General features: G+C 40.4%; 5 protein-coding genes across 8 annotated transcripts; 2 read left to right on the forward strand and 3 right to left on the reverse strand.

Moving 5' to 3' along the window:
- The first annotated feature begins 15458 nt into the window (after window positions 1–15458).
- LOC137195614 (hyaluronan and proteoglycan link protein 1-like) lies at window positions 15459–24636 on the forward strand. Its single transcript, XM_067608125.1, has 4 exons — window positions 15459–15767; window positions 20660–21022; window positions 22278–22577; window positions 22781–24636. The coding sequence occupies exons 1-4, from the start codon at window positions 15677–15679 to the stop codon at window positions 23068–23070; spliced, it is 1044 nt and encodes a 347-aa protein (XP_067464226.1). The 5' UTR covers window positions 15459–15676; the 3' UTR covers window positions 23071–24636.
- A 2876-nt stretch (window positions 24637–27512) lies between these two features.
- Window positions 27513–70885, reverse strand: LOC137195621 (brevican core protein-like). Of its 2 annotated transcripts, XM_067608146.1 has the most exons (11): window positions 70517–70885; window positions 69005–69179; window positions 68709–68836; window positions 66552–66845; window positions 33853–33966; window positions 33599–33712; window positions 31857–32015; window positions 31491–31573; window positions 29255–29399; window positions 28882–29064; window positions 27513–28771 (listed from the first exon to the last, which is right to left on the reverse strand). In XM_067608146.1, the coding sequence occupies exons 1-11, from the start codon at window positions 70878–70880 to the stop codon at window positions 28614–28616; spliced, it is 1917 nt and encodes a 638-aa protein (XP_067464247.1). In that variant the 5' UTR covers window positions 70881–70885; the 3' UTR covers window positions 27513–28613. The 2 variants fall into 2 exon arrangements, with proteins under 2 accessions (XP_067464247.1, XP_067464239.1); XM_067608138.1 differs by lacking the exons at window positions 66552–66845; window positions 68709–68836; window positions 69005–69179; window positions 70517–70885 and adding an exon at window positions 34066–49673.
- On the reverse strand, window positions 52891–62812 carry LOC137201016 (uncharacterized). The gene is made up of 3 exons (XM_067615826.1): window positions 61771–62812; window positions 55853–57066; window positions 52891–52950 (listed from the first exon to the last, which is right to left on the reverse strand). The coding sequence occupies exons 1-3, from the start codon at window positions 62810–62812 to the stop codon at window positions 52891–52893; spliced, it is 2316 nt and encodes a 771-aa protein (XP_067471927.1).
- Window positions 70886–82857: 11972 nt separating the features above from the next.
- Window positions 82858–106682, reverse strand: LOC137195634 (DNA repair protein XRCC4-like). Of its 3 annotated transcripts, none has more exons than XM_067608159.1 (8): window positions 106551–106681; window positions 101179–101339; window positions 100176–100378; window positions 90913–91079; window positions 90125–90289; window positions 89284–89384; window positions 85652–85784; window positions 82858–82899 (listed from the first exon to the last, which is right to left on the reverse strand). In XM_067608159.1, the coding sequence occupies exons 2-7, from the start codon at window positions 101324–101326 to the stop codon at window positions 85660–85662; spliced, it is 909 nt and encodes a 302-aa protein (XP_067464260.1). In that variant the 5' UTR covers window positions 101327–101339; window positions 106551–106681; the 3' UTR covers window positions 82858–82899; window positions 85652–85659. The 3 variants fall into 3 exon arrangements, with proteins under 3 accessions (XP_067464260.1, XP_067464269.1, XP_067464277.1); XM_067608168.1 differs by having other exon boundaries at window positions 82858–84517; XM_067608176.1 differs by lacking the exon at window positions 82858–82899 and adding an exon at window positions 89052–89079 and having other exon boundaries at window positions 85658–85784; window positions 106551–106682.
- Window positions 106683–106692: 10 nt separating this feature from the next.
- Window positions 106693–113622, forward strand: tmem167a (transmembrane protein 167A). Its single transcript, XM_067608188.1, has 4 exons — window positions 106693–106790; window positions 108938–109047; window positions 112699–112733; window positions 112860–113622. The coding sequence occupies exons 1-4, from the start codon at window positions 106788–106790 to the stop codon at window positions 112928–112930; spliced, it is 219 nt and encodes a 72-aa protein (XP_067464289.1). The 5' UTR covers window positions 106693–106787; the 3' UTR covers window positions 112931–113622.
- Window positions 113623–134792: the final 21170 nt, after the last annotated feature.

Here is a 134792-nt window from a genome sequence, read left to right on the forward strand (position 1 = left end):
ATAACATATACACACCCATGGTTGTGTATCTTATGTCATGGGAGAGGCACACATGAGAAATATCTGGAGATTACACCAACACCTGGTATTCAACCACTGCACCTCACCAACCCCGCAGCATGATATCCGCTGGCTGTCATGAGAAGAGGATGACGTGTACTTGTTTCCTGTACCTGAATGAAACACTAAACACACAAACAGATTCTCTACCTTTCAGTGTCACTGCTGAAAGGAGTTGGGTTTTCTTTTTATGTTCCAAACCTTGTGCCAATTCTGTGCTGTGTCAGCACAGCACTGGTGTGAGTATGGGATGCTCTGAATGAATGGAAATCTTCCATGTTCAGTCCCACCATTGAGCCAATCGAGTTATAGTTTCCAGCACATGGGTAATGCCAGCATGTGAGTTCATACAGGAATGTCAGCACAACCACAACAATTAAAGTAAGCTACAGAAACAGTAACACAAACAGTATAGATATATACAGCCTGTCATCAAATTGCATTGCACACTAGCAGTGTGTAGTTACCTTGGCAATGGTCAGAGGCCATTAGTGGGCAGAGAGAAGCAATGAGCCAGGAAGAGCTGCTGTCTTACTTGCATTGCAAGATTTGATTTGCTGGAAAAACTACAACTGCGGATTGCTAATGTTTCAGGCTCGAGAATGAATTGGTACAAAAGATTTGTTTGTATTTCCCCGCCCTGCTTTGTAAAAATTTATCAGATAAACATTCCCTCAGAACATTATCAGATCAAGCCAAATCTCAGGTGTCCTTTCTTGCAGCCTTGAGGAAGCATATGGGACCCCTCCGAAATAAGTGGTACCAAATGTTTTTTTTTTATAACAATGGGTCAGTGTTGAGCTGAATCACTCGCAGCAGTGCAGCAGAGAAGCAGTTCTTTCTAAAGCTGCAGTCTAAGCCAACAAATCTTAAAAGCTTAAAAGTCCCAACCATCATCAATTAGCTGGCATCAGTGGGCTGTCAAGACGATTCAAAACATATGCAAGAAACATGGTGATGTTTATCATTTTTGATTTGTCTTAAAGCTTAATTTTTTTTTTGCAAGATGACTGATTCCAGTCCAAATCCATTAAAGGACGGAGTATCTAAAGGCTTCAGACATGGGCTATTTGTCATTTCTTTACATTTGCAATAGTAACACATCTTATTGGTTTATACTGGTAAATTTTCAGTCGCCAGCAGTTGTAAAATGTTTTCATAGGTTACTTTTATCGATCCGTGTACCCTCCGTCCAAAGCTGTGTTCAACCTGTTTGATAACAGGATAAACAAATACACAATACATTATTTTTGTTTTTGTTTTTCATGTGAATTAAAAAAAACAGAAATCTACGTGCTTTTCCCATTTTTGTCTTCAAATCAGCCGTTGGAATAGAAATTAAACCAAAACCAGAAAACAGCTTTTGACGGAGGGTACACAGACTTTTATCCATATATTACCTGTTTAAGTTTGGCCTACTCTGCTAACAGGAGATGCACATTGTAGCCCTGATGGATTGATAGTATATGACAGGACTACTGGGTTATGTAATCTTATCGAGCCTTGCTGGAATCCATTTGTTGCTGAAAGCAAATCTGGGCCTCCCTCAAACCTAAGCAGCTCATGCTGAGAATGAAGACTGGCACACCTCTGACCTGGGTGTCTGCTGGGTCAGCTTTAACATAAAGGATACCATGATCCAGGTCCTGCTGTCACCTGCTGCGCAAACATGATCCTTTTCCCTCACTGAGGTAGATACGAAATCAATTCAGTTCAGTGTGGTCCATGTGTAGAATATCTGTTTGACTTGTAGAAGAAAAATATTAAGAATGACCCCTAAAATTTTTTGATTTTCTGTGGAAGATGGAAAAAGGATGAAGAAAGGAGGAAGGAGGATGATTATGGTCGAGAAAATATGTGGTGTTATATTGGTACTAAGTTGAGGTGCTGTTTCTTTACATTTGTGGGGTATACATACAGCCAACAATATGTTTCCCATGGAAGTAGTTCTATGACGAGGAATTCTGAATTGCTACACTGAGCACTTGTTTGAGTGATGGGGTCAATGTGGGGGGTGACAAAGAATAGCAAGAAGGATCCTGTGGACATATAACTGACTATTATAAAAGGCAGTGCAGTCAGCCTAAAGCAGGCTGCGTCAAGACTTCCAAATGGATACATCTGACCATACACTTGAGAAAACTTAGCATTCAGACATCTAGCCAAGACAGGATATTGCTCCTGATGTTTAATAATTTCATACATCCACTAGTCCATTACTGTTTGTGACATGTTTCCAATTCTGTGGTTCTGTTGTCATGCCCTCGAATTTCATACCGTTTAATGTACATTGTGTCATTCCACCCTTACAAAATACTAGCACAGGGAGGTGTTGAAATGCCTTGGTTGGAAAATATGTGGGAAATTCAAGTGCTGCCATAGGAAATAAAATGGAGGAAACAATATTTTCTAGTTAAACGGAGCCCAAACTGCACAAACAAGAAAGATTTCAATCATCAGGGTGCATGCTGTCTTACTTGATAGACTGAGATATTGATGCTAACCAAAAGGCACACTCAGAGTTTCCACATTGCGTCAGATGGCTCTGAAAGAAAGATCAACTTTGTGTAGCTAAGAGCTGACTGACTGTCACCAAAACTAACAATGACACAAGACAGATGACAAGGCCATACTCTAATATCTTACTTTTCTGTGTTTCACCCAGGCATTTTCACCTATATAACTTCATCAATTATGTATGTAAGATTCGACATGCACATGTTTTCCTATGTGTTTTTGTCACATTACCGCCTGCTGGTGGGAAAGGCAGAAGAATAGATTGGAAACAGATTGATGCTCAGTAGCCAATGAGCTTTACTGCCCAGCAGGAAGAACAGTGTGCACGTGGTCCAAACCAAGGGAACTATGTTCTGTAAAGCATATACCCCAGACAGGAAAAGAATCATATTAATTTGGCCAATGTAGAGGCAAACATGTTGTACATAAGGGATCTTTTAATGAATTCCATGAGGTAATTTAATCCTATAGTCGCCTCTATTGTCAGTTTGGTGTGCCTTGTTTTCTTCAGCTGTAGCATCTGGTTTATTATACAACACAGATGAACAATTGTTAATATGAACACTGTGAGCTCAAAACCGACCTCCACCCACCTTTACACAAAAAAGTGATGTTTTTTTCAGTGGTTCTTTGAAGTGAATCATGGGGATCTGACATACTGTTTATACCAGTGCCACCAAGAAATTGTGGAGTCAATCCGTGCACATGGAATTACTGTTCCACACATGTGTTCAAGATTTTGACTGGTTCCTCAGTTTTTGTCTCATGAAAACAGTAGGTGCTGAGTCATTGCTGCACGTGAGGCAAACACGGAGATAGACACAAAGGAGTTTTCCCAGAACTCCTGTCACTAAAGCTAAATGTATACAGCATGCATTTTACATCCCATCTTGAAATGCCAAGATGGTGGTTGTTTTATGCTTTAAGAAGAGCCCTGCCACAAAATATTGCTGATGCTTTTCTTTGCATGAATAACATGTGACTATTATTTGCATTCATTTGTTGCATGTATTTGGCCAGATTTAGGAACATCTGTGCACACAGATAGACAGGAGAGTGGATTTTGCTGCAGGAGAAGTTGCACGTTTCAATGGAAATCTACTTTTTCTCCACTGTAAAACTTGTCACTATTGGAAACAATAATTAGGGTCTAAAAATGATTTTGAGTCTTCTTACTGTTTAGAACCATACAGTATCTCTGCGGCTTTTCCCTCTCATTATCCCTTCATTGTTCTCATTGCCCTACTCTGTAGAGAACATGTGGAAGTTATTCTCATGTTCCAGTGTGCTGACCCCAGAACAGGGAAGCAGCTAGAGGCAGCTGCACATCACTATTAAAATGGAAACATAGTTAGGTGGGGTGATTTAGAAGAAAGATACACTGGAAGATGCTGTAAAATGATTTTAAGGGCTGAACTAGACAAAATGAAAAGGCTGTTGTATTCAAGACCCATGAGTTATTTGTCCAGCTTTCAGCTCCCTTTGTTACATTGTATACTATTTGTTCCATAGGTGATATTTGTCACTCACAGCCCTATTTTATTAATAAATGACATATGGGAGGGTGTCATGCTGAGCTGGAGAGAAGAAAGGAGGTGTAAGTGGGCAAGAGTGGAGGGGAAAAAGACTCAGCATGAAGAGGGCATTACACAGCACACTTATAAAGGAGAACTGTTACTTTGCCCAGAACACACCGGTGTTGGACTGCTGTTGATGAAATGTGAACTGTCTTGGATCTGATTGCAGAACATCAAACTTCTGGATCATAGCTTCTGTGCTTTATTTTGCATTACTCTTTGGGGAAATCTCCCTTTATTGTCAGAAATAACACAGAGGTATCCATCTGGGATTTGTAAATTGGCAAAAGAATACTGTCAGTGAATACTGTCAATGCCAGTATTCGGTGCATTGTGTAAGGAAACAAAGGAACATTATGTAGTAGGTTAAGTCACTCATACATAACAATGGAGAACAGACATGTTTCTTCAGTTGTTGCAAATCTTGGGGACCTCAGTGGAAAGTAGGAACAGCTGGGCACTGTACCATAACACTGTCCCTGAACCCATTTGAGGTTTGAGGGTGGCCTTCCTGTCTATACTGGTGCTTTAGAATTATAGGGTGGTCTTCAAACTTCATCCCCCTAGCCCACCCCTGCCCTGGGAAAGCTTTAAGACACTTCTGTTGAAACTGTGTTTAAACAGCAGCATGAAGAGAAAACAAGAGTAGGATATATCTTACTCTGTAAGTGCACAGATGGAAAGTTTATGGATACATGTAACCACTTTGGAAATTCAGGGCTTGATGAAAACAAAAAATATTCAGCTCTAATGCTGTTTAGTTTTGGGTGGATGGGTGGGGCGAGTTAGGGTTAAGGCATCCTTGTAAAAGTTGAATCATTATTTGGCTGAACGTTAATACTTTGAGAACTTTATAGTCAATCATGTTATGTAACGTAAGTCAAAGTCTCTCTACAAGCACAACACTGCAGGCCGTATGCCTCCTTCGATGCTAGCAAAAGCTCCAACATTCCTATAAAATCAGTAATGAAAGAAAGTTGAAAAAAATAGTCAGTATGTTATAGTGTCAGAGTGTTTCTATGCTAATAATCTGAGAGCTTTTTCTCATTATATTGTATATGTTTTTGCAATTTCTATGCCTCATATTTCCCTCTATCTTAATTGTTCCTGGAACGAAGCACAGGGTTGGTAAATGATTTTGAGTAAAGGGGGCATAGTGTGATCCAGGTTGCCTTGCAGGCTTGCACGGGAATGTAAATCAGCAGTCTGACTGAAGGTGGAGAAAGAGAGAAAGGGAGAAAAAGAGGGAAAGAAGAGCAGTAATGATCACTTCAGCAATGTTGAGGGATTAATAGAGTTTATAACACCACTCCATTTGAGGATTATTTCCTGTCAAACAGGGTTCTGTTCATCAGGATTGAGCAGGAGAAGAGAAGAGGATGGAACAAATTCATTCCTCTCCCATTTCTTCCCTCTTTTCACACTGCTTCCTGTTACACAAAGGATCCTCTGTGAGAGGAGATGGTGTGTGGCAGGGGAGGGGAGGAGGCTGGGAGTTTGGTTGGGGGAATAGAGAAAATGCATTGGATTGTGTTGCACTCTTGGCTAGACATTTAATTTGTCAATGCCAGGTTTGATGCCAACATTTACAGTGTATTTTAGCCTTACTGATGTGATTTGTGACACCATTGTTTTGATAATGATTCCAGTGCCAACTTAATATTATGTCATTGTCAAGTTACACCAACAAAGTAGTGACAAGTCATACAATTTTTCATGCAATCAAGTCACAGATCTAGTGGAGCTCTTTCTCCTCCAGACTGAACATCGCCTTAATTTACAGTAATCTAAAACAGAAATTTGTCTTTCTGAAGGTATAATGAAACTAACCTTACAAACTAAATGGAAATGTGGCCTTTCTTCTCTACTACTCTGATCACGAATGAAACATTCAAATGAGTCCAAGAGCTGAAATTACTGTCACAGCTACTGTATTTTGCCTAGATCAGCAGCCAACATATGTTAGATGCTGAGTTGGCATGACTTCTTTTGTTAAGTATGCAGTAATATTAACGACCCAAGTGTTCATGTAAAGTGTTCATGTAAAATAACCATGTGATCTGAAAGTAAATTTAATCATGTCTCCTGGCAATTTGCACTGCTACATTGTATAGTTAATTGATGTAAATGTGTGCTGCAACTATAGTGTACTGTAACTGTAGTGTTTTTTATTTACACTACAGCATAGTAGCTACAATTTTCCCATATGGTATGGAGTAATTTGTATGTAGAGCAGATTAAGTTTTCCCCATTTATTATCTTTATTTTAATAAACGTTTGCATGTTTTTTATGAGTCAGTACTTCCTGAGCTATATATTGAGTGATTTGTGTTTAATTTTGGCAGTTATCTAGTTTGATATAAGCTTTATATGAATGCTAAACAACTGGGGGCCTGTACTCATCAGGTTTTTCTCTGTTTGGCTCATTAAATGGATTTCATGTCTAATCGATTATAAATGAAGCAGCTGTTCTAGAGTAATTACAGTTCTTTGTTAAACACGGGCCTTGAAACAAGTCACACAGTTTAGCTTGGAGCTGTTTTTCATGTGTTTGATTGCTCCTTCAGTCTTCACTTAGCGGAAATCTTTGCGTTGTGCCTCTTGCTTCCCACATGTCCTCCTCCTCAGTCTCCCACAACATATGGTATCTATAACTTTACCATACTACTGGCTTGGGAGAGATCTACACTGTTTCACTTGAAGTCTCACTTGCCTGTCCAGCTGTGCTGTGAAGTTGTTTCTCTTAAACCGAAGATCTGCTGGTCAATGGACGGTGTTCAGTTCCTTCTATGTTAAGTATGAATGATTCCCTTTAAATCAGCATGGCTTTTACTTTTTTGTCATTTTATTAAAGCATCTTATAGTTTTGATTGTGCTGTACCTGAAGTTTAGGCACCATCTGTTTCCAATCTGTAAATAGATGCTAAAAGCCCACTTTTTTCAATTGGAAACAGACAGTTCTACACAACTTCATGCCATATAGGTTTAGTAACTTTCACAGAGAAGCATGATAATTCTGATTAGTTTCAAGTAAAATTAAACATCAGGCCAGAGAACCAACTGAAGTTGATGTCTGTCTTTTATTCACAATGCCAGGTGGCTGAGTGACCCCACCCCTGTCCTTGGCTAGAGCTCCGGTTGGGATTCTGAAGTCTAAATGGATTGTATGACTTTTTATGGCTCCTTAAATCAATCATGAATTAAACACACATGTGGCTTTAATGCTGGCTTTGTCTTGGGCTCCTGGGTTATACATTAAATTGGTAAAGGTGTAATAATTTGCCATGAACCCACCCAAACTATCTCCCTACATCTAGCTCTTAATATCTCAATTGTCATTTGATGCTGATTTTTCCCCTCAGCTGTTTTTGACCACATTCTGGCATCCAGCCTCACTGTAGCTCAACAAGGCATGTCAAAATTCTATGTTTCGCTCTTATTTCAACTCCAACTATAGTTCTCTTTAAATACAATAAATTTGGTGATAATGACTTAACAGCAATAAAGAAATTTGAGTTAAAAAAAAAAACAAAACAGGAGAACACATGTTCATTTACCCGCAGGACAAAATGTTCTCCTTTTTAACTGCACCATTTTAACATTTTTTTTTACAGTAGCTACTTTTCAGCAGGTCTGGCTCATAGTTTAATGTACATATTGCACAATAATGAAGAAAAAGCCTTCAGGAAGTGCAGATTAGAAGACGGTATAATCAGTTAGAGGGTGACACACCACACATCACACTTTTGTTTTGTTCTTTTGCACCTTTACCAGAAGAAAACTGAATGCAGATTGGTTTCCCATAAATGATGTCTCCATAGTCATTACCCAGGGCTACTGTAAATTCTCTAACTGTGCCAATGTGGTCTGGAAATGCATCCCAGAAAACCTAAAGAGAAATGTGTGGGCTTTGACAACATACTGTAATTACATCTAAGTTTCCATGGCTCCCTTTTGTTTACCTTTAAAGAGCTCCATCAGTGTGGAATTTATAGCTTTCCATTCAAAATATTTAAAGAGACGTATACTGTTATTGTTTTAAAGGGCCCTAGCGGGGGGGTTTGCATGTAACAACCTATTTTACCACACATCATGTTACTGCTGACCCCTTTTTTGTTCTTTTTTTAAAGATAGTTTATTAGATTTTTATATTGTGCATCTAACTCTTTCCTGGTAGTCACTGAATTCTTTTACAGTATTAAAATGTACTCAAGCAGATTTTCAACTTGCTTGAAATACCAGTTAATGTCTTTAGTTAATGACCTTAGCTAATGGTTCTACACTTGTCAAGCTCTCCAGTCTTGCATGGCACATATGATGACAGTGTCAGATTTACCACTTAAAATTCCTAATATGTTTTTCATATTATATGTTTTTCATATTATGACAATATAGGCCCTTGATTTCAGACAATGGCAGACAAAAGCAGGCTACTCATTTCACGCCAGTGACCATTGATTTTGATAGCTGAAATGACAGCAGATTAATTCAGCTGTAGCTAGCTAGCTAATTTAATTAACAATCTTCATGAGTTTGTTGAAAATGCCATCTAAGACTGACCTTTTAATGTTTCCAGCTGACTTGTATTAAAACAAGAACCCCATAAGGGAGACTTGAAAAGTCCACACTGAAATTAAGTAAAGTATTATTTTACATTTTTGACTGCTACAGCATTTGCTCTGTGAATCACTTCCTGTGTTTCAAAAATGAAAACCAAAAGGTAGAAATTTATATTTTATATTTTTTGGTTTTATGACGATGTCCCCTAGTTTTGCATTAGTTTGATGGACATGGATGGAGAGCATTTTGAAACTAGCAAATCAAATTTTGCACAAAGCAATAATGTTAATCATTGGCAGAGCAGATGGCGGCCTGCTGCACAACGTAGACTCTGAGCAACAACCCACATTAGTTTTCCTGCTAAAGTCTCCTTCTTATCTAACTTACAAACATGAACAAAAATGCCTTAGCTTGTTCAAACAGCCACCAAACAAACATTCACCAGAAAAAAGTGTACCTTCTAATGTCAGTTTGTAGGCTAGTTAGCTAATTAGCTGCTCAGCTGTAGCACATTAAACATGTAAACACACCTACAAATGTCACTCTGGCCCTGTTAGATGGTGTACTACTTACTCTTTAATACCACTGCTAACAACAAGCTGTCGACGTCTGCCCATGACTTGTACCTACAGCGCAAATTTGCTTACCTTGTCTCCCTATAGTGTAACATCCTACAACATTCAAAAGCAACAAAATTTTGATATTTAGTTTATTTTTATTTTGATATGGTTAGGAACATGCAGTTTTGTCATGATTTTTAAGATGCAAAACCCCAAAAGCATAACTTTCAGTTCCCTTATGTATACACTTTTGATGATGACTTTCTCATCTTTTCCTCTTTTCAGGTTCCTGGAAATGATGCAGACTGTGTGCCTATATTAGAGTCTTTTTTCTGTATGACTGTAACATGGCAATCTCCATGTGTTACTCACTGTGTTATGACTACACAGATTCCATTAGCTCACCTCAAACACAGGTCAAATGAATGCAGTTACAGCTTCCAGTTATACCCCACTTATGCATTCAGACCATGGTCTATTTGTTTTGTGAGGCATGACTCAGATATACGTATGTTGGTTTGAGTCATGTCCTACTAAGTTATTTTTCTGCACAGTGTGTTTGTGTGTGCCAAAAACTACCGACACTGTGAAATTTTTACGACAGATGACGTTTAAAGTAAAGACTAATTATTTCCATCACAAACCACAATGCATTTTCACCAATCTAACCATAAGAAAAATGACTGCAAGTAAATGTTTTTTGTTTATATTTTTTATATTTCTACAGCTTTATTTATTCAGTATTTCAGATGTCAGTGGTTTCACAGATGAAACATATGACATGTGTTCTCCATAGTGATCAATATTGAGACAATGAGTTTATTTTATCAACTCAAAACTCAACTCAACAACTTAACTGTGGTTGCTGACAGAAAATCCCCCCTGCCAATATCCAGCCACTCAATGGTGAACAACTAACCTTGACAACATAATTTAATATTGCGAGCTGACATTACTGTGATTGTTCAAGTTGCGTTACTGTGACTCCCCCACAGTCTTCTGGGGCTGTTTCTAACATGGAATTATACTCCGACCTGCCTCCTGATGAGAGCTTGGCAGCCAAGCAGATGAAGAAGGCCAACCATCAGATGGAAACAAGAGATAAAAGGATAAGCAGAAACAAATGGTTGCTTGTGGCACAGCAGTTGATAAATACAATTTTCTCATGACATAATGTGATCCAAGTTGTGCTCTACTACACATATGTGAATATAACCCAGGTTTTATGTGATGCATCAATGTAACTGAAACTTTGTGCAATCACAAGAGAGAAATAACACTCTTTGGAAAAAAGGAAAGGAAAGGGATTAACCTGAAGCTATTGGTTCAGAGTGAGGATTGATTCACAGCTGGCTTGTTTTATGTCTTTGAGATGCTGAAAAAAGACCATCCTCAATCTGTGCGCTTGCAAGTTGAGTATAAAGTGTGACACAGTCTGGAAAATAACTGGATATTGAAAGTGTTGGAAGAGATATATAAATTGAAAGTGGTATTACTTGAGTAAAAATAATAATAATTCTTTAATGAAAAACACTCCATTACAAGTAAAAGTAATGTACATTGAGTACCAATTACACAAATGCATTATTGTGTAAGCAATATGTGTATTGCTAAATAGTATAATCTTTAACAACACCTCAAATTTAATTAGAGAATCATGCACTTTGTATAAAACAACTTGATCTTTTAAGTATAGCTGTCATAGTTGCCATTGCCACCCTGGCCACCATTCAGTCACCATTCATTGCACACAGATGGCAACCAGAACGGCCGGTGAAGCCAAGAGTAGGCAGCCATGTGTGGAGGCATCTCTAATCAGGATCTGATGACAGAGTATATCCATTACAAAACGCAAAATGAATCATACTCTTTTTTGTTCTTCCCAATCTGATATGGTGGGGATGACGCTGTGACACAGCTGTGTGGCATCAGAGCTGCTTTGCTCACGTATGTACCCATTCAGCACGTTTGCTTTCTCATCCCACCCAGATATTTTAAAGCCCTAGTCTCTCACTTCATTGTTTTATCACTGCCTCATTACCAGGCGTGAACAACGTATTATCCCCACGTCACCTTCAGAAACACTTCCAAGTCTAATCACGTGTTGTCCTAGCGCAGATAATGAGGAACACATGTTTGGCGGTGGCTAATGTGACTGTGGCTTACATGAGATAACCAATTCTTGTTCAGCTTTGACCTTTCCAGTCCAGAGGTTTATATAACAGACTCCCATGGGACCTGCCAGTCACCCTTCAGATGCTGCGCGCCATCCCTGCCTTCATGCGATGGCCGGGACCAAGGGAGCTGCTCAATGTTAGCAGGAATCATATCACCAGGCCAAGAGCTGGGAGCGCAGTCTGCAGAGAGCCAGCTGCAAATGTGCTCATGGCCCTGAGACTTGGCTCTGATACAGCAGACGCATGAAAGAGCCTTTGGGTGGGACTCCAAATCCTCTCAGCCTCTAGACATTCAATATACATTTATACAGGCCAGTACATTCTGTACTTATTGTGCATGTATAAACGTGCACAAGTATAAAGACATATGCAAAAATTGATACACACATGTTTACTTTAGTGGTATGGCTTGTATCAACAGACATTGACATTGCCAGTACTGGAAAAGTGGTATTCATGGAGATGCCAATGACTAATCTATAGTGCTGCTTGTCTGGCAACACAGACTTTCTTGATTCACTCTCTCATCACTAAGCGCATGAATTAACTCCTTGTAGTCACATACAGGAGAGATAGTGGAAAACTTTCAGAGAAAGTGCTGCCTTTGTGTCTTTGATGTGTTTCTGTGACATGTTTGAAGTCAGGCCTAGGTGTTTTGATAAATTTCTACATATGTAAAATGTGGGGATATATCCGTTTTCCATTCCTTTTTTGTTTTGATGTCAAAATCAGCCAGGTCTCCTTCTGGATACGTCATCGGGAATGCATTTCTCCAGACAACAAATCTACTTCCATTATACCATTCAAGCAGAACATGTCATGATTAAAGGTCTTGTATTTGGCTCCTGTAGCGGAGCAGGACATGCAGATGGAAGTAGCTGTGCATCCAAAAGCATAGCAAAACAAAAAAGTTAAAGGTTCTATATGTACGAATTGTGAAGCAATTTACATGTAATAATCACTTTTTATTGCCAATGAGTGAATGAGTTGTTACGTAACTTAAAAAGTGAGACCTTCCCTGACTTTCTTGGTTACCTGTAACAGTCTGTGGACTGATTTGTAAGTGAAAGACCCGGGCTGGATTTTCCGCAAAAATCCAAAGGATGTGACGTTTTTGTGCGCTCCTGAATGCCTTGCCTCTCTCCCGCTAACGTCAACAGACAAAAACGGTCCAAGTAGAAACAACACATTTCACAACCATTGCCTTCTCCTCAGCACACACAACTAAAACAGAACTATAGCAGAACATAGCTTACCCGTTTTGTTTTTTCCACCGCTGGTAGTTCAAAGGTCGTAATAAGCACACATTTCACAACAAAACCGCAGTGTGTTGCTCCCCGGCCACAGCATGTTTCTCCACGGCTGCAGCACGCTGCTTCCCAACAGCAGTGTCTTGCTTCCCAACCACAGCGCGTTGCTTCCGGGCCACAGCTCCATGAGCCTACTGGTGTTTAGGAAACACGCACTTGGTAAAAAAAAAGTTGGTGGTTTGCGTGTCAGGTCAGGTTCGAGTGGTTGATTAAACGCGTATTTTTACAGGTTGGGCGGCGCGGATTGGCTCTCACTGGCAAACGGCCACAGCGTAGCAGTGGCTGACTGACTGGGAGTGAGCGATGCTTTGCTGAAACACGGTGCAAAACACAACATTAGAGATGTTATTATGAGAAGTGTAAGCAAGGAAAAGGACACCACCTCCAGCAATAGGCTCACGCCTGCTTGCTCCGCGAGTGAGTGTGAGCAACAGGATGTTGACTGCAGCTAACTTAACGGCCACCTGTGTCACTAATGAGATTTTTACAAATAGAACCTTTAAAACATGGTCAATGAAAACTGAAGCAATTTATGAGGAGGAAATATCTGATCTCTCTAAAGATCTATCTATCTGTATCTATTTCTTAAATTACATAAATCAGCAATGTCCTTGTTAGTATCTGTGTTTCCCCTCATGCTGTTGATCATTACAGGACTTATGTAACATTTCATCACTCAAATTTCATCAGCAGAGAACACTCAGGAGTTCATGTTGAACCAAAATCCCAAAATGAGTACTGTACAAGCCATGCAGTTTCTCCAAACCCAGAGCCAAACTGTAGTTCTCATATGAACTGCCAAGCTCTTTCAAACACAATTAGGTTGACCACCAAAATATTTACAGTTTCGTAATGTGGCTTAGATATCTGCTGATGGATTGGCAACCCATGGTAAGCTATGTAACACTTTTTGTTGATTTTACTGGTTCTTTTACACCTCCGTCATGTATACACCCTGCATGAGCACTGCCAACCTATTCTTCTTTGAACTCCTTTGTCAAGCAGGACTGAATGGGAATATTGTAACATAAAAGACAATTCTTTCAAACACATGTTTGCCAGACTATTGTGTTCTCACAAATGACTGTTTGCTGGGAGGGAGGGAAGTGCTTGCCTCTCTGTAGCAATCCTATTGTTAACAATGCTGGTACAACTGGGGACTACATTGGCTTTGATACCCTCAGAGCACAGATGCTGCCATGATGCTGTACATGATTGCAGCTCTGGTTTAAGCTCAAAGCCTGTGTCAGGAGGAGACTGTGCCCTCACACCGAGGCCATGTATGTTTATAATTTCACCCTGTGTACAGGGGATAAGGCTGCCTTATGTAACAGTTCCTTAGATCTCCAGCAGATTGGAGGATTCAAGGTTGGGGCGAAGAGGATGTGCCCAGGGCAAGCTGGGAGTTTAGAATATACAACAGAGGCCCACCATGTACTCAGTTTCCATCTCTGTGGGGTTTGAGGGACTGACAGACAGGGCAGAGTAGCAAGAAAAAGAGAGAGTGTTTGAGTTGCCCCAGCTGTAATAACCTCATTGATGGAGTGCTACAGAACAGCATCTGCAGCGTGTTGCTCCACTCCCAGCTTTGCCATCTCTCAGAGACAAACTAGGCGGCTGAGAAAACGTTTAGGAGAGACCACACAGGCCCCCTTAGCTCATGACTGGTCGCAAATCCATGTCCTGCCTCCCTAGAGCTGCTCTGATGCCTCTGCTCTGTTACAGCATCAGAAGAGACAGAGAGAAAAATGTTCACATAATTTAAGGTAACTGTGGAAATGTTTAAAAGGGCAGATGGGTATTAACAAATTCACTCTCTTACTTTCTTGGTTACAGACGTTTATCAAACAACTCTCAAATAGGACCAGTGAAAGAGAAAAATGTGGCCTTTAATGATTGCACAGAGTAAATGTTACAGGGGAAAGAAAGAGAGGAAAGAGAAGGGAGATTAATAAATAAAAGAAGCAAAAGAGGACGAGGCAAAAGTATGAAGTAGGAGGACCTACTGCATACATCATTTTTATGATCTTTTTGGATTTAATAATCTTGCATCAAACATATCAGCCAACAGGGCTGTAAAGTGACTACACATCACTTTTATCCCAAGTGTGTGTGTTTGTGGGTGTGTGTGTTTGAACATGGGGGAAGTGTTCAGGCCATTTACAGAGTTCAGAGCTAAACATGACAACACTATTCAACTTATAATAAATAATAATAAATACATACATAAATAAATACTAACAAAAAGACTATAAATACAAAAAAAATGTAATGGAACGTTAAACCAGACTGAATCAGAGTTAACAGAGTGAAAACATACAGAAATTGTAATAACCACATTAGTCATGGGACTATGGATGCAAATCTGTATTTTAAGATCATATTTCACTCATTGCTTCATCAGCCTCTAATGAAGATAAATTAATATCTAATCAACTTTAATGTTGTGTAGTTTTTACTGAACTGTATTAATCACTGCAATCATTGCACATAATTATCTGCAGGTCAGTTGGCTGGAGTTTCACTGTATCTCCCATTTTCCCATGGGACAAGAGGGAGTTTTTCATACATAATGTGGCAAAGGGGAGCCAGTATAGAGCTGTGCATGGTGATGGGCTGAGGGGAGGGGGAGTGGTCTCAACCATGCTAGGCTACAATAAAAGGCACTTGTCTGGACTTCTAAGGAGCCCAAACTTTCCTGTAGCACCAGGCGGCTGCTGCACAGAAAGAAAGAAAGAGGCTACATGAATAAAAATTAAAAGAAAATCAAAAAAGAAGAAACTTTGTTAACATTTTAAGATAAAATTCAGCTCTCCTAAAATATTTACTGCTTAGATAACAAGTGCAGATTTTTCTTTTTGAATTTTATATTTATATTTTCATTGAAGAGGGCTTTTGTGTGAAAAAAAGAGAAAATGACAAGTCTGCTGTGCATCACTATATTCTCCCTGACCCTGGCTGGCAGTGTGTACAGTCAAATGACGACTACTCCTGCACCAATATCAGGTAAGATTCAATTTATGTAGAAAAAAAAAGTTGTGATATTGAAATATGTGGATGATTGTATGCTGTCTGTTACCATCCTTGGTGAATGCATGTTTGTGTGTGTGAGTGTATACATGCTTAAAGAAGAAGAAGAAGAAGTAGATGAGCTGTGTAAGAGACCTGAGCAAAAGTGGTAGCACAGCACAAGTTCGTGTAACAACAGGGTCATTGTAGCAGTAGGTAACGCGTTGTCTCTGGGGAAACACACACACAGACACAGTGTGACTCACCATTGACTCATTTACTTGCTGCATACAGACCACCACAGCATGATCCAGCTGGTGAATAAATCACCCTGTCATTCATAGAGGCTCACTGCCTGCACTACTTAATGAGGACCACACCACTAATACTACTGGGTGCACCCTTAAAATTGGTCACAGGTGCCTCTGTGTCTGAAAATAGGCAAGTAGGGCTTTTAACTTTTTGGATATAAATTCTTCTTAGAGTGCAAAAATGGTCAGGAGTTTCCCGCAGCAAAGTTTTGACCTTTTGTCATTTTTTTTTCTGTCATTTTATCAGTTTTCTGTCTTGTTCTCCCTGTGGCAGACAGAAAATGAAAACGAAGAAAGAAGTCTTATCAGCAAGTGCCTGCACTCCATCATGAGGCTGTTATAATTCAAATTCACACCTGCCTACAGGATGACACAATGAGATGGGTGCTGTGGTGAAAGAAGACAAAAACGGCTAGCTTGAAACCCATATCTCATGTTATATGTATTGAGTGATATTTAATGCGCTTTCAGCAGCCCTGCAAGCTGACTCAGTAGATGTCAAATTAGGGATGTCTCAGCTCTCTCTTTTCCAAAACGGGAGGAAATGGCTTGTCTGCAGGGAAAATAGTTTCACTCTTGTAGGAGATGATGCTTTTTTTATCCAAACATTGAAATTACTCCTATTGGCCAGTGATGTCACAAGTGTGTGTGTGTGTGTGTGTGTGTGTGTGTGCGTGTGCGTGTGCGTGTGTGTGTGTGTGTGTGTGTGTGTGTGTGTGTACAGTGCATGCATGTTTATACATGACCTCACTGTCTACATTATGAAAAAGCATTGGCTCAGCTCAGAATCATTGTTCCATAAAGTACAGTATAGTCTTTTACTAGCCATATGAGCAGTGTATTCTCTGCCTGTTCACGGGGCGTTGCCTGTCCTTATACCTACTGACTCATTCTGGCACTGGGAGCTTTTGGAAATCCGCCACAGTAACAGGCAGTCAGGCAGTGGCCTGACAGAAGCAAAGTTAAGATTAACGACCCGTAGCCAAACGTATAGAGCCCCATGCTGAACAGCAGCCAAATGACTCTGTCTTTCCCTGTGAGGTAATAGTCTGTTAAGTCTAATGCTTAGTGTGGCTGTTGGTAACTGAGACTTGGCATGGTTGCTAGGGCTGGGTGGGAAAAGGGGCTTGCCTGGAAATTGGCTGAGGCTGGGGGCTGAGTTTAAAATGTGTTCAGGTTAGGACATGAGACATTGATGGAACCATGTTTAGTGCTACTGTATATGTGTTCATTAAATTTGAGTGAAATTTAACAAATGTCTCTGGTGACAAGTCTCCTGGACATGTGTGCTGGGGATTGAGTATGTGTACCCATGTGAGCAATCTGCACCCACACTTTATGTTTGTGCTTGTTATGCATGAGGAAGAGTTTATTGAACTTAGTGTGTAGGAGTTGCCCTGCTGTGTTTGTCCCAGCTTCGCTTGTTAATTCTTTCTCCATATTGACACAAGCGGGCAAGCAACAGAAGAGAGAAAAGCTGTGATGTTGTATCTCATGTCTGTCAGAGGGTGTGGCTGTGCACACGTTGATATAAACATGCAGCCACTGCTCTCTGCAGATTTCTATCCTGTCATAGAGGAGAGATTTCAGCCAATTAAACATTTTGCTCATTCAATAAATTCAATAACTGTAACAGTGCAAACTATGTTTCAGGATTTAACAGCATAATTAGACTCCAGTAGTTTCAGAATATATAGGTCATTGAGTAGATTTGGACCATTGTACTGTTGTTGTTAATTTACAATTTGGTGTTACAAAGAAGCAGATGGTTCCAATCACTTGCTAATGCAGCCTTTTACAGAGTGAGAGAGAATTGTGCTCTCTCATAAAATGGCAGTAGGTCTTGGCTGCAGATGCAGAGCTTTTTTATTGTCTTACACATATGCTCATTTACTTCTTTGTTGTGTTTTCACTCCTAGCTACACTCTTCACAAAATTTCCAGATAGAAATGGTTCTGAATTATTTTGATGACCCATTTGTATGTTAAATGTGACACCTTTAACCTCAGAGAGTCTTATACAAATAAGATTTGGTCTGAGGGGCGACAAAGAAAAGAAAGGCTTCCTTCTCTTCCCAGAAGGCTAAGTACACACAACAGGCTGTTGCTTTATGAGTGTAGTGTGCACCACATGGCTGGGGCCACATTCTCCTGTGGGACATGTGTCTGCTGGTAACTGCAGGAGCAGGAAAGAGTATGGAATTACTTTCAACATGCCTGCCTCTCTGTCTGCTACTGCTGTCTCTCAGGCATCATTTCTTTCAAGTTCACGCCAGTATTTCTAAAATATGTCTTTGAGGCAGAGTTCCTAAGGTTTTAGGTCAGGACGTATTCTATATTTCATTTCAAGCTCTTTTCTCAGCATTATGTTGGCACTGTGATGTTTAATCAATCTCCTCCTTCCACAAATCACATCCAGAGGTTGCTATTCATCTCTGGGTAGAACAATGTCCCATAAGACTGTACAATGAAAGTCTTCATTCCGTCTACTCTTATTTCCTGAGTATGAATTAGAAATTTGGAAATTTTTAGGCATAAATGTTGGATGGCATCACACAAGGTAAGATGATGTTGATGTCACCTTCACCTTTGCCAGGGCTTTTGATTAGCAGTTTAGTCGTTCCGGGTTCTTCAGGTTTCAATCACACTTTATACAACTGCTACCCATGCAGAGAATTAATGAGGCACGGTAAAGCATTGAGTCATTACTGGCAAAACGGGCAATGTGGAATCTTGTCCAGACTGCTTTTAAACTCTGCACTTCTTTCGAAAACATAAGTTATTAGCAGTGGCAAAAGGGTGTTTCCTAGCTGGCATGTTGCTGACCAGTCAAGAGGCAAGTGAGGCTACTGGGTGTGGTAGCAGCAGTCTCTGGCATATGCAGCCTTATGAAAGAAATGGAGGAAAAAGTGGAAAAGGTGGGATTGAAGGGTAGATTTGGTCTGTCAGCAGTGCTTCTGCTAATTAAATTCTTCTGCAGGAGAGCTCAATACTAATGATTTGACGGCCACTGAACAAAGTTCAGACACGCGCCTACTATGTGGTTAGAATGGAGGATTGAGACAGTTTAGACACGGGCTTGATTAGAAGTTGTTTTAGTGTCACTCCTCTGTCTGTGGATGGGGGCAGATTATGGGTTGATCAGAGTGGAAGGCAGCAAGCCAGTGGCTCCAATTATTTCTTGCATTGCCCATGTGGGAAACGTTTTCCCTACTGAAGAGCCAGTGACACAGTATTCCAGTCATGGCTCTGGTGTGGCTGCTCAAAATGAGGCGCCTAAGAACAATTGTTGGCATCCTCATTCAGAAAGTAGAGACAGACTACTTCAGGCACAGATCATCCATATTGAGTGAGTGCGTATAAAATAAATCAAAAGCAGAGCAGCCTACTTTTTTTTTTTTCCTAGTGAATATAAGACATGGCTACAGACACTCAAGGGACTACGATTAAGCATTGGATCTGGATTCAGCCAAAAACTGCCTGGTTGCATAAGATTAATGGTTATGTCTGCAGACTACTTCTATCTAAAAAGCCAGTTTAAACACAATGATTACTCAGTTAGTTAATTACCACATTATATTACATGTCCTGTGCATTTTAGATCTTGACTCCACTTACAAGGTTGATTGTTCAAGGCTGTACGTGTCATGACAGGGGTCAAGGGTCGTTTACATCAGTCCATCTGGTGCCTATTACTGCCTGGCACAGGCCACCCCTCACTGGTTGGGGTCTTCTTAACTAAGCAAACCCTGTGAGGTCTCAATATAGAGGTCAGGGAGATTGTAGGAACCCATGTTGAGACACAAATGACCTGCTGTTTTAAGTTAAATTGTGGTCTGCTTAGAAAAGAGAAATGGATAGAGCAATACTACAAGAAGGGAATAAGTAAGAATCTGCAGGACAACCCCCATTTTTTTTGCAAATACATTTATCAGCTAGATTCTGCATTAACTGTGTTATCTGCTAACTTTTCCTGTTATTTGCTGGGTGACCTACATACTTTATACAAATCAGATGGAGCGGATGAAAGATAAGTGCTTTATTTTGGGGGTCAATTCAGAGGAGCCAAAGGTTTATAAGTGTCAGAACTGACAAGAGCAGGAAGGAGCCTGAAGAAGACCATTGACTCCAGGGTCTGAGCATTGGCTGGTGTCCAATACTGTATCTAATAAACCAAACAGGATACCCCCCAGACACTTTGATAGTTTGGTGTGTGAGAGAATGCCTTTAGCTGTAACTGCATGTGTGTGTGCATGTGTATGGTGTAATATTCTGAACAGTATATGCAGGCCATAACATTTGCTTCACAGGTGCTGAGCAACAATTATGTACAAAAAAGGAAAACTACATCAGATAACATAAATTTAAAAACAGGGAACCAGAGAGCAGTGTGCAGGCATTTTTCCTTTTCTGGTGTTTTCTCATGCTGCATCAGTTTCATGCCAAACACAACTCAAAAATGTTCTGATTCAATCTTTAGAATCAATGCATTAATTGTAGTTCAAGTTTATATAAACATTACATAATATCCAAGTATTATAGGCCTATCGCCAAACTATCATGTTCTCCTCTTTTCCAGCTTTTTCAACTTTTACAAAGGTTTTTGCTGAGCTTGGTGCCAATGTCACTTTGCCCTGCCGGTACCTGGCCAAAGACAGCTATGCCTTTGGTATCGTTGGTGGTATCCGAATCAAATGGACCAAGGTAGCGGAGGATGAGGCTCTGAATGAGGAGGTGCTGACTTCTATGGGGTTCCACAGGAACACCTATGGAAACTTCGTGGACCGTGTCTTTCTGCAGGAGCAAGACAATGAAGATGCCTCCCTAATAATGACTGACCTCTCCGTGGATGACACGGGAAAGTACCGCTGTGAGATCATCAATGGGATGGATGACATAATGCAAGATGTTTTCTTGGAGGTGCAAGCTAGCAAAATTGATGGTAAATCCTGTTTTTTTTTTTTTTTGGTTCAACATATACTTAAAGTATATGTTGAAATTCCAGTTGTAATGACATTAGTGTATATTTTATTTTCATCAGACCATTTTTGTACCTGTTCCGTTTTAAAAAATGCATTGTTCAGGATAAACCATCTTCCTTAACAATGTGTATGTTTCTAGCGATTAAAAACATTCACCTCTCCCTCTCTCATGGAAGAGGCAAAACAAAAGAACAGACAGCTTGTGTTGATTTTTTCAATCCACTGCAGTGATTTAGTCATGATGACATTTGAATACTGTTCAACATCAGTAAACAGAAACACATTTTCCATCTTTTCCAGTCCACATGGTCAGACATCTGACTTACTTATCAGAGTTTATAATCATTAAATTGTTTTCCCTCTCAAATGTGCCATTCAAAGAGAATCTGCTTTTCATGCCAGCTAGGGTTATCAACATATTTATTCATAGATTTCTGAATCCTTGCATGGTGACATATTAAATCCTTGCCGCATGTTAAAGTTCTTCTGGACAAAAGGTCAGCTCCCATCTACTTTTTGTTGATAGTTTTCCACATGTGGGAAGGATCAATCTGGACAGAGGCTAGGCAAACACATGTAACTTTAGACAAAAGTAGTCTTAACAGAATATTTTTAACCAAATATGTGCAGTCTTTCGGTCAACATATTTCCCTTGAGTTAGATTGCACGGATGTGTGGATTCATTTTTAAATTATTATTTAAATACTTCTTGTTTGATCCATGCAGTTAGAGCAGTTTAGAGCCCACTGCTTTGATCTTTAATGAAGCAGAACTTAACACCTAGTTTGCATGAGATGATCTTTTCTTCCCTGCAAGGGGCTAGACAAGCACTAAATTCATAAGTTAGCAAAGTCTGGCCTCTGGAGACAGTGCCGACATTCTGCAAGCTGCTGGACCTGAGTGACTAATAGGCCTACATTCAATAACATAAAACTAAACATATCTCATGGCAGCTCAGCTGGCTTCCCTGGAGAGACTGCAATTGACTCCAAGACACACAATCTTTATATATCTACTGGCCTGAATTGCTGTATATCAGCATCTAAGTGGAGAGAAATTAAACCAAAGATTCTGTACAGTGCAACAATGTGATAACTTATGTGTTGTACATGGCCATATTATTTAATTTGGTATCTTTTATCAGGAATGGATCTCCATTCAGACAAATATTATGATATGTTATCATGTTAATTTTGTGTCCTCTGTCTCGCTCAGGCATTGTGTTCCCATACTCCCCCTATGAAGGCCGCTACAACCTGAACTTCCAAGACGCTGTGCAGGCCTGCACGGACCAGGATGCTGTGATTGCCACCTTTGACCAGCTGTTTGAGGCCTGGAAAGGTGGCCTGGACTGGTGCAATGCTGGCTGGCTGGATGATGGCACAGTGCAGTATCCAATCACCAAACCCAGAGGGCCTTGCGGTGGTTCCAACAACGGGCCTGGCCTTAGAAACTATGGTCGGCGTAACAAGTTGAGCCAGTACGATGTGTTCTGCTTTGCATCTGCATTGAAGGGTGAGTATTTAGCTTGTTTATCCATTGCCTTGATTCAATATTCTCATGGTAGGATTGCACCATGCACCAATTTCATGGTTTTGTTAAAAAATTGCTTTGTGTAGCATAACTTGGTAGACCAATATGTAAACTACTTGAAGCATTGTATCTAGAAAAAAGGAAATTCTTGTCCTGACCACCTGTTTTGCTTTCTCTGCTGTCAGGAACTTTCTATTGGCTGGTCCAGCCAGAAAGGCTGACCTTTCACGAGGCTGTGCAGGCATGCTTAGACGATGGTTCAGAGATCGCTAAGGTGGGCCAGATGTACTCTGCCTGGAAGCTGGAAGGCTACGATCGCTGCGATGCTGGCTGGTTGGCTGATGGTAGTGTCCGCTACCCTATCTCCAGGCCCCGCAAGAACTGCAGCCCCACCGAAGCTGCAGTGCGCTTTGTTGGATTCCCAGACAGGGATCAAAAGCTCTATGGCGTCTATTGCTTCAAGGCTTATCAGTGAAGGGGTAGAGGAGAGTAGGGAAGCCATAACCACCAAAGAGCAGCAACAACCACAACCAGTAAAATCAACAATAAAGCAGATACACTTTGGATCTTAACTAGCATGATTTCAACACCTTTCAGAAACTGTGATAACCTTTTTAACTCCTAGAAAACAAATACTGTACACTTTACATCCATATGCGATGATTGACAAAATACTTTGTAGCCATTGAGTTTTGTTTTTCTCTAACTGTGCATTCATTAATTTTACAGACTGTTGGGTAAAGGGCAACAGTGTTAAAGTGACAGAGACAAGAACTTGATGGTTGAGAGACATCATCTAAGTTTGGTTTGTCTTCCACAGAATGATTAGATGTGTGAAGTTCAAGGTTTAGAGCAGGTATGCTCATGTGCAGATGTTAGTTGTTGCTTTAAAATTTGTCTAAAGAACAAAACATTGTGATACATATCTCAATTATCATTTCATAGAAATACCATAAATTGATTACAGAGTCATGAGCATAACCTGACAACCACTGTTGAGCTATGGCTATCAGCATATTGCAGTGAGTATTCTGGATCCATCTATCCTCAGTGTTGGAGGTGTTCATTTTCACATCTTTAACTGCAAAAAAAAGGCTCTTCAACCTGAGGAGTTGTGATTAAATTTACTGTTTAACGAGAAAGTGAATGTAAAATGTCTTGGACTGTGACCTATTCTGCAGTGATAGCTCCCATTAGATCAATTCCCAATTACAATTTGAAAGACATTTACTGAACAAAATGTTTTTACTTTTTTAATGTTTGTCACTATAGTTTTCTACACATTCATAATGTTTTTTGTTTGTTTGTTTGTTTTTTTTAAAGAAAAATACAGATTCAGTCACTTGAAGGTTATTTGTATAGTTTTTAGTTCTGTTATTGAACTATTCATAGCTGGCACATATAAAACAGTACTATTTCATCTAAATACTAATGAATGCTGAAAAAGTACAAATTTTCTCCTTCTGCCCTGAAAACCACCTTTTACCAAAACATACCCCTGATTGTCAAACATTAGTAGCAATTAGATAATATAGAAAATCTAATTTTACAGTAGTTACAAATACAACTAACACATGGATTAGCTGAATGGAGATCCACTCTGCTGAGACAGTTTCACAAATTGTTACTGAGGTTATGAGCTGTAAATGATACAGTTCCACTGGCACTCCTGATTAATACTGATGATCACTTGTACTGCAAAATAAGGATTCATTGTTAATCATGCTATAGTGATTGAATCTGAATAAGTATTTTGGAGTTAAGTAGAATCAAAACCAGTAAAAATCAGTATACTGTATATTGTCTCTAATGGTTTTCTGTTGACTACACTGAGCATATTCTGGACATACAGAGCTGGTAATCTAAAACTGTTACAAACAGCACTCTTCTTTTTAGCTTTCAGGAACAGTTTTGTGTTATGCTTTTTGTTACTTTATCTCATTTCTTTTCCTAACCCTGGGCACTGACATATGGTACTTACTGCAGGTTACATGTGGTAATATGGTGGTGCATTGTTTGTAAAAGCAAAACTTTTTACACACTTGTGCATGAAAAAAGGTGAAGGTATTTTTGTATCTTATTGCCATGTACCTTTTTCAACAAAGCAAGTTGAAATAAAGAATACAACTTTTAAATAAATTTCTGAAACTGTCCCTTTTATTTGTAGTTTTAACAACAAGGAACGTTTTTATTTCCACTGGAACAAAATCAGCATGTTTTATATGTGGTAATGCAGAATTTTAATTAGAGATTTAAACTATATTGTTAAAGCTGCCAAATTAGGGGCCATGTATCTGGCATGGACTCATGTCGTTGAGAGGACTTAAGATTAGAGGACTCTCCTCACATTTATTTATTCTTTGGCTTTTTTTATTCAGTGCTAGGCTGGCAGCCCACCACTGAGCTGGACAAAGGGAACAGTACCCCAGTCTTAAAGGCTTCTTGTGGGAATGCATGGGAATTGGGTCAGATTTAGGGTGATACAGCAGTGAAATACTAGACAAATGTAAATGTGATGGTGAAAAGTCCATTGATGCGAGCTCTCTGTTCGTTGGACCCTGCAGCAGATTGGAACTGAAGAAAAACAGGGATTTTGCAAAACTTTTCACACAATTTTCAGCATAGAAAATCCTAACAATGTTGAATTCTCAAGTGAAATCTGAGGAGTAAACTGTGCTAGTACACACTTTCGGGAAATGCAGAACACATTTGTTTCGGCACACTATTGGCATGAGGTGAGCTTTTTTTTTTTTTGTCTTTTGTTTGTTTATGCTCGGGGCAAACTGTAAAACTGATGAACATTTGCTATTGTAGATAAACATTGTCTTTGGTTTTACAGGAGTAATGCTGAGCTTTTCATTTGGTTTGCAGTTTGTGGTTTCTTCCAATCAAATACTGCATATCTTTCAGCAAGTCTAATGGTGGCACATCCCAAATGTTTGTCACTCACAGGTATCCAGATTAGGTTACACGGGAGAGGAAAATAGCAGGGTAATGAGTAAATGATAGACACTCTGCAGAGACTGAGACAGACAGAGTCTGAGGCGCCTGTCAAGCCTACGAAATCAGGAAGAGCCAGTGTGCATTTCCTTTGCAAAACAAACCCTGAAAGCCTGTTAAATCCCATAGAGACCTGGTTGGAGAAGTCCAGGTTTTTCCACTGATCACCCAAGACACATCTGCATTTCATGAGGCAGATTGTAGGTTTTACTCTCGCTGGGGTATCCAGGAGCAGCCTTTAATCACAAGTCAAGTTTGCTCTAATGACAGAGTTGGAAATCACAGTGAAAACAACAGCAACCCAAACTAACACAAAGATTACATTGACCAACTGTATTTTATAATTTTGCTGGTAATGGTGCTTTGTGCTATTAGCCAGTGTCAATGTGAACTTCAACTGATTGTTGTATAAGGAGGCACTCTGGGAACACCGGTGAAGGGTAATGTACTCAAAAAGCTTCTGTTTTTACACCAAGGGAATTCATCTGCTTCCTGCACAAACTGTCGTGTAGGCAAAAGAACTGTTTAACATTCAAGATGAGCTCCTATAGTACAGCCATGCTATTGACCAAAAAAAACCCCAAAAACTGTGGTGTGGTATGCAGGTCAAGAGTTCCCGCATTTCAGCATGAATGTCACTTTCCCTAACCCAGTTCTTATTCCATATGTTTGCTATAATTCACAGTCACTTCCTATTTGCTCCCCCTGAATGTACCCTGTCTGTCTCCTAAGAGGCTTGTAGAGCATGTCTAATAGGTTTCTCAGCAGTGCTTGATGTATGTGCAAGACCCCTCAATAGTAGCAACATGATGGAAAAATTGTTCTACAAAGTTACACTTGTGATTCACAGAATTCAGTGTGAATTCTTCACATTACGTTTTCCATGGTACTGGACGGGCAAACACTCTGGTTTATGGCCTGGTCTGATAGCACTACCTGCTGGTGAAACCACAGCATGAACACAACATCTGGAAGAAGCTTACAAACACAGAAGAACATGCCGAACTTTCAAACACTGTATTTCCAATACAAAAAGTCTATATGAAATGTTATTAGTATATAATATTCATATATTTATTTTATTTCTTTTGTGATTTAAAGCAGGAAAAAAACAGTTTGATCTCTTCAAAAAATTCACAAACATCCCAGACATTCACATTGTAAAATAAGAAACGAATGTTATAAATATAAAATGATATTATGTGCACATTAAGGCTGAAACAAACACACAGACATTCACAGGCAGACAAAACAAAAACATGTTTCCATTAAAAAATGCATCCACATGTAAAAATATTTTGTTAATGTTACAGAACAACAATATTGCAGCCAAAGGGGCCCTCCATATTCTTTGGTCCACTGCTGGCATTAAAGATGTAAAAAAGAAAAAAAAAACAAAAAACATATAAATCCATCATATTGTTAAGTAATATTTCATCTTCAATGCATTCCATTTAAACTGTCTGTGATTGTGGCTCCTGTTGAACATACAATAAAATATATGAAGAGCACTGCTGGGCCAGATGACAGCATCATATTTTACATGTGGCTATAAAACAATTATGGAGATCAAGAGCAGCTTGAAAATAAATTATACACATCTCTGCTTAAACAGCCGTTATGTTCAAGTCTTTGAGTGTTTCACAAAATACATTCTCTCAATGGCTGATTTCAATTGACCACAATGACAGAAAGGGTAAGTGTGCAGAAGAAAAGCAGGTCCTAGAGAACTACCACAAGCTACAGCTCAGCAGCAACAGATAAAGACTGTTTGGTGTGTAATCAGGCTATGAAAAGCATTACTGTTATTGTAAACATACTGTAGCAACAAACTGTAAGATATGCACTAAAAACATTTGAGCAGAAAACACAGGCTGCTTGAGCCACACTTCCCTTCTTTCATTTTAAAATAGTTGATGGACAAAGGCTTTATCGATACGTACCGTACTTAGAGAGCAATCTCTCATATTAGAATGCAAGGTATCATATGTAAAAAACATCAGTAAGTCTTTAAAAATTCTCTCCATAGAAATCTCTCTATAAACATTTATTTTGACAAGACATCAATGACATCCAGTGAAGGCTGGAGCTCATGAAAGGTGGTAATTTAGTACATTGAAAGCTGCCACCACAAAGAAGGTCTCCAGCAGTTAAATGAGTAATTTGGTGAAATTTCCCCAGACTTGCACATATCGTTAATATGGAATCTGATTCATTACTATTATCAATGCTATGAAACCATATTTCACAATAGCATTTGTGCCTCTGCTGATTAAAGTTTTAAGAGTAGTGAAAGATTCTTTATAAAAGGGTTTACAGTTCTATGTATGTGATATGATATTCTGCTAAAATAAACTACGAGTCCTTTGCATGATCGGGTCATTGCCACTGATTTCTCCATTTGTGTTATGAGAAGCCAAACTTGAATCTCTTGACATAGAATAAACATAGTTAAAATTTGAGGACTTCAATATATGTATATGCATATATATGCATGTTCATTAAAATGAAGTCCAGCTTAAAACAGCACGACAACATAATGAATTCCTTTACATAACATAAGCGCTATAATTTCTCAACAGCTTTTTTCTATGAATAAGGAACACTTAGGGTGATTTTAAATAGCACAGTCGGTGTACAAAGGTATTAGACAACAGTCATGAAGGTATTATTTGATAACCTAATGGCAAAGAAAACACTTCTGAAATTAAAAAAAATGATGGGTGTACTTTTTTGCTTTTCCAGTAGCCAGCTGAAAGTATTTTATCCACATTGGCGTTGCTAAAAAACAGTGCCCCTTGATAAGAAAAGTCATGTATCAACATCTCTTTAAAAGGCACTTCAGTCAAGATTCCATCGTCATCCAAAATGCAAGAAAACTGCAGGTTATCCACTTGGTTTCTTTGATGAGTTTTCTCTTGTGCTTTTCCTTTGAGAATCTTTTTCCTCTTTCCACACAAGTGACAGACATGTGTTCTCGTCTCAGGGGAAGTTGTGCCATGTTACAGTACATGGCAATCACTGTCTCTTCCTCTTATGCTCAGTCCTGTCTCTCCTGCCCCTGGAGCGCTGATGGTGAAAGCGGAAGGCCTCATTTGGCCATTGCTTGAAGTTGTTGATGCTGTAGAGACTATTGTGCTGATGTCTTCTAATGAAGGTCCTTTGATAATTCGATGCTGTCAGAGAAAAGTGATAAATTAGCCCTAAAACAGTGATGGTGTCTTACACAGTGGCTAGACACCCAGAGCAATGTATATCCTCTCAGAGCAATACTTGCTATACTTACGGTTCATGCAGTTGATTTTAGGGATATCCCACCGTCCATCCCCACGACAACGGATAGTTGGGACATGCCTCTGAATAAAGCCTGTGCGGCACTGGTACCTCACCAGTGAGTTGATCTCATACCTCTCTCGCTTCTTACCAAAGGTGTATGCATTCTCCACCAGAGGGGGCTGGCTACACGCCACTAAGGAACAGAAGAGACAATAACATTAAAGTGAGGAGTTGTACCTAGAGATTTTCTCCTCAAAGTTATGCATGATTCTACAAGTCATCTCATAAGTTTCTTTCTTTCTGAACAAGACTTAATCTTTCAATTCCAACCAGTTACATGATGATACAACAGTAAACCAGGTAAGTGTCTTTTGTATCTTTACCTGTGCCCTTCTTGCAAGTGAAGGTGAGGTGGTAGTTGCAAGGAACGTCATTCCACTGGCCATCCTCATGCCAGATCATCACCACACAGTCCTCACCAGATGAGAAGAAGCTGTCAGGCTGGTTGGGCCTCCAGTTTTCATATTGCTGCAATAAGAGCAGAGCATGAAGAGTAAGACCTTATGGTTTTGTGTCCTTTAAAGGACCTTTTCTTCAATTTATCTCAAAAAACATGTCATAAATCATGTTAATTATAACCCTACAAAGATATTGTTACTTTTATTTTAATATTTTTTTTTATCATCATAACATATTTTAGGAGCAGTAGTAATCTACTGCAGTATGTATATTTAGTCAGCCAGCACAGCATTACACTGAAGACTGTTAATACCACCTATCTCCTTCAGAAGTGATCCCAAAACCAGGGATCCTGTGCTGTTGCAGCAGCAGTTTCCCCATCTCCATTGACTGCCTGTGATTTTATTAATGGCCACAAGAGGAAGCGGAGGAGGAAACTGTATGTTTCTATGAGCTAACCTGAGCTCAGCAATTTAGTGACCTCATCATGATTCAGCTATGAGGGACCCTAACATGCTCCCTTTAACTAACAAAAGAAACACCAACACATGTAAAAAAAAAAAAAAATTGGCTTACAAATGTTCGGATATTTGTTAGTTTCATTACTGTGCTGCAAATTATACACTAAGCCACAATATAACCAAAAACAGGTTTCTGAAACACAGTGTAGTCCAGTGCATTTATATGAAGATGATGAATCAAATCACACACTGATGTGACTTTATATACTTGGCATGATTGTTATCCATGTTACAGGCATGCTTGAGACTAAAGGGCTGTGTGATAATTGACAAACCTAAGTGCTATATTATTACATCACACAGTCTGCATACTTGGCATTGCATGTGCAGGCACAAAATTCCATGGATGCACATTTATATAGTACATTCATGTACACATTTATACAGTATACACACAGCTGTAGTGCTGTGGGGCATTCAGCATGCAAGTGATGCTACCTGCAGTCTTTCAGCACATTCTAGGTTCAAACAGTCTCTTCAAAGTCATGACCCCCCACTCTACCAATCATGCCCTGGGGCTCTGCTACTCTGTCATTATGGTTAACAAACACACACCGACTTCCTGTTCAGCTCACTTCAAGTTAACAAATGGGTTACTCATCATCTGCACAGCAGGCCTGCATCCTCCTCAAAATAATCAAACAAACTTTGATCACCCACACACACTCACACACACACACACACACAACCAAAGATACTCCAGCTAGGGTGTTTGGGTGCCCTTCTGTTAATATTAATCGACTTTCTTTAAATTTTCCAAATGTAAATATTTCAAAATTGTTTAAAGGTAGTCTTATTTATTATATTTAAATCCACTGGGGCAGACCACCCACCCAGACCCCCCGGAAAGCTTCTAGTCATTTTTTTCTCTTTCTGCAGCCAGACACAGGTGCTGCCCATCTGTGTGTCTGCCTGCCTGGTGGCCTTTCCCCCGAGTGGCTGCCTGTTGGCCCAGGCCTCCTGATGCATGTGGGGGTTGAAGAGGGACCATACCTGTCTACGCCTGCCAGGCTCCCCATACACAGTGTCACTCACACCTTCATCTCCCTTCAATCTCTCAGCTAAGCAAGGGTCTCCATAGCCATCCTTTGCTTATCTTTTAACCCCCAGGCTGTCTCAATGCTTCCCCTATCTCTGGTCCTGGAGGATTATCTTTGAAGTGAGGACATCAGTCTGTACAACACGGATGCTCATAGTAATTAGCCACTTTCCTGTCTAGTGAGGGGGATCTTCAACAGCTTCAGCCACTACAGCAAACACGCTCCCACTTGTGTGCTGCTTTATATACACTGCATTTATGAACAGTGTGCATTTCTCTCCCTTGCTCCATTTTTTAAATTGGATTGTCATCTTCCTGCATTGCTGCAGCAATTGATTTTCAAGCGCTGGTCTCACAGTGAGTAAAAGTATTCAGTGGCGCCATACTCTACATCAGATTTATTACCAGAACAGTCACCCACCAGGGTGTAGCGATATGAGGCAGAGGAGAGTGCGTCATGAGAAAATCACCACAGCCCCTGAAAAAGACTGGCTCACCCTTAATGACTGTATCTGTCATCGGCATCACTTCCAAATATTTACACTGTCTCTGTGCCATGTTTGTTGAGAAAAAAATATGTGAGAAAGCAACCTATCTTACCACAGGGCTGCCATCAGTCCAGCGGAAGTCGCTGTCAAACATCTTATCATTCAGGCCGATCCACTGGTAGTCCTGTCCAAGACCTGCCATACAGGGTAGAGTGAAACACAGCAGATTACATTTCACTGTTGCCATATGTCCTTATTAGGACTGTTCAGTTACAGAAATCAAAGAGGAAACAGAGATAGCAATGGCATTTTTGATGCCTGAATCAGGTTTCCTGCATTTGCAACTACATTTGTGTATTTGGTGTTGCTTTAAAGGAGAACTTGTACTGTTTAAATCTTATGCAGATTTTAAAGAGCGGGACTTGAATATGTTCCTTTACTGATTATCAGTTATCTACAACTATAATCTTTAACTTACGGTTGACAAACTGTTGCTCCTCGTGGGAGATGATACTGGTGAGGTGAGCACCCTGTATGCGACACTCTCTCTCTGCTGTGTCCCAGTTCCTTCTGTGGGGGAAGAACTTGTAGCAGTGGCCCTGGAACTTATGCCAGCCATAGTCACATGTTTCCGTATCTAATGGGAGAGAAAGCAAGAGGGAATGAGGCAGGAAAATTGACAGATTTTCAACAGATCAAAAGACATGAAATGCATTAACATTTTCACACATTATGCAGTTGCTTCTATCCATGCATCTATTAACCTCACTACATTAAAATTCATGACAACATCTAATGTACTGTGTCTACTCTTAACACCTGAGTATACCACCTCTTGAGGCCTGCTGTTATCTGCAACTACTGTCTCTAATCAAGATGAAAGGGGAACAATGTGATGGGTTAATACAGCTCCTAACATCAGCACTATAAGAGGACAAGGAGGCAAAACAAAAAGGAGTCCAATTAAAGAGCCAGTTATCACCTAACTGGAAAAGGTGTTATTATGGTGCTGAAGCAGGTGCCTCTTCTGAAAGTACTTCACAGGTATCATAGATGAAAAACCAAAGAGTTAAACTAAATTAAGATTCAGAATTATAGTTAGACTCATAAGTAAAGGAATGGAGAATGACCCATGCAGTCTTTAACACATCAAATTTGTGTCAAACCCTGAAACTTGAGTGATGAGTTTTAAAAGGATATGCATTCTGCATTATTTGAACAAAGATTGGAGGTTTCCCCAGTGACATGATGATAACACCCTCATCTTTACCCTACTGATGGTGTGTGTACGCACTGTGTGTGTCCAAACATATACCGCAACAACTTAGTTTACTGTCTATTTGTCCCTCCAATCCTCTATCCAGCTTAAGGACACTAACAGACAAAAACAGAGACAGAATCTTTCCCTGGGTTGTTCCTCGTCCAGTTACTTTTACACCCTTTCTCCTGGCAAGGCTTTCTACGACAGCAGCTGCGTCTGAATACACAATCTGAGTGTGATTCATTGATGAGTGATCCTGACAAAATTTAGGGTGTAGACAGATGAAAGTAGGGTGCAACTGGGAAAATAAAGTAAAAATGTGAGGAATGGGAACTTCAGTATAAGTTAATCTATTCTATTTCAGAAATGCCTTGTGTAGATTAGCTTGAAGTCTAGCATACCTTCAGTGTATACCACAAGAACCAGATGTCTGAAATAGAGTATACTAAAAATGGGTTGACATCTGTGTATCTGAAACAGGTGGAAAATAAAGCTGGAGGGTGCTTGAGGTAACCTGGGTATTATCACATACAATGGAACTTCAGGCAACAATAAAAAGAGACTGCAAAAAGTGATTGTGTTGATGAGATAAAGATGGTGTTTATGACTCAGCTAATGTCTGGGAGAAACCTGAAGACAATACTCTGCTTCATGCAGCTAAATTAAACTGTATTTCTGTCTGAAATTTGAATGTCTATTTTTTTTTCTGGTTTACTTCCCAGAGACTCCGGTGATTGATTACAATAAGTGTCTAAATACATTATCAAATGATAGACCTGCCCATAATATTACAATTGTTTATTCTATCAGGTCAGATAATTTAAGCAGAGTCTAGACTGTTAAGATGGATGATTGGAAGCAGTTAAAACAGTAAGGAAATGAAAAGCTTTTATTAATCTAAAACTGAATACTCAGAGGGCGGTCAGGGAGAGAATCCATCAAATGAAACACTAACTTACCCTCCTCACAGTATAGCCCAGAGTAGCTAGGGAGGCACACACAAGTGAAGGAAGCCAGCCCATCAACACATGTACCTCCATTGCGGCAAGGGTTTGATTGGCACTCATCAATATCTACATAAGACAAAGACAATGAATTATAGAAGACATCCAAAAAAAAATCCTAGTCTCTAAACACTTTAAATGATGTTTCTTGGGTGAAAGTTAAGGCTGTGAGATATGATTAGAGGAATTCTTGACAGACAGTATTCTACCTGTTTCACAGTGATCACCGCTGTAACCAGGAGCACAGCTACATGTAAGAATGCTGCCAGTCTTGTAACAAGATCCTCCATTCAGACAAATGTTCTCTGCACATGAGTTAAGTCCTGTTAAGAAAAGAAATAAAAGTAAAATTGTGTTAAACTGAAATTCATTCTGAGCTTACACATTTTGTTCTATTCCAATGAAAGCCATTTGAAACATACCTGGAATTTCAACCGCCTCGCCAACAATAGTGTTCCCCAAATCGAGTCCGGTTTCACGTAGGGCAGTTGTGTTCTCCCCTTTTATTGGTGGCTCTCTTCTAATGACAGGTGGAGGTGCAGGTGCAGGTATATCACTGTCCACTTGCTCATCTCTGTCAGAGAAAGATGGAGTGGGGGCTACTGATGCAACCAACACTGGCTGGCTTTGTGCTTCACTTGTGCTTCCATCAGGAGAAGGTGTTATTTGTACATCTGTCTCTGGAGATGGTTCAGTCTTTCCACCTCTTGAAACCTGTTCAACAGCGGGTTCAACTGTCTCACCTTCTCCTGAGGCAGATGCAGCTTCAGCCACGGAAGCAGCAGTGGCAAGGACAGTCGTTGATGTAATCTGGCTTGTTTCATAACTTGCAGACATAGGGCTGGTTGAGTTCAGTGTTACATCTTGAGGAAAAAGATCAGTGTGAGGGCGATGCGTTAGTGCAATCTCTGGCCCGGCTTGTTCCAATGATTGGTGGGAAGCTGTTGGGTCTTGTCGAGGGGAAAATGTTGGCACAAACTGGACCATAACATCAGGCTGTGATGGTGCTGATGCTGAAAGGACATCTGAAGTAGGTTCAAAGGAAATATGTTCAGCTGGCATTGTGGTGACCACTACTTTAGTCTCAGAGTGTGCAGAGATTTCTGTAGCATGTGCATGAACAGTAGGTTGATGTGTGCTTGCTGGAGTCTTTTTTGTTTGCGGTGAGGAAGTTGTTTCATCTAGGCTTTGTTCATTTGAACCTTCTGCAGATGTTTGCACTGAGCTTGAGTCTGTAGAAGATACCATCTCAACAGCTGCAGTTTCTTCTTCAGGTTTTGCAGATTTTTCAGTTTCCAGTTTCTGAGTAGTAGATTCATCCCCAGCAGGCTCATGTGTAGGAGGTGACGTTATTGTAACATCAGTAGATGTTTCTTGAACTTTGCTGTCTCTGTCAGCACTGCCTTCACCCTCAGTTGAATCTTCTTTGGTTATAGGTACTTGACTTGGTGCTTCAGTCTTATCTTCCACTGATGTGGTTGTAACTCCAGCTTGTGGGATTAAAACACTATGTTCAACGTGCTGGCTTGACTCCTCACTTGGCATCATTGGGCTGGTTGTGGCCAACACAGTTTTGTCAGAGTAGATGTCAGTGTGGGGATGATGAGTGAACGTGATCTCAGACCTGGCCTGTTGGAAGGACCCCTCAGGTGGTGTTGGATCTGGTTCTGGGACAAAAGTGGTGACAAACTGAACAATTACATCTGGCTTTGAAGTGCTAGACACTGTGGATGTAGAAACTGGTTCTTTTGTAGATGAATACATTATGTGGTCCTTTGTGCTCTCTTCATGTGATGTGATTGTTGCTCCATCGGTAGGGGGTGGAACTGCTTCTGACAATGGGACTTTCTCTACCTCTGTGGTAATCTCATTTGTTTGAGTTTCATCCTCTTGGGTCATGGTGGTGGGTTTCTCTGTACTGAACAGAGGGGATACTGGACTGGCTACACTCTTTTCACTCTCAGATGTTACTGTCTTCGGTGATGCAGTTGTGGCACCTGAGATCTCATCACCAGAACCTTCCATACCTGCAAGATCAGTTATACTTCCCATAGACGATGTCTCAGTGCTGTGGGATGGAGATAATGTTGTTGTGGATAGCATTTGGTCCATTGTCATTGTACTGTGCAGAGAAGCAGCTGTCTGTGTCACAGGCTCTGTGTGATCACCTGATTTATCCTTATCAGTAACATCAGGAGATGGTGTGACAGTTGGCTTCTTAGTGCTATAAAGATTGGAAGCAGCATGTGATATTTCAGACTCCCCAGTGCCAGGTTCAGGTGAAGCAACTGAAAGTGTTTCTGGTTTGGCCTTCACTGTTGAAGCTGTCATCTTGTGGTCACTTGAGGTGACAATGTCAGTAACATCAGGCAGAAAAGTGACGGTTGGTTTCACTGTACTATCAAAAGACGAGGAAGCACTTGTTGGTGGGTTTACATCCTCTCCTGTGGCAGTTCCAGGTGAGGTTGGTGACATTGGGGTTTGGTCACCTGAAATCTCTTTGTCCTTATCATCTGTGCCAGGGGAAATTGTTGGTTTCTCAGTGCTGAACAGCGAAGAAGCTGCAGATGTCACTGGTTTTTCAAATGCTGACCATCCATTCACAGAGTGTGCTGACGTTGTCTCTGTGGTAGTTTCAGAGCTCAAAGTGGAGGTTTCCACTGCAGAGCCTTCGTCAGAGTCATCATCACCTGATGATTCGTCATAAAATGCTTTACTGGTTGGTTTCACTGTGCCAGGTTCAGTGGACACTGATGTGTGTGGTGTGGCAGTGACCGAAGGTACACTGGTTTGTGTGGAAGTCAATGAATTCAAGGTTTCATCTGTCATGTCATGACTTGTGGCTGTGATGGCTGTGGGTGAAGTTGTAGATTTTTCTTTTTCAACTGTGCTGACCATATACTCCTCACTAGCCACTGGGGTGGCTGAGCTTGTGTCTGATGTTTCAGTTAAAATTTGAGAAGGCAAAGATGAGGAGGTGGCAATCTCAGTCACAGACTCAGTAACATTATCAGCAGTGTCCTCGCTTGATAAATTCTCCACCAGCTCGGGAACTGATGTGGTATGAGCATCAACAGGGAAAACTGTATGTGGTGTAGTTAAATCATATGTATCTTCTGAGCTTGACTTTGTGGATACAGTTGTAGCTGAGGTGGCCTGTGGTGATGATGTGACTGTCTCGTCACTGGATGTCTCAATACTAGAAACACCATCCACAGGTGATGATTTTGAAGTGGACAGTGAATATTCAGAAGATGTTGAGGCTAATGAATCAGTGGCTGGTGATGCATGTAAAGTTACTGGTGTAGGAGTGAAGAAGGTGGCACTATCGGTCCCTGAGCCCTCTGGTTCTTCTGTCACCAGCAAATTCTGTGACATTGTAACTGCTGTGACACCTCCAGCTTCCTCTGTCTGAATGGCTGGGTAGAATGGAGAAGAGGGAACTATGGAGATAGTATCTGCATCAATGATAGTATTGTCTTTGGTGATAAGCTCAGGAGTTGGACTGCTTTCCCTGACACTGTCTGTAACTGCAGAGAACAGCTCGTCTTCATTTTTTACATCCTCTGTAAATATGATGGTTGTGCTGGTTGACGGTTTGGACACATGGAGGACCATGGTAGGTGTTTGTTCTGTTAGGTCAGTCTTGGCTTGGCTGCTACTGGGAGTAATGATCACAACCTGTTGGTCTGTAACGCTATGATATATAATGGAGGGAATAGGGGTAGACATAGGTGTGAATCCATCTTGCTTATATTTACTGCTGGAGCTTACTGTGGTGAAGTCTCTTGTACTGTGATCACTAATTGAGCTTCCAGTTGTATGGGGGGACATAGTTGTATAGGATTGTGTTGTGTGCTCAGCTACAATAATGTCGTCTTTACTAGTGCTATAAACTGGAGGCTCTATCCTTTCAGATGAGATGGGGGTTTCTGTATCTGGAGAAATTTCACCCTCCTGTGAGGAAACCTGCTCCTCAGTGGTTGATGTGACTGAAACAAAAGTTTCGGTTTCACCTGTTGCTTCTCCAAATGTGATGCTCTCCATCACTGATGGCTTTGAGGTGAACATCTCTATGGTTTGGTCACCAGATCTCTCTCCCTCTGTCAAAGTAAAAGCTGGACTTGGTGTTGATTCATCAGATTTTGGAATATCAGATGTTCCACTTTCATGTGATGCTGTTGTCATTTGGGGTTTCTCTGTGCTGAACAAGGAAGAGGCTGTAATCTTTGTGCTATCAGTAGATGCACTTTCATGAGATGCTGCTGTTACTGTTGGCTCCTTTGTGTTGAACACTGAAGACACTGTTGAATCTACTTTAATAAGCACATCAGTGGTATGGTCACCTGAACCATCCTCTTCTGTATACACTGAGCCTGTACCTGCTGCAGGAGCAGTACTACTCATAGTTGACCCTGCTGGCCTGTCAGTTACTCCTGTGGAGGAGGAAGCTGAAATGTGTATTACAGGAGACATTGTTGTTGGCTTCTCAGTGCTGTAAAGAGAAGAAGCTACAGTGCTAGTAGGTTCTTGCGTAATAACATCGTCACTGGACTTAACTGTTGTTTGGTCACTTGAGCTCTGCTCAGAGACAGCAACAGTATTGGATGGCAAAGTGGTTTGTTTTGTTGCTGCTACAGTAGTGGACATCACTGGAGATCTTGTGATTGGTACAGATGTAGATGACCTGTCAAAAATTTCAGTACCTGAGCCCTCATCCTCTACTGTGGAGTCATCTGTGGAGACCCCACTTCCCTGCATTTCAGGAGACATTGTTGTTGGCTTCTCAGTGCTGTAAAGAGAAGAAGCTGCAGTGCTAGTAGGTTCTTGTGTAATAAAATCATCACTGGACTTAACTGTTGTTTGGTCACTTGAGCTCTGCTCAGAGACAGCAACAGTACTGGATGACAAAGTGATTTGTTTTGTTGCTGCTACAGTAGTGGACATCACTGGAGATCTTGTGGTTGGTACAGATGTAGCTGACCTGTCGAAGATTTCAGTACCTGATCCCTCATCCTCAACTGTAGAGTCATCGGTGAAGACCCCACTTCCCTGCTCAGTGATGTAAATCTCAGTGCTTGTTATGTGTGGAGATTGGGTTGGTGAAACAAACTCCTTGGTAAACTGTGTGTTGGACTGAGTCGACATGTCAGATGTGCTCTCAGTCTCAGCTATTTCAGTCTCATCTGTGGCCACAGTGAATTCATCCTGGGGTTTTGTAGTAGTCTCAGTTATCTCTGCACCAGATCCATCAATACTTGGTTCCAAATCATCCTCCTCAGGTGAGCCACCAGAACTCTCCATATCAATGTAAGGAGAGGTTTCCTTTGAGGTAAATGCAGTGACACTAGGGATTGCCATAGGTTGAGAAGTTTCAAGTGTATAGGGACTTGTTGTAACAGTTGTAAATTCTCTATCACTTGAACTTTCTTTCTCAACAAATGTGGATGTGAGTGATGGTGTAAATGTGGTTGTTGCTAGGGTTTTTTCCACAATGGATTGCTCAGCAGCTTTTGTTGTTTCTAGGGGAGTTTCATCTGTGGATAGAGATGTGTCATCTCCCGAGCTCTCTGCTTCAGTAAAATCACCACTTCCTGACTCAGACACTGATGTCATTGCCTCAATTGTTGTAGCTGTGCTGGAGGAGACAGAAAATTTGGTAGCATCTGTAGACTTCTCTGTTATGAATTGTGATGAGGATTGGGTTGATGATTCGAAACCAGGGCGTGATGTGCTCAGAGTCTCATATATCTGACTTTCATCTGTGACTACAGAGATAGGCAATTTGCTTTGAGATTCACTGGAGGCAGTTGGTGGTCGAGATGTTGGTTTGTCACTGCTGTAGATAGAAGAAGTAAGGGTTACATGGGATTTTAAGACGCCACTTGTTTGAGTTTCAGGTGATGCTGTTGTCAGCAATGGCTTCTCTGTGCTAAACATCGAAGACACTATGGAAGCTCTGCTTGCCGTTTCTTTTATATGAACCTCTGTGGGAGAAACTGATGCTTCATCTGTTGCAGTGCTCTTAATTGTGTCTGCAAACTTTGCTGCTGGTGTTTCTGTACTGAACATGGAAGAAACTGGATGAGTGTCAACATCAGCTGAACCCTCTTCATCGATGAATATCGACCTTGAGTCTGTGGTAAAAGCAGTGCTGGCAGGCTTGACAGTTGTTCTCACAAAGGTAGGTAAGGATTCAACTATTTTAACATCTGTGCTGATGCTGTCCATTTCCTCATCTGGCTGTACTGAGGACGTGGAACTTGGGGACTCTGTGCTGACAACAGAAGAAGCTGTCACAGCAGAAGTTGGAGCTAACTTGTCAGGGGTCTGGTCCCAAGAGCCCTCTTCAACATCTGTTGCTGTAACATCTGCTGTTGAACTTTGAACTGCTGCACTGGCATGTGAAACAGTTGTCATCACAGGTTTCTCTGTGCTGAACACAGAAGATAATGAGACATCAGAGGGAGGAGATGGAGGCTCCTTGGTGAATATATTATCAGGAGTTTGACTTCCAGTGCTCTCCTCGGTGGTAGATGTAATCACAAATGCTGTTTCTGGAGTTACTGTGTGCTTTTCTGTGCTCTTTTCTGTGTCAGGTGAAATTGGTGTCTTAGTACTATACAGTGAAGAATCTGTAATAAGAGAGGCTTCTGCGCTATCACTTGTTCCAGTTGCATTTGATGCTGTTGTTACTGCTGGTTTTTCTGTGCTGAACATTGAGGTGCTTGGTGTTTTGCCAGTGATTTTGGTGGCAAAGTCAGGGGTTTGATCAATAAATACAGTGTCATCAATGATTGGAATGGAGGGCCTTATGGAGCTTGGAGATGCAGTAGCTGTTTCCTGTGAGCTGCCAATCACTATAGCTGAGTGGCTACTTGGTTTAACTGTTTGGTCTGCAGTCGGCAACAAAAAATGGGTGGATGATGCTTCTGTTAAAATTTCAGTTGTTTGCCCAGGTGAACTGTCTTCTTCTGTCAACATGATTGCAGAACTTGTCTCAAATTCATTGATGAACGGGATGGCTGATGGTTTTTCTGTGCTAAATAGCTTTTGAGTTTGTTGTGTGATTGTAATGTCTGATTTTGATTGCAGAGGTGGGGTAGCAGTGGTTCCTGCCATTGTGGACTGGCTGGAGAGATCAGTGAGTGACACCATAGTAGATGATAATTTGTGATGAGTGCTGGACAGTGGTGCTCCAGTTGTGTAAATTATTCCACTGGTTGTAATATGTGTCACCTTATCTCCTGAACTTTCTGCATCCATAGAAGAGATGACTGTACTCATCTCATGGTCTTCAACCATAGGAGTTAGTGTGGAGGGAACAGACTTAACAAACGTAGACTCTGTTGTTATTCTGTGATCCAAATCCTGACTCAGAAGTACAGATGATGTGGCACTAAGAGAATCTATGCTTGGGATAGAAGATGCCAAAATATCTGTGGTCTGGTCACCTGAACCTTCCACATCTGTAGTTACAGTTGTCCATAAACTTTTGTCAGCTTCAGTTTTATACAATGTTGTTGTAATTGCAGGTTTCTCTGTGCTAAGAAGGGATGTATGAGTTACAGGAGAAGTCTGGGACTCACCAGTAGCAGTAAAAGTAGAGCCTTCTGTTTGATTAGAAGTGTCGGTAGAAATTTCAGACTGAATTGTGGTAGCAGTTTCTAATGTTTCAACTGACTCTGATGTTGGTTTCTCAGTTCTGAAGACAGAAACAGTTACAACAGTGACTGGCTCTTTGGTGGAAATATAAGTGAGACTTTTGTCATCTGTGGATGATACAACAGACTTTGTCTCTGAAGTAGCCGATGCTTTCTCTGTGTGACTTGTGGTAACAGCCTCTTGTGTTTCACGTGACACTGATGTTGGGTTCTCAGTACTGTAGTGTGATGATGCTGCAGTAACAGCTAGCTTTGAAGTATCACTTGTTTCAGTTTGGCGTGATGCTGTCACTGCTGGTGTCTCTGTACTCAACACTGAAGAGAAAGTAGTGGCTGTGATAATCGACTCTTCAGTGAAATCAGCAGTGCTGTCTCCAGAACCTTCAATATCTGTGGTAATGAGGAATGACGCTGTTTCAGGTTTCATGGTTGATCCACTGACAGAAGTAATGGGTGAGCCAATGAGTGATGGCTGCCTGCTAATATCATCCTCATCTTCAGTGTATGGAAAAGTGGATGGCAAAGCAGAGGCCAAGCTTGAAGACTCTGTTATTGAGCTTGTCACTGTCATAACAGAAACAGGAAAAACTGCTGGTTTACTTGACTGTGAAGGCATCATGGTCTGGATTGCCGCATCACTTTCTGTTGCTTCAGGTGACATTGCTGTTGGTGTCTCCGTGCTGTAGAGAGAAGATGTAGCTGTGACAGAAGAGGTCGGAGTGAACATATCAGGGGTTTGGTCACCTGAGCCATCATCATCTGTTGGAGTTTGAACAGAGCTTTCCTCTGTCCTATCTGGTATGGTAGAAACTGAGAGCTTTTCTGTCTGATCTGTGGCCATACTTTCCTGTTCTTCAACAGGCAATGCTGTTGGCTTCTCAGTGCTAAACAACAAGGAGAATGTAGGAGCCTCTGTTGCTTTGCTGGACATCTCAGTTGTTTGTTCACCTGAGCTCTCTTCATCTGTTGTTGGGAAAGTAGAATGTGTTTCTTGTGTAGCTGTCTTTGTCTCAGTCTCACTGGTGGTAATAGTCTCTTTTGTTTCAGGTGACAGTGATGATGGTTTCTCAGTAGTGTAGAGTGATGACACTGCAGTAACTGCCTTTGAAGTATCAGTTGTTTCAGTTTCATGTGATGTTATTAGTGATGGTGTGTCAGTGCTAGACATTGAGGAGACAGTGGTTGCTGAAATTAATGACTCTCCAGTGAAGTCAACACTGCTATCTCCGGAACTTTCAGTATCAGTAGTAGTGACAAATGATAATGATGCTGATTCAGGTTTCATGGTTGATCCACTGACAGAAGGAATGGACTCTGTAACAGTAGATGATATAACAGGTGACACTGCTGTTGGTGCCTCAGTACTGAACAGAGAAGATGCAGCTGTGACAAAAGAGGTTTGAGTAAACATGTCTTGGGTTTGGTCACCTGAGCCATCTTCATCTACTGGGGTTGGAACTGAGCTTTCCTTGGTCTTATCAGTAAAAGAAGGTACTGAGAGGCTTTCTGTCTGATCTGTGACAGCACTGTCTTGCTCCTCATCTGGCAGTGCTGTTGGCTTCTCAGTACTAAACAATGAGGAGGCTGTAGGAGCTAAAGTGTCTTTGCTGGAAATCTCAGTTGTTTGTTCACCTGAGCTCCCTTCATCTGTTGCTGGGAAAGTAGAATCTATCTGTGGTGTAACTGATGTTTTCTCTGTTTGACTCATGCTAACAGTCTCTTGTGTTTCAGGTGACCGTGATGTTGGTTTCTCAGTACTGTACAGTGATGATGCTGCAGTAACAGCTGGCTTTGAAGCAACACTTGTTTCCGTTGGATGTGATGCTGTCACTGCTGGTGTCTCTGTACTCATTGAAGAGATAGTAGTTGCTGTGATAATCAACTCTTCAGTGAAATCAGCAGTGCTGTCTCCAGAACTTTCTATATCTGTCGAAATGAGGAATGATGCTGTTTCAGGTGACATTGTTGATCCATTGATGGAAGGAATGGATGTTACCATCGTCGTTTCAGTTCTTATAGCTTTATCCTCAATATCAGAAACAGTAGCTGATATGACAGATGACAAACTTGGAGTTACTGTGATTGAGCTTGTTACTGTCACATCAGATATTGGAGAAACCGATGGTTCTCCTGAAACTAATGGCATTTTTGTTTCAAGACTTTCTGTTGTTTCAGGTGGCATCACTGATGGTACCTCAGTACTTAACAGGGAAGATGTACCTGTGACAGAAGAAGTCGACGTGAGCATGTCAGCTGTTTGGTCACCTGAGCCATCTTCATTTCCTGGAGTAAGAACAGAACCTTCCTCTGTCGTGCCAGTTATTGGAGTTACTGTGGGTTTTTCTGTCTGATCTGTGACAGCACTGTCTTGCTCCTCAGCTGGCAGCACTGTTGTTTTTTCTGTGCTAAACAATGAAGAAGCTGTAGGAGATGTAGTGTCTTTGCTGGACATCTCAGTTGTTTGTTCACCTGAGCTTTCTTCATCTGTTGTTGAGAAAGTAGAACTTGTCTCTGGTGTTATGGATGCTTCCTCAGTTTGACCTGTGGCTAAGGCCTCTTGTGTCTCAGGTGACAGTGATGTTGGTTTCTCAGTACTGTAGAGTGATGAAGCTGTACTAACAGCTGCTTTTGAAGTATAACTTGTTTGAGTTTCATGTGATGCTGTCACAGCAGGAGTCTCTGTCCTGGTCACTGAGGAGACAGTAGTGGTTGCTTCAATCAATGACTCTTCAGTGAAATCTAAAGTGTGGTCACCAGAGCTCTCTTTGTCAGTGTAAATGAATGATGATGATGTTTCAGGTTTTATTGTTGATCCACTGAAGGAGGGAACGGACTCTACCATTGTTGGTTCACTGCTAATAATATCTTCATCCTCAAAATCTAGATCAGTAGTTGACTTATCAGTAGTCAAACTTGGAGATGTTGGCACTGAGCTTGTGACAGTCATATCAGAGAAGGGAGAAATTGATGGTTCTCCTGTGGGTGAGGGTATTCTAGTCTCATCTGCATCCAGACTTTCTGTTGTTTTAGGTGACATTGCTGATGGTACTTCAGTGCTGAACAGAGAATATGTACCTGTAACAGAAGAGGTCGGAGTAAACATGTCAGGGGTTTGGTCACCTGAGCCATCTTTGTCTCCTGGAGTAAAAACAGAACCTTCCTCTGTCTTGCCAGTTATTGGAGTTATTGAGGGTCTCTCTGTTTGACCTGTGACAGCACTGTCTTTTTCCTCAGCTGGCAGTGCTGTTGTTCTTTCTGTGCTAAACAAAGAGGAAGCTGTTGGAGATACAGTGTCTTTGCTGGACATCTCAGTTGTTGTTTCACCTGAGCTCTCTTCATCGGTTGTTGGAAAAGCAGAACTTGTCTCTGGTGTTATTGATGCATCCTCAGTCTGACCTGTGGTCTGTTCTGTCGGACCTGTGACAACAGTATCTTTATCCACAACTGGCAGTGCTGTTGTTTTTTCTGTGCTAAACAATGACGATGCTGTAGGAGATGCAGTGTCTTTGCTGAACATCTCAGTTGTTTGTTCACCTGAGCTCTCTTCATCTGTTGTTGAGAAAGAAGAACTTGTCTCTGGTGTTATGGATGCTTCCTCAGTTTCACCTGTGGTTAAGGTCTCTTGTGTTTCAGGTGACAGTGATGTTGGTTTCTCAGTGCTAAACAACAAGGAGAATGTAGGAGCCTCTGTTGCTTTGCTGGACATCTCAGTTGTTTGTTCACCTGAGCTCTCTTCATCTGTTGTTGGGAAAGTAGAATGTGTTTCTTGTGTAGCTGTCTTTGTCTCAGTCTCACTGGTGGTAATAGTCTCTTTTGTTTCAGGTGACAGTGATGATGGTTTCTCAGTAGTGTATAGTGATGACACTGCAGTAACTGCCTTTGAAGTATCAGTTGTTTCAGTTTCATGTGATGTTATTAATGATGGTGTGTCAGTGCTAGACATTGAGGAGACAGTGGTTGCTGAAATTAATGACTCTCCAGTGAATTCAACACTGCTATCTCCAGAACTTTCAGTATCATAGGCAGTGACAAATGATAATGATGCTGTTTCATGTTTCATGGTTGATCCATTGACAGAAGGAATGGACTCTGTAACAGTAGATGATATAACAAGGGACATTGCTGTTGGTGCCTCAGTACTGAAAAGAGAAGATGCAGCGGTGACAAAAGAGGTCTGAGAAAACATGTCTTGGGTTTGGTCACCTGAGCCATCTTCATCTGCTGGGGTTGGAACTGAGCTTTCCTTGGTCTTATCAGTAAAAGAAGGTACTGAGAAGCTTTCTGTCTGATCTGTGACAGCACTGTCTTGCTCCTCATCTGGCAGTGCTGTTGGCTTCTCAGTACTAAACAATGAGGAGGCTGTAGGAGCTAAAGTGTCTTTGCTGGGAATCTCAGTTGCTTGTTCACCTGAGCTCTCTTCATCTGTTGCTGGGAAAGTAGAATCTATCTGTGGTGTAACTGATGTTTTCCCTGTTTGACTCATGCTAACAGTCTCTTGTGTTTCAGGTGACAGTGATGTTGGTTTCTCAGTACTGTACAGTGATGATCCTGCAGTAACAGCTGGCTTTGAAGCAACACTTGTTTCAGTTGGATGTGATGCTGTTAATGCTGGTGTCTCTGTACTCATTGAAGAGATAGTTGCTGTGATAATCAACTCTTCAGTGAAATCAGCAGTGCTGTCTCCAGAACTTTCTATATCTGTCGAAATGAGGAATGATGCTGTTTCAGGTGACATTGTTGATCCATTGATGGAAGGAATGGATGTTACCATCGTCGTTTCAGTTCTTATAGCTTTATCCTCAATATCAGAAACAGTAGCTGATATGACAGATGACAAACTTGGAGTTACTGTGATTGAGCTTGTTACTGTCACATCAGATATTGGAGAAACCGATGGTTCTCCTGAAACTAATGTCATTTTTGTTTCAAGACTTTCTGTTGTTTCAGGTGGCATCACTGATGGTACCTCAGTACTTAACAGGGAAGATGTACCTGTGACAGAAGAAGTCGACGTGAGCATGTCAGCTGTTTGGTCACCTGAGCCATCTTCATTTCCTGGAGTAAGAACAGAACCTTCCTCTGTCGTGCCAGTTATTGGAGTTACTGTGGGTTTTTCTGTCTGATCTGTGACAGCACTGTCTTGTTCCTCAGCTGGCAGCACTGTTGTTTTTTCTGTGCTAAACAATGAAGAAGCTGTAGGATATGCAGTGTCTTTGCTGGACATCTCAGTTGTTTGTTCACCTGAGCTCTCTTCATCTGTTGTTGGGAAAGTAGAACTTGTCTCTGGTGTTATGGATGCTTCCTCAGTTTGACCTGTGGCTAAGGCCTCTTGTGTCTCAGGTGACATTGATGTTGGTGTCTCAGTACTGTACAGTGATGAGGCTGTACTAACAGCTGCTTTTGAAGTATAACTTGTTTGAGTTTCACGCAATGCTGTCACAGCAGGAGTCTCTGTCCTGGTCACTGAGGAGACAGTGGTTGCTTCAATAAATGACTCTTCAGTGAAATCTAAAGTGTGGTCACCAGAGCTCTCTTTGTCAGTGTAAATGAATGATGATGATGTTTCAGGTTTCATGGTTGATCCACTGAAGGAGGGAACGGACTCTACCATTGTTGGTTCACTGCTAATAATATCTTCATCCTCAATATCTAGATCAGTAGTTGACTTATCAGTAGTCAAACTTGGAGACGTTGGCACTGAGCTTGTGACAGTCATATCAGAGAAGGGAGAAATTGATGGTTCTCCTGTGGGTGAGGGTATTCTAGTCTCATCTGCATCCAGACTTTCTGTTGTTTTAGGTGACATTGCTGATGGTACTTCAGTGCTGAACAGAGAATATGTACCTGTAACAGAAGAGGTCGGAGTAAACATGTCAGGGGTTTGGTCACCTGAGCCATCTTTGTCTCCTGGAGTAAAAACAGAACCTTCCTCTGTCTTGCCAGTTATTGGAGTTATTGAGGGTCTCTCTGTTTGACCTGTGACAGCACTGTCTTTTTCCTCAGCTGGCAGTGCTGTTGTTCTTTCTGTGCTAAACAAAGAGGAAGCTGTTGGAGATACAGTGTCTTTGCTGGACATCTCAGTTGTTGTTTCACCTGAGCTCTCTTCATCGGTTGTTGGAAAAGCAGAACTTGTCTCTGGTGTTATTGATGCATCCTCAGTCTGACCTGTGGTCTGTTCTGTCGGACCTGTGACAACAGTATCTTTATCCACAACTGGCAGTGCTGTTGTTTTTTCTGTGCTAAACAATGACGATGCTGTAGGAGATGCAGTGTCTTTGCTGAACATCTCAGTTGTTTGTTCACCTGAGCTCTCTTCATCTGTTGTTGAGAAAGAAGAACTTGTCTCTGGTGTTATGGATGCTTCCTCAGTTTCACCTGTGGTTAAGGTCTCTTGTGTTTCAGGTGACAGTGATGTTGGTTTCTCAGTGCTAAACAACAAGGAAAATGTAGGAGCCTCTGTTGCTTTGCTGGACATCTCAGTTGTTTGTTCACCTGAACTCTCTTCATCTGTTGTTGGGAAAGTAGAATGTGTTTCTTGTGTAGCTGTCTTTGTCTCAGTCTCACTGGTGGTAATAGTCTCTTTTGTTTCAGGTGACAGTGATGATGGTTTCTCAGTAGTGTATAGTGATGACACTGCAGTAACTGCCTTTGAAGTATCAGTTGTTTCAGTTTCATGTGATGTTATTAATGATGGTGTGTCAGTGCTAGACATTGAGGAGACAGTGGTTGCTGAAATTAATGACTCTCCAGTGAATTCAACACTGCTATCTCCAGAACTTTCAGTATCATAGGCAGTGACAAATGATAATGATGCTGATTCATGTTTCATGGTTGATCCACTGACAGAAGGAATGGACTCTGTAACAGTAGATGATATAACAAGGGACATTGCTGTTGGTGCCTCAGTACTGAAAAGAGAAGATGCAGCGGTGACAAAAGAGGTCTGAGAAAACATGTCTTGGGTTTGGTCACCTGAGCCATCTTCATCTGCTGGGGTTGGAACTGAGCTTTCCTTGGTCTTATCAGTAAAAGAAGGTACTGAGAGGCTTTCTGTCTGATCTGTGACAGCACTGTCTTGCTCCTCATCTGGCAGTGCTGTTGGCTTCTCAGTACTAAACAATGAGGAGGCTGTAGGAGCTAAAGTGTCTTTGCTGGGAATCTCAGTTGCTTGTTCACCTGAGCTCTCTTCATCTGTTGCTGGGAAAGTAGAATCTATCTGTGGTGTAACTGAGGTTTTCTCTGTCTGACTCATGCTAACAGTCTCTTGTGTTTCAGGTGACAGTAATGCTGGTTTCTCAGTACTGTACAGTGATGATGCTGCAGTAATAGCTGGCTTTAAAGCAACACTTGTTTCAGTTGGATGTGATGCTGTCACTGCTGGTGTCTCTGTACTCATTGAAGAGATAGTAGTTGCTGTGATAATCAACTCTTCAGTGAAATCAGCAGTGCTGTCTCCAGAACTTTCTATATCTGTGGTAATAAGGAATGATGCTGTTTCAGCTGTCATCGTCAATCCAGTGAAGGAAGGAATGGATGTTACCATCATAGTTTCAGTGCTAATAGTTTTATTCTCAATATCAGAAACAATAGATGTCGAACTTGGAGTTCCTGTTATCGAGCTTGTTGCAGTCACGTCAGATACTGGAGAAACTGATGGTTCTCCTGAAACTAATGGCATTTTTGTTTCAAGACTTTCTGTTATTTCATGTGACGTTGCCATTGGTTTTTCAGTGCTGTACAGGGAAGATGTACCTGTGACAGAAGAGGTCATTGGAGTGAACATGTCAGGGGTTTGGTCACCTGAGCCATCTTCATCTGATGGAGTGAGAGTGTCTGTTTCCATGATTGGCATTGTTGTTGGCTTCTCAGTGCTAAACAATGAGGATGCTGTAGGAACTGCAGTGTCTGGGCTGGACATCTCAGTTGTTTGTTCACCTGAACTCTCTTTTTCTATTATTGGGAAAGTAGAACTTGTCTCTGTCATGAATCCCTCCTCAGTATGACCTCTGGTAAAGACCTCCTGTGTTTCAGGTGACAGAGATGGTGGATTTTCAGTAGTATATAGTGATGGTGATGTAGTGACATCTTCCTTTGAAGTATCACTTGTCCCAGTTTCATGTGATTCTGTCACTCCTGATGTCTCTGTCCTGGTCACTGAAGAGACAGTGGTTGCTACAATAAATGACTCTTCAGTGAAATCTAAAGTGTGGTCACCAGAGCTCTCTTTGTCAGTGTAAATGAATGATGATGATGTTTCAGGTTTCATGGTTGATCCACTGAAGGAGGGAATGGACTCTACCATTGTTGGGTCACTGCTAATATCTTCATCCTCAATATCTAGATCAGTAGTTGACTTATCAGTAGTCAAACTTGAAGACGTTGGTACTGAGCTTGTGACAGTCATATCAGAGAAGGGAGAAATTGATGGTTCTCCTGTGGGTAAGGGTATTCTAGTCTCATCTGTGTCCAGACTTTCTGTTGTTTTAAGCGACATTGCTGATGGTACCTCAGTGCTGAATAGAGAATATGTACTGGTAATAGAAGAAGTTGAAGTTAACATGTCAGGGGTTTGGTCACCTGAGCCATCTTGTGCCTCTTGTGTCTCAGGTGACAGTGATGTTGGTTTCTCAGTACTGTAGAGTGATGAAGCTGTACTAACAGCTGCTTTTGAAGTATGACTTGTTTGAGTTTCATGTGATGCTGTCAAAGCAGGAGTCTCTGTTCTGGTCATCGAGGAGACAGTGGTTGCTACAATCAATGACCCTTCAGTAAAATCTGAAGTATGGTCACCAGAGCTCTCTTTGTCAGTGTAAATGGATAGTGATGTTGTTTCAGGTTTCATTGTTGATCCACTGATGGAAGGAATTGACCCTACCATTGTAATTTCACTGCTAATATCTTCATTATAAATATCTGGAACAGTAGATGATATAACTGAAGCCAAACTTGGAGACATTGTTGTTGAGCTTGTCACTGTCACATCAAAGACTGGAGAAACTGATGGTTCCCCTGAGTGTAGAGCCATCTTTGTCTGCTCTGTCACATGACTTTCTATTGCTTCAGATGATATTACTTTTGGTGTTTCAGTGCTATACAGGGAAGATGTACCTATGACAAAAGAGGTCGTTGGAGAGAACATGTCAGTGGTTTGGTCACCTGAGCCATCTTCATCTGTTCTTGGAAAAGCAGAACTTGTGTCTGGAGTTATTGATGCATCCTCAGTCTGACCTGTGGTCTGTTCTGTCTGACCTGTAAAAACAGTATCTTTATCCACAACTGGCAGTGCTGTTGTTTTTTCTGTGCTAAACAAAGACGATGCTGTAGGTGATGCAATGTCTTTGGTGGACGTCTCAGTTGTTTGTTCACCTGAGCTCTCTTCATCTGTTGTTAGGAAAGTAGAACTCTCTCTGTCAGTTGAAGTGAAGAGTGATGATGTTTCAGGTTTTATGGTTGATCCACTGAAGGAAGGAATGGACTCTACCATTGTAGGTTCACTGCTAATATCATCGTCCTCAATGTCTAGATGAGTAGTTGGAATAACAGAAGTCAAACTAGGAGATGTTGTTATTGAGCTAGTCACAATCACATCAGAGAAGGGAGAAACTGATGGTTCTCCTGAGTGTGATGGAGTTCTAGTCCCATCTATGTCCAGACTTTCTGTTGTTTCAGGTGACATCACTGATGGTATCTCAGTATTGAACAGAGAAGATGTACCTGTGACAGAAGAGGTCGGAGTAAACATGTCAGGGGTTTGGTCACCTGAGCCATCTTCATTTCCTGGAGTAAGAACAGAACCTTCCTCTGTCGTGCCAGTTATTGGAGTTACTGTGGGTTTTTCTGTCTGATCTGTGACAGCACTGTCTTTTTCCTCAGCTGACAGTGCTGTTGTTCTTTCTGTGCTAAACAAAGAGGAAGCTGTTGGAGATACAGTGTCTTTGCTGGACATCTCAGTTGTTGTTTCACCTGAGCTCTCTTCATCGGTTGTTGGAAAAGCAGAACTTGTCTCTGGTGTTATTGATGCACCCTCAGTCTGACCTGTGGTCTGTTCTGTCTGACCTGTGACAACAGTATCTTTATCCACAACTGGCAGTGCTGTTGTTTTTTCTGTGCTAAACAATGACGATGCTGTAGGTGATGCAATGTCTTTGGTGGACGTCTCAGTTGTTTGTTCACCTGAGCTCTCTTCATCTGTTGTTAGGAAAGTAGAACTCTCTCTGTCAGTTGAAGTGAAGAGTGATGATGTTTCAGGTTTTATGGTTGATCCACTGAAGGAAGGAATGGACTCTACCATTGTAGGTTCACTGCTAATATCATCGTCCTCAATGTCTGGATGAGTAGTTGGAATAACAGAAGTCAAACTAGGAGATGTTGTTATTGAGCTAGTCACAATCACATCAGAGAAAGGAGAAACTGATGGTTCTCCTGAGTGTGATGGAGTTCTAGTCCCATCTATGTCCAGACTTTCTGTTGTTTCAGGTGACATCACTGATGGTATCTCAGTATTGAACAGAGAAGATGTACCTGTGACAGAAGAAGTCGGAGTAAACATGTCAGGGGTTTGGTCACCTGAGCCATCTTCATTTCCTGGAGTAAGAACAGAACCTTCCTCTGTCGTGCCAGTTATTGGAGTTACTGTGGGTTTTTCTGTCTGATCTGTGACAGCACTGTCTTTTTCCTCAGCTGACAGTGCTGTTGTTCTTTCTGTGCTAAACAAAGAGGAAGCTGTTGGAGATACAGTGTCTTTGCTGGACATCTCAGTTGTTGTTTCACCTGAGTTCTCTTCATCGGTTGTTGGAAAAGCAGAACTTGTCTCTGGTGTTATTGATGCACCCTCAGTCTGACCTGTGGTCTGTTCTGTCTGACCTGTGACAACAGTATCTTTATCCACAACTGGCAGTGCTGTTGTTTTTTCTGTGCTAAACAATGACGATGCTGTAGGAGATGCAGTGTCTTTGCTGAACATCTCAGTTGTTTGTTCACCTGAGCTCTCTTCATCTGTTGTTGAGAAAGAAGAACTTGTCTCTGGTGTTATGGATGCTTCCTCAGTTTCACCTGTGGTTACAGCCTCTTCTGTTTCAGGTGACAGTAATGTTGGTTTCTGAGTAGTGTGGAGGGAAGATGTTGCAGTAACAGCTCCTTTTGAGATATCACTTGTTTGAGTTTCATGTGATGCTGTCACAACAGGAGTCTCTGTTCTGCTCATAGAGGAGACAGTGGTTGCTACAATTAATGACTCTGTAGTAAAATCTGAAGTATGGTCACCAGAGCTCTCTTTGTCAGTGTAAATGAATAGTGATGTTCTTTCAGGTTTCGTGGTTGATCCACTGAAGGAAGGAACTGACTCTACCATAGTAGGTTCACTCTTAATATCTTCATCCTCAATGTCTGGAATAGTAGATGATAGATCAGAGGCTGAAGTCGGAGACTTTGTTATTGAGCTTGTCTCTTTCACATTAGAGACTGGAGAAACTGATGGTTCCCCTGAGTGTGAAGCCATCTCTGTCTGCTCTTTCAAATCACTTTCTGTTGCCACAGGTGACATTTCTGTTGGTGCTTCAGTGCTGTATAGGGAAGACGTACCAGTCACAGAAGGGGTCGTCGGAGTGAACGTGTCAGGGGTTGCATCACCTGAGCCATCTTCACCTGATGGAGTGAGAGCAGAACTTCCCTCAATCTTATCTGGAGTGGTAGACACTGAGGGCTTCTCTGTCTGACCTGTGATATCACTGTCTGTTTCCTCAACTGGCAGTGCTGTTGTTTTTTCGGTGCTAAACAATGAAGAAGCTGTAGAAGATACACTGTCTTTGCTGGACATCTCAGTTGTTTGTTCACCTGAGCTCTCTTCATCTGTTGTTGGAAAAGCAGAACTTGTCTCTGGTGTTATGGAAGCTTCCTCAGTTTGACCTGTGGTCTGTTCTGTCTGACTTTTGAAAACAGTGTCTTTTTCCTCAACTTGCAGTGCTGTTGTTTTTTCTGTGCTAAACAATGATGAAACTGTAGGTGACACAATGTCTTTGGTGGACATCTCCGTCGTTTGTTCACCTGAGCTCTCTTCGTCTGTTGTTAGGAAGGTAGAACTCTCTCTGTCAGTTGAAGTGAAGAGTGATGATGTTTCAGGTTTCATTGTTGATCCACTGAAGGAAGGAATGGACTCTACCATTGTAAGTTCACTGCTTATATCATCATCCTCACTGTCTAGACCAGTAGTTGGAGTAACAGAAGTCAAACTAGGAGACGTTGTTATTGAGCTAGTCGCAATTATATCAGAGAAGGGAGAAACTGATGGTTCTCCTGAGGGTGATGGAGTTCTAGTCCCATCTTTGTCTAGACTTTCTATTGTTTCAAGTGACATCCCCGATGGTACCTCAGTACTGAAAAAAGAAGATGTACCTGGGACAGAAGAGGTCAGCGTGAACATGTCAGGAGTTTCGCCACCTGAGCTATCTTCATCTCCTTGAGTGAAAACAGAATCTTCCTTTGCCGTGCCAGTTATTGGAGTTATTGCAAGTTCTCCTGTCTGGCCTGTGACAGAACTGTCTTGTTCCTCAACTGGCAGAGCTGTTGGCTTCTCGGTGCTTAACAATGAGAGGGATGTAGGAGCTGCTGTTTCTCTGCTGGATGTTTCAGTTGTTTGTTCACCTGAGCTTTCTTCATCTGTTGTTGGGACCATAGAACTTTTCTCTGATGTTAAAGATATTTCCTTAGTCTCAGCTGTGGTAACAGTCTTTTCTGTTTCAGTTGACAGTGATGCTGGTTTCTCAGTGCTGTAGAGAGATGAAGCTGTACTAACAGCTACCTCTGAAGTTTCACTTATTTTGGTTTCATGTGAGGATATAGCAGAGGCTACACTTGGAGATACTGTTATTGAGCTTGTCACTGTCATAAAAGAAACTGGAGAAACCGTTGGTACTCCAGACTGTGAAGCCATCTCTGTCTCCTCTGTCACATCACTTTCTGTCATTTCAGGTGACATTGCTGTCGGTGCCTCAGTGCTGAAGAGAGAAGATGTGGCTATGATAGAAGGGGTTGGAGTGAACATGTTAGGGGTTTGGTCACCGGAGCCATCATCATCTGCTGGAGTGAGAACAGTACTTCCCTCTGTCTTATCAGAAATAGAAGTGACTGAGGGTTTTTCTGTCTGACCCCTGACAGTCCTGTCTTGTTGTTCAACTGGAAGTAATGTTACAAATTCTTTGCCCGAGCTTTCTTCATGTGTAGAGGTTGGTAATGTAGCTGTCTCTTCTGCATTAGTAGTAGCAAATGTGCTTGGTTGCACTGAAACTGTTGGTTTTTGTAAGTTTTCATACAATGTTGTTGGTTTCTCAGTGCTGTACACAGAAGATGTAGCTGTTTGACCTCCAGAACTCACCTTTGCTGTTGAAATGGGCAGTGTGCTGGTATGTACTTCAGTGATGCCACCAACTACTGGCTCCTGTGAGCTGGATGGTTTTTCAGAGTGTTCCCTGGTCACCTCACTGCCTGTGCTAAATGTAGAGGATGGAGTGGGGGTTGCACTGATGTCAGAAGAAACATTAGTCTTCGATGTTACTTCTGATTCTGATGGCTTTAGTGTTCCTTCTGTAAAACTACTCTTTGATGTTTCAGGCGATACTGTCTGTCCTTCAGAGCGCACCTCATCTGTGGTTGTGAAAATTAAGCTAACTTCTTGTGATACTGATGTTGGTATGTCTGTGCTGAAAGCAGAAGGAGCTACAGTTTCAGCTGTGGCTGAACCATGAGCTGTTTCATATTGAGTTGTTGCTATTATTAATTTCTCTGTACTAAAGATGGATGTTGCCACAGTAGCTGCTGTTGATGCCATACCAGAAGTTTGGGTGTCTGTACTTTGTCCAGCCTTGCTAGGATGAAATGAATTTGTCTCTGTAATGTCACTTACTGGGGTCACTGTTGAAGGTTGCGTTTGTTCTGTGTCCCCAGTTACACTTAAGATTTCTGCTGTAGAAACTGTGGTTGAAACGGACTCATGGTGTTTCATTGTACTAATGACTGGAGAAGTAGAGGTGGCCACAGGTGAGGATGTTTGATCTATTGAGCTTTCCTTATCCGTGACACCAGTAGTTTCCTCACTTGTATCCACTTTTTGGTCAGGTAATGTTGTCATTAGTGATACACTCTGTGTTGAGTACTGAGTGAAAAATTCAGTGACTGAGGCCATGGTTGTCTTGATTATTTCAATAGCACTGTATAAGGGTGAAGCAGTAGTTGCAATGGATTCATGAGAGGGAGGAGTTTTTTCATCTTCTTTCTCCTCATGCCTTGCAGTGGGTGCTGAGATTTTGTCCGACTCACCAGTGGCAGGAACGGATGTTTTATCTGTCCATGCTGTTTGTACTTCACTGTCTCGTGTAGTTTGATCTGTTGTATGTGTAGAGCTTAAACTTGAGGATGATGTCACAGTCCCTGCAGAGGTATGTGATGGTGGGCTGGTTGTAAACACGTTTACTGTTTGAACTCCTGAACCCTCCTCTTCTATTGCATCAGTTGCAACTTTCTCAGTAGGTGAGATGGAAGACATGTGGCTCACCATACTCCCTCCTTGACTTGTCACTGTACCCTCTGAAGACTCAGCCAGGGTTGATGCTACAGTTGATGATGATTCAATGCTGCCTGCATCTATACTTGGTGTTATCTCAGTCTTGGCTGTCTGTTCAGGAAAGGCTGAACTACTAAATTCTGGAGATATTGAGCTTGAGGCAAATTCTTTTGGGGTTTGAGTCTCTTTCCCTCCCTCCATGTCTTGAGTGGAGCTCTGTGAGTCACTAGTTGTTGATGTTTTTGCATCAGTGTCATCAGAGGAGGGAGTGTACACAGTCTGTGAAGTAGATTGAGTGGCATCTTCAGCAGCTGGAGAGGCAGATGTGCTCTTTGTATCCTCTGTTATTTCAGCGTCATCTCTGTCTGTGTGAAGTTCGGATGTAGGAGTAAAAGGAGTTTGATCCTCAGCCTTTTCTGTCTGAGTTACTTCTGAGTCACTTTTCACATATGTAGGAGTCGTCCTTGACTCACCTACTTCTTTTTGTATAGATGTGGTGATGACATTGGTGGTTTCCTTTTCAGCCATTGTTGTTCCAGTTTCTTCTGTTGCTTCAGTGATATGTGCTTTAGCTGGTGATACTGTAGGAACAAAATCAGCAGAGGTACCTGTGACATCACTCATCCCCTCTGTGGCATCTGTGGCAGCTGAGCCAGTTTCAGTTTTCTGTGTAGTTTTCAATGAAGCCGTTTCCTCCACTGTTGAGGCTGAAGCAAAGGTTGTGTCTTTCTGTGTGGGGCCTTTTGTGGTCAGCTCTTCAGGGAATATATCAGGAGGTGTTGATTCAACTATTGTGTTTACTGTGTCATAGTCATCAACATCTGGGACCTCTGTAGAAGTTAGTATTGCTGTGGGTGAGAGGGGTTCCTCTGTAGATTCAGTGGAGCTATAATCAGGGAGATCAGTCAACCTATGATCGAACACTGTTGTTATTTCATCACTTGCTCCCAGAGTTGTCACATTTGTCAAAATCTGGGTACCTTTGGCCTCTTTTTCTTCTGGGCTCAGTGGCTCCAGTGTGATCTCATGTTTACCATTTATAAAGCTAACAGTTGGAGTGATGGTTACTGCAGCTGGAGAGAAGAGGTCATCTGGGTCTCCACTCTGAAGGATGGGCTCACCATCTACTATGGAAGGGGTGGGATGATCAGGCACAACTGGTATGACAGGAGACTGAGAATACTGTGGCTGTACACCCTGGTCATCTGCAAAGAACATAAAGGAAAATGAGGGTAAAAAACTGAAAGTTCAGCTAATGGATTTAAGCAAAATTCTAAAAAGCAACATTCAAATTTAATTTCTAATTTTGAGTGGTACATATGTATGGGATAGAATTACACAGCCCTAAACATCACACTTCAGAGGTGCCATTGTTGTCAGTGGAAAAAACACTAAAAATAAATAACTTAATGAAAAAGGAGACAAGCTCATTTAAAGTGTTGGAAATGGCTGATTTAAATGTTAACTTTATGGGGAAATTCCACCAATTTTAAGAAATTTAGTTTACTAGTCATAGAAATAACTACTACTTGCTCTGGTGGCTCTGGTACGGTGACCTTAGAGGTAGCTTTATCGAGTTTGAGAAAATAACTCCAGTGATGTCACCAGGGTTATCTCAACTTGGGTTTGGAGACAATATATTTTTAACAGAAAGCCAATGTTAAAAATGAGGTGTTGAGTTTGAGAGACGTGGACATTTATCAGACAAGAGGGTCTAACGAATGCTGTCGAGTCATAGGAATTGTAGGATTCTGTATTTTTGGAGCTTGACTCATACTGGGCACTAAAAGTCAGCATAATTCGCCCTCTGCTGCACTGATTCTGATGATTACTTTTTAAATCTGTATCAAATAAAACAAAATAAACATTTTAAACTTAAAAAAAGTTCAGAAATAAACAAACATTGCACAACACTGAAACTAAATCTTTCTTCAACATATTTGTAAGCCTTGGTGGAGTTGGTGTCTTAACTTCATCCAAACCATAATCCAAAGATTTATATTCTGAATGGATGTGAAAACCAAATATTATTAGACATTGCCAAGTCATTCAGTAATTTCAACAGAGACTGCATCCATTGATTTTCCAGAGGTACTATTGATATAATTGAGTACAAATGACATGGAATGAATAGTGTGCTGTGTTCACTGAAAAAATGCGACAGATTTAACACTGAAAATATGAATCGTAGTATGTTAGTAAGTAAACAACATTTATGACATATATCATGCAAATATTGTTGCAACTTTTCTTAACATATTCTTACGTATGTGGGATATAAAACATGAAATTCATATCATACAATACAGTCCAAAACAACATCATCACTTTACACTACAAGCTAAAATATTAATAGAGAGAGATAAATCAAAACATTTCTGTCCTATTTTAAATAGAAATAAACAATAACATTCACAAAGGAAACATGCATAGGAGGGCTATTAATTCGGACAGCATTGTATAGTTGAAGTCTTCATATTATGTCCACTCCTTGTGTATGATCTAAAAAGCAGACCACAGACTGGGAGATTTCATGTCAGCAGCTGTCTGCTCTTAATTTCAAGTCTAAGACAGAAGCAGTGTTCAGTTCCCTTAACAGCACGCAATGTTATCATCATCTTCCTACGCTATGTTGCCTCAGATGAGTTTATGTATTTCAACAAATAAACAAGATGTTGTCTGGCTGGAAATAATTAAACTATACAAAATATCAAGATAATAAAGCTGTAGGTCAATTTGGTAAATTAATAGATGCCAACCATAACTTTTGAAGCTAAGAAAAGGCCTTCAGTTCATGCACCTCTCCTTGAAATGCTGCAAGGAAAAAACCCTGATGACATCCACAGAAAGTCCATGTAATGTGTCTGTAGAAAGGAACCTGCCACATATGAGGACTGACCTTCACAACTGCCCTTCATATCTGGAAATCATCTTCAATTCTCTATGACTCATGTGTCTATCCTCTCTGCAGGAACATACATTCCATTTTTGTTTTGATTGTTCCTAATTAATAAAAGGCCTTGAAAGTGAGCCATAGCGTCATGCTTTTGACAAATCTGATAATATGAATCGGGCAGGTGGTAAGAAGAAAAGACAGCTGTGGTTAATCCTTAAATGAACAGTTTGGGGGTTTTTTGGGCCTGAATTGCTTGCTAGTGTTTGCATATAGTACAAGCAAAGAGGAGGAAGAGATTATTCACACACACCAACCTGAAATCCTTTAGTATACAAACTTTCTCTCTCTCTCCCTCTCTCTCTCTCTCTCTCTCTCTCTCTCTCTCTGTCTCTCTCACTCAGCCTCTTGTCCCCTCTCTCTCAGTTTCCCACAAATGGTGGTTCAGAAAGATTATTGGTTGCAACCAAGAACACCTGCACCAGCTCAACTCTGCAGAAACACACCTGTTTAGAACTCAAGCAGTGGACCCACATGACTGATCCATACACACACACACACACACACACACACACACACACACACACACACACACACACAGTGAAAACACACACATACAGGCCTTTCTCTCTAGTTGCCTCCACATTGCATCATCAGTTGGCTCCGCTAAAGCTCCCAAAGCCACAGTAAACATGAATGTCCGAATCAAAGTAGCCCACAGAAGCACTGGCCACTCCAGTCATTTTTAGTAGTTTTAGGCACAGTGTCTATTTTGTTATGGTTAATGTGGACTGCATCCCAGCCAATCTACAGTACATAACCCTGTAATAAAAGCATAAGTTAACCTTGCATATCATAATCGTTAGTATCATCTTAAAGCCATCAATAAAGCAATACTATACTATTTTTGACCTACTACACTATACTTACACAGTATGGTTTAAAAATGGGATGAAAGCAATTTATTGAGGGTAGCAAAAATGAAGGATTGTGGTGTCTCATTAGATTCTAAAGAATTAAAATAATATATAAAGACTTCAACAGTAAGTAGGTTAGTTAAGGAGGCTAGTTGAGGAGTATTTAAGGATGGGTTTGCCAAGCCTTACTGAGCTGGACACGAAATAGATGTTTTATTACAGTAAGAATATTCTGTCGGTTTTTTGTGCATTGTTTTGTGACATCTGTGGTTGACACGCCTCAGAGGACCAATATTTCTACAAGTCATTACAAATCATTGAAACACTATATAAACAGTGAATTTAATTGTCTTCAGTTAATCAGAACCACATGAGCACTGTTCACATGACAATAATATGGCCAGGTTTTAAGCAACACTAAATATTTATGAACTGTTTTTTTAATATACTCATAGTATTGTGTGCTATGTTACCATGCAGCCAGACAGCACATGTCTCCCTGTGCCACAGTATTTTCCACAAGCTTTTCCCACACTAACTGGGAGGACAAAAAGAGATCTTGAGTGTCTTAGCTGAGCCACATCGCATGATGTAGCAGTAAAACTAGCTATAATCACCCCTTTTGGTCAGGCAGCCTCCAGCTGTCCTTACTGAGAGAAGAGACTTTGCGTTAGCGATGACATCACCTCTCGAGGTAGTGTCCAATCTAAGCTGAAGAGAGGCATCTGTGCTTACTCAGGTAGACTGCCAACACGTCTGTGTCATTGCCAGGCTGGCTGTCAGTAAGCTGGTACATACTCACGCTAGAACAGAAATACTGCAAATGCATACTGGTTTGAAGTACAAATACACACATGGTATACAGACACACAGACACATTTTTCTCCCTTAAACATTTAGCACATTCCCACACACTAAACTGGCTGTATTCTTGGCAACTAAACTGATCATGCTGCATATACACAATACTGATGTGTTGCATTAAACATACTGGCAGTTTGAGTGTGTATAACAAGGAATACATGTTACTGCTCTCACAGGAAGCCTTTGCTTCTACTGCTAAGATGGACCAAATTCCCCAGACTGCCAAATAACCAATTAATTGACTTGTACCCTTTCCAACTGAGCAGATCCCTCTCCTCCAACATGAGCTGCTCTTCAGAGACAAGGAATGAGTCACCATGGCAAAGTTTGCATCTCAGATGGACTGCATATTAAATGAATAAAAAAAGATGCAGCTGCTGTTTGCATGTGAGATCATAGGCTGTTGACCTGAAAGTCATGGCCTAGATATGTATTTGAATAATCTCAATGTATTGTTACAAATTCCTTTAATTCACAATATGATAAATATAAGAATCACATTTAAAAAAAGAAAGAAGGGCATATTTGTCAGACTGATATTTGAAAAAAGAAAATTTAAGGTCTTCATGCAAAGGTTATAACGACCTTTGTTAATGTAACTGTATTTCAGATTTGATTGTGATCTTTCTCCTTTATCCTTGTATTCTTCTGGGGGGGGGGGGGTTCTCATAATCTCCCTCTCTCTCTTTCCCATCTCCTCTCTCTTGTCTATGTCAAAATCATTGTCAGGACATCTGCTAAGCTGGACTGACTGAGGAGGTCCTCAGGCTAAACAGTCTTTCAGCAGCAGCCTACAATGTCTAACACACACAAACATGAGCCCGAGGGAACCGGAACACAAAACACTTCATCGTTGAAGAACTTACATGCAAAGCATTTCCTCACCATTGCACACATCATTACTAGTACACTATAAGTGCTCTTATATTTAAATTACAGTTACCACTAAAGATTGTAGTGATTTGGATAGCAATTCACTGAAGGTTAAGTACAGTGCAAATGGTTTAGAAATACTAGTATTATCATATAAAACAAAAAGAGGCAGAAACAGGCCAGCCTAAAACAATGCTGTGGAAAGCTTCAACTACATCCAACATTACTGTATTATTCAGTAAGGCCCTCTTGTAATTGTTTCCCCTTTCATTACTGCAGTAAAGAAGATAAGGCTTAAATTGGAATCAGATGCATTGAATAAATTATCTTCAAAGGTTAAAATCATTGTTGGTATGTCTTACCTGATTCATTCTGCTTCTGCATGACAGTGGTCACTTCATCAGCGACCACTGTACCTGGAGTGGTGGTTCTGCCAGCCACAGCTGACACCACTGGAGCAGATGTAAAGAACTCTGTACCGATGTCTGTTGTTGTGTCATCCTCCGTCAGGGAATCACCGCTGTGCTCTGGCACCTGAGTAGAGGACTCATCGAAGACATGGACACTTGTTGATGATGTCACATCTTCAGCTGAGGTTCCACTGTCAATGAGGACAGGGTTGGCTGTCACTGCTACAGATGCGGTCTCTTCTTTGTAGACAACAGCTGGTGTCTCTACATCCTGCGTTTGAGGTGTGGTTTGTGCTGCAGTTCTGGTTGTTTCTGGTGGTGCTGTGGTGGTGATGTCCGCCTCACTCCTGGGTCGGGTGTTAAAGATAAAAGTGGTGTCAGTTGGAATGACAGTTTTATCAGTAATAGTAGTGCTGTCTGATGAGCTGGTTGGCTGCATAGGCGGCAGTCCCTCTACAGGAAAAGTCTCAATCTCAGCAATGTTGCTATCATAGTCTGTAAATGGTGTTGCTGAATGAGTCCCAGCAGGTGAGGGTGTTGATTCTGAGGATCTTAACACTTCTTCACTGGTCAGTTCAGTTGATTCTGTGTCATTCTGGTCAAAGGTCATCTCTGTGGTGATCCCAGAATCCAGAATAGTTTTCTCCGTCTTCCCCTCAGCGAACATGGACTCTGTGCTGAGAGAGGCATCTGGTATGGGGACATCGGGTTGGACTGTGCTGATCTCAATTACCGAGTGATCATCTGGCTCCTCAATTGGCGCTGACACTGAGTCTATGGTTTCTGCAGTGCTTTGGGGTTCTGGGAATGTGTCACCTCGGTGGGGAATAGATTCTACGTAGGTTACATTTTCTCTTACAAAGTCATCAACATCAAAGTCTGGTGCAGCTGTTGTCACCTCATCAGTGTCCTCGTGTTCTTCTTTTATGGTGGGTGCAACTGTGGTGAATAACTCCTCTTCTTGGCCTACTGGAGTAGGGCGAGGTGGAGCCATACTGGTAGAGAACATAGATGGAGTGTCTAGAGATTCTGTTTCCTCTGATACAGTTTCAGATGTTGTGGTTACAATGACAGTGCTACTCTCCAGTAAAGGGATGGAGGTGGTGGAGCTGCTGGTGGTGATGTTTACCACAGATACATCAACAAAGGAAGTGTGGTTGATCAACTCTTTCCATCCTATAAAACACACAAAGTTATAGACATTATGCAACCTTCATCCAATTAAACCACATCGACCTCAAGCTCAAAAGTTAAACAATTGCAGATTTAAAAAATAATGACTAATAATAAACTATTACTCTTTTAAATATCAAATGTAATTGTTATATGGAAATGGTGTGATTGTTCTCAAGATAAGTGAGCAACAGTTTTATTTCTGGGGCATATTTTTCTTTGTTAATCGAGGATCTATTAAAACCATTAATTTCCTCAGTGGTTCTTTTGGTGAGCACCAGAATGCCATATCTGCCATGTCACAGTGCCAAGCAGCCATAATTCACACAGTGTTGCAGACAACATTTGGTGAATTGCGTGGAATTCATGGTGCGTAAAACAGTTAAAACATGGGTACATGAAATATTGTAGACATTATTACATTTTTTGTATTTTGCAAGTATGTGAAGCAGACAGGATGTTCACTGATCAAGCAGCAATATGCTGCAGTGGCAACGACAGTGTGATTCTGACATTATGACAGAAACCTCTGGGTCAAGGACGTCCTCTCTGAGTTCTTGATGTTGTTCCTCACCGACTCTAACATTAATTCATGCAATGCTGTCAAAGAAACAGTGCACGTTACATAGACATCTGAGTTTTAATGTGCATTAACTGGAAAATAACCTCAATTATCTTAACCCTAACAACCCTAACATCCACCCTTTTTATAGAATTTTGACATATTTGGCACACCCAAATGGAAAAGCTTATAACAGAAGAACTGTAAGGCCAAGATGCATGTATTAGGCTTCATTTGACAATTGACATCTTCTAGTTTCTGGAAATGTGTTTGCCTAGCATGTGGCTAAAACACAAACAAAACTACATCAGTTCATCAATAAGGCTCAAAAAAGTGTTTTTGGTCCTCATTTATCATGATTCATATTTGAATAACAATAATTAGGACATGCTTCATGCCAGAACCATGCAAATCACCACATACCTTCTACATCTTGTCAACCTGTATAAGATTCCAGACCTCTAGGCCTAACCTTATGGGAGCGTAGGGACTTTTTAGTTTGTGGTGTCACTGGTGTCCCTGAACCTCTCTGGTTATCTCCAATTGTGCCAATTGCTTTTACTCATTACTGTGTGATGCTACCGCTTACAACTGGCTTAAGCGGGTCACCAGCGACCCTGTGGATGTTAAGAGGTTAAGGTATCTTTGACCTCAACACTATCATGTTGATTTTCTATTAAATTGCCTTTCCTTGGACCTGATGAAATTGGAAAGCTTGCCATCAGCTCATGGCAAATGAGGTAGTCTTCTATTTTTTACAAAAAAAGCAAAGAGCTCTTTGAATGTTTCTCTAAACATTTTCTGAAGCTCCTGAAATTATTGATGTGACTGTTGCAGAGGAGTTACACAGCATATAAACTTCCAGGAATTTACTGTTGTGGTTTTCGTTGCCCTGACGATTCATGTCCTCTGCTGTACCCTGTGCATTGTCTGTCCTCCCACAGTTCATCTGAGTATTCATACTCTGTTCTGTCATTCAGCAACAGTCCCTCATCTCATCTTTTCAGCTCTCTGCGATGGTCCTCAAATGCTCACTTATTAAACTGTCCATGTATTTCTAAGGTTTAATTAATGAACAAGCTCCTTTATGGTTCTCTCAATTGTGCCTCTTCTTCCACGCCCCGCTGTCCTCACATGCTCTTTCTCATTTACTCAGTGTAACAGTGTAACAGCTTTAAAAAGCTTTCCTCGGTTGCGCAGACAGATTGTGTAAAGCCAGCTGTTGACTATTACATACTAGCCCTCTTTCTTCGTGAAACTATCTCTGATGTAAGGTGTGAGACATGTTTTTTCCTAACAGGAAAAATTAAGCCTGCCCTCAGAGGGAGTGCATTATCTCACCGATGCATCTAAGCTGTTGCTGTTACTGAGGCCTTTGTTTTCTTCAGGCCAATCCAAGAACCAATCACAAACCAATTTTCCCCTTTTTCCCTTTGCACCCACCTCCTTTCTTCCTGTCTTTCTCTGTAGCCTAACTGATGTAGTTTTTCATAGTTTACATAATATTTCTTTTGAGATATTATTGGGAGTGGGAAAGCAGGGAATGATGGAGTGAGTCCCACCAAATGAGGGTACTTGAAAAGCACTTAGACGGGGGCGTAAATACAACATGACTGAGAGAGCTGACATGGAATACACAGAGCAGGAGGTAAGGGTGGCCTGTTTGTGTGCCCTCTGAACTCTGCGGGGACTTATCACCATGAGAGTTAGCATTGCTTAGGGGCAGTAAATGGCCAGGCAGGGGATGGCTTATCTGTCCAACCTCTCATTTGTAAAGATGGAAAGGCCAGGTCAGAGGTCACCAAGGATGACTGAATTTAGAAGTCCAGCAGTAGCTTTGTCCATTATCCAAACGTCTGCTCTGATAAGTACAAGTGAGAATGACAGAGGGCAAACTCTGACAGCGGAAATGAGAGGAGAAAGATGCAAAGGGAGTTAGATAGTGGGACTAAAAGGGCTGACAGGTGTGGTATTAGTTACTTTTGCTGCTTCTCTAAATGGTGATTATCATCTGTCATTTGGTTTTGCCCTGGGGATGCTGATTAGTTAAGAACACTCACATTTTGAGGGATTAGTCTAATTCTGCTAACTTCCAGTGAACCACGAAGTGTCACTATTTACAGAGATCCATAGCTGTATTCTCCTTTCTTCCCATGGTCAGTAATCGCCATGATTTGCAACAAGGAGTATATTTACATGCATACTTACAATTTGAATGAATTTCCACACTATTTACACCCTACTTACTCATTTGATTAATTAATTACAATTAATTTGAATATTTGAACTTCCTGAATAGTACATAAACTGTTTAAGTTTGTTTTATATCATTAGTGAGGTTATTTTAAGATAGCTTAAGGAGTCTTGATTAACTCAGCTGGAAGTAATAAAGAAAAAAAAAACACAGACAGACACTGACTGTTCACAAACTTGCAACCCATTACAGTAACAACTGGTCTGCCCATTTCTTTTAAATAAACAGAGTTTACCACTATTTCACCCTTCCCTTGGCTAATTTTGTTGCCACAGAAATGGGCGAGAAACTAAAATGTGAGACAACTGGACACTGCGATCAGTGAGACTAGTTTGGCACATAACACACAAAGCTCATAAAACAATAATTCCTCTGCTTTGTTCATGTTTTGTCATTGAAACAATATACCAAAAAAACAGAGACAAAGTGAACAGAACATTTGACAAAGGATGAGACAGATTGTAAACATCTTAAAATGTTGGGTTGGTTCAGATGTGGGAATGTGTATAGTGGTGCAAAGAAGCAGAAAATCAAAGGGTGGGGGAGCATAGATGAGATCATAGGTCATTACAGTCTAGGCCTGGTGTTGACAGAAAATGGTCTGTTCCTTCAATCACTATGTCTTTATGAAGCAAAATATAAAGATATATGCTGTATGACCCACTACATGCAGGTAACACACTGTTCCATGACACACTGTAAACATTATAAATAGTGACCACAAGATCCTGTGAGTGAGTTTACCTTTAAAACAGTAAGCCCCAAGCTTAGTAGTTGGTTGTGGGAAGCCAGTCTGGTTTCTGTAGCGATACATGGTTCTGACACCAAGAAGGCCTCCTCCACACTTTATTCTGGGTACGGCAACAGGATGTCGTGCACTGCCATCAGAGAGCCACCCATAGTCACATCGGTCCAGGCCGTGCCGCCAAGCAGCATGAAGCTGACCAGGGGTTGCCAGAACAGCATTCCTATTCTTACACTCCTCACTTGCTTCTTCAAACGTCATCTTACGGGTCACAGGAGCATAGTACACTTCACCTAATGGAAAAATGCAATGAAGACTTAACGAAAAACACTAACTCATAGCCAAAATAGCAACAAATCATCCGTGATCATGGCAACAAAATCTGAAGCAGTCATGCAGGGCAGGGTTCATTTCACTTTCAACCAATTTTGGCAGTCCGTAGGCTACTGTATCACTAACAGATGGACAGTAATTTCATATTTCATTTTAGGTTATTTGAACTGAAAACAGAGTTAAAAAGCTTATCATTTGTAGTCATCTCAAACTTCAGATTTTAGACCATTTTGACCTTTTAGAAGAGACATAGCCCAAAAACAGTTGACAAAAGTCACAGCTGTGCAGGGCATGGACCCAAAACATCTCCCACTGATCATATTTAGGACAACAGTAGTTCATTCATTATATTATTCTGAGGTGGGATAGCAATGCAGACAATGTGCCTTGCCTGTGTTTCAAGACATTAGCTTTCCCCTCAGTGGGTTAGAGAACTAGCTTACACCTTCTATGTTTACTTCCTTTATGTTGTTCATGATAAGGATCTTACCTTCTGAAAGATCATCACACTCTGATAATTAACAATTGTCTTTGCTTACAGGGTAATATAAATGACGGACTACAGAAAGACAAGATCTTAACTGAAACCAAACAACTTTACAAGAGGGGATAACTGACTGACTACATGTTTTCAGTTAGTCTTGGGGGAAACGTTTTAAACATCTCATATTGGTTTCATCCCATTGATTGATTGATTGATTGATTGATTGACTTTACAATGGCATTAAGATTAGGAGATGCCTTCTATCCAGGAATGTTTTCCCTCTTAAAAGCAGAAAAGAGACATGAGATCCTCCACAGTCACTTTCAACAAAGTACACTATTTTACATGGACATTTTCTGCCCTTTAAAATTCATTGATGATATTGCTACTATTAAGTTATTGTTAAGGACAAGTTTCCTGTTAGCAAAACTTTTTCATCTATATGTCAAACTAGAATATGTGCTTCCTGCCAAATTTGAACTTATCGTGTATCTTAAAGCCACTTGCACGGTATGTTATGGTTCATTTATAGCACTAGTCATTTCCATTCAGCTTCAAACAATATTGAACCAACTACTCAAGTCGAAGACTTTGTTTTAAAATATCTGATACTTGCTATTGCCAATAAACACAACACAATCCTGTCCCAGGTGGCAACGGGGCTGGGGCTTGTGTTCCCTGGCTGACACCGTTGTCTCCATCTGCTCAAACCTTAATAATGCAAATGTCACATTACTGAATGATGTCTTCATATTCATAACTAATTGATTTGCAACTTATCCCAAAATAAATTAAACTTCTATTATGTAATGCAGGAGAATCTCTGGGCTGCACTGTATAAATCCCAGGTAAGAAGAACAAGAGGACTGACTGAGCTTTAAAAGTGTTAAGAGGGATATTAACACTAAATGCTCTCCGCCAAGAGTGGAATTGAGTCCATGAGCAGTCACAGAGTGTTGGCTGAAAAGTGAAGACTTCTCATAAGCAGTGCCAGAGACATTTAAAACACCCATTATCACATTTTTGGCCACTTTTTCAATAGCCACTATGATGGAGAGAGAATTTCAATGAGTCAAATTACTAAGAGCTTCTCTTTAACCCTAATCCCCTTTTTACAGGACAATGTTGTCCTAAAGGGTCAAACATTGTTACAAATACACAATAAAAATAAATAAAATAAAAGAAGTATATTTCCACAGCAGTCTTGTAAGTCATAAAAGTAATATTGCTCTGCCACTGTGGTAATTTTTCAGCCAGAGGGTGTGTCAGTGCCTCTAAACGACACCTGATTGATTGCTGTCTAGAGAATTAGGAAAGCCTAATTTTGTGGCTGACTTACCATCAAGTTTGTCGACATAACAGTATACGTCATAGGTGTCTGTGGGTTTCCTGGTTCCATATGACCTAATGCCAGGTTTAGTCAGTAGGTTGCCATAACAGCCCTTCCTTGGCTTTGTAATTGGGTATCTGTACAGATAGAGAATTGAAGAGTCATTATAACACATAGGTCAAATCATCTTATCTTTGTGAAAAAGCATTTTACAACACTTCATAAAACAAGTAAACACATATTGTTGAATAGCAGTGTTGTTTAAAAGACATGGCTTGACCACAGAGAATTTAAATCCAACTAACCTCACTGTCTGGTCAGCAATCCAGCCTGCATCACACTGATCGAAGCCATCCTCATAGGCTGCTTTCAGTTGGTCATATGTCGCAATGGTTGCTCCAATGTTTTGGCAAGCCTGGACAGCATTCTGGTAGTCGAAAGTGTACCTGCTGATGCTTGCCCGGTAATGAAAGACAACGCCTGGCAAGAAATAGTAAAAAAACAATCAACACCTAAGTATGAAACATAATGAAGTTTTGTACAAAAACGTGAACAAAGTAATCTGTAATTTAACAACATAATTTCAGTGCTGTAAATTATGGCAAATGTCTTATAAAGTACACACATGAGTGAAACTGTGTCTCAGTTTATTTGGAAAAGAAGAACTTTGCAATAAACCAAGATGATAAGCAAAATACAGTTTACCACAAATGAACAAGATAACTGCAGATGATGCTACAGCCCCGAAATCCCCATATTTATGGACAGTAAACAGATGCAAAAGATATGATTGATGGTCCTAATTAACATTGCAGATAGTTAGAAAAGAGGTTGTGCAAATTATAAACCAGTGAAAACCAAAACTATCCCACTATCCCCCCACCCCACCCATGTTTTTTACATCCCCAAAACACGAGTTATATCTCCCAGAATACTTCTCAAGTGAGAATATGTCCTCATATTTATGGACAATAAACAGATGCAAAAGATATGATTGATGGTCCTAATTAACATTGCAGATAGTTAGAAAAGAGGTTGTGCAGATTATAAACCACTGAAAACCAAAATTATCCCACTATCCCCCCACCCCACCCATGATTTTTACATCCCCAAAACACGATTATATCTCCCAGAATACTTCTTAAGTGAGAATATGTAGAATACATATAATGACACTAGGTATGGACTGGCAACTTCCCCCATGGAGACTATACCTTTTGGCTTTGAGTGTGCAGTAATGTTACATTATCATATACATAATTTAACCATAACCATACATAATTGTGTAAATTTCATGAGGGACTTTGGGAAAAAAAACTTGGTGGCACTCACTGAGTGCCCAACTAAGAGAAAAATCTCCCCTGACAAGGTGGCACCCAAGATGACAGAGATGCATGACGTTATGTCATAGCTTTTGCTCTGCCCATACCAACATCTGGAACACCATCTATAATTGGGCTCCAATTGGTGATTGGGTTAGATGAATATTGGAATTAAAACATTGCAGTACTTATGATATGGACAGTGTACCAAACTCTCATCTGACTCTTTTTACATCGCCTCTAAAATAAGAACAACTGAAAACTGTGGTTACTCTGCGTAACTACTGGGTAGCTGCTACTATCAAAGCAAGCAGAAGGGCGTCCATAGTTCTCTCATATGGTTTACATTTCAATCATCACTTGTATTGCATTTCACTATTATTAAGCCCTTGCTGCAACCCCCCTCTACAATCAGAGAGTATCCTGGGAGAAGCAATTTTAGAGTCTTTTGTCTGATTCCAGCATGACCTGGGAAGGATAACATGAACTTCTTACCGTTGACATCGAGGTTAACTATATCTTGGGTGTCTTCAATGCCGTACATCACCTCACAGCGATAAGTGCCTGCGTCACTGGCACGTAGCTTGACCACTGTCAACGAGGCATCTCCCACATCATCGGGGTGACTAGGCACTGATACACGGTTCCTGTAGCTGGAGCCTATCTTGATGACCCCATTTTGTGCCACCAGCACTGTTGATTCCACTTCTCCCTCTATTTTGGTCCATTTGATACGCAAGTAATCTTGGGTATAAATGGCTGCTCCATTGGGACTAATGACTGGTGCTGAGGTTGGGATGTTAGAGAAGAAGCAGGGAAGATTTACCTTCCCTGAGAGTGACCCAGTGACTGGTCTCATTATGGATAATACATTGGAGGCTGAAAGGCAAAAGACAAACAAAAGGGTTACTATAAACACAGTTTCAATTCATATTAATTCACTCACAACTGTATTTTTTTATTATTTTTTGCTGCTCTTCATTTCTCTTCATTTATGTATCCTCTCTTTACTGCCTGACTCATTTACATTGACAGGGTGTGACAACTACACCCAAACCATTAAAAAAACTTGCATCATGGCCTGAAAGTGGTTCTTGGAAAGTCAAACCTCATTCTTAAAACGATGGGTGTGGAAACAAATTTAACACTGACTGTAATGTATGTACAACATGTTTGCATTGAGTTAATGGTGATTGGTTAAACAGGTTGCATCACTTCATGTTATGCCACCGCTGGGTTCTGTGTATGTTAGTCATCCTTCTCAAACAATCCTTCCTTCAGCTACAGGACTAATTGATGATGACAGGTAGACCCACATAAAAAGCAGTGAAATATGTCATCAGCATGCAGCACACTGGACAATATGTCTTCCACCTCTCATGACTATTTTATTCTCAACAGAAAAAGTACTTCTGATGTTAGACACCTACATTGGTGTACATGGGTATCGATATTGAATTAATCCTACGTCTTAAATTACTGCAAAACCAGACAAGGTAACGGTTACTATGTTTAATCCCCGCTGAGCCCTGTCTAAGCTGGTGACTGTATCTCAGTCTCATTCCACCTCTGTGTGATGAAGCAAACCAAAGGGGATATCAGACAGGAAGCCAGACACAAATGAATGGCAACAGGCTGAATCACATTTAGCACTGTGAAGAGGAAGAAGATTTACTTGTTTTTTTTTTCTTTTTTGTAGGGGGGGGAGGGGGGGTTCACAAGGAACAATGTAGGGAATGCTCTGGAAACAGTGGTGAGACCGCCCCAGAGGCATGATTGTGTGTGCTTTAACAGAGGGCCTTATTAGGATGAGGGGTGAGACCAGCTGTTATTTCCAGACTGGAAACAGAGTCTAATTGAAAGGTGTCTATCCATACCCAGAGACAGAGAGAGGGACCAGGGGCCAGGAGAGCCAGAGGGGCCGGGTGGACCCGAAATGCAAACCTCCATTGCCAACACTGTCACCTTCAACTCTGAGTAGAGTCTCACAGGTTTCACAAGAAGAAGACTGTGAGGGGCTTATCACAGTCTGCTACTTTAAGAAGAGAGTAAAACCTTAATGCTGTGAGGCAACACTGACACATCACTCAGTTCGCTGCAGATAAGCGGTAGAGTATAACCACACCACCTGAATGTGACCATGTCATATTGACTTTATGTACGGTGAAACACACAGGTAGAGAGAGGTAAGGAAATTTTTTTTAAAAATGAAAAGATAGAGTGATGGATTAAAGTGACTGAGAATGAGAAAGAGGCAGACTTACCTGTTGCAGTTGCAGTTTCACAGAGAAAAGATAACCACAGGATGTGCTTTATATTTAGTATCATCTGTTGGTGAAAGTAAAAAAAAAAGGGTGCATTAAGAAGCAATTCATACAGATTTCCTTTTTGTGGTGTTTCTTTTTTTTCTTTTATTGCATCCATACTTTCTTAGGGAGTTACAGATTCATCAATTCAAGAATTTTTCTGAATGGGTTTCAGCAAAATTCAACATCTATTCTTCATCTAAACAAAGCAGAAATATAAAATATCCAGACATCAGTGCAGCTCAAAATCTTTTTTAGAAAATGAGAAACTCAACCAGGATCACATAAATTACATAAACTTTTATAAAGCATTTTTTCTTGATATTAATGGATTGAGCTCCCTCATTAAAATATGTCTACACTTTATAGAACAGTAAAACAATTCAAAAGTCATTGGACACAAGGAGGCTGAAATGGCATTTAATAGGCTTATGTTTTCAGTGAAGTTGTGGGTGGCAGGGCTGATAGGTAAAGCTTCCTGTGGGGTCGGTCTGCAGAGTTTTTGGAGACAGGAGGACAGAGAGCAGTGAGCCCCCCGCCCTCATTTGCACCCCACTGTATAAACACAAGTGGTGGGTCACATTGGGAGATGCAAACTGTTATTCTCTATAAAAACGAGACACTTGCTATTTAATGGCAACTGACGATGACAAAAGAGCATCATCTAAAATATTGCAGCCTGTGATTGTATTTTATTGCCACCGCTCCCAAACGTCTATCCACAGTCAACAGACCCACCCAAATGAAAACTAAATAAAATGAGGGAGAAAATAAGAGCAAGAAATCAGGTCAAATAACGAATTACATATTCTGCTGTGTTTATTGATGTAAATGTATTTTTAATGCACACAATGATGTGCGCAAACTTCAGGCAGCTGCACAAGGTTTTCTAGGAATCCGAAAAAAAGAGTAATTCAGAGGAGGATCAGCACTTGGGCATCACACAGGCGTATAATTGGTTACAGATTTTTGGAGCCAGTGGTCCTTTATGTGCAACACCAAGATGCTCCCTGCTATGAAATACAAATAATTATCAGCCACTGGGAGCTGATGCTGATACTGTCATCCAGTGAGAAATGTATTAAAATTTCGACTTTTGGTTTTGGTGTCGTTTCTGTAACTTTTTTTTCTCCCCTCAAAGAAACACCTGCTGTTTGTGGATGCTGGAAGGAAGAGTGGACAGGTTAATTTGCTAACTTGATAACTAAATTGTATGCTGTGAATCAAAAAGTACCGAAGTACTCTCCAATCTACAGTGCTGATTTTGGAAACTCGCTTGCCTCGCTCAGTAGCGGGATACACCAGTGAAGGTTAACTAAGGACAACACGGCATCATTGGGTGCGTTCCTGTTAAATAATGTGTCGAGTGAGAACAAACTTCCCCTTGAACCAAACCCTAATTTAAAGAGATTAAAATATATAAAATGTTGCACATTGAGAAAAGAATATGCCAACTATGGCATTAATTGCAATTCTCAGGCTTTTAGCAATAGTCTCAATTCATAGTTCAGTTCATACTAAAAATACTGAAAAAAATACTTACGTTGAAAGATGTTTTATTCCATAAAATGTGCAAATGACTATGTGTGCCCTTAAATCCAGTTAGTCCCAGTGCGTAACATGCGTGCGTAAAAAGTGCCCAAATATGTCCACTCCAAATCGGCGCAACAGCACTTATCCCCCCGGTGCGCCTTTCCCTTCTCCTTGATGCTCCAAAGTTGCTGGGTACAGCTCCGGGATGATCCTGGTTCTGAACGGAGCGACAGAAACCGTGAAGTGCTGGCAAGCAACAAGTTCAATTTTGCCTAACGCACACTGTTATTTCGTCAGTGTTAGAGAGGCGGGGCAGTGCCCATCTGAAAAGTGAATGAGACACCTTGGGGAGGAGGAAAATATACTTAATTTGGCCCTATGCCTGAGAGGTACATCCTCATCCAATCAGACTCTTCCGACATCACGCCGGTTATTTCTACAGGTAACACATCCGTCATTTTAGGGTGAGTGCATCTTCATTTCAGAACGCTAAATCTGATATTTTCAAAGCTGCATAAATGTAATCAGATGTAAAATAAATTATATCATTTTTTCTCAAATGTTTATAGGTGTGTCATGTTTATATCATTTGCTGTATCAACAACTAATTAAGTCTCTCATTGGTGCCCTGCTTAAAGCGCGCCAGTCATATCCAAGGGTGCGCAATGGAAACAGGGTGGTGCAGACATGTCCTTCACTCTTGGATTTGAGTCACAACTCACTGTTGTTTCCAACAACACATTTCTGTCAATACTGTGAAGAAGTTCTTCTCATCCATCCTACTGAAGCATTTGGACCATTTATGGAGTCGCATCTGTCATGTGTATCTGGACTTCACAGAAAAAAAAAGTCAATCAAGTTTGCCCTGAGAATAAGTTCAATTCAGTTATTTTAGACACAAGTTTTAACTGGAGTGTCATTGTGTGTTTGCATGTATAAATTATACAGAGTGTGTTTAGGAGAAACTTGGATATCTATAGAAATGGATCATCTCTAATGGGAATTGGTGATCAGTGATCAGTGATCAACATGACTGAAGTGGTGAGGAGTCAGAAAACAGTGCTTAACTAAAACCTCTGTGCTTGGCTTTTCCACAGGGGGGAGAGGCTGGACCACAGTTTATCAACTCTTGCTTAATAATCACCACGATTGGTTACTGCTAGATAGAGAGGAGGGCTTAGCTGAGTGAGTGAGGTGTGCCTGCCTGTGTGTGTGTGTGTGTGTGTGTGTGTGTGTGTGTGTGTGTGGTAGGTAATCTGCTGTCTGGCAGTGATTATACCTCCAAGGAGTGTGGGTCTAAGGCACGTCTCTTCCGGTTGGTCTTTGACATCTCAGAGACAAAAACAAACAAACAAAAAAAAAAACAATATAATAATCAAACCATACTGAGCAAACTTCTTTTTTTTAGAGTATAGCATAAAGAATTCCCTTTGAGCCAATGACACCTTAGTCATTGAGTCACACTGTCTAATAAAGAAGACAGAGTAGCCCAACTTAATGACTTAGTCTATAATAAATCTACGGAAGAATACCTTAAAAGGAAATAATTCAAGAGTTGTTTGTGTTAACTTACTGTATATTTAGTGGTTTCTGTAAGATTTTCAACATCTTAACCAAGAGTTGTATGTCTGTCATTTCGCTTTATAATTACACAACACAGAGTTGTGTAAGACTGCATAACCCTAACTTAGGTCTATAAGGTGAGCATGATTGACTATTTCTCTTTTTCATTTACTTCTGTGCAAAAACGAATCAATTTTCAGTTTTTCAGTTGTTTTTCAACAAAAAATTCAGATTTTTCTCTACATACCTGACATAGAGGCCTTTTTTTATTTCAACAGTTCAACGCCATGAACAAGCTCAGCAGAAAGTTACACAAAGGTGCCATGTTAATAGTGTACCTTAATGACAGCCTCTAAGAGACACATAGACTTCTGTATGTGGATCAAAACTGACAGGCAGGTCTGGCTGCTGGCTCTAGCAGTACACTCTAATTGTTCAAAATCATGGTGTTGTCTTCTGAAGCCTCTCACGCTAGCTGAGAGTCAGAGCAGAGGTGATAAGCCTCTGACAGAAAAGGTTGCCCCTGTAGCCCAAGGGCCCTTGTAAAAAATTGTATAGGTGCCTTTTCCATACCAATCATCGCAGGGCTCAGCACCAGTACATCTCTACAAGGCTGGACTGGTCTGGACGGCTGGACTTTGAGAAAGAGAGGAGACAAGGGAAGCACTGGGTGAGATAGAAATGGAGGGATAAAGTTAACAGGTTGTCGGTATTTCAGAAAATGACTTCTTCATATCTTCAGTATCAGCTGTTTGAGGCATGTTACATCTATTGCAATCGATAATAGACTCTGACAAAGACAGATTGCATGCTGATGACACAGCTCCAAGGAACAGCTTTCATAACTAAATTTGACACAGCGCTGAAAATGACCTGATTCTGGGTGGAATTTACCACCTGACCCCGACATAATTAACGACAACTCAGTTTTGGAGTTACGGGAATCATTTTGTCATTTTACTGCTTTACCTTCTTAACTGAGTCATCGTTAAGTTAAAAGTTGCAAGTCACTTACTGCTGTGTAAAACGTCTCTACTATATGTATAACTGTGGATCGCCTGTTGCCTTTCAGTCCTCAGTAAATCAATGAGTCAGAGAGCCAATCAAAGAGTGTTTGATCCTGGTGATCCGCTGTGTGGGCCCCAAGATGACCCACATATCACATGACCTATAAAGGTGGTCTACCTCCGGCCCCATGCCACCTCAGACGGCATAAAAGGAGCGTTAAATTTCTCTGGCCCCAAGGGATCTCTCTTACTGAAACTCTCAGTTCTGGAGGTCAAAAGCTGTTCTGATTTTAATGTGTTTTATTGATTACATACTGTACAATTCACAGTGACCTTCAAGATCTAGATGTTTCTTTGGTTCTGTAAAAGGGAATCCTCCAATATGATATGTTTGCTGTATAAATAAACTAAAAGAAACCAACAACTTGCACTCACTAAGATTACAAAATGACTCTTCTGAGCATTTCTAGGAGAAAAGTGAATGAATAAATAATAGTGTGGAACAAGCTGTACAATTAAAATGATAAACAAAAGCCAAATGTGTGAGCAAAACAAGAAAGCTTGTTGTGATTTCCCAAGGTAAGGCAATGCATGTATTTTTTTGTGAGTGAATCCCCTGTTTAGAGCAGAAAATGTGGGAAAATTAAGTTGCCTCTGGACAGACGTGAACCCTGATCCTTTGGAGCCAAGTGTGGAGGCCCAGACCACCGAGGCTGATCCCTTCAGCTTTAGAGAGAGGCCAAGAGAGGTACGCGACAGCACACTGACCGATTTTAATCATGTTTCTTCAAACCAATTTAGGTCAATGTATGTTTTGCTTACTTATATTTATATTTAGTGATATTGTCTGTAGAGAAATACAAGACAGCTTAAGAAGAAAGTATTTGTGCATGCAGTTTAGAGCCTGACTGATGTGGGATTTTTTTAGGCTGACGAGGACTTGTCAGAGCCACTGTTCTCAGCTACTGGACTCCAACTGGATTGTTGGTTTTGTTTTGTTTTTTTCCATAAATAGCTTGTAACATTGTGCAAGAACATTTTGTTTCTAAGATTTTATTACTCAGAGTTGTGATCAAAATTTTAACAAATAACGCAACATTTGAGCAAATGTAGGAACCTCTCCTTCTTTGATTTAAATTAGCCTATACATTCTCAGCATATACATTATTTATTTGGATAGACTACACCACTAGTTGTCTCCTATTCCTATCACATCTCAAACTTTTTAAGTACGAAGGACAACAGTAGGACGACAGTATGATGTGTACTGAATGGGAACTCTTGACTTGGTCTCGAGCCTATTTAGACTCAGTCTCGACTCAGATTTAACATAATTGGTCTTTTGAACAATCAACTAATCAAGCTATTTAAAACTATTAATGAAGACATTAACACAGAGAAAACAGCATATTTTGAACAGTAAACTTTACCTATTAAATCACTATAAAAATAAATATAAACTCATACAACTAAGATATTTGGAATATTGAACTTGATAAGAATACATAAAAATGCACACAACATTTTTGATACCAGTTTGGTTGACAAAATCAGTATGTTGATACATAAGTCATTTTCTAATTCAAGTTAGTGCTGTCCTGGTGGTCTATGAGAACAAGAAGCCATGGTTTAAAGGAAATTACTAGTATATCTGTTGTTCAGATATACTAGTACTTAACCTTGCTACAGCCAAGTCTAACATGTTAAAAATAGATGTTACAGTAAATACAACTAGCTGTTACAGTAAACTATGTCCTGTGTTTTAATAGAAACACAACCAGACAGCAGCAGAATACCACTCTTCTTCCCAGCCAACCACACCCGCTCGTTTCTATGCTTCCGAACATAAAAATAATTGAAAGGAAAAAGAAAGAAAAGAAAAAGAAAGGGCTGGACACTGCCATAGTGAGGAAGAGTGTGCAGTCACACAACTGTCTGGAGCCCTCAGCACCAGGTGTCAATCAATGGGCAGGTGTCAATCATTTTGAGACAGCTGGTGGACTATCAGTCAGTCTGAAGGGTGTTAGAGCGATACGTTGGTTTGTCCTGTTGTCCACTAATTGGTGTTTCTAGCGAGAGCCATCAACTTTCCATTCACCTTTCAGCTGGTCTAGCTTTAAATTCTTCATTCACTGGGTGTTTTCTTTCTCTGTACACACTTCTCTCTTTAAAATCTTGCACCTTTTTTCTGTAGCCATGTGACTACAAGACTAGATGAAGGCTCCAAGGCTTATAAAAGTGTAAGTGGTACCTTTCCTACTCCAGCTAGACAGTGGATTGGATGGTAGCTGGGATCAGCTTTTAGGAAAAATGTAGGTTAGGTTAGGTCAAGCTTAAATTTAGCATAGATACTTTTAAAGAAAATCACCTGATAATTGACAGATAAAATCAAAGCACATGTTTTCACACCACTGTGGTGAGGCTGAATCACTTGATAAGATGATAAGGCCTGTCTGTACTGCTAAATGTAACACACAAAAACACATTTTCTGTGCTTCAACCACCTAACCCAAATCTCAACGTCAAAGCTCTAGTGAAGGATATAGTTTAAATTGTGATTGCTTGAGAAGCTCAGCAGACTGGACCTTTATGAATCACTGCATCTGCCACCTTCTAGCAAACCACTTTAATCTGGAAGGAGGACAAAGGAACAAAGACAGAGGAAGTGAATGAGAGGGAGAGAGAGGAGGAAAAGACAAAATGGTTTGATAACCAGAAACAGACCATTCCCACGTCATAGATCTTTGCCAATTGCAGTTAGTATAATGCAATACTGTGGGACCCATTTAATTCTCTAACCTCATCCCCTGTGCTGTAATCAGCTGATACAGTACATACATGACCTCTAGGAAGTCGGGATCACAATTTTTCTAATTAAACTTGGGTGTCATATCTGACAACTTATCACCAAAGTGTGATCTATGACATTTGTGCAGACCATCTAAAAAAATTCCCCTATGGGTGAAATTTCTGGTAGAGTCATTCGTCTCACTGTACTTCAACCACAGAAGAAATGGGTGTGTGAGACAGTTACTCAGCCAGGCAGCAATTAGGCCTACACAAGAGAAGGCAATGTGGACAGCTCAACAATCCTTTGGTCTCTGACCAAGAGGAAGTCAAGATAATAACATAATGCATTCCCAGCCATGAGAGAAAATCAACTCAACTTAGAAAGTCATTTTGGTTTCTTTGGTTCCAATTACAATTCTCATGGATGTTTTGGTAAAACTGAAATAAAAATCCATTTTGGTCATCACTTAAAATGCTTGGATAGCATACATAATATTTAAAATTGCTTAGTGGTTACTGTATGTTACTGTACATCTACATACTGTAAGTAGCTACAGGTAGTGCCTCATTCAGAAACATGAAACAACTATATGATGGTGACACATATCAACACACTTGCAAACATCACAAATCATCTTAACAAGCAGAAAAGTGAGTCAGATTTCAACCTTCCCCTCCAATTATAAGAGGGACATGAAAAAGGTGGCAATCATCATAAAAAATGCTTTGTGGAATGGGAATAGGAATATCTATGCATGACTTACTGTGAAAGTAAAGAAAAAAATATATATCTAAAAGGCACATTTCTACACCAAGTGCTTCACAATGTGAAGAGAAAGTCTCCCTCCAGCACACTCTGCAGCAGGTTGTCATTATCACACACTTAATGTTCAACTACCATCCTTTTAAAACCTGCAGAACATTTGCTTTAATTCAAATAATGAGGCCAATCAGTTCACACTAGCATCTTAAAGGGAAACCACTAATTTTTGTGATGATCAAAGGGCTGTTTTAATGACCGGGTTGAAACAAAGCGCATACTCTTTTGCTACTGGCAAAACTTGAAGACCAATGCAAAAAAGACTATGTGAGTGGAGGACAAGGCAGCAGTAAATGCCACCAAGCAAAGCAGCAAGAGAAGTAATGTGCAGTATATGGCTGTAATATACATATATGAGGCTTTTACTGAATATATGTAAGTAATTACATGTCTTCAAACGCCAAATATACAACTGCACTTAACACTATATCCACAGAACTCAAAGCTTACACATTCGGTTCAAAGAGGTTCAGCAGGAAGACTCACTGCTGGTTTTGTATTGCCCTGAAATATATTCCCTGGGTATCTAACAGCCTGCCCACTGCTTTACTTCCATATGTGTGCCGCCCCCAGCAGAAAATGCAGTGCTGCCCACTGTGAGCAAAAGAAACAACAGGTGATGCAGTCTGACATGATGAGCCCAATAAAACGATTACATTTCTGAGTTAGAAAAAAAAAATCAACAAATGAAGTAGTGTAAAAAGTTCTCGTCTGATCATCAGTCACTGCAGTTTCAATGAATCACAACATTGGGTTGATTCACATACAGTGTAACAAAGAGGGCTGTAGAGTAATAATAATAAGTGGAAACACACACCAAATGATCCAATATGTTCCGAGTGTGACTACTTAACTGTTAGCATTACTCATAATTGAGTATTTGATGATAGAATTTAACAAATAAATTGTCATCTTCAGTTTTCAGGCATTGCTTATGTAAAGCCAAGCCATGTCTTGTTTCAGACATTACAGTGTTAGCGGTGAGAGCACAGCACAGCCTGAAAACAAACAAAGACCACTCTGTCTCACTGCAGCTCTGTGGCGGGAAAGCAGGAAGACTGCTGTCATTTCCCTGGATGATGGGAATCCTACAGGTGCATGCAATAAGTGGGTGACGATGATAAGCAAGTGACTTAATGTTTAATTTCAGGCTGGCACTGGCCATCATTGTTCTCTCACAAACAGTGTCTCACAAATAACCCTTTCAGCTGCACGGGCTGCTGCTAAGCACCTTGGTCTAGAGTGCGCTTGATAGAAGGCCATGTGGTTGTAACTAAGGTTTTATTCCAAAATCCTGGCTCCACTGTGAAGAAAATCAACAGACTATCGGGAATTCACCCGCTTCCACTCAAACATTAGGGACTTAGTCACCAACTTAGTTACCAACTTTAAAAATAATTGATTACTCAAAATGTCACTAAAGCTAGTATGACAAGCCAACAATAAGGGAGTTAATCAATGAAAATCCATCTGGCTCCACAACAAATGGAAGGAACTTGTTGACATGTCACTTTATGCAGCATGGTGCTAAAAAATGTAATCAAATCACTCGGACTGCTGGATGAAAGATTTGAGTGTTTTTTGTTTAACTGGATGGTTTCTATCACATTTCATTTTCTTGAGTTATAAAAAACATGTCCACACAAAGACAGGCACACGGTGATACAGCAGGCATGTAGGAGGTGGCTAGGTATAGTTATCAGATTTCATTTTCCTCAAGCAGTTCATATATCTCCCTCTTTTTTAAATATGCTTTACTTTTGTGTTGGTAGAAAGTCAGCTTAAGTCATGCAGTCAACTGGTATCTCATGTCATAATGAAATACATCAATACTACAGTCTCTCCTTAATTATTAGTCTTAAAAGTAATCAATATTCTTCAGGCTACAAGATCTATCATCTGAATATTAAAGGCTTCGACAGTACAGAAACATTAAAGGCATGTTAAAGGGAAAACATGCCTTTATTAAATTAAGACAAATCTAAAACCCAGTGTATAGTATGAAACATCTCAGGACTGAAACAAGTCACATGTTTAAAATCAATGACAGGATTTCAAGTGAATTTATCTGATCAGGGAAAGGATGCTTCTCATAAAGGTTTGTTGTTTGCATCTTAGACAGTTTATTTAGAAAATGTCACGAAGGCAAATGTATAACAGTGTAAAATGTTTACTTAAGTCTAAAGCTGACATGAACATGCTTTGTCTTGTGAGACAGTTAACAGTAAATATAATCTAATCATTATATTTCACATATTAAAATCTTATTTCCTCTCCAGCATGTATTTTTTAAAACATTTCCAGAGAACATTTTTAAAATTAAGTAAAAATATATACGTGTTTGAATCAAAAATGAAAATGAAAACAATACAAATGTATTTTTAATTTTTTTTTTTTTTTAAAAAGACACAAATGCCATTTTTAGAATATTTAAAATTAAATCTATACACATGTTTTTTTGTAATTTTCTAAATGGAACCACTGTCTAAAATATTCAGTATAGTCTCCTAATCTTTCACACGTTTCATCCTCAATCGCACATTGTCATCCATTCATCTGTAAGTTATCCTCATACACTGATCTGCACATCCCTTTATAAAATTGCCATATTGATGGGAAGTGTGGAGGAGAGTGTAACATTCCTGTGGGGATTACTAAACCAGGAAGCGCGTGTTGTGGGATTATCCTGGCGGCCACCCGTTGTCTTCAGGAGTTGAGTAGATATCATCAAAATCATAAAAGACAGCAGGCAGGTCCAGATGTCAAAGGTAGAATGGTCAGATAAAGTCCCTGAGTAGTTCTCCATGGGTTCATTACTGTCAGTGTGAAGACACACTGTGATGACCTCAGGACCTAAAGCTGGTAAGGGAAGAGGTGAGGAGGTGAAGACAGTGAGAGACAAACTAACCCTATTAACCCTCTGCTAAACACCCCTCAGGTAGTTTGGGCCACAGAACATCTACAGAATAAAAGGGAAGATCAAAACGAGAAGAAGTGGGGAGGTCAAATTATCGTTTGCAAAATGCAGGTTTACAAAATGGAAATTAAAGAGTTTAGTTTATTTTCATAATGAAAAGAGGGAGGAAAACATCAGCATGACATGATGAATAAGCAGCAACATAGCAGCTTTAGTGCCTTGGTGACACCCTGTTTTCTGGGTGTAGCCTGATGTCCTTCAGTAGTGTTACTCTTTCTCTGGTCTCACACGGAGCCAAGGCCACGGAGCTTGGCAGCCGGATTTCGAGCTCAGGGTGAAGTCGAACTCTTGAGAAATTGCTTCCATACTCCAGGTCCAGATTCTCTTACACATTCTCCAAGTCATTAGCAGCAATGCCATCAGTTCCAGAGGAAGCACTGGAGGGCGTTAAGTGCCTGTTATCACATGGCCACTAACGCATCTCAGCTAAGTCTTTACGGCAACACTGGTTAGAGCACAAAGTCTGGGGCACATGGTAAATCACGGTGTCATTAATTTGCTCGTCTTTTGATTTATTCAAGACAAGAGACAAGCAGTGAGTGTCTCATGAGAGTTGCGGCAGGTAATTGTCACAGTTAAAGCGAACCAGATGGCAGTAACATGCTCTGGCTTTCTGAAAATTGCTTTCACAATCTGGGACAAAATCTGGCATCAAATTTGGGGACATCTCCAGGATTCTGTTGCCTGGTTGTCATTGTTTTGGTTGTGCGAAATGAGGTGAGGGCTGAGTGGCGGTAAGTAGCTTGCCACAATGCTGGAGAGGGATCAAGAGAACCTGTTTCTCACAACCGCCTTAGATTTAGAGCTTTAATCATGTTAATTAGTCCTGGAAGTCATCTATTCACTTAGGAAGAGGGTGGAGAGAGGACAGAGAGAAAGCAAGGCAATGACAGGAAAAACAGAAAGGGATAGAGGATAGAAATATAAAAAATATATACCTTTACACTGGGGAAATACAGTGCATTGTATAAATACAAACCAAGACTGAATTGCACTGTGAGTGAGGAGCTCATGTTATTTGTTTAGAGACAACAACAAAAAAGACACAAGCAACAAAGGAAATCTGATAGAATGCAAAGGAAAGGATGAAAATGAAAAAGTTTATGCTTTTACTGGAGCTCACAAGCTTTTGCTGTCAGTGCTTAGTTGGACCAAGCGACACTAAACACTGCAGTCATTTTCAGTGTTGTTTATTTGCCAGCCAACACCCAAATGTAAGCTGAGGGAGGATGTTATGAACTTCATGGAAGTGTAGCTACAACAAATGAGAGGTTATCTTATATGTACCATTGACTGATGACATGATGGCAACTAAAATCTGATATTATCCCAGTGTGACACACTTTGCAACTTAATCTGGAGATATAAAAGGGTTAAAATATTTATTTATGCTTTTTTCAGACTATACATACAGCAAATGTTGCTTTTCAGAGAGAGAGACTCTTGTGTAGCAGTAGCATACAAACAACATGCAGTGTTTGCGTGATCCCATTTGCAGTCCTAGAAAGCAGAAGTCCAAGAATCTATGGTCATTCAGCCATAGTGCATCAGTATGAGAGAACATCCAGCTGCTGAATGAGAAAAGACCTCACAACATTGTATGTTTAAGCCGGATATTCAGAACAGGAGACACTGAAAAACCAAACATTAACAGGGGCTGATTAATCTCTTTAAGTCTGTCAGACCCACCAGTGAGTCCACCGTTACAAAGTCATGTTGTTAGATGTTCACACCCATAGAAATACATTTTAAATTCTAGCCACAATCCCAAGGGAAACTCAGAAGCGTTTATGAGGTTATATACCGTTGATAGAATATGAAGAAACATTGTGTTTGTTTTTTGCCAGGTACATTTTTACAAACCCCAAACATGTCATGTCATGCATTTAATCCATCCTGCTTATTAGGAGATGATGGTAACCGGTCTAGCAGCTGGAGACCAACTCCACATCTAAGACTAGTTCTGTGGTAAAGACAGCAGGACAACTATATCCCTGATGAGTAATGCAATCAATACCAAAAGATAAAGAGAAAAAAAAAAACTAGACATAACAGGCCAGAGCTGTGACCATTGGATGCTGGGAAGTGGCAGACATTCTGCATCTGCGGGTTTTTCTGTGACGATAAAATGATGAGTCAATATTTGTTAAAGGGAGAAGAATAAGTAATTGGGAGATAAAAATTCAGTAGGGCACCCCACATCTGTTACTGCGGTGGTTTAGTCAGACGTTTTTCTGAATGCAGAGACTGAAAAAAAAGTCATGAATGAATTTTGAGGGAAAAGAGAAAAATGTTTCATAGGGCCATTAAACTCAAAGATTGAAATGATTTTCTTGCATTGCTGTTAAAATCTGGTTTTGAGCCACATGGAACAGCTTTTTTTTTTAAATGAAGGAACAGTAAGAAGTTTGTGTGATGTTGACACTATCTTAATATGACCTACTTTAAAATCTGCGATATATAATTTGGCCCTCTCCTAAATTTTCTATGTTAAGTTCTGTCCTTGTACTGCTGCAGTATGTGAAAAGAGGCTCCCCAGACATCTTTATGAACCAATAAAAGTAAGTAATTTAAGGAAAGTAGCTATGGTACCAATTATGGCGACACATTGGTTTCACTGGTTATCTGACAAACCTGTGATACTATTCCAGCTCAGAAGGTTCCGGGCTTGGGGAGTGAAGCAAGTGACGCTTCCGTCTCGGTTGTACATCCTCATCATCAGAAAAGGTGTGGTCCACGGGGATGCCATGGCATGTCAGATCACGACCTGCAAACAGTACGTGCACACACACAGAGCCGTTCAGAAAACAGTCAGGGCAGTTAATCTGAAAAAATCCATCATGTCTACTGTATGGCAAAGGTACTAGATGCCAATTACGTTGCTTCAAACTCAAGCAGGTAGCTCCAGGTTTGAAAAGTGAAGCCAATGGAGAAGTGGCTTAAACCTGCATTCATTCTAGTGGCCAGCAGGGGGCGACTCCACTAGCTCCAAAAAGAAGTCAGATTGTGTGAAAGTCTACGAGAATTGATCCTACTTGACTCACTTGATTTATTACCTCAGTAAACAGATTCCTAATGAGTTTATGGTCTAAATCGCTAGTTTCAAGTCTTCTTAAATACATCATGATGTTCATTTTGTAAATTATGGCCCCATTTAGAGTAGAACAGATGATAAAGCAGGGTATGCTTTTGGGCATGGCCCACACTGACAACACTGATTAGATAATGCAACTGGCATAAACCCAGATTCACTGAGTGTAGCCATAGCCATGGCCATCACTATTGCAGTGTGTTTTCAGTTCATTAAAGTTAATTGTAACATTTTGGTCACCTAAAAGTCTTGTTCAGCATTTGGTTCTACTACGAGACCCTCTAAGGTGGATGTTCAGTTTTTCCGGTAAGTACATTTGGTTTTAAACGTTTGAAGCCAGTTTTTCGCTAGCAAAAATTAGCATTAGCACTAGCATTATCACAATTAAACATAGACTGTAAATGCATCATGCTAACCAAGCTAGCAGCTAGCTCCACCCTCTTCAAATATAGTCACTTCTGGCTCCAAAAATCCAAGATGACTACGGTCCAAAATCAAGGCTTCAAAATGGGAGTCCACAAATCAATGGGTGACGTCACGGTGGCCATGTCCATTTTTTTTACAGTCTACATTCAAAATAAAACAACTGAACTGCAAGTTCAGTCAAATGCCTCTAAATGCCTGCATGCTGATATCTTGTCTTGCTCCAAATTTTTGAGATTGCTGGTGGTTTCATTACTGAAGCCCAAATTCTCCATCTTCATCGGTTAAACCTATCCTCCATCAGTGTCACTTGTGGCACATTTGTGGCAGTTTCAGGGCATATTGCCTCAGATAACCTTTGTTAACCCCAGTCAACTCCACCCCTGATGTCCTGCAACCTTTATCGGGAAATGAGATCTGGCATTCCACACAAGCTGGATCACACTGGTATGCAATCGTTTATATACGGACAGACATACAAACACACCTGTTTGCCCTTTAACACTGCTGCTAGCCTAGTCAAATTCGAAGATCAACAGATTGAGCAGTTGTGTTAGATAAAAAGAAATACTTCGAAGAGTTGAGATGAACTGATTAGGAGATAAAAGACATAATGTGAATGAAGTTAATGCCACTGTAGATATTTAGAGCAAAATAAATAAAGAGCAGATTAAGTCTGTCAGTTTTTTCCATTACCACTCTCCCTATCGGAACACTAACACCCTCTCATCCGTTGTGTCACACCGCCTCTCCTTTTATTCTCCTACGTCCTTCTCTACCTCTTTTATCTTCTGTCGCCCCAATGTGAGTGATATGCTTCCTGTTGTCACTATCAGATGCTAAACCTGGAGGGAACAGGTCAAAGAGAGAGTTTCTTCTTTCGTCTCCATTTCTGCTCTGTCATTACTCTCTCTTATCAGGCCTCAGCAATATGAAAACAGCCTGAGGCACGAGGGGTTAACTAGGGCCAAGCATGTAACAGGGGAATTGTGTAGCCCACTATGTCATTAAAGTTTGGGTAGATTTCTAAATGTAAATATAACACCAGTCTGCTATTGCGCACACAGTTTCAGATCTGGGTCAAACTTTGCAATAACCAAATGGGTGGGGCCTAGCATAGAACGTTACAAATGTCAGTGAGGTCTAAGAGTTTACTTAAATTACTTATGTGTTTACTGAATGTGTAAACTCACAAGATTATTGTGGCGCATATTAGGTGGCTGTGAATTAATTGATCACTGGGGTTACCAGACTATGGCTGCACAAAATAAACAAAAAGGAGTAACAATGCATTAGGCAACTATTAGCATAATGTAACAGGCATCAACATTATTATGTATGGCTTGTTTCCACTACAGTGCTCAAGGCCAGGAGAGAAACGCCCAGAGACTGATTTGTTGGACAGCTGAATTAGTGTAAATGTAACACGTGCACACACGCAAACACACACACACACACACACACACACACACACACACACACACACACACATAATGTTAAAAATCTTAGAATATCAACAGACTAGGCGGATAACTTCATCAAGGCATAGCAATAAAAGATAAATGATGCATGATTTTCACTGGCATGCTGAAAACACAAAAAAGTTTTTAGACTGCACAGCAACAAAGTGTGTGATCCAAGACCCATACTGACGCAACATAGCACAATCTACAACCTCCATCCATATTTACTGAAGCCATGGAGGGGAGGTGTGAGTGCGTATGTATGTGAGTGAGAGAGAGTTCAGCAATTTAGAGCCAAATGACACAACCTGCTGAAGTTACTACAACATCTGTGTGTTTTGCAACTGTATTATCCTCTAGGGGTGGCTTGAGTTTGGCTCTGAACACAAACACAGCCATTGAGAGAGCGATCAGGGGGATATCCCAGCAGAGTGCAGCGCAGTAGTACAGGGGGATATGACTCAGCAGGTGTGATGTCACACTGGCTCTGCATGATGCAGGAAGGGGAAGACCACCTCACGACTGGCCGTGTTGAAGCAATCACAGCAGACTTTGTTGGGTGAGTTTATTTCCCAGAACCCGGCTACCCAAGGGTATATTCTCTGCTTGTGTGTGCTTTTAAGTTTACGTACAAACCCCCTGCTTACATAATCAATTACTTTCAACCATCACTTTTTTTGGACAATAAAAATCAGCTAAAGGGAAGCTAGAACTCAAGAGTTTCACTGACCGTTTGCATCATTATTGAGTCAGATTGTGACCTATGACATCACAAGGAGTGATGGGAATGAGCGAAAATTTGCCATGTTCAATACTTGCACACCCTGCTCCACCAAGACCAAGATGTGTGAGTGAGTGGAATATTGGACCACAATGCGTTGATGGTACATACATTTCTATGAAGATGACCTTTGAGAAAGTCCAAAATGGCTTCAAGTATCCACAGTATCAAGATAGGAAGCCCTTTTAAGGTTTTTACATGTTCATCAAACTCAAACAGTTTTACGTGCAAACTCACAAACACACGGCCAACTGCATCAGTCAGGTGCTGCCTTACCATTGAGAAAAGCCTTTGTTATTTCCCTCTGAGTAATTAGAGATTAAGAAGATATCTCAGTCTGGTTATTATCATCATATTGTTGTTGCAACATATCCTGACACAGGCAAAGAGGGAAAGTTTTTTTGTATTACTCATGAGTAATACTCAATTATTCAGTCTGCCTTGGCAGAGAATGGTCACAGGGCTTAGAGGCAGTTTCCCATCTGATGAAACACAGAGACACACACACCTGTGATGAGGATGGTTGGTTCCAGTGATGGATGGATGTTCTGAATTGTCTCCTCTCTTCTGTCCTGGCTGCCGTCTTCACCTTGAGTTGTGTCATTGTCACTAAAGGAAATGAGAGAGAGAGAGAGAAACTGTCAAAAAATAAAGAAGAAAAATGAAGTTAATGGGTGAATATGCTTTAGAAAATACAGCATCTCACTTAACTATGCTGGCAAAGCTTGTAGGTAATTAAAGTCTTTCATCCCTGCACTGTGGCCTGCAATGACCGAGGATATAAAACAATAAATTTGCCACCATCTGTGTTCTGCAACAGTCAGAGGTGTGGCACATCTGACAGCACTGTGCTGACCTACTTGGAAACAGAACCTGCAAGTGTTTCTCATAAAATGTAGGGAAACTTTTTAAATTAGTATTCAAAATAACAACTCGAATACATTGTGTCTTGCGAATTCTACACATAAATCAAAGAATGTAATAGACAAATGAGTACTGTAAGTCTGCACTAAAGGTGATAACTGTTAGCTAGCATTTGACTGGACTTTGACTTATCAAATCCCTTTGTATAAAGATGTTAAATATGCAGGAATGCATGAGAAATATATGGTCTGATAAACCCTTTTGGGGGCCCTGGGGCAAAAATGAGCTGTGAGCCCCACACAGTGCATATTCCTTATAAAACTATTTGATTAGTGGGCTTATTAGGTGACTGGATACATGCCCTGAGGCAGATGTTAGCTTTTACCAGTAATCCGGACTTGTGTAGAATAAATAAATAATTCACTCATTCCTGCATTTTAAAGCAGAAAGACAGATGTGCCAAAGAAAACAAAAGGTCTGCAAACCTTTGTCTCTTCTGCTCATCTCTCTGCTGGTCATTGGTCTGCTGGAGCTGACGGACAGCATCCTGCAGGCCTCTGATCTTGGCCTTCTTCTCGTTCATCACCATGACAAAACGGGAGTATAGCTCCCTCTCCAACATCTCCTTATCCTGAACCTGCTGCTTCAGCCTGATGAGAAACACACGTATGTGCACAAATACACACAACGTATGACACACAGGTATACATGCATACACAGACAAACATGTTTAAAAAGCTGAAGATTCTTGTTTGTCTGGCGTCCGAGGGTAATTTGCTATGAGGAACAACGCGGGTGACTCTGCCCTGCTCAGACATAAGTCACTCTCATTTTCCACCTCTGGCAACACTCTATTCATTGACCAGAAGATAAACAATTACACAAAAAATGCTATTTGAAAATAAGCATCAGGGACATATAAAATGAAAGACACACAAGTGAATCATTAGTAGTTAGTTCCCAGAAATCAGTTTGCAACACTGGGTGGAACCCTCGAAACTCTCAGATGGGTGACCAGTGATGATGTCATACTGTGTGACTGCTGCGCATATAAACAGCTGGCAGTGCGAGTTAAAAAGCAAAGAGGGTTTGCATGAAAACAATACAATCAATAAACAAATACCAGTACTGAATATCTTAAGAGGATAATTAGATTCTGTCTGAGTATTTTCCATTTGAACTTGACATTTGTTCTCCATCACATATTCTTTGATACACACACATTTTAATCCACCAGCACAAAACACAGTGTTGCTTTCCTCCTCAATCTTACTGTCTAAGTATTCGCTGGTGCTGCTGTTTTAGTCTATGGTTCTCCTCCAATAGCAGGCAGTTTTCTGTCTCCAGATCTGTGCTGTGCTTTAGAGACTGGCCAATCATCTCCCGGTTCAACTCTAGAGGGTCCGGAGCTGGCTGAAGCTCTGCAGAGCCCAAGTGCACCTGATGGACGAAGGAGAAGAAGAGAAGAAAAAGAAGAGGGAAAATGAGAAAGCAAGATCAAATAAGACAATTCATAACATTATACAGTTTTTATAAACTGCTTTTACACCGTTTTGTTTTGATTTTGCATGTATTTATGGCAATAAAGATTTCTCTGCAGGGTAGCTGGCCTCACTCTTTATGAATGATTGAGGAGCTCAGCAATGAAGGAGGACCTCAGTGCTGAACCATTCCTCCTCTGCATTGACAGGTGACAGTTAAGGTAGTTCATGGCACACAATAAGCATAACCTCTGGGTGCTTCTCTTTGGACATGTACTGAGCACGCTCAACTGGGAGGAGAACTCAGGACAGATTTAAGACTATATCTCCTAGCTGCCCCGGGAATACCTGGGGATCCTCTAAGAGAAGGACAGAGAAAGGTACCAGGAAAAAGGACATATGGCACTCTAACCCTGGCATGGGTAAGGCATGAGAAAACAGATGCATAGATGGATAAATTTAAGCAAAAAAATATACACTCATCTAAAGCAGCTTCCAGAACCTGCTTACAGTGAAATTTCAGTAAGCATCTGCACCTCTGAGCCGTCCCAAGAAGCTCTGCTCCGAAGGTGCAACAAACCATTACATCACATTTTCTTTGAAGTGGGAGACTTTATGTGATGATGAGGTGTTTTCTTCTGTCTGGTAGAAATACAGGATATATTCATCGGTCAGCAGTAAACTATGCAAGTGAACACACAGTTTCCTCTCCATTGCTTCTTGTCAGTGGCTCTTGGAGTCACAGGCAAGCTTCAGATGTAATAAAACATTCCTCATTTGGTTTACATTTTGGCACAAACTTACAGAGCAGGGCTGAGGCACTGCAGCGGGCTAAAGATAAATGTGGAAACCTTCAAACAATTTGACCACGTGTAAAATTTTTGGGATTCTAGCTCTCAAACTGAAATGAATGAATGAGGAATGTAGGGCAAAATGTGTACTAGCTACAATTAGATTAGTTTAACATTTTACACACCCTAAAGGCAAAGAAACACAGAATGACTGAGTGTCAGTATGTACTCATCAAAGCTGTCACGCCAAATATTTTCAACTAGCCATACAAACTGTGTTTGCTTGTTGCCTTGGAGATACCTGTCAAGATTTCCCTCCTCCAGCAACAACACCCTTCTCCTATTCACACACACACAGAGGTGCTGCTCGTGATACACTGGGAAACCAGAAGGTGATGAGGTGCTAAATCTTAGTGGGCTGCGTTGAGGTCGCAGACCCACTGTAATAAAGCCGCCATCTTCAAACACTCTCATAAAATACTTGTCATTTTTGTCCTGGGCTGATGCTGTCCTGGCAGGCCACACAGCTGTTTTCCCCTCCATGGGTGAACATGAACATGTTACAATGAGTCAACGTTCACATCACAAGGCTGTCTCAGTCTATCCGCTATTCTTAGTCTCTTTCTCTAAATATATATAATGTATAATATTACCTCCATTACCTCATATCATATATAAAATCCTTTTTTGCCCTTATGTGCTTTTCAGGCATGAGATAAGAAAACAAAACTGGGATTGCTAATCAAAAACTTGCAAGTGGTCAAAAACACTTTTGGTACATTTAAATTACTGCAGACAGTGACTGCTCAAAGGTTAAGACCCCATTCAGTATCATTCCATAATATACTTAAGAATGCAAAAAAATCTTTTTTGCACAAGTAGTATAAGCCCTCTCAGCTCTTTTGTACTTGCTTATTCGGTGCCAATGCTGCCAATGGTCAGCCTGATCACAACAAGGAAATCAGTGATTTAACAAAAGCCCTCTTAATGGTATCGGGATACAGAGTAGACCACCCAGGATCTAAGGAGGATGAGGCTCCTAAGAACTCATAAAAATCTAGAGAAACATCAGGATGTCACAGTGATCCAGTGCAGGCTCCTCTCAGGGATTTAGAGGATATCTGTGTGTGACACTGATCTTCATAAGTCATCGACAGGTTGACATAGCTGTGATTCAGTGTTTGTGTAAGATGGTCCACCAGTAATACAAAACAGTGAGATTAGTCTAGGTGGAGGTCAAGTGAGAATGGGCAACGTCTGGCTTGGTCATGATTGTGAATTTAGAATTTTATAAAATAGTTTGTAAAAGTTCTAATTTCTCTACTCAATGATACAGTAAATTTTACACATTAATATCTATATGCACAGATGCAGAGTTGTGCAGTTTTCAAGGAGTGATACTTGCAAAGGCTCTGAAGGTTTGAGCTGCACCTCGCTTCAAACCTTCCTTCAATCTTCTCCTTAACCTGCCTCTACCTGTGCCTAAATCTCCACCGTACTTCCAGAGGAAAGTCACTTAGCAATAAATCAACCACGTGCGAAAGGATAATGTGAAGGCCTGTGACCCTGACATGCTGAGTACACTAATATTTAAACACTTTAAAGAATGTCGTAATGTCCATCTACAGTAAAAGTCAAACCCTTACTTGTCAAAGTTTGTCATCAAAGTTTAACCCACTGACGCTGTTATATACCATAAATCTTCCTGACCTGCACTGTTCTGCCTCTGTGATCGGTCCCTACTGAAGTGCTGTGCTGGTTTTACCAGTTTAAAACACCAGATATAGAGATCTAAACTGATGGAAGCATAACCCATGTTTAAATAGACTGTTAATTATTTACCAGAGTATTTACTATTAAAAAGCATTTACCAGATTAACACTGGTAATGACACTCAGCTGCTGTTTATTTCATCTTCTCCTTCTTTTAAATACCAAAGATTGTGTATTTTACTGTCTTTGCTTTCAGGGTTTCTGAGAAAACCTGCTGCAGTAAACATGTGAATTCCACATAACCAAAAGTTTATTTCTAACTTACCGTGCAGCCTAAAAGAGGAAGGATGCATAAAACAAGATTTGCATCTAAAAATGTGGCCAAGCAGCATGCTATTTTTTAAAATATCAGTGAAAGATAGTAAAACAGATTAAGGTTCCGTGTGGAAAGAAAGGAAATGTCTAAATAGCTCTCTTTATTTTCTTGAGCTTCTGCTTCTTTCCTGAGACACAGAGATAAAGTTAAAAGTCTGCACACTGCCAGCCGCTGCCAACATGTGGGAGGTCAGACTGCAGTTTGTCTGTGATCCACGACCCACTGCCACATTTTTCTAATGTTACTCAATCTGAAGAACAATAGAATAGTGAAATTGTTCATAACAGTTGTTTCAGCCAAATTAGACATATGACTTTTATACCAAAGGGTTGGCAAATTTTTGACAATTAAAAAATCAGTGCTGCTAATATGAAAGACAGAAAGAATGAGTAAAGACCTCTCAGATGAGATGCATCCTACTGTACATCTCTGTGTCATCTGAGGTAGAGTTCATGACCTTACAAACCCTGAAAAACCTACTTTCAAGATGATATATACAAAATGATACATCATCTACACCAGAAAAAGCAGCACATAAAAGAGGACATCAAATCTGGATTTGAGATTTAGCAGAGGTTGTGAATGTAAAGTCTTGGTTTCAATTACAAGTGTGTGTGGTCTAACTGTTTGTTTGTGTGTGTGTGTCTCCAGACAGCTAGGCAGATCATAAGGTCAAACCCGTGGAGAAGGGGGGACGTAGGTGTGGAAGACAAAGCCAAAAGAACACAGTCCCTGTGAAAGTGATACCATAACACAGTGTGGGCACAGAAAACACAAAACTTTCTTTATAGCGCCGTCCAACACACTGCTGGAGACCCACCATATGTTCCTAAGGGTCCGAGGACATTAACCCCCTTTAATCAATAACAAGTAGTCAATAACGCTAAATTGACATTATTGTAATACAGAGATTAAATATTCCTGTCATATTAATTTATTTCATTTGCTAAGAAGAGGTCTAGCTCTTAATGAAATTCTTACAATGTCATGCAAGACCAGGACGATGCCCTCAAACTATAATTGAACTCATATTAAAAATATGCTGAACATGCCAGTAATCAAATCTCCTTTTTCTTTATCTTTCTCAAAATAACTATTGTGTTCGAGGGAACGGGGAAGTGAGTGGGCGAGTGCTGTGTGCATGATGACAAAGAGACAGTGTTCAAGGGCAAGCAAGGGTGCACAGTATGGGAAGTGTGGGCATGAAGCAGAGATCAGCTTGTCCCATCAGCTCCGTCGTCCACTGTGCAGAGGCGTAAGGCCAGATAAGGCGCAGGAAGTGAGGGGCGACAGCAGCCAGTCTGTCCCCGATAACACGAAGGTTCCCACAATCATCAGGAATGCCATGGCACAGTATCAAATAGAGAGAAAAATATACTAAACTTTATTTCAATCACTCAATTTAGGTAAAAAATCATACAAGGCAGGCCCTATTTTACATTGGTTCCATATAGGCTAAGTTAGTAGGTGAAAATAATGGATCAACAACAATTTTGATAATTCGTTAATTGGGTAAGTCATTTATTGAGCGAACATGCCAAACATTCACTGATTCAGCAGGATTTACTGCTTCCTCCTGTTTTGTGTCATTGATTGATTATCTTTGAGTTTTGGACCCTTAGTTGGACAAAACAAACAATTTAAAGATATGACATTGGGCTCTGGGAAATTTTGAGGTTTCTACTTTCTGTTATTTTATGGTCAATAACAAACAATAAATCCATTTTAAAAATCAACAGATTAATCAATAATAAAATAATTATTAGTTGCAGCCCTACATGCCAATACCACAACTGCACAAATACCAGAAATGAGTGGCCTGACAACTCACGCTCAGTGACTGTGAATCACAGGCTGAAAGTCATTTCACTGGGAATTCGTTATGCGAATCCAGATGAAAGCCAGATAAAGAGATCTCTTATCATGTGTTTAAAACGATGAGTCATTCATGCGTGGTTTGCAATTTTTCTTGCTATTTGACAAGGTATTATTACTGCAAATTATATGCACTGTGAACTCCACAGATCTGCATTTTAAAACAGCTGAGAGGCCCAAGAGTGTTATTTGATGCACGGTTTGATAATGTTTGGCATGGTAGAAAAGAAAGAGAGAAATGGGACAGCCTTGAGATGTGCCACCAAGCACAGTGGTAAAGCTGCAAAATATAAAAAGAGTGGAAGAAAGACACAGACCAGATGTGGAAAAACATCACCAAATGTTAACTCAAAATCAACTTACAGGAAGACAAGAAATAGAAAAACAAGCCAATGGATAACCAAATAAAAGCCGTTGAAGTTAAAAAAGTTACTAGAAAAGAAATATGCATCAAAATTGCCGTATAATGTTATGTATTGCCATGTTTTTTTGTCTGCACAGCATTTACTTTTAGTCCATTATATCAACTGCTTTCTCATTCAGTAGATTGTATGTAATTCATAGTTCCAAAAACCCCACACTTTGAAATGATATATACATGATTTACAAACATTAGTGTTTGTAAATAATGTAAGCTGTGGAGGCATAACCACACACAAATGAATATTGTACAATTTAGCACTTCATAATTTGGGAAAATCAGAATCAGAGAGGAAGAGAACATATTTCACTACTCCAGTGAAATATGTGAGTGGTGTCCCAATGTGCAGCTGGAATACCCACACAAGCTCTATTTGACAAACATAAAACATGGAGCAATCAGTGTCAAATTCATCCACCCAGAGCCCTCCAAAATCCTGTGGCTTAAGTTACCACAAATGTCAAGAATTAAATCTTCCTGGATCGAAGCTGCGGTCTGAAATAAGAACTGAGCTAAGTGATAGTCAAAGACTGAGTGACAGTTCCTAGAAAATGACAGGAAGCCCCTGTTAGTTTCCAACAGCGCTTTATATTAGAATATTTAGAGTGCAACTTATAACTGCTTATTACTTCCATTATTAAAATGTATTTCAAAAGGAAAAGTTGTTCTCTTCACTAAACAAAAAGAGAGGCAACAGATTGATGACAGAGTAAACCACAAGTCCACCATGATGTTGTCAATCTACATCAGTGAATCAGGCCTGTATTGGTAGTGCTGGAATATTTATTTTTCCACCAGTGACAGATTGGTACTTAAATAGACATTAAGGAGGAGATAATGTCTGACTTAGCCATGTAAAACACCTGCTTAGTAGCAGTTTAACAACAACCACCCAAATTACATTCATCATTACAACTTCTGGGGTCATATTCATAAAATATTAATGTCAGGTTAAGTTCACCACCTGTTTTGTCTTTACCCTCCTTTCTTCTATTCCCAAAGGAAACTTGTCTCATTTTTGGTCATTTCTGCACCCTCAAATTATCCAGCTGGGAAAATATGTTCCACTTTTTAACCTCTGACGTGTAAAAAAAAAAAAAAAAAAGGCAGGGAGAGCAAGAAAAGAGAGAAGAAAAGAAGCAGGTGTTAGACAAGAGTAGTAGTTTGCACTTAATGGCTTGTATCATATTTGTGTCTACCACACACACACTCTGCACACAGTGATGATTACAGTCAGCAGCAACGATGTGAGCATGGATTGCATTTTTAAGAAAGCACACACAGGGCTGGATAAATTTGGGCCACTGTCAATCATTTTGTGTGATCTGGTTGCTCCTTTTGGCAACAAAAAAAGTCCACCTAAACACCTACAAAAGCATTCATTCACACAAACAATGAAAAAACAATGAAACTGTGTAATTAGGGAATAAAAAAGTCAAATGATGGCTGCTGTTTATTGTTTGTGCCACTTCACGGAGATGCCATGAAAACAAGGTCAGAAAATGTTAGTGATTTGATGGAGTGTATAAAGGATTTTTTTCCCCTAAAGTGCAATGAGATACAATAATCTAGCGCAACACTGATTAGTCAATTAATTGATTAGTTGATCGACAGAAAATGAATCAGCAACTATTTTAATAATCAAATAATCGCTTAAGTTATTTTTTTAAGTAAAAATGCCAAACATTCGCTAGTTTAGTGCTCTCAAATTTGGGAACTTGTTGCTCTTCTTGGTTTTGCATTACTGTAAATGTAATTGTTGGACTGTTGGTTGGACTAAATAAGACATTTGAGGATGTCACCTTGGATTCCAGGATGTCGATTCATGGTGAACAAAATTGGTAGATTAATCAACAATAACAGACATTAATGGGCTATACAGCCAATAACAATAATCCACTGATTGACTACTAGCCCTGTAGTTGTAACACTACTCTATCAAATTCTATTTTGCAATAATACTTGGAATGAACCACATTTTAAGAAATGTGCCTCTGCGTGTTTCTGTATCTGACAGAAAGAGAAAGAGGGACAAACATCCACAAAACAAAAGGAAAACCATGTTGTGTAAAATATATAATATCACTATTCCAATATTGAAATATGGGATGAGACCATTTTCCATTCAGTTGAAATAACCTGTTTGTCAAGTATGGCACCCAAAGGCTGATAGCCAGGCAACCTCTTCTAAAACCAACAGTATGTCTGCACATGTCCAGACATGGATGCAAGCACACATAGGCACACTTGTATTCATGGCCCACACTCATAGAGGCAAAAAGCCAGGGGGGGTTTGAGGAAGAGAAGGAAAAAATCAACTGTTGTTTAACATTGTTAGATAGAGACGGCCCTATCCATAAATCTGAGTTTTATGGTCTCTACAGTGTTCATAACCCTCTGGCCTTCCCTCTGGTCTCCTCTGCCTACACAGAAGTCACAGGACCCCAAGTGACCTGCTCCCTGGAGGCAACCACATGCTCTCTTAGTTTGGAAGAATAACACCAAAATCTTCTGAAAGCACCATGACCTGTACTCCATCAAACCTGTCACTCACTGTGAATTGTGTAAGAACCACCTTAGCACAGCATGTGATACATGTATCCGTCCACACATTTCTCGTTTTTGTCCGTGACTGTTGCATAAATTTAACAAGGGATGTGCTTTCATGTGGGTAACTTATTGTTTAGATCAATGCAAGCTAACTCGACCTCTCCATTTAACAAACTTTCAACCTTTTTCCCTGAACATTTACAAGCTGTGGCCATAAGACCACAACCTCTTACTGTTGCTATTGGATGAGCAGTAACAAACTAAGTGATTCCTATCTGTGGCTTTTTCCATAGTCGCCTGAAGGCACAGGCTTTTCTTATTCTGCAATAATGCGGAGAGACTATAAACCTTATCTTTTTAACAGCCCCCTGTAAAAAATAAGACTTCCTTTCTATTTTGTTGTATGTCATTAGCTGCATTTATCCTCGGGGAACAATGACAGGGATGAGGAGGTACATGATGTTGAGGAATTCAAGGGTGAACTACTGATAGATCTACATAATTAAGAATGACGACTTTCTAAAACAGATAGACACTTGTCTATCCAATTTAGTTAAGGAGTTTGCCATTCCTCTATTGGATAGTATATTATTATATTTTATTAACATATATGATATATCCCTGAATGTTGTCCACATAGTATCATTGATGCAAAACATCTGCAGAGACACACTGCAGTCAGTTTCAGAGCTGCAGTCCAACCTGGTGCCATTTGTCAGCAAAAGAGGTAAGCAGTTTACTACTGAGGACATGTCAATGTGCTCCTCGGGCAAGGTGGGTAGCAACTGCTGCAATTTTTGCCACCTGCAGGCAATCCAGAAAGGCTAATTGAGAAATAAATTCATGAGTTTGAGGGTTTTCAGACACCAGAACACTCCAAAGCAGCTAAAACTATGAGGCAGGATTTTAAGAACTCTGGAAAGTTATCACAGTGAAATTGCATTTTTTATCATAATAATGGTGAAGTAAACAGTAGATATATGGCATTAACATTTCAAAGTAATCTACAGGAATGTGAGCATGCATTTTGACTGGCCAACAAAGCAATTTGCTGGATGGTGTTGCAGCAAAAGTTGAGCCAGGTTCAACTTTTTTCCCAGACAACCCCTGCATTTATTGTATTTTCTGAATAAAGTCTTAAAGCTGCTGCTTGTGTGTGTGTTTTAAAGTTTATTATATGACCTTTAAAACCTAAAAATGTAAAGGGTGTGTTAACTAAACCCTATTGTATTCCCTTCTGCATGAGGATAAGAGTGACGGTTTCCCATCTTTCTTGTATGTGAATACATATTTGTATAATAATAAATAGCTTCCCAAAGCTTTTGCTCACCGAGATGCCGTTACAGATCTTCTGATATGAGAGATGACAGTGATCTGGAGTGAGCTGGAAAGAATACACCTCTGTGTCACCTACTCTCCTTCCCCCTCCTCTTCCCTCTTCACCTCCCGTTAGTGCTTGAAGAAGATCCTTGACATATCTCTCCCTTGTGACCCCCATGTCATTGGCTTCCCTCGTCACCTCATCTTCTGAAACTGGACACAAAGAAAGCATTTTTCTCATTTTTGTCATACAGTTGAGAGAAACTGGACAGAGGGCAAAGAGGTGGTAGCAGACTGCAGAAGAAAACTATAAACATGAATTATGTAGTAATGCATGAGTGCATGTGAAAGCCGATTTAAAGGGAAGCATGCAGAGAAACCAAGGGGAATGTCATCAGCTGTTGCACAGCTGCTCACAAGGGGTTGAGGGTCCCAATTAACACATCAAACACAGAAACACTGACGACCCAGAAGCCTGCACATAGCTGTCACAACCCCATCTCTGCCTGTCAGCTCTGCAGATGGACAGCAATAGAAAACTAGGGAGCAGTTATGTTCCAGGTGTCCCTCCAGAGAAAACATACACATGTGCATATGTAACCATACACACACACACTGAACACTGACTTGCATATACAAAGGCAAGCCTTGTAGAGTTTAATCTACTTTATACACCTGTAAGCTGCAGCACAAGAGTGAAGAGGGATGAATGAAAACAAGGTCATTGCCGTGCCTCTGGTTAAAGGACCAACAGTTATAATATTATGAGACAGGATTCAGCCAGGTGCCTACACAGTTTGGACAGCCTGATGAATGGTAGACCTGCTGACAACCCAATCTAGTCAGCACAGAAAAGATGCAAGTCTTTGTAGTGCATATAAGCTTAAAATTCTGGGTAAAATCGCTACAAATGTGGCCTGAGAATGTTGTGAATATTGTGATAAAGTCGCTAATGACTGATCTGTAGCAGACTCAACCTATACCTGTATCCTTACATGTAACACATACTGTACCTTCTCCAATCCATGCAGAGCTGCCATCAGTGAGAGCTAGTGTGAACCCAGCACCAAGGTCTATGGCCCAGTCTACTCGCAGGAAATAAGGGGTGCCTGGGTCAGTGGTTACAGCAATCTGTCGGATTTTACCACTCATGTCTCCCATACGGCCTTCAGACCTGTAGACAATCAAAGACAGGAATTCAGAAACCCTTAAATATCTGGTATTAGCTATGGCCTTTTTTGACTAATTTTTATGAATACTGAGTCTATTTTAAATATATCTGAGACATTTTGTTTAGATTTCTCTAAATCCATCTTTCCTTGTAGGCCAGATTCCTCTCTATCCTCCAGCAGGCTGTTGCGGAAGCTATTTACATAAAATTAGCATTATTAATGACCACCTACTCTGATCCCAATCAGAATACAACCTAATGAATAATGCAAATTCCCTTATGCCCTATCTTTACCTGGAGTAATGGCTGCAGCTGGAGACGTCAGACAGTATATAACAGCCTATGAACCAGAGTTTGATCCTGAATGGGAAGGGGAAGAACCTGCTGTTGCACAGTTGATATTTCAAAAGGATGTTTCAGAGCAGTAAGATTGTGTCGAAGTATCCTCACAAAGTACAACAGCAGACTTCCAGTGTCCTGCTTTGCTCGTCATCCGGCTACGATACAAATTACAGAAGTTGCGTAGCGCTGTGCAGAGGTGGGCTGATGCTAAAGCTTCTTAGCATATTTGATTTGACTCTCTGGAGTGACGTACTAACAGGTTCCGCCTCAATGCCACTAGCTCTTGAGCTGTGAATTTCAAAATTTCAAACAACTTAAAAAGATCGAGGACATTGAATTGAGTAATTTAACAGCGCAGGAGGGCCCCCACCATCACCCTAATCATTCCCAAAGCTCATTTTTCTTGTTTTCCACAACACCAGACCTTTAACAAGGAGCCAATATGATTCATTGTTTCCAGCAATGAGGCCACTGCATTGTGCTCAGGATATTTAGTGTGCCTGCTGTTACATTGTCTTTAGAAAAGACAGCCCTCCAATCAATTTTGATGTTGTACGGTTGTGTTAATCTTTCTGTTGCATCAATGTGCCTCATTGTTTTACTTCATGGATTTCGTAATAAAAGCCTCGGTGTGTGTCTTCAATGGGGGTCTCATTGAGTCAGTGGAACCACATGGAGATTAACAGGTTTTGGCAGGATTTTGTGTGGGAGTGTGGGCTCCCTAACCACAAAACAAGGTAATTACATATTATGAAAGATACATTGAAGAATATTACCTAAAAAGCCCAGTCTGTGGTCTGATTTTATTCTGTGTGTGCATTTATCCAAAAATATAAAATACATGTACTTCAGAGTGTGGGTCTAAACATCCTCGCCTTGCATAGTAAATCTACATCTCATGACCTGTTTTTACAACCAAATAGCCACTTGAGATGGATTAAGCCTGATTAAGCTCTCTAAACTGACAAACCTTCGCAACAAACCTTAAAACTACATGCATGATTCTGCAACTGCATGGACTTATTCAGATACTGGTGGATAGTTGACATTCCCAGAAATGGAAATTTACCCAGTTTGAAAATAGGGAGCAAAGACCAATGCCAGCCTTGCAAGTCATGCGTGCAATCAGGTGAAGGGGTTTGGATTAATGTAAACGAAGGAGAGAATAGCCGATTATTTACTACTACAGCCAATCATGTCTCAAGGAAATTCATCCATGGCCATTTCTGACCACAGTGAGCCAAGCAAAAATTACTTTATACTGATACTAAATCATTATTCGCAAATACTACACTGTTCAGTGTGATTACTGAGCATGATTGTTTGATAATGTCACCTTACCCTTAGGCTAATGTCTTGGCTAACTGACTGAGTACTGCAGTTTAGGTTCAGTCCATTGCCAGAAACAGCCTATGTTCAACAGAAGAGTTACAAAAGATGTTGATCTAAGGATTACAATATGATCTATGAAATTGTTCCTAAAAGGTCCCTTTGGTCTATTGGCTACACATTGTCTTTTTTTCTCTGAAATAGCTTGAGAAACTTTTACTTGATTGCGGATGTCCAGGCCAGAACATGTGATTACTGCTTCCACGTGAAGTGAGAGGTGAGTTGGACATCTCCCCTACCTAAATACAGGGCAAAGAGTGTGGAGATGGAGGGAAAAGGACAGCTAAATTGGCAGTTAGCCAAGTTGGACATGTTTAAAAAATGAAAATGAGCCCCTTCGGTCACTGTGCTATAAGTTATGACGTGACAGCACGTTTTTTGGGTGGGTTTTTGTATTTTTTCTTTATATCCACCATCATATATGCTGACAGAGCAGGAGGTCAAGGTTATTCAAAATGAGAGATAAAGCAGAGATCTGACAGACACACACACACGGACATACCAATGTATGCACATGTGCACATGCACAAAGAACCTTCCAACAGATTAAAGTTGACCCTTTGTGCTTCAAGAAGGGGTGTGGCTGGATGAAGGGGCTGAACAAGATGAGGGAGCTGAAGGGTTCAACTTTAACCTCATAAAGTGAGCCCAGCTACTCATTAGTTACTGTAACATCTGTTGTGCAGGGACGATGACCCTGTGGTAATGACAGAAGGACACTCCAATTAAATAAACAGCGCTGTCTGTCAGGAATGGCAAACCGCGCAAAACCTTCAAAGTCAATCCTGAAGTCTTCCTGTTGGCATCTGTTTAGTTACTCGATTAGCACACACAATCACTGGAATGTTTAAATCATCAGCCATAGCTCCCCTACAGTCATGACACACAGCCTTTATCCTCTTCTCTTACTCCCTCTGTAATTTTTTGCTCAACCTTTTCATTGTCATTTCTTCAGCTTTGCCTCATATGAAAACAGAAAGACATAACTCTGTGTGTAGGAAGTACTAGGCAAATGAGGGATTTTCTAGAGAGTCCAGTCAGAAAGAGAGCCTCTAATTATGAATCTAGTGTTTTAAATGAGGAGTTCATACAGAGCAGAAGAAGCCAAAGCAGTTAACTGTCTCTTTAATGGGCCCTGACAATTAGGCAAGTCCTCTCACTGTGCTTTCACTGGACTTTCTCCTCATGCTTTGATGAGGGTTGAGATGAACAAGAAAACTCTTTGGCTAGTCCGCTGTTACTGTGATCAGTCAAGGATTATTTTTGCAATGCTGTCCCAAATAGCAGCAGGCCTTTTCTTCATTACTCTTCCCACATATCATCTTTCTTAGGACACTTGATATATGAACAGTATTCAGCAAATAGCTAATATAATATGTTGTAAAACAAGTCTTATAGGCTAAAAATGTGTCTGTAGGTAAAATCTTGCTGACACCATGATCATGTCAGTGGCAGAAATAATGAAATGTGACCGTGACCTGACTGATGCATGTCTCAACACAAAACAAGGTTTGAAAAACTACAGCATAGACACTTTTAGTGCATATATTCTTGCTGCTTGCAGAGGAGACAGTGATGTAGTGCAAATGGGTCAGGGTCATACAGACACTACATTTTCCTAAACTCCTCCTTATAGATTGAAAGATTTCCTGTCACCTTAAGGTAGCAAAAGTATTTGGAGACTGGTGACAACTGCAAAGTGGAACAAGTGACCTCCACCTCCACCAAATATCATTGGCAATGTGTCTTCTTAGTGGACTGTGTTGCCAACATAGCCTTACAAATGCATTTATCTCTATGCTCCTCAAGTGAACATGCTCGCTTGACTTAATCCTCAATAATAATTTCAACTCTACTGCCAACTTTAATGGCACTGAGTGAAAAAATAAGAACAGAAGCTGAAATCACACAAAGACTAAATATTACTTCAGTCAATAATTCATATTCCATAATAGAAACTGTACCACTAAAGCATTCGTTAGCATAGAAAAAGTTATCTGCCAACTACTGGAGCAAACAGGAGTGAAACAGCGATCACATCAACTTCAGTACTGTATTCAAATCATTGAAGAGAAGACTCATTTGAAAAAGACGGCAATCATTTTAAACAAAAACAACATGTCTACCCTGCCAGGCTTGTACAATTAAGATCAGTAATTCTGCATACATATTAAGTTGTATGCAACCTCTAGCCTAACCCTGGATACAGCTGCACAATAACATTTTCACATCTCCAATATAGGGATGACTTACAGTGAAAACCTGCTTAAATGAAAAGCAAAACTCAAATGTACAGGGGTTTTTCCTTGGTGATTAACAGTTCTGTAAAAGTATCGAGCCTGGCACAAGAAAACCAGTGTAATTGAATTGCCAACATGCTCTGCAATTTGTAAAAGTCATATTTCATTTAAGGGTTAAAACACTAAAGAAAACATGCGACCATTGTCCCCCCCAATGGATAGCTTCCCCTAACATTGCTTGAATGAAATTTTTCTCTTGGCATCAAACTTAACATGTTATGCACAGATAAACACCTTAAGTAATGATGTTCTCTCTCATTATTCTCCCATCATACTGAAGCTGAACTGATTTAAAAAATCAGCTCAGTAGTTAGGCATGGATGTAAACGGATCACTTTACTGTAAACAATAAATCTTAATGACATTAAGAGGGATGTGAGTCTGTTTAAAGTTTACGCGTCATCTCTTGCTCTTAGAAACCAGACTCACCACCCAAACACGTAAAATCACTTTTAACTGACAGCCAGTTTTCGGCCACGCTTGTAGCAAAATATGTATAACATTTTTTATGTGTGGTTTGCAATCTGACACATTTCTTCTTCCACACAGAACTCTCTGGGGTGTCTGGGAAGGAAAAATTGAGGGCGATTTGAAACACGCATTAAATGCAATCAAGATGCTGTTGTGGCTAGCTGACTGTACCCCATTGTGAAAACTTTGAGGGAAACGTGGACCACAAAAATTTCAGTCTGACGTCATCAAGTGAGGACTTTATCTATTATAGACCTATAAATATCAATCAAATCTCTCTATAGGGTTCAATTAACTGTATAATTGCTTAATTGCTAAATACAGTAAGTGATGTTTAAATTGCTTTTTCCACCTGACCAAACTTCAAAAATCCAACTAAACATCCTGAAGTATTAAATTTACAGTTCTGCGAAATCAAGCAGATGTTTTCATTTTAGAAGCAGTATCCATGCAATCTATCAACTTTAACCAGTTAATTGTCTGCTGATCGACTGGTTAAGCAGTGTTTGAGCACTATGCTTTAGGATACGGATTTTTACTTTCTTCTCTTTAGTATTATCCCCACCATGTTTACACTAATATAAAACTACACCATGGTGGTAAGGAAGGGCGCCGAGTGATTCAGCGTTGCTTGAATACTACAGTGGTTAAATGCACTGTATATTTAGTGTGGGTAAAATACTTAGTAAATATTGTTTTTCAAAACACTTACGGTATTGTATAGGCTAACTACTGCAGTGTCCAAACGACGCATTTTTGTATGAAACCGCTTTTTCTCTCAGTTGACAGTTCTTTTGACAGCAGTTTCAACCTTCAACTCTTGTTTCCTCAGCCAATCAGCAAACGGTTTTGCAGCGCAGTGCGTAATCACGTTACGTAAACTGCTGTGCATACGTTACGTAAAATCCAGGGAGCAGGAAGTGTGATGTGGCTTTGACTCCCAACAAAAATGGTAAGCGTTTTCTTTTATTAAACAAGGGCCTCTGCTCTTTTAAAGCGACTTTTAAGCATCATCTAAACGTACCCTACGCCTCATCTGTATCGGCAATACGCTGTGACAGCAACTAATGTGAATATTCGGTGGAAAGTAGGACGTATTAATGCTAAACTACCCTGCTAGCATTGACTAGCTAAGATATGCGAAATGTTTCGACAATCTAGCGATCACATTATGTTTCTTTTGTTAAGCATGATTATATCATAGATTTACATCATAAAATAAGTGGCGGTCTTGTGTCAACACGAGCTGTTTGATCACAAAGGTGAAAGAAATCACTAATTAAGGAGTACGATGAATGCGTGCATCGCTGTGTTTTGAGTTGTGCCACGTAGCTGCACCACAGTTCACCAGGAAGCGCGTGCGCGCTCATGTGTGTAAGCTACAATTTGTGGACGAGGTTGTTATGTATAAACTTGCAATAATATTTGAAACAGAAGTTTACAAGTGGCAGGCTAATACGTGCAGTGACCAACTGAATAACTGAGTTATTCACTGCACTGATTTATTTAACTGAGATCTTCAAGCAGAGAAGTTATCAGCAGTTTTGTTTTCATCAACAATAAATCATGTAGCAACACCAAATACAGAAAAAAATCTTAATACATCACAATTTACTAAATTATTATACAAAGTACACAAGTTTAAAGTTCTATATGGTTATAATACATTCATTTTGCCAACAGTAAGATTATGGTAATATTATAGCAAAATAGATTCCTTATTATAGAGTAAAAATCAATATAGAAAATGTTGTGATAAAATAAAAAATAAAATTGTCCTTATTGGGTTTTTTTCTCCTCAAAATATCTTTTTCTTCGATGCATATTAAACTTAAATGATCTTAAAAGGCACTCTTATGACCATGTTAGCAAGTATATATTTAAAAGGTAAATTCTTGATTTTTCTAGTTAAGATCAGATATGAGATCATCCAAGAGTGATTCTACATGAACAGAGATTCTGTCTCCTCGGATTAATGCACATATAATATCGGTGAGGAGAAAGAGCAAAGTCCATAAATAATACAACATCTCCCTGGCAGCTTTTAATAATTAAGAGTAAGACAGAAAATAACTACATGAGTACTTGATTAAATCTATCTGCAACTGCATTTCCTAACCCTACCTGACAGGTCTGTTTGACAGGCCCACGATTTTATACCCTAACAGGGAAGCGCTAACTTAGTGTACTATGATTTCATTGTAATCCTTGTTTAGAATTGCTTACCATGTCAGGAGCATCAGCAGATACAGACTGGTGACAAGCTAATAAGGTCATAATCATTAAATTGCAGGTAGAGCTGACTGACACCATGAGGAGTAATAGCGGAAAGTTTATTCTGCTTTTTGCACACAGAAACCAAATACTAAATGAAAAATCTGCAGTTGATTTTGATGTGTTATGAAGTAGTGTGATGAAGCAGGATCCTACAGTTTATAATAGCTTATATATGAGCTACATAGCTTAAAGCCAGGCAGAGCAGTCTTGGGGCTACATTTTGGCACATGGCAGTATGAGACCTGTTAGGCTTCTGGTTAGTCTTGTAAATTATTATACATAATATAGCCCAGCTGATACTGTATTTTTGAGGCCATTACCAATATAGATATTTGGGAATTAAAAAATCCAACAACAATATAATATATCTTCAGATCATAATGTTTTAACATAAATACATAAATAAGCAATCTTGATACAGATACCTTAGAAGTTTGGCATATATGTACTGCATTTTACTGGGTGACATATAAACAAATACTAATAGATCTATACAGTGTATATCAATATATATTAGTCTAGTTCTAATGCACTGAAAGAAAACATTTTGACTGGCACTCTATGGGAAAACATGTCTGGCAGTGTGTCTTTGTGAGACTTACTGGGTCTGGACAGCCCACTCATTTTTTTGTCACAGCACCAGAATGAACAGCTGGTACATCAGCATTCCTAGCCACCAATAGCATAACATCAGTCAGTGGTACAGAAGATAAACTAAGGTGAATTCAGTGTTCATCATTTCTATGACATATTGCTGGTAGCCTGCACTACACTGTGTCTGTACTAAACGTATCATTGACTTGTGTCTTGTCTTTTTTGCAGTCGGCCATTTTCAACTTCCAGTCACTGCTTACAGTGATTCTCCTCCTGATCTGTACCTGTGCCTACATCAGAGCTCTGGCTCCCAGCCTGCTAGACAAGAACAAGACCGGGTATGATTATATTAAATTATTCCAGGTACTTTGCAATGAAGTTTCCCCAATAATAAGTTGACTCCTCAAAGACCTGTCTATATCTCTGTGAATGGGACACAATGTCAGTATCAAACTTCATAATCAGAGGAGTGCAACTAACTCAAAATCAGCAGTCATGCAAAGTTACTTCTATTAGCATTTCAACAATGAAGGGAACAATCAATTATTATTATTTTTAGTATTTCTTCAAATAATGTACTGTATGTCAAATTCATGTACAGTTCTTTTGCCAAATGAGAGGTCAAAATTTAAAAGCATTTTTTGGCATGTAGTTTGATGTGACAATTTCAACTGTAGAAGGAGATAAAAGCACTTATCTTGACGGACAGCAAGGCAGTTAAAATGAAGAGATGACCTTAGAATGAAGTGCAAAGACTAAGGTAATTGCAAGAGATCATATCTTAATATTGCAGCCACCATAGTTTCAGTGTTCCCTATTTTATTACAGCCTCCACTGGTAAGGATAAGGCAATGATTAGACACACAAATGATTTTTATTTCAAAGTGCTTTACATTCTGTTCCATCTGTCAAGGTGCTGTCAGTGAACTTCTCCAATTTTGCCAGTTTAATCTAAGGGGTTTATTCTGTGTTTTACCTCATATTAGGCTGGTTTGTTTTGTCTCTGTGGGAGAAAACCCCCAACAAGCAATGGCCTATCATAGAGCTGATTCTGCTGTGTACTATGTAACAATGGAGTGTGTGTACCGTATTTTATCTAATAGTGGCCGGTATTCAATTAAAAGCCGGGTCTCCAATAATGGCCGGGGGTGTGGTTGACACAAACAAATACAGGCCGGGGAGGGAAAAAACAAGCATGGATTGAGGCCGTATTCAGACCAAATCAGGTGTTGCTGCGCTCCGCTGCAGAGTTGTACTGTGGTGTGCAGGTGTGTGTGTGTGTTTATGTTTATTTGTGCTCTAGAAAGTAACTGCTGTGAAACAATTAGATATTTTGTTATTGATCTGACTCACTGCTTTATTACCAGCTCCATCTCTTTATTCACTCTCTAGCTCCCTCTCTCTCTTTTTCTCTCATCTTTTTTTAAATTGAGTTGGGAAACTGACAGCAAAGCCTGACTCTACTTTTAACGTTATCAAATGAAAAGAAATGTCCACCCCCCCTCCTCTTAGTGCCTGTTATAATGTAACTGTGGTTTGTAGTAATGTAAGTGCCACAAGATGGCGGTAGCTATATTTGAAGTACCATGTAGGACCTGTGCAAGTTTCAGTGACTAAATTTTTCATAACACCGATGCCACAACACTGTAGAGAGCAAACATGGCACCCATCAGACAGAAATTTGATGTCAAATTCAAAGAGAGAGTTTTGCAATATGTGGAGGAAAATTAAGGAGCGAAAGCTGCAAGACATTTTGACACTGACCCGAAAAGAATCAGATACTGGAAAAAACAGAAGCGTGAGCTGCTGTTAACTGACAAGAGGAGAGCACGGCTAGCTGGAGGTGGGAGGAAGAAAGTTAGCTTGGAGCTAGAGAGGCAGCTGATTGATAATAAATATTTGATTGTGCTGTTAACTGGCTATTAATGTCTATATCCAGCGTAACGTTACCTCAGATTTGTTTAGTTTTTAACTGACACTGGCCATATGTCCCCACCGGTATGTGACTGGTCAGACTTCACACAAGTTAAATTGAAATCTTTGTGTAATGTTTCACAATAAATGTCAGGAAATGAAGGCATTATGTCCATGGGGTTTTAATTTTATTAATAGCATAATGCAGTAACAAAGATTTAACAGAGCAAACGGAAGCAGATCAGAAAACAGGGAGGTTTCATACTAAAATATGAGCAAATATACTTATCAAACAGGGAATTAGGAATAAAGGCCTCTCTCTAATATAAGCCTGCTTCCAATAAAGGCCTGGTACCCTCTGCAGTTGAGGTAAATAAACGCCCCGGCCACTATTAGAGAATACAGTATGTGTATGTACATATATATGTATGTATATATATATATGTATATATATATATATATATATATATATATATATATATATATATATATATATATATATATATATATATATATATATGAATTATGCCCCACATTTTTAAATTATCTGTCCCACTCTAACACACTCAGTGTAGCTACCAAAGACACTTGCTTTTTTCAGCTAACAAGGAGCTCATCATTGAGGCGAGTAAAGTAGCAGAGGCCTAAATATTCATCATTACTGAATCATTATTATTCTTGGATGTACAAAATCCATGATTCACTTTTAATAGGTCTGGCATGGGCGAAAAACAGCCACACACAATCACACACACCCCACTCATAAAGACACACCACTTTAGCAGGGAGGGACCTCCTCTTCAGTCTTAACACATGAGACTGCGAGTGGCAGATTGGATGATTTAATAGTTTTCCCTCTTGACTGATTTGTTGACTTAGCCATGAGGCATTATTTGTGTTGATGTGGTGCCACACATTATGCAAATAATTGTAGTGGTGTAGGGATAGGCCTAGAATCTGAGGGAAATACCATCTCCAGGCAATTTCTGAGAATTTGTCGTTCGTACTGAAGAACAGCGTATAGTATACAGATTGTTATAGAAAATGTAACCTAAACTAGGACCATCTTAAATCAGTGTAAGAAAATTGCACAATGGGATGCTGACACCCTCTGGTCAGTATGAAAGTTAAGAACGGTGACTTTCAAACATACACAGACACACAGGCAGACAGATGCATCAGAAGAGTGAAGGCCTGGAATGCCACATGTGCCTCAGCTGTCACTAGAGATGGTGAGACTTGCTTGCTGTCTCCTTTTCTTCTTCTGTGCATATTCCTTACATGGAAATGCACATCTAAAGGCCTAAACGCACTGGAAGCGTCTGACGCACACGTTTTGAAGTACATCTATTGTTTTTAATGGCCGAACACGCACTAGAAACTTTATGATGCGCGTCAAACTGCCTTGACGCGCCCACTCTGACCTTGTTTCAATTTTTGGAGCTTCAAATGAGCACCCAGCGACCAAAGCTGTTTTCTCTGCAGCCGAAAAAGAGAGAAATAGCGCAAACCAGCTCAGCACCGGCGAGAGAGAGAGAGATAGCACAGCGGTGGACGAGTAAGGAGAGCGAGCAGTAGTGAGAAAAAAACCTCTGAATGAGAGAAATAAAACGTTATATTCTGATTATTTCAGGGCAATCACGTTTTAAAGCACAAATAAATAACCATTAAACAGTCAACAGATGATTTACTGTGGACACAGACACTCTTAGTTTCAGTTTCATTTTCCTCCTCTGCATTTCTCCTTTTCATTCATTTATTACATCCAACTAATGCAGTGATAAATACAAAGTGACAAATTGTGTTTGAATTTCAAATCTGATGCCTGCAGTGCGCCATAGGAGCATCAATTGATGAACGTGTTTAATGCGTTTGGGCCTTGGCCTATAGGTTTTGTAGCAAGGTTAGAATTTTTTTAATCTATTACCATGACAAATCAATACAGCACCTAGCCATTTTTTTACTTTTAATATCAAACCAACCGAGTGATGTCTGCCTTTTGTTTTGATTAAATGCAGTAAAAGGTTAATTACATTTTACAACATGGGTAAAGTAAATTCCTTTTTATCTTTTAGGCTTCTAGGAATTTTCTGGAAATGTGCCAGAATAGGTAAGTGATTGGCAGTGATTATTTTTACATGAACCCATATTTTTACTTCTTTAGTTTCAATTAAATGTTACAAAGTGTAGTCTTGAACTTTTTACTATTTTTTTTTTTTTTTTTCCTCCATTTTAGGTGAGCGGAAGAGTCCCTGGGTGGCTTGTTGCTGTATCATCATGGCTTTCAGCATACTGTTTCTACAGTAGAAGTCCAAAGAAAACCACAAATGGAAACATTGGGGAAATGAACAGACCGCAAGGCATGGACAATACAATCATAGAAGCACAACAGGAACTCCAGTGGCTGTCACTTAGATAATGTAAAAACGGAGACCCATCACCACTCACTGTAGCCACAGAGAGAGAAAATGTGTCTGTGTGGGAGGAGGGGTGAGCAGATAGCCCCAGAATGTGTCTAGATCCCTCCCTGGACCTCGAGGTCTGTCCTTGTGTTTGCTTAGGTGGAATGTTTACTCCGGATGTATGTGTGTGGGGGGGGCCAATGCTTTCTGTTATCTGCCATTTAGTTTAAAGGAAATAACTCACATTCTGACATCATTTGTGGGATCAAATGAGATATTGTTTGTCCAAATATTTCAAACAGTCGCTTAAAAAGATTTAATTTGTTTTTTTTCCTTTTTGAGTTTGTCACGTTTGCATCTACCTGTTTGAATATCTCATAAATGTTTTGTGATACACTTGGACATAGAGGTGTGACTTTGAGTCATCTCACCACCCCCTTTGTAACCGGTGCCCTTTTTGTTGTATCTAGAAATGACAAACGTAACCCACAGCAAACAAAATGGTGTTCTAGCTCTTAAGGTGTCCTTCATATAAAGAGCTAATGTTTTTAAAGCCAGTCAGTTTGCCGCTATTTATTAAAGAACCTTTTTTGGAAATCTGGTTTGAGAACGCTGATTTTGTCATTTAAACTCAACCATTTTGATGACTTTTTGCTGTCAACACCATCCTGTTGTAATGCCACACTGTAAGATAGGGAAAGTGACACAAGAAGTGTCTTGTGTATAAAAATTGCTGTAGTAATTTTAGGCTAAGAGAAAGTTAAGAATTGCTGCTTTAAGTCCCTTCTGAAGTGTATAGCACTCAGGATTCTTCTTGGAGTGAGATGGACAGTGAAGAGTTTGCGATAACCTCTTCTGTAACCTTGAAGTCAACACTCATCTTCACAGGGTTTACTGCAAAGGAACTGTCAGCTGACTGTACTGCAGGACACGAAATGGCCAGATATTTGCACAAAAGTGCAGCTGTCTTAATATTTCATCTCAGATATTTAGAAGTATAAGCTGCATTAGATTTGGAAGCAGGGTTTGCATTCTGAAAGAAAACCTTAAGAGTGATGAACAGTTGTGCCTTGAAGTTTTGGAAAATATTCAGGAGACTGTGGGGGACATCCAGAATGTTTTGGAAAAGTTATGATTATGATTGCCAATTTTAAATGACAAATCCTTTCAATTTCATCTTCTGACTTGTAGCATAAAAGCCAAATTCATGATGTGACAACAGTATTCCAAGTCTGCATGTTGCATGCTTTAATTATATGATATATGATTCGGACGAGTTCAGAATAGTCCAATTAACTATTGTAAGCCATGAAATTGGCCTAATTTATTAAATCTGAAAAAATGCTGGTGTGTATTGTTTAAATTGCATCAAGGGTTTGCAACGAAAAGGTGCAAGAAAGGGATAAATAAAGACATATAGATAAATTATAAGTAAGTTGTGGATAAAAACAATCCCATACACATTTCTTCTCTCCTGTGTGGTACAGAGGACTAAATAAAGGAGGAGACTTGTTGACATACTCGCCTTTGATACTCTCATCACTGATGAGTGTTCAGATCCCAACACTCCCACGGACAGTCCCTTGTTAGGCAACATCACTCCCATACTGATGTGCATCCGTTTTGGCGCTCCCAGGTTCAGATAAGGCATCAATGCCTGCTGGTAAAGTTGTGATTATCAGGCAGTGACGCAGATACAGGAGACACAGAGGAGCAGGAAGCTCTCAGTCATCTGCTTCTATCTTTGGGAGCAGAGATACGGGAGGGCTGGACGGATTTTCACTGGGTCAATGAACCAAGTGAATGTCTTGGGTGATGATGAAAGGAAAATGATATGGAAGACCTGAAGTCACTTACTGCAGATGATAGCAGCTGTTATCATCAGTCCCATTACATGTTTAAGAGATTGTTCTGGTTATTCATACAAAATTAATACATGTATAAGAAGAATAGTGTGTTATTTGTAGTGCAGTAACACAGAATAAACCTGCAGAACACTGAAAGTAAACACATGGGTTATAAAGTCCAGGGCCTGCCTTAAGGGACATTTCAGGACAACGTCTAACCAAGACAATATTTGTTCTTTACTTTTTGGATAAAAATGATTATTCTTAATCTCACTTAAACTGTGGGCACAGTTGCTAAACAATGACAAAGAATAATATCTGGCAGTGACTCGATGAATAGATGCCTAAAACAACATTTGGACTGTTCCTGTTGTTTGTAAAGTGACCTAATGCATGTCCTGATTTCTGTGTTTGAGTTGGCTGATCAAAATTTACTCGTGTTGATGCCAAATGGCTAAGGACACAATAGCTTTTCATTGTTTTAAAATTATGTTTTACATGTCATCTGTTGAATATCATTACCTTCATGCTGGAAGTTTTTATTTCTTTCTCTACACTTCAAACACAGGGCGAGGCTGGCAACAAAACGTCCTAAATTGCCTACACACAAAAAAAAAAGAAGTTGGTTTGACTTCATGGGCATTTAAAGCTTAGCTAAGAGGCCACATAGTTTTTTAACTGATTTATACTGAAATTGTCAAATATGTTTGTTGCTACTGATTATTTTTAATGCACATATTTCCCAAACGTTTCAATGACCATTTTTTATCATTTTCCATTACTGAGGCCCACTTGACACTGAGCCTTTCTCTACGAACCCTCTTATCTTTTGTTTTATAGGGATCACAGGAGCAGCCAAGGATGTGACAGCATGAGGCAACATGAAGTTTAGACATCTATTCCAACATTCCCCATTTAATACAATGTTGTGCTTCATGCATTATTAATTTATGTGAATGATTATGGTAAACGTCCGCTGTGTCATTATAAACCAGTCAATCCCTGTCAGTAAAGAGGTGCATATGATGCAGGTAGTCAGGACTCATGTCGACCTCGCTAAATGGTTCAATACTGAGCTCGGTCGGTTTTAATTCTAGATTGTTATTTCTTTCAGACTATTTTTCCCCTGGTGATTGTGGAAAAATATTCTCAGATAAGCGATGAGGACATTTACATTAAGGCTAAATAAAACCTTTCACTGCATTTTTCCCTTCAAAGATAATTGGAGATTTGTACTATTACTAGTGCAGCTCTACACCATAACTCATATCCAAAGTATTTATGCCTTCAACATCATCATCCATAAAGCTCCAGCAGAGGAGTACCCAAAGCATATCACTTTAATTTCCATGTCTCTTCCCTCCTTTGATCAGACAGGCAGTTTCCTGCAGTCGTTTTGAGGACTTCAAAGGCAATCAGGGTAATAAAGTCTCTACCATCTCCTGCTGAGCAGACCAGAAGTGTCCAAACAGACTATGACCCTTTAAATTTTCAGTGGAGCCTGTTTGAATCGCAGCACTGACTCTGCTGTCGAAGGGAATGAAAGATGAATAGAAGGAGAGAAAACTGCAAAATAGATGCCTGGATGATGAGAAAGTGTGAGAGATAATGACAGCGGCACGGTAAAAGAGGAGGGAAGGATACATGACTAGAGTGGATTAGCCTTTATTATACAACTGGTATCTGTCAATGATCAACATCCCTATGAACACATATTTTCCTCCTTGCTTATTTAAAAAGAAAAAACAGTGACTTATTGTTTTACTGATACCTTGGAGGGCAAGATCTCTCTTGTGGCTGTTTTTGGTTTCAGCCACAAATCCAAACTCCTCTGTAGTCAGAGGATTAGAGGCCACAGTATCATTGATTCACTAGAAATACAGCCTTGCAGTTGTATACCTCCGCCAGCCAGTCAAGTTGCAGTTTGCATCCATGTCTGTCCAGACTCATATGATATTTGTAGTGAAGATTTTCAAGGAATTTGATAAAAGGTATTAAGTATATTTTCCCTCTATGTGTTCACATACTTGGCCAATAAAGCTGGTTCTGATAGAACACAAAGTTGTAGCCATGACAGTAGACAAAGCTTCAGATACAGATGTTGCTGCAAAGAAGCTACAAATTCTAAAACGTTGATGCTTCACACACATCTTCAACCCGGCAGCACAGAAGATCTAAACAATCACCACAGTTTCAAGGTGGGAACCAAGATTACTGTCAACTATTCAGTATTCAACCAAAATTGAAATATGGTCACAGTCTCCCCTTCTGTTCATAAGTTATGGTGTTGAATAATGGCCAGAAAAGTATTTTTGCAGAACATTATGATCTCAAGGTGAAGTTGACCTTTGACCTTTTGGATATAAAATGTCATCACTTCATCATTTTATCCTATGAGACATTTATGACAAGCTGGCCATTAATCATAGCACTTATCCTCTCACCTTCCCCCTCCATCTTTTCTGTCTTATGCTCTTCTAAAATGATTGCGCATTTAGTTGTATTACCACAGGAGAATCCCCATTTAACAGGAAAAGCTGATTTGGTCTCAGGAGTTCTGACAAGTATGGCTATCAGATTTCATCAATAATGATCTGTATCTATAAACTAATTAAAGCCACATTGTCTAAGATCTAAACAATCACCACAGTTTCAAGGTGGGAACCAAGATTACTGTCAACTATTCAGTATTCAACCAAAATTGAAACATGGTCACAGTCTCCCCTTCTGTTCATAAGTTATGGTGTTGAATAATGGCCAGAAAAGTATTTTTGCAGAACATTATGATCTCAAGGTGAAGTTGACCTTTGACCTTTTGGATATAAAATGTCATCACTTCATCATTTTATCCTATGAGACATTTATGTGAAACTTTGTCATAATTAGCGTATAAAGTCTTGAGTTATGGCCAAAAACGTGTTTTGTGAAGTCACACTGACCTTTGACCTTTGACCACCAAATTCTAATCAGTTCATCCTTGAGTCCAAGCGGACATTTGTGCCAAATGTAATGAAATTCCCTCCAGGCGTTCCTGAGATATCACATTCACGAGAATGGGACAGATGTGAGGTCACAGTGACCTTGACCTTTGACCACCAAATTCTAATCAGTTCATCCTTGAGTCCAAGTGGACCTTTGTGCCAAATTTGAAGAAATTTCCTCCTGGCGTTCCTGAGATATCGCGTTCATGAGAATGGGACAGATGGACAACCTGAAAACATAATGCCTCTGGCCACAGCTGTTGCCAGCGCAAGGGCATAAAAAAATGCTTGACATCACATTCATACTACAAAGCCTTTGTTCTGTCCTCACTTCCTCATTAGGAACATGCAACGTTTGCTTTTTGCCTCTGAGAACAAACGACAAGAAGCTGAAAGACACCAATATCCTCCATGTAGGGAAAGTCTGGGGCGGAGGTAATCCTTATGATAATGTGCTTGAATGAGTTATCAGTGGACACTGGATAGTTTAAACACTGTACATTAGCTTATGTGGTCTCACCCTGAAACCCAGGCCTTCTAGGTCACCCTAACTCCTTCCACATGTAATCTTTTACCAGAAATTTTATGGTAACAAGAGAAATTTTTAAACTCAGTCCTGTCAGACAGCTCCCTGTGGCCAAAGAAACTGAGGCACTGCATGTCTCCTTTGAAGGTGGCATTTGCAGTTTGTTCAGAGGACATTTCACTCCATGCTCATTAACCCGAGGCGGTTCCACTGAAGAGCCCAAGGTCTGTGCCAGCAGAGATTTTTCAGTGGTAGAAATACATATTGTGATGTGAATTAATGATGATGCTGAGTAAAAATGAGACACTTAAAGCTGACTGCACATGAAGGAAGATGAGACAATGGGGGGGGGGTCAAAGCTTTAGATCTTGATGTGGCAATTTGCATCCGCAGTCTGTTGCTGGACACACTCAGACTGCAGTTATTAAGATGACAGACTTGTCAAACACAAGTGTAATAAATGACATTAATGAATAATAGCTGTATTCCATTAAGCCGTGTCAGTGGCAGGGCTCTGCTACCGTGCATGCTGGCTTATTTGCATATCTTACTGGCACACCTAAATAGAACAGAGTCATCCCTAATGCATCGTTTAATGGCACCTGTGCTTTTCCTGCTATGACAAGCTGGCCATTAATCATAGCACTTATCCTCTCACCTTCCCCCTCCGTCTTTTCTGTCTTATGCTCTTCTAAAATGATTGCGCATTTAGTTGTATTACCACAGGAGAATCCCCGTTTAACAGGAAAAGCTGATTTGGTCTCAGGAGTTCTGACAAGTATGGCTATCAGATTTCATCAATAATGATCTGTCTCTATAAACTAATTAAAGCCACATTGTGTCTTTATGTGAACACAGTGAACACAGTCACAGTTCCTGTTAACTGACACATGGACGCATTTGGCACATAAATCCATGTGAAAGTGTGGCAATCTTAAGAATTACATTTTAGTCATTGCCTTATCTGGTCTAAGATCAACTGATAATGTGTGTGATTTCACAATGACGCTGTATCCTACATTTCAGAAGTGGTTTTGGCCCAACCTAGTTTCACACAGGGCGTGAGGCTGCACTTACATTTTAGGTTATTATGGAAATGTAGGTTCTCTTATCTAAATGTATATACTTCTGGATTATTGTGGTTGTTGTTTTTTACCTGGAATAACTGTAGCACTATCCTTCTTTTCTGTTTGATATGGTCTCACCAGCTCTTTTCGTGTGTGTGTGTGTGTGTGTGTGTGTGTGTGTGTGTGTGTGTGTGTGTGTGTGTGTGAGAGAGAGTGAGTGAGTCTGTGAGTATGCATCATCATAGTTACTGAAAGTGGAGAACACGTAACACAGAGACACAGATTTGCTGTATTCTTGAGATTAACACGTTTATGGAAGTTCTTGAGGTCATCCAAAGTCTCAGCTGGCACACAAACACTCCACACACACACACACACACACACACACACACACACACAGTTGGTCCATACATGTACAATCAGTGTTTGTATTGTAGCAAATAAACACAGACTGCAAGCAGTAATATTTGTTTGAACAAATCAAGGTGAAAATTGCTGTGCGTTCAATGTGAATACTCCTAAATTACATGAGCTTGTCATGTATGAAGATACTGTAAAGATACTGTGGGACACTGTGGAAATCAGTTGTGCGAGGTGTCTCTGACTACCAGAGTTTTGCGTTCCTCTTTCGCTTCCAGGAAGAGCAAGGACTGTTTCAAACTTTGGCAGCTGAGATGGCCTCTGGAGTCCAGCAGGCAGGTTTCCAGACATGAGGTGGGACATGAGCTCCTCTACTTCATCTCTCAGAGCTGCCATAGGAACCACGCAGTTGATGGAACAACACACGTACTCTAATAGCTCGTACTTGGGCAGCTGAGTGAAGCCTGTTGATAGTAATGAACAGTAATATCAGATGTCAGTAGTCAGCATGTTAAGATCATGTTGCTCTTGCACAACCACAGATGCCCACATACCGCACGTATGCATATACAGGTCCAAGGTCAACACAGGCATCCAGATTCCCTCCCACACATACACACACATTTCTTGTGAATTACTCTTGAATCCATCTGCTTGATTATGCAATACTATTTTATGGAATTATATCATAAAAGCTCCTCTGTTCTTTCAGATGTTAATATATGTTGGTCTGGTTTGAAAAGTAAAATCTCGTTAAGGAGACGTGAGTCTGTCAAAAATTAGACACCAGTTGAGTCTATAGATTAAGATAATTTAACATTCACTACTTTTCACAACACTTAATACACAACAGAAATCCTCAACCATCACTTAATGGATTCCATTACAGTCACTTCGTATTAAAGATTAGAGATTGTACTGTGCATTTCTTGACGACAGTTCTATATCACATGTACAGTATAATTAGCCAGTTGCTTGCTCTACAAGAAGACTCTCTGTAAACATCTTTGATTTAGATCTGATTAGATTTAGATTTACTTCTAACATGTTTAAAAAAGAAAAAAGAAAAAGAAAATATAGAAGTAAGAAAACAATACAAGAATAACCAATAAAATTAATAATACACCTTCATTTATCTATCCTCAACTCGATTCTCACCCTCATTCCTTCATCCCTCATCCCTCCATCCCTCGACCTTCGCCTCAACCCGTCAACCCTTCATCCCTTCCCCTGGGCTGTCAATCCATCTCTCCCACATCATCCCAGCTCCCCTCCAATTCTATCCAAAAATCATTTCAAACCTATATCTTTGTTGGTGTGGTCTTTGTTAGTGAAACTGCAGTTGGTGCTGGACTGTTGTGCTACACTGATGTTGGACTGATGGAGTAAAACAGGCGCGTCCTGGCACAGTAACATGTATGACAGCACTGCTACTCACAGAGCAGTGGCGAGGCACATCTGGCCAATATAAACATGCCAACTAGCTTGAAATCATTAGTTTAAAAAGTCTGTCAGATGCCCATCTTAGAGTAACACTCATGGGTGTAACCTCAAACTGAGAAGTAATCACATGAATAATCCCCAGTTGTATCAGCAACTGCACACAATGCAGTGGATCTGCAGGGATTTAGAGCACAAACATCTTCATAAGACAGATGAAAACTTTAACAGAACATGTTTCTCAGAAAATGTTTCTCGTGAATCTACAAGCGTATCATTTGTTTTTATTCATTAGCCCTCCACATTTGTGATGCACTTGTTGAATTTTCAGTAAATGTTCTCTGGTTCAATGGAAACGGCAGTGATGCAACCAAACAGTGTTGTTATAAGCAGCCACAAACAGGCCCTTATCACACTCAGCTGACAACAGGATTTGGTGCTGTGCAATGAAAATAACGCATCTTCTAATTAACAACAGTCCTGCTTTAGATTTGCTGTTTATGGACCATAACAAAAGATCAACAAAAGGAATGGTGAGCAGTGGGAGAAATACGGGCACTATCGTAATACTTAATACTTTCTTTGGAAAACCAAATAATTGGGCCCATGGTATTTTGAAATAGTATAATCACTTATACCAAAGTAAGTGGAATCAGCGTGTGCATATGTTGGCCAATGAACCCAACTCCGCTACTGACTTCATTGTAAAACCAACATTAGATTGGCTTCTTGACAAGCTTGTGCAGCCTCTGTGTATCAGTTGCACTAGAATATGAAAGATGTGTGGTGGAAATGCAAACAGGAATGTACAAAAGGGACTCATGAGCTCAGTTCCTGAGAGTAATTGGATGAAAAGGGCCAATATTAGTTTTGTGCAAACACTGAGGGACTTGAGCCTTAACAAATTAAGTTTTTCCACGCATAGCTTCTGTCATATCATGTCTATCCTGTCTGTTTTTCATGTGTACCCCAAGGTTTTTATAGTTCCATTTGCCTGAAAATAATGATGGAGAGATAATGAAGTCATGGTCCATCTAACCTGCATCACCAAAAATGACATGAGAACTTATGCAAGGTGGAAGAATGAGCATTGTAGCCGGGATAATAGGGCACCATCTCTCTCTTCACCTGGGCTTCACTGATGAAGATCACTGGAGCAACTTGTGACTGGGGGGCTTCCTCTCTGGAAATGTCTGATGTAGTATACAATGTCTGGATCCATAGGTTGAAATTCAGCAGGGTTGAAGAAGCTGGAGTGGGGTGAAGACCACCTGAGAGGGTATAGAGCGTAGGGGGAGACAGACGATGAGTCGACTCATTGACTTTTACCACTTGAGAGTCAGTGGTTGTAAAGAGATGAAAATGAAATATCACGAGCCTTCAACGTTGTAATTCTCTGCTCAGCTTCAATTTCATGAACTGCTGGGAGATAAAGAAACAAAACGAGATCTCCAGGTTTGAGTATGGAAAGTGGCTTGAATACAGAAAGCACAGATTTTCTGTAATTTATTGGCTGTGATTTTTATAGAATGAAATATTCCAGAGAAGAGAGGCAATGTGCCACTTGAACCCTGTAATCTGTATTTGGTTCACACAGTTCCTCCTCATCTTTTTTCATGCTCTCAATGTCTAAGGATTAAAAACTGTTACTTTGTACTATTATTGTTTCAAAGATTTTAAAAAAGGGAAAAAAAGTGTTAATTTTTTATTTCAATGACAAAAGTGCCATTCAGCCAGGCTAAGGGAATCGTAAAGTACTCAGTAATGCATCCAAGATTTTCGTAGCCTCTTCAGTGTGACTGAACACTTTCAACTGACCAGTTTAACCCTTAACATTAGTTAGTTCTTCTTATTCTTAATGAGAACATTACTGTATTATTAATAATTGGTCACATAATACTGACAATATACTATACATCCTGTGTTTCCTGAATACCACTCACCAAATTTCTTTTCCTAGGATGGCGAAGTCATGACCTGTCCTACTCTGCCTCTGATTGGCTAGTACTCACTGCATTCGTTGGTTGGGTTGGTTAGGTTTAGGCATGAGGAGTGAGATTGGTTGGGGTAAGAATATCAGAGTAAACCAATCAGAGGCAGGGTAGAGCTGGTCATGACTTTGCCATCATAGGAAACAAAATATCACATACCACTTACACTTTAGCAGCTTTGTTTCTACAAATTGTTTATCTATGCAGGAAAAATTATCCACAAAATTAAGCTTGTCCTTATGACCTTTCATCACCTGCTAAGTGTTGAAAGGATGAGTTATTAGCCAACTGTATTTATTTATGCATTTTCTTAACATGATCATCTAGCACATATAATGCATAATGACTTCTCTTCAGTGCAAAAATAAACCTCAGTGAGTGGATGGCTTTTAAGACAAGGATAAAAATCAATCACAGATAAGGATGCCATAACACTGGTTGTTAAGTATTTGCCTTGAGCTGAAGCCACGTAGTGAGACCATTACGTCCTCTTCCCCTTCCAGTTGTGAAAGTTGAAACATGGTCATACTAAGGAGCAGCGATACGCAGCTGCTGAATAACAAGTACTGCACATAGAGAATAATATGACGCCATATTCATCATGTTCTAGTGTTAAAGCACTACAGTATTTTTGCATGTAACCGAGAGGCAATGATAAAATTTTGATTTCTGAAGCCTATCAGGTTCACAGAACGAAATTTATACCTTACCTCTCTGGGGACTGATGTTTTAACTTCAATTAGTAGAGGCAAGTGAACTGCAAAAATATCATAGACATAGAGCTAATGTTTAAGATGTGTGATAAGTGACTTGTGTGGAAAATACATTAAAGAATTTTAGGATGCCTGCAGTCCTACATCCAAACAAAACAAGAAACTGAGACAACAGCAAACATTTAAAAAAGGATTCTTCACTGAGGCGTCTTGTGTTGTACTTATAAGGAAACACAAGCACAGACTTAACTTTTAGGTTCAGGCTGTTATACACTTTATCTAGACAGCATAAGATAAGCTGGAATCAGACAAAACAGGGCGTCTTATGTTACCGTGGGATCATAAGCAGCAAGATAAAGCAGTTCCAATACATCTTCAGTCCCTCTAATCGTATACTTGGTCCAAAGGATGAGTCAGTTCCTCACGGTTCACTTATTTTTGTTTTTCATTCTAATCACTCAGTTGAAACTCCTGACCGCCATTCATTTTACCACCATTCATTTTCTTTTGTTATGTAATCATTAAAGGAGGTTCAGTAGAAAAATTGCTGACTGAGGAGGAAAATGATTAGCAAAATGACAAATAAAATTGGATTTCATACATTGATGGACAACACGCATATTTACGGTTTTGTAATTTCCAGTAGATAAGATGTCAGCTGACACAGAATCTCTCATCATCTGTGTCTTTCATATTTGATAAAGCCAGCACTTATTATTTAGGAGTATCATTGTGCTTATACTACAAGTGAGGAGAAAAATATTTGTGCTCAGATGAGACAAGTTTTTCAAATGTGGGAACTGAAAGAGGCTACAAAGGCTCCTCTGTCCCCTCCTGGTCTCGCAGACATGACTCAGGCTGAGAGAGGGAGATGATGTCTCGAAGTAACAAGCCTCCCTGCTTTTGGCTGTGATGCTGCAACAGCAAAATCTAAGGAACAAATCTTGGTCTGCTTGAGTCATAGAAAGTGTACATAAACAACACCTCTCATCTCTGTCTGGTTATAGGTACCAAACTTTCTGCACTTACATGTCTGTCTACGCGCTTGTTTGCAGTTGTGCTTCTTCCACTCTTTATAGCCCTGTTGTGGGAAAAAAATAGGAAAAAATTCAAATAAATTGGTAACAGCTATATAAAACAACCATATTGATATATTATCATTCACCAGTTCACAATGTAACCTTCTGGAAATAACTTGAAAAGCCAATTTTAAGAAACATACTTGAAGTACACCCCGTATTATCAGTTGACACATGTGGAAGTGTTGCTTGACAGTTTGAAACAAACAGTGCCACATGCAGATGTATTAGTCACTCTCTTAACTGCCCCCACACTGAAAACATTGCACTTATGATAACTGGTGAAAATAATCACCTATGATTTACAGAGAGCTCGGGAAACAGTTTGTATCCAACACAAACACTTGCAGAAGGATGTTAGGTTTCTCACTTTGAAATATTTTGCCTTCCTTTTTTGCCCCGTTGAAGTCATGGGAATGTTTAGGTTTAGATTCACATGTCAGTTCATTTGTCATTTTCATTTAAAGAACGGAGTCTTTTCCAGATTTAATAGTATTGCAGATTTAGGAACACAAACTTTGTTCTTTTAAGGTTAGTCACTATTTATCTACCACAATATACACTTCTTATTTAAGCTTATCTCATCCTTTACAGCCATCCAGTCTAGTTTGTATAGTAAGTAACACACCCAAAAGGTAATTAATATACATGCCCCATACAGCTATTTCATTTTGGACATCAAGTATAGCAGCTGTGGCCACCCAAGGTACTTACTAATAGGAAGTACTAAATACAGTGGTAAGTACCTAGAGATATAAGTTCAGAGGAGTGGTAATAGTTGCACCAGAATTACAGACATTTGTAGACTGTGGTGTCCATCTATCTCTCTTTCTCTCTCTTACACACACACACACACACATGCACCACCCCACGCATCCCCTTGTTCTGTGTCCTAGAAATGTGCATTAAGGGATGGTAACAAGGTCCATATGTGGTCACTTCCTCCCTACTGGCCTAACGTGAGGGTGGAAGTATTAACAGGTCGACAGAATCCGTTGATTTACTCTCTGAAGGGAGAAGAAGTCCACGAAGAGAGAGGAAAGAGAGAGAGAGGCTTCCTTGTGTAATAACTTACATTGACATCAGGATGTGCATAAAGCAGTGCACCGGGAAGTTTTTTGCTTCCCATCATAGATCATGTAATTGGTCATTAGCATTTGGTGAGCTTGATCCCAAATTAAGACTGTAAATAACCAAGCAAAGCAAAGATACCCAACATCAATGGTTATAATTGTGTTTCCAATGGTTTTTGAGAGAAATGACAATTTGATCTCTTTTCAGATGTTGACTCTAAAGGATTTTTCATAGTTGTGGATCAACTTGTTTCTGGCAGTACCGTTCCTAACTATGTTGCGGAACAGTTCACAGTTTATTATACGAGTGCAGTCAAGCATTCACAAGACAGATTTGGGCAAGAGGCAGAATTTCAAACAGCAAAGGGATTAATGACAAAGAAGTTAAAGCAAAGGCTCATGTAGCATATTGCATCATGTGGGTGCATTCGTGAGAAATTCATTTGTCATAGGGATGAATGTGCTTCTTTTAAAGTTCACTGGAAGTATGCTTTCCCAATGATCCCAGATATCAGTTCAGATATTAGAGATTCAGGTGACTGTTCACCATCTGTTCATTGGGTATTGTATGAGTCCACACATGACGCAGAAATACAGGACCAACAGGAGGGAAATATAAACCATGGAGTTTGTAGGCCCAATAGAATGTGATAACTCTATAAAAAAGAGGCAGTTCCTGTGGATTTAGAGGCACTTTTCCTACAGCCTGAGCTTTGTGTTGTTTAGCGTTGTTGGTAACTACTGTGACTGATCCTTGAATACAAAGTTAGGATCCTCCATGTGAGTGACAAACAACTGCCAATGAAATGAATGCATTGTTGTCTTACTTAAAGCACTGAAATATGACATGCACAACACCCACAATCCATTTGTTAATATTTTTCCCATCCAGTCCATTTGCATCTAATTAAATGAAACATGTAAACAGTTCTTGTAATCTGTGAGACTCTAACACAAACAAATGATTTATTGTTAATAATAAAATCACAGCAGAGAGTAAAACTGGAGGGGAGAAGTTAATGATCAGCACTTTGCATTAACTGTCCCCAGTACAGAACATTAATTACATTTAAAACCATTGGCGATGCTCAGTTTCCCATGAAGGCATACAAAGAGTGGCATTAATTATTGACATATGTTGGAGGATTAGTAACACATTCTTCAAAGTTCTGTTTGTTTACTACTGTCTAAGAAGGGTTCGAGTCATTCTCTGTGTGTAACAGACAAAACGCTTTTTGCACAATCCCCAAATGTGCCATATTTCCTTGTATTTAATGCGTCATTGTGGGGATCTGTCTCTGGGTGTTGTCACATGTCGTATGATAACTATAACAACACCCCAATGTTGCGCCAGAGGTAGATGGCAAAATGGGATTCCCCCAAAGTAACACAGCACTTTTGCATAGGGGCACATTCCATAAGGGGCAATAATTCATAATCCATAAAACAGTGACTATCAACTAGATTCAAATTGAACAGTTTCCTTCTGGAGTGTGCAGACTCTTACTTTTCTGTCTTACTGATAAGTGTCAACTAAAAGAAAATGGGACATCCATAATGATACACAGGCCACTTTGGGCTCAAAGAATGTGACATGTAGCTTCAAAATCATTTGATTTCCTCAATCAGAATTTAACCTTTCAGACCAACAAGTCAAACATCTACAGTAATGTATAGCAAAAATGATGATGGCCCAGTGTTTAAAACTGGAGACGTACTGTAACAGTTAACTATGATGACAGCAAAATCAATGTGATTCTTTGATTTTCTGTGAATGTTTTAAGTGCTTTCTCTCTCTCTTCGTCTCAGCACCAGGTGTTTACAGTTTTATTCTAGTGAAGGGAAAATAAAAAGGATGAGCATTTGTCTCCAAAGTGGCATGTAGCCATCTGAGTCACACAGAGATGTTTAACAGTAAAAATGGTGTTTTAATTGTTCAGCCAACCCGGCGATTTATTCATGAAACACATTTTACATGTGACAGAGGGCAGCTCAATATGTAGAAACTCAGTCTCATATTCAACACAAGACAGTTCAATATACATGTATATTTAGCTACTGTATGTTAACTTACAATCTCAAACTCACCTACCTTACCTTCCCTTTGTCATAACAAAAAAAACATACTTTTCATTGTAGAATAATTACCATTTAGTACCTTAAAATGGCAATCAACATGAAACTGGTAAATGAAGCCGATTTAAAAAGACAGAATTTTGTGCCTTAAAGCAATGAATTATTGTAATAATAACGATATGTCAAAGACTGAATTGGGCTCAGACCAGAACCAGCAGAGTGAGTGTGCTAAGACCAGAGCCAAGGCCTCTCTGACCAGGTCCGTCAGCCCTAGTCCAGCACAACAAGCGTAATGAGAAACACATGGTTCCACAACCAAAAGCCAAGTCAAAACTTAGATCAGTGTGTGTGTGTGTGTGTGAAGCAGAGATGCAGAGATATACTCTCATTAAAACTTTTGCATCCACTGCTTTGTTAAGAGAACTTTGCACATATACAGAGCATTAAACATGATGTTCAACACAATTACGACTCTTTCTTCCTCCCTCTGTATTCTGTCTTCTACCTCCATCTAGTGGTTAAAAGTAAATACAATTCTTCTACAGCTTTCCTGCTCTGTAGGAAAATCTTTTGTTTAATGCATAATATTTCTTCATCTCTATAACAGGGTGTAGGTATACATGTGTGATTTATATTTGCATTGTGTGTTATTAGTTGGTTGTTTGCTATAGCAATATAGTTTTTGATAGTAATAACATCCAAGTCTGATAATCACTGTAGACTGCACAACAAACAGTGTGCCAGCTGTTCAATAACAGTTTGTCTTTTATCATCATTTAATAAATGGTGATTAAAGATATATTCAGACCTGAGACTTCATTACCATATTCATTTTGATATTAGTAAAATTAACATTAACAACCAAGAACACTGGTTTATGATCATCATTATAATTTGAAAGTGAGAATACAAAACACTCCGGCCTAACCTAAGTGCTAATGAGCAGTCACTTCTCTCTAACCGCCACAAGAGGGCGCTGGGTCACTGTTGCCTAAAAGGGAGGGAGCAACCAGGTGAGTGTTTCTCAAGGTCAGGATTACACATCACACTGCTTATTTCAGCAGGTAACTGGGTTTTCTATATATACACATCAAGACGGAATACAAATCAAAATCCTGACGAGGGAAGACTTTGTCAGAGAAGATGAAACCAAGCTGAGGGAAATGTGCTCAAGAGGTATGATATTACAGCTAAAGAACACTTGCAATTTTCCTGAAAATACATATGACTTTACTTAGATAAAATGTTTTTGATGAATACAATCATGATTCTGTCCTGTTTAACTGAGTTACTCACTAACAAATCTAACTAACTGCTTATGATTTGCTTTCACAATTCCAATCACATCAAGCTGAAACTAAGGATGCCGCTGGCAGTGAAAGAAGGCATCACTAATAATAAGCCCCTCGCGACATAAACACACACACACACACACACACACACACACATATACACGCACACATATACACAGCCTACACTGTGTCAGGGAATGACAGAGAGAAGGGTTGGTCTGTCTTCAGCAGGGGCTGCAGTGGTTGCACCATTTGCTCACATGCTGGCAGATGCACACACACACACACACACATACACACAGAAACCATCTCTGAACTCAACCATGAGAAAAGGATCTCAGCTGTGGAAGAGCTGAGTTAGCCGCACACACACACACAGACACACACACACACACATACACACACACACACAGAACGCCTGAGCCCCCATTGGTCGGCGTCTCTCCACCCCACCGCGGGAGTCTCTGAGGGGTCTGCTGCAGTACTCTGCTCTAGGGGCCTGGAAACGCTGGAGTGAGCCATTTTTTTTCTCTCCTTACTTCTATTTTTGGGCTAGATATCGGAGGACCACAGCCTCCCTCATTTTCCACTGTTTTCCAACGAACTGGTTCCCAGTGTACGCTGCCTGAACAGCTTCAATCCCTTCTCTGCAGATACAAAGAGCAGCAAGGCCTTGTAGCTCAGAAAGGCAATATGATACTACTGAGACAACAAGAATCTGTGCAATAAGCTAGCGAGGAAGGACGCATAAATCGTGCCTCCACTGCAGGGCCCAGGGGCAGCAACCCAGTGCTCAGCCAGCCATGTAGACTCAGGCCACAGCTAAAAGAATTTGGAAAGGACCCTTCCTGCAGCCCATCCCCCATACGAGAAGACATGATTTAACTAGTCTCCTCCCAAGTGAGCAAGGAATCCATGACCAGAGCTGTTATGTTTTTAAGTCAAACGTCCTGATTTACAACCCTCTGTTGTAACAAAACTGACTGAACAGCTGTTTGTGTGTGGTTAACAACACTGCATAATAATTAATAAACAACATACTGCATTGTATTTAATTAGCAATAACATTGTGACGCCAGGAAAATATAAAAAAAAAAACATCCTGGATCTTAACCTAGTATTTGAAAAGGACCAACTACCACAGTTTGTCTACCACAGTTTGTCTCACATCACACATCACAAAGGCTATTTAGAGCTCCCTCTACTTATCACAGGGGTGTTACACCTGGGGGAAAACACTGCAAATTGTAGGCAGGGGATAACAGGTGGGATGTTTATTCTGCCATTAATTAGTAAACACAAGTAGCACTGTAGGTCATAAGAAGAACTATCATTATCATTATTTTGAAATGCATAATGGAATTTTATTAAAACATGCTGACACTAATAAAGTGTTACTGCTACATGTGTCTGGTAATGTAGTGGTGGATTCCTACATTATTCACACAGAAAATGACCGTAATAATCAGGCTGTAACATAGAAACAGTGACACAACCTGGCACAACCTGCAGAGGATCAATCAATCTCATCAGGGGAAAGCTTTTCAACATCAGTCCTGGAGTGAAACACAAGAGTATCTGCCCACATTCATAAAATAGAGGGAGGTCCCTAATTCCACAATAGCCTATAGGGCTTCAGATTCATGTAGGAACCTGTCAGAGGGAAGAAGCATGTTTATGAATGAACAAGCTGCTTCTCTGCCCGAGTTCAGTGTGTAGTTTGTTGAGCAAACGGATGAATAAGGGCTCCTGTGTGATGTGGAAACATCCATCATTGCATTTTATTCACGTTGGGTGCGTTTTTACGCATTTCCTTATTATGGATGCACACATAAAAACCTTAATAAACTTTAACACAATAAAGATTTTGGTCGAAACGAGATCATTTACAATTTAGGAGCCGTGTGCAGTGGCTATTAGAAAGTTCACACACTGACAACTGTGAGGTTAGACATTTGATTGACAGTGTATGATTTTTGATGTTTGGATTTTACGCATTGGTTTCTGTATCTCCGCGGCCTCTGAGATGGGTATCCGGCTTATTGACAGTGGTGAATGCCAGCGGGCATTAGAACAGCAAGCGGCCATCTGCCAGCCTAGCGAACTAGCAACCCCACCAGCTGCAGTCGCAAAACGCCCTACAAAGCAGGACATGCATGCAGCTTCTGACGTCTGCGGCCACACTGCGCTACAAAGCCCAGAAAAGCCAGGAGCGGAAACAATGAGAATCAAGCTTATAGACGCCGCATAGGTCCACGACCAGCAAGTTTTCTCGAAGAGGCTGCCGTTAAGTGCACATCAGTTCATTTCGGATGACCGGTTTGTGCGATTATTTTTCCACGGTGAAAAAATATACATAAAAAGACTCATGCAGGGGCACTTTAATACCCCGACATGGCGACGGCAAGAAAAGGGAGAGAGCTTTTTACTATTTTGGAAACTAGCGCGGACACAGAAAGTACCACGGTGTGCGACAGCCAAGACTCTCCGCTAAATCTTTCAGCCGATGTGAAGTGGTTTGAAATTCCTTACAGAAAGCCAGACTCGGACGAGGAAGACGAAGTGCGGGAGGAGGAGGAGGACGGCGAGGGGGAGAATGGATTCACGAGCACAGCAGCCGCGGCGGAGACTGCAGACGCGGCCAGCTTCATCGCAGGAGGAGGCTGCAACATAATTTTGGTTACTGGTAGTAATGGGATCAAGCACGACGAGGAGGAGTACGCAGAGGACTGTTATTATTCTACCTCCACTAACTGCTCTGATACCACCTCAAACGATTCGGATATTGATTTCTCCGATTTGGAGGAGGAGGAGCGCAGGAGTTTTTTCAGCTTTGAAGATGACTTGGACGAGGATTGCACTTCTCCCGACTTCTGGGGTGAACCTGACCAGGTAATTTCAATCGAACCATTCTCTGCTGTCAGTGGCCCTCAGCACTCGCTGGGGGACGATGCTGACACCCGTGACTATTTCCGGATACTCTTCCCAGATTCTCTTTTTGAACACATGGTAGAACAAACAAACAATTACGCCCTCTATCGGCAAAGGAGGAGTGGAAAATCAGACCCCCACTGGCACCCCACTGATGTCAGGGAGATGAAAGCTTATGTAGGTCTGAACATTCTTATGGGCATCAATCAGCTTCCAGATACTGGCATGTACTGGGCCAGTGACATTTTCATAGGCAATGCAGGCTTTAAAAAAACAATGACAGCCAGGCGCTTTGAAAAACTCACCCAGTATCTCCAGCTGTGTGACCGTGAGTCTGAGCCTGTGCGTGGGGAGCGTGGATATGACGGCCTCTTCAAAATCAGGCCTCTCCTTGATGTGGTGGAGAACACCATGTGGGATGCGTACATGCCCAGTCGCTGTTTGACCATAGACAAGTGTGCCATTGTGATGAAGGGACGTTTCTCCCCCACCCAGTACATGCCCTCCAAGCCCCTGAGGAAGGGGCTGACAGTGTGGATGCTGTGTGACTCACGCTCAGGCTACTGCCACCGGGCCAAGATCTACGTAGGCAAGCCTACTGAGGATGAAGTAGTGGCCTCCCTGGGCTACAGAGTTGTGACCTCCCTAGTGCGTGGCCTGGAGGGTCAGTACCACCACCTCTTCATGGACAGCTTCTTCACCTCAGTGCCGCTCCTCCAGAGGCTGCTGAGGGACGGACTATACGCCTGCGGGCCCACCCAGCCGGGGCGCAAAGGTTACCCAGAGGTCCTCCGCCCCCGCAATGTCGGCAAGCTGTCCCAGGGTGAATTCTACCAGTGCCAGCGTGGCAACCTGGTCGCTACGGTGACACGGGATGTGAAGGTGGTTAGCTGCCTGTCCACCAACTCTGCACCAGGTATTGTGGGTATCAGTCCAGGACAACAGCAGCGTGAGACAGATGGGGAGGGTGAGAGTGACAGCATGGACAGTTCAGGTTTGTCTTTCGGTGTGCCACGACCTCTGCCCTTGCTGCTGTACCAGGAGAACATGAGGGGTGTCAACCTGTGTGACCAGCTGAGGGAATGCTACCAAGTTGGCAGGCCATGTAAGAAGTGGTGGCGCTACTTCCTGTGGTTCTATGTCAACCTTTGCATAGTCAACGCCTACATCATCCTGAGAGAGAGCCGAGGGGGCACGCCGCCAGCCGGCTTCAACGGCAAGCAGTTCACTCAGCGCCACTTCCGGGTGCGCCTGGCACAGCAGTTGATTGGAGACTACCAAGGGGCAAGAGGCATGGAGCGGGCAGCACGCAAGAGACATGCAGACTCACCCATAGAGTACGGACACCGCCTGGAGCGCATGTCAGAGCGCTCCCGTCGCTGCAGGAACTGCACCAACAAGGGACTTCGACATGAAAGTGTGTTCGGCTGCAAGATATGCAATGTCCACCTATGCAGGGGAGGGTGCTTCTCTGAGTTTCATAAATAAAATTGAACTGGTTTTTGTTTTTATATCCTTTGTGTAATCAAACAACTTGTGTCAAGGGATTTTTTTAAAACAGTAAAACAATTTGTAATTCCAAAGGTTACCACTACAAGTGCACAATATAGTCATACACTTTATGTAGAGCTAGTTTTAGGATAGAAGTATTATTGCACGTATAACTAGAGAAAAATAAACTGAGAAACTGTAGATTATTTGAATTAGTATAGAATGTTTTTTGGCAAATTGCCTTCTGTAACACTGACAGAATTGCCTTGTGTCACTTTTTATACGTTTAAAATATGATAAGGATTTATATGAAAAAGAAGAAATCAAACTTTTCTGCACTTACAACAGATCAGAAAATGTTTACTATGGAAAGTTTATCTCTCTCCTTTTCCAAAATAAATACTTCATTATGATGTACTTGATTGAATCATCTCTTTCTTAATGTGATTATAAGGCATGGACAATGCATTTACATGGCTTTGAAATAAGTTCAGCTTTAGTCACTCCTGTTCCTTCAAACACATGAAAAACTGTATCTGTGGGCCTTGAAGGGGACACAGCTTGGAGCAATTAGAGAGTAGAAAAAGCCCCTCAGTACTCTCCAGCCAACGGACCCAGTGATGCCATTTCTTTCTCCAACCGCACTACAGACACAGAGCCATCTGTGGCCCTATTACACTGGGTCCAAACCCAAAAAGTGGTACTTGTCACTGACATGATTGGAAAATAGTAGAAAGATGACAGAAACACACTTTTTGAAAGAAGAATCTTTTATGACTGATCGGTGGCGACTGGACACTCATTTGAATCATGTAAATAAACACATACACATAGTAAGGGTGTGTTGGATTAAAGCTGCTCCTGCTATCCCAAGAGGGGAGGACAATTAAATTTATAAAT

Source organism: Thunnus thynnus, chromosome 2 (assembly GCF_963924715.1).
Source record: "Thunnus thynnus chromosome 2, fThuThy2.1, whole genome shotgun sequence".
NCBI lineage: Eukaryota > Metazoa > Chordata > Actinopteri > Scombriformes > Scombridae > Thunnus > Thunnus thynnus.

Excerpts from the sequence above, each read along its gene's own strand:
- LOC137195614 (XM_067608125.1), top strand. The coding sequence starts at position 15,677 with ATGACAAGTCTGCTGTGCATCACTATATTCTCCCTGACCCTGGCTGGC. Across the intron at positions 21,023-22,277 it reads GCAAGCTAGCAAAATTGATG|GCATTGTGTTCCCATACTCC; the intron begins GTAAATCCTGTT and ends TGTCTCGCTCAG. Across the intron at positions 22,578-22,780 it reads CTTTGCATCTGCATTGAAGG|GAACTTTCTATTGGCTGGTC; the intron begins GTGAGTATTTAG and ends CTCTGCTGTCAG.
- LOC137195621 (XM_067608138.1), bottom strand. The coding sequence starts at position 49,609 with ATGGTAGAGTCCATTCCCTCCTTCAGTGGATCAACCATGAAACCTGAA. Across the intron at positions 33,713-33,852 it reads CGGTGATCACTGTGAAACAG|ATATTGATGAGTGCCAATCA; the intron begins GTAGAATACTGT and ends TGTCTTATGTAG. Across the intron at positions 28,772-28,881 it reads TAAAATCAACTGCATGAACC|CATCGAATTATCAAAGGACC; the intron begins GTAAGTATAGCA and ends TTTCTCTGACAG.
- LOC137195634 (XM_067608159.1), bottom strand. The coding sequence starts at position 101,326 with ATGGGAGACATGAGTGGTAAAATCCGACAGATTGCTGTAACCACTGAC. Across the intron at positions 91,080-100,175 it reads AGATCTGTAACGGCATCTCG|GTGCACTTGGGCTCTGCAGA; the intron begins GTGAGCAAAAGC and ends TTCGTCCATCAG. Across the intron at positions 90,290-90,912 it reads CACCAGCGAATACTTAGACA|GCTGAAGCAGCAGGTTCAGG; the intron begins GTAAGATTGAGG and ends GTTTCTCATCAG.
- LOC137201016 (XM_067615826.1), bottom strand. The coding sequence starts at position 62,812 with ATGGCTCCACCTCGCCCTACTCCAGTAGGCCAAGAAGAGGAGTTATTC. Across the intron at positions 57,067-61,770 it reads GCAGAAGCAGAATGAATCAG|ATGACCAGGGTGTACAGCCA; the intron begins GTAAGACATACC and ends TGTTCTTTGCAG. Across the intron at positions 52,951-55,852 it reads CAAGTCAAGGAGGGAGTATG|GTGAAGATGGCTCAGGTGAT; the intron begins GTGAGCCACATG and ends TCACTCCATCAG.
- tmem167a (XM_067608188.1), top strand. Across the intron at positions 109,048-112,698 it reads CTAGACAAGAACAAGACCGG|GCTTCTAGGAATTTTCTGGA; the intron begins GTATGATTATAT and ends TTTATCTTTTAG. Across the intron at positions 112,734-112,859 it reads CTGGAAATGTGCCAGAATAG|GTGAGCGGAAGAGTCCCTGG; the intron begins GTAAGTGATTGG and ends CCTCCATTTTAG.